The sequence below is a fragment of the Styela clava genome, chromosome 9, assembly GCF_964204865.1.
Source record: "Styela clava chromosome 9, kaStyClav1.hap1.2, whole genome shotgun sequence".
NCBI lineage: Eukaryota > Metazoa > Chordata > Ascidiacea > Stolidobranchia > Styelidae > Styela > Styela clava.
In genome coordinates this window covers 23,202,157-23,346,335 of record NC_135258.1, presented here as the reverse complement: position 1 = coordinate 23,346,335, position 144,179 = coordinate 23,202,157, and the positions used below count along the sequence as shown (strand labels likewise).

The window sequence follows — 144,179 nt, the reverse complement described above, 5'->3', positions numbered from 1 at the left end:
TTGCCTCTGGATTGATGAACTTTTATTCGTTGTATGGTGACAAAGTAAAATACTTCGAAGCAAAGTACATATTATTACGAAGGTACCATATATTTGTATACCCTTTGTTGAATGAATATGCATGCTAAAATAAAACACACTTTCGAAAACACAAGAAAAAGCTTTGGTACTCCCGAAGTATGTGTACCAGGTTAGGGTTAGGCCATAATTTTATTCTGATTTTCTCTTTATTTCAGTTCGATTACGACTTCAGGGACTGTCTATGTTAGCCAAGTTAATATCCTGCTGCCTATAGGTTCCAGTTCCCTTACACAACTTGATGTAAAATAGGCGAACAAAATTAGTTACCTCCATATTGGTGCACATACTTCTGAAGCGCCGAAATTTGTATATACATCTATCTGAGTTGAATGAAAAAAAAATGCAGGAGTACCACAATAATAACATGTGACAGCAATATCCTAAATAATAATCGCGGGTCAATGACATGCGAAGGAATTTCATTCTGGAGAAGGATATGACAGAACATCCGTTTTAAAAACCATGACGAAGCGTGCAAATATTTCAATATTTCCTCATTGTTTTTCTTCGCACGGAAATATGGGTGACCTCAAATGAGTTTCTGAAAACGAATCCAGTTATGTCAAATTTATTAATTTATACAACATCTTAAAAATCTTTCGAGAGTCTCAATGAAATTAAAAGAAAGTTTATTTTACGTCAAGTCAACAAATTCTAGTTCGAACTTTGATTCATCAAACATTAAATAGAATTTAGCAACGAATTTCAAAGATTTTTGGGTGATAAGGAAAGACGAGTGCTTGAGATGCTGTGAATTGGTGACGGTTCGGGCACATTCCCAATTTCATTGATCAGTCAGCAAGGTTTGTACGTTTGTTGCTCTGCTCGCCTTAATTAAGCATCAAATCCTGTGTAAAAGATATGATTAATATTGCTCATAGCCTACAACAAATTTATGATTATTGCGTGTATGTCGTTGCCAATTTATTTGTCTATAACGAAGTCGAATATTTATTATCTGTGTTATTTGAATATTTATCCAGATGAACTTGATAGCGTTTATAAAACAAACGAGCCAATAAATTATAATAAAATAAATGATGAGGCGCAATAAATTTTCATAACAAGAAAAATAAATATATTTCTTGAACCGTATTGATAAATTTTGGTATGGCTTTTGAAGCACATTTTAGAATATGTTCGCAAATCTCCATCATCTAGACCAGCGTTTCCTAAACTTTTTTGGCCATGGAACACTTACACTTTTGATCTCGCCTCGCGGAACACCAAAAAATGAAACAATAAATTGATAGAGAAAACCGGTGTAATGTAGCGGTTCCCAATATAGCGGAGTTGCTGAATGCGCCGCGAAAACTTACAGAATTGTGTTGAACATACCTAAAATATGATTGAATATTTTACATATTGCAATTATTATACCTGTTTTATTGTTTCTTAGTTTAAATGCTGTGTATATGAATCAATTCATTCATTTTATCATTCTATGGCGTTTACTTTCCATTACGTAGTGTTTGCCTCTAATGTTACGTCTAATGGTAATAAAAGAACTTTCCGCAATTTCGCGAGCTCCAGACCTGCCGTTTATTTATTTTCTGAATAGAGTTTACCGAAAATGATGAATTTTTTCAGCATATTAAAGTAAAACCAGGCAGAGATGGAGGAAGAACAGTTGACCTTTTGCCGTCATTCTTTAAACCTACTTGTTTGCCTATAGAAAAATCAAAAACATTTGATAATGAACTTAACAGTCAACAATCTAGGCCGACGGTTAACGAAAATGCCACTACTTCGCCCTAGTTAGTCCGTATTAGTATTTGTTTACAGTTAGTCCACTTTAGGCCGACGATGACGCGATATAGAACGGTCAGTTGGGCGACAACTTCACGATTCTTAGATCGTCATGGCGACCATTTTAGACGTATTTAAGATTCCTTTTCCACGGAACACTCGAAGATGCTCGCGGAACACTAGTGTTCCGCGGAATACAGTTTGGGACACGCTGATCTAGACCAGTGACCAGTTGATGAACCACTGGTCGAGGTGAAAAAACACTGTTCGCGATATCCGTGGGAACGATATCCAATTTTATGTAAATTTGCATTCAGAGGCAATAACCGGTTTGCAGTCGGAATAAAAGAACTTGATATTTGCGTGATAAACTTTTGTTTTCAAGGCGTGACATCGTGATGGAACAAAATCTTTTTTATTGTCTTGCTAAATCGTTATTCACATATTCCGTATTCCTTTTTTTTCGACCCAAAGTATCCAAATAGTAGTTTGATTCTGAGACGGAAAGTGAAGCATTGCATCAAGAGAAAGTTTGCTTGATAGGTTTTTTTGCCAGATATGCCAGATTCGTTTCCGATAGTTTCTATACGTGAGCTGGTGACAATTGGAATGTGATTTGTATTCCTTGTTTTGTTAACACCGAGGTTATAGTTGCTATTTTCGGATTTTTCGCAATTAATATGTTCCCAAATGCTGAATGGTTGTAAAGCGATAAAAGGGCATTAAGGCAATCCGCAATCATCAATACGCGTTCGATCTGAGACATCTCAGTATTGCGTATAGCTCCGATGTATGTGAAGAGACGATGTAATTTTAGTTTTTTCTCAACTTTCGCTTGAAGCACATAATATGCAGCATCTCATCGTATGGATTTTTCGAATCTTATTTAAATACTTGTATATAGTCTTGATAGTTTTCCTGTACATGGTACATCTACATGTTATCATAAATTGTTAACGAGGTATCAATATCAACCCGAACCTTAGCTGGATAATCATTTATATTTCATTTTAAAATGTGGCGCAGGTGTTTTTCTCGAATCTCACATCTCCGGAGATTTCGTCAATAATTCCGAATTTGAGGCCAAATTTCGTCATTTGCAAGACCTACCGAACGGCATTCAACGGCATTAAAATTATGGTTCCCAAATGTGTCGATTGCATTTTTTGCAAGTATGTATCTACTCAGACAAAGCCCATTTTATTTATTAATTTGAACCCCTCCTTAAACCAGTCGTGGTGTGCTGATTTGTTACCAATATCGTTCGTCAGTCCAACACTCGTTGTCGGTAAATAAATGATATATATTTGTTATATAACAGAAATGATATGAAGTTTTAAAAACTGCTACAGAGATATATCACCAATTGGTGTTTGAAAATGTCAGCCACAGTAATCAATTATGATGAAACTAATTTTAGATCATTTTTGTATTGGTGAAGTTTAAAAACACACAAAACAGATTTTAACGGGGTTATGTTTTAAAGTATTAACTAGTAAAAATAGATGTCGACACTATATTAAACAGAATTCTATTTGGATTTTTGTTAGAAGCAAACATTAGTGGACTGCTGACTGACGCACATTTTTTTCCAAGGACAACACTTCAATCTTCACCAGCATGTTTCTCGAACACTATAAAGAAGGCCCCGGAATCGAGAAATCTTGATTGTTCTACTATCTTGGGCCCGAACGTACTGGATCTTTTGCAACATATATTTGAAATGTGAGGCTAAAGTAATATTAAGACTTATGGCAGTCAAATACAGACTGTTATATTACCTGTTAACATCTATTAATCGTGATCATTCTGTCTTGGAAAAAGTAGCCTAAATAAGAAAGATGAAGGAAGGACTACGTAAACAAAGAGTTGTTTTTGAATGAATGATGATATTTGCTCGCAAAGTAACTCCAGCTCTGGAAAAGTACTTCTTATTCTTGATGTCTTAGTACTATCATTCACTCCCCAACCTCAATTATCAAATCTGTTTCGGTAAAGCTATTTAGGGGGGCAGCATGCTCCACGCTTAAACAGTAAATCTATACGGAACCAGCAACTCCAAAGAAAAATTTGTTGGATTCTAGTGACAATTTATTTGAATAGATTTCGTCTTTCCCGGAGGCACCATCGCAAAAAAACACCCTGAAAGAAAGCAACCGTAACTGGTATAGGAATACTCACCAAGGAAAAGAAAGGAACTGGAAGCTTTGGAAAATAAAGAGGAATCCTTGAGCATAATACGGAAAAAAGTAAGCTGAATGCTTAGGAAAATAGATACCAAAAGTTGGAATGAACCTCGTGTGAGAATGGTCAAAGTAAGAAGAATTATACATAGGAAAGAATTTTCCAAGGCCGTTATAAATAGTGTCTTTTTCGTGGCTTTTAATAAGGCTATTTCTATGATGTAAGGATGAATACAATGTCGGAGAAGCCTCAGATGGTTTCATGATATTCGTGCTGGAGCTTTTGGCAGAAATGGGCAATCTTTCGCACGTGAAAAATGTTAGTAATAATGTGCATAGAAATAACTTGTTTGTTTTATTAGTTCAATTTCATTTTGTTAGTTATATTGAAGTACATTAAATTGATCAAAGTGTGTGCATGTAATAGCAAAGCTTTCGTTTACTTCTGGAGCTGGTATGGAGCTTTTTTTTTATGCGATTCAGATGCATTTAAGCAGTTTATAGGGTATGTTTATGATCGATGTTCGTTTTCCTCAACCATATGTCCGTTTCGCCCGAATAATTTTTTTTGGGGAAATTGGTCATAACTAACAAAATATTAGGCTGATTGTCAGAGCCAACAGTGGTTTGTAAGACTAGTTGGAAGCGCTTAATTTTGGCAATGGAGTGAGTCTTAGCTACTGGAGTGTGAAGGTTACGAAATATTGAGATTTCCCTGTTATGGTGCCCCTATTCCATGCTCGTACTTGGAACCGTTTCAACATTTCAGTCAGATTAAAAAATTTGAGCGAAACCAATGGTTCCTCTAAAAATTGGACTCATATAAGATATAACAACCTCGGAATTGGTAAAATTCTGTAAATACAAGAAAAATAAACAAGGAAACAGTTTTGCACGATGCTGTGACAACGCCGCTGCGTCGTGTGATTACCTCGAGTTATCTGACTTGTATTTTTTTGATAGAATCTATCCATTTTGACGATTTTCTGAATTTTTTTTGAATCAATTCGAATTGATGTTAGTTTGAATCGCTGTGATTAGAAATTCTGGAACTTACACCCCTAGCTGGTGCCAAAAGAAATGCAATTTGTATTTTATGTTTTGTAAACACTGAGGTTATAATTGCTATTTTCGCAATTTATGCGTTTTCAAATTCTGAATAGTTGATTAAGCAGAGAAAGGGCGTCGAGACAATCCGTTATTATTAATAACTTTAATATTTCTCTACTTTCGCTTGAGGTACACATTGACACACCTACACGGAGTGTGGGTCTGTGAACAGTTGCACGTAGCCTACATAGTCTTTTAATTCGTCGTATGCATGGCCACGAAATGCCGATTGATGGGTACACGACCCGTAGTGTGTGTACCAAGTATCATAATTTTATTGCGATTCTCTCTATTTTAGTTCTATTACGAGTTCGGGGAATGTCTGTGTTAGCCATCAAGTAAATATACCCCCTGTCCATAGATTTTAGTCTCTTACAGTTTACACAACTTGATGGTGAAGTAGGCGAACGAAATTAGTTACCTCCATATTTGTACACACACTTCTGGAGCACCGATTGATGTATGGTTGGTGAACATGTTTTATCGTAAATAGCTAGCAATGTATCAATTAGCGATGATTTCGTTTTCCATGGAGGGGTCTGGAGACTGACAACCTTTGCAGCAGAAATGTCGTTAAAAGAATGTTATCATATAAAACGTTGCAAAAGGACGCTTTAATGATGTAGGCATTTTCTATAATGTAATAATATAATATTCAAAGGAATATTGTTACATTGGGCTTGTAACAAAAGTGGAATTGCAACAGTTTTGATGCACCCAAGCAAATGCATAAACACTGCGACTAGATTACCGCTAGCTGCCGCAATATTGAAGGATTTCTGAAAATAAAATGCCTAAATGCCGTACTCAATATGTAGTTTTCTGAATTTGGAGTGTACGAATGTACAAAAATGATTTAATCCACATAAGAGATTGACCACATATTCTAGTATTATACAGTTTTATAATAGGCCACAGCGCCAAACAATGTCGTAAGCCTTTCCTATATAAGAAACACGACTATAAAAGACCTTTATTCGTTGAGGATTTATAGATAAATCCGGAGGATATTGTCGGTTGTTGAGCGATATTGTCTGAATCAGCAATATTGTCTGAATCCAGATTGTTCCGTCGTTATCAAACCAAAACTTTTCTAGATACCATTTGAGACGATAAGCAATTAGTTACTTCGTTACATAACGCGAATTAGACGCCAACAAAATTGACCTGAATGACGATATGTGATTTGGTTTTTTAGATTTTAACATGGAAAGTATTGCTATTACCATTATGTGGCAAGTGACTGAGCATAGGATACCATATTTCGTCACATCCGAGTGAAGCATCCTTTCGTGACCGCAAAACGATGTCAAGTTCCCATTCCAAATATGGATAATCTAGAATGCTATTCGCTTCATTTACTTCAAATTGAACAGTTTCTTCAAACTATCGTACTCTGATAAGAAAATTTCCGGAATAGTTATTACAGGAGCTGACTGATGCAAAATAACATCCAAACGCATTGACCTATTCTGAATCATGAACTAAAATCTGGTTATCACCAACTATCGCTGATATTTTAAATTGATTGTTACCAATATTAGAATTAGCCATTTCTCGATCTGTCCTACATAGTTTATTAACGTTTGAGTGTTTGCTGAGAAAACCACATTAGTTTTGGTAATATTTCCCGGCATGCACCATTCGTAAAATATAATGGCTCAGGTTATCAAGTCAAAGCTTATCTGCCATCTCTGAAGAGCACAATTCAGCGAGTAGATCGATAAAATCTATGGCATAAATATCACGAATGAGATTCAGTCACCATTCTTATAGTCATAAAAAATTCAGAGGAATGGAGACTCATGAAATGCCATAAATTTTATTTTTAAACAAAACTGCAAAAAACATGGTCCAAATTACCATGAGAGTCTAGGGCAGATATTGAAAATCAGGAACGAAACACGGATCGCGAAAATGATGTATAAGCAGAGTAACACACTAAGGCACAAAAAATGAATTTTTTAGGGGATGCTAAGCAAAGGAATTTGCTACTCAAAGTCAACTGCGAACGTAGACGCACAAGTCATGCATATGCTCTAATGCAGGGGTCCGCAACTACGGGGTCGCGACCCAAATTTGGGTCGCGAAGCCCTCCGCTCTGGGTCGCGAAACAATTTAAATTTTCCATAAATATGACCATCGCGTCTGTGTAGCGTATTTATGTATAACAACGTTATGAATCTCTGATTATAATTATGAATGTTTCCCCGAGTATACACGTCCTTATTTACTGCCGTAACATTGGCCAATCAGCATAAGTGCAAAATTGAAGTAACAATAAACGTTTCAGAAGTGCTCAGATACTTTTGCCATTCAGACAGTCTTTCGTGGTTGTTGACAAACTGGTTACTGAATAATACTCCAAAAAAGCCGGGAGCGGAAGATACAACGGAGAAATTAAGTGAGAACAGAACACCGCATGCACCTTCAGACATCTATGCGTCTTCAAGCAGGGGGGGGGGGGGGATCAACGCCCGACAAAAGACTCATCTCCTCACCCTCATCGGAAAGAAATACATCACTCAAACCATACATATAAGCGGAAGTACAGCGAATAATTTATAAATCTTGGTTTCAGAAAAAGAATTGTTAGGCGAAAAGAAAACAATGACAAAGTATCTTACAATCTTAGAAAAATTTCAAAAGGCATTGTATGAAGTGGCATATCTAATCGCAAAAGATAAAAAACCACACACCATTGGAGAAACACTAACCAAAGCTATTGCAATGAATTAATAAATTATGAATGGAGACAAGGTAACTAAGGAAATGAAAGAAATACCAATGTCTGTACATACCATTCGCCGACGTATCAGCGAAATGGGTCAAGATATTAGGTGCCAACTGATTGACAAAGTCAAAGGATGAAAATATGCTTTGCAATTGGATGAAACCACGGATACGTCTGGTTTAGCGCAGTTGATTGTGTTTGTTAGGTATATAAGTTACTCGTGTGCTTGGCGCTTTCTGGAACATGCACTGGTCAAGACATATTCTCAGCAGTGGCGACGAGACTACAGAATGATGGATTATCATGGGAGCGGTTTATTAGCATTAGTACTGATAGGGCTGGGGCCATGGCGGGAAAACAAAGGTTTTTTAGCAAGAGTTTTACAAATAGCGCCTCATATCAATTTTACGCATTGCATTCACTATAGGGAAAATCTGGCTAGCAAAACATTGGACACACCAGGGGTCCGCAAATACGGGGTCGCGACCCAAGTTTGGGTCAATCAGCATAAAGGCAGAATTTGACGTAACAATAAACGTTTTAAATTTAGGTTGATATTAAATTTAAAAATGAAAGTGATGTTATTCAAGTAACGTATTTCTTACTTTTAGCCTACTGCGATTTTGTAAGTGTCAATTTTGAAAACCCGATCTCACATAAATGTAAAAATGCCTGTAAAAGCTTTTTTTTTCTAATGTCGGGGTATTCAGATAGCAGTATTGCCCAAAAGGTTGCCAAAGTAGCTACCCTATAAATCGCAAAGACTCTTTTCACTCATTATTGTTTGAAATTTCAATCAACCAAAGATGTTATTAAGACATTGTCCGTCTTTTGCGGACCGGTAGTAACCTTTCCGCGGACCGGCGATGGGCCGCGGCCCTGTGGTTTCCAACCACTGATTTAGTCATTCAGACAGATTTTCATGGTTGTAAATATTACCTCGTTTTGTCAGTTTTCGCGTGTTATTTGTTAGATTTTAGTTGTGTTTTGGTAAATATAAGTCCTACTATCGCAAAACCATTCTTGAAATAAGTACCAATAATTTTGCAATGGTAGAGTGTAAAGAAGAAGAATTCAAGAGATCAAAAGTCGGGGAAACATTCGTTACTTAGTTGTTCGCATTGTTATATCTTACTACGTAGACTGTAGGTTCTCAAAGTGCTCCGTACGGAGCCTCAGGAGACACTTAGGGCCTCCGCGAGCTATTCGTTTACTCGAAAACTGTCCTCGACCCACTGCCCTATCTCCATCTACTTACCTATCCTCGACCCACTGCCCGACCTCCCTCAACTTTACTATCCTCTTCCCACTGCCCTATCTCCCTCAACCTTCCTATCCTCGACCCACTACGCTATCCCCCTATCTTCGACCCACTGCCCTATCTCCCCAACTTTCCCATCCTCGAACCACCGCTCTATCTCCCTCAACCTTTCTCTCCTCGACCCACTGCCATACCTCCCTCAACCTACCTATCCTCGACCCACTGCCCTATCTGCCACAACTTACCTATCTTTGACGTACGGTGCTATACTATTCAGTACCTGACCTAACGGCGCTTTATTCACGACCCGATTGCCACACTGAACTTCACTATCTTGCGACCAACTTCCATCGGTTATACTGGTCGTGTATGCCAATGAGATGATTCAATCGTACGTCGACAAAACATGATTGACGGCATTCGTAAATGTAGGCTGGAATCACAATTGGTAATCAATAACCATTACAAGTGGCTTAAAAATGTGCTACTAATTAGGCTACTGATGGCATCGGGTTTGGAGTCACTGCTTTTTAAATTTTAACAGGGCATTCGATATCGACATATCTGAGTTCCTTTCCAGAAAATCATTCAATGTCGCCTGTATTTCGACCAGTGTAACACATGGCATACTCGACCAGTGTAACACATGGAAGTTGATCGCAAGGTGGTAAAGTTCATTTTGACGATCGAGTCGTGATTATAGCGCCGTTAGGTTAGGTACTGAGTGGTATACCGCCGTGGGTCGAAGATAAGCAAGTTGAGGGAGGTCGGACAGTGGGTCGAGGGTGAGAAGTTTGAGGCAGATAATGCAGGTGGGTTAAGGTTAGGGATAGAAAGGTTGAGGGGGTGGAGCAGTTGGCCGAGGCGAGGGAGGCAGGGCAGCGGATCGAGAATAGGAAAGTGGAGGGAGATAGGGCAGTGGGTCGAGGATTTGAATTGAGATGACCGTATATTATGTATAACTTCACTGGCTCTAAAATCTAAACCAGAGGTCGGCAAACTTTTGTCGTTCGCGGGCCTAAATTAAAAGTTGCAAGTCATTGGCGGGCCGCACGTATTTTTAGAAAGTTTAAAACCAAGAAATGGGCAATGAATCTCATATATTTCACCCAGATTTCAGTTAAATTTCAAGCAGTGCGCGAAGAATGATCATTTGATTATTTTCAGCGTCATTAAACCATTTGCGCTCAGCATCAACTTTTTTACGTTCTGTTGCCATTTCTCTAATTATAATCAATTATAGGCTCATTAAACGAGTGATTGTGAATTATATACTTGTTAGGATATAGTATAATTTAGTTTCTCAAAACAAATTCTGTCACGTAAAGAATATAATCGTCAATAAAGCTGTTTTGTTAATAATTCAGTGAAGCGTCGCGGGCCATAGTTTGCCGACCCCTGATCTAAACCCTTCAATGAAAGTTTGATCATTCCACTGTGTCGGCCGATATTTGTCCGATCACTGCATCTAGAAATCACTGATACATTCATGCATAGACCGAATTCGATATGAAGGTATCAAATATAATTGGCTTCATAACTGCAAACTCTCCCTTAACAACGAAACATTGCGATAATTCTAAGTGCTGGAAGAGAAACTCAAAAATACGATTTCAATCTATTCATTGCTAGTAGACGGTTTAACAAGTATTTCATGGCTGCCGTAGTACAAGTCTGCCCAACCTTGCGGCCCACCCCATAAAGTTGTAAGCAGACTTTTGATGTTTTCACTATGCTCCATATCAATATATAGGTTAAGTATGTTTCGTGGTTTTGGTGTGATTATTGCTGTCATCTATCTGCATTCAAATGCCGGTTCTTATTATTACGTATGTGTCAAGTCTTGCACCATGGTGGACATCGACGATCGAGATATTGTGCGATCATTGAGAACGAACGCTGAGTGCAATTATATGAATGAATTTGGAGCCTAAATTTGCAAATTAATTTCATTCTGATTGTTCTCTTACGTGTCTGCTTTGATCGTCTTTATATCTTTATATCAATATCTTTGATACTGGTCCCGGGACTCGTCCTTTTATGTTTTTTTTTATCAATTGTTTGGGTAAAATAGATTTCGGAAATGTCGTCACTGCGTATCCGTCAATAATTCTGATGAAATTGACATTGCTGCATATTGGTCACGAATCAGTATATATAGGGTATTTGTCCAGAAATCTTCGTAATATTACTTTATTAAATATTTGTATTGATGTCAAATTTTACGAAACGGTCAACTTAAACTTGGTATTCCCGCGACAGCTACTGAAAATGAATGAATAAAAACGCTATATATATAATGCAAATCTAACACTCAATTTCGACGTGATTTGTTTGCTCTGGTGTGGTTGTCAAAGAACGCCCCGTGTTACCGGATATTCGAATAGTAAACTGTTATTCTAATATTCGACTTGATATTCGAATTATTTGCCAGCCCTACTCAGTAACCAGAAAGCATTTATTAAATTGATTGATTTGATGTTAAAAAAATTGTTTTTTATGTATTATGTAAATTACCTACACCGAAATCAGGGCTTAGCTGGTATTAATGATTGGTATGAACGTTTGCGGCCCGCAACGAATTTCGTAATTTGAAAGTGGCCCGCAAAACGTAAAAGGTTGGGCAGGCCTGCCGTAGTATATTAGTCAACTCAAAGGCGAGCATCGATGAACACAATTGAATTGATATGACAAGACATTTTAAATTCTCGGGTCGGCCATGGATTGAATATTTTACGCAACAGAAATCTCATTATCCGCTGAAAAAGACGTTTTTTAAGAAGTGGTCTAATCGCGATGAGTGTTGCGCGGGAATTTTCTATTCTGAACCCCCTCCCTTTTAGAAAACCATGGCTGCTGCGCCCTTCGTTATAGATAATGTTATGTTTGAATCACTACCACATTTCGACACCACCGTCGTCAAATTTCATTAGTGACGTACTGACGTTGGTTGCTTCTTCACAGATACAAAATTAACCAAGTCAGTTTTTTAAGTGAACGAATAGCTCGAGGAGCCCTGAGGCTCCGTACGGAGCACTTATAGCAGTGGGGATCAACGCCCGACAAAAGACTCATCTTCTCACCCTCGTCGGATAAAAATACATCACTCAAACCATACATATAAGCGGGATAACAGCGGATAATGTATAAAGATTGGTTTCACGTGTATTCTTATAAATGATGATTCACGTCCTCAATGTGTTGTTTGTTCCAACGAACAAACGTTCCTCATGTTCTTACCAACAAACGCTTGAAAGCAGCGATATTGAAACGCCATCTTACAGCAATGCATCCAAAATTCATTGAAAAACCAATACATTTTTTCCCGCCTATCAGCGTTTTCATACATAAAATACAATTACAGATCAAGGCTAGAGGTAGAAAAATATCTTCGAGTTGCCGTCTCCCAAATTAAACCTCGATTTGATATGTTGTGTATTATACACAAAGCTTATAAATTGCATTAGTCATAATAAACGCTATTACTCACAATTTTATGTGCTAAGTTTCATATAATTTTGTGCAAGAAAAATGCTAGTGTCGACAATAGTCAAATTTGGGGTTGCGATAAAAAGTAGTTGCTGATCCCTGCTCTAATGAATACTTTCGGCTTATATCCACCGACCGCATATGAGGAGTAGAGTTAAGATTCACCTCACAAAGATTAAGAACATCGGGATGTTTATCAGTCAAAAATGTCCTCACGAAATTCCTTCTCATTCGACATGCATTTGCAAAACAGATTCAAATTAGAACAAGGGACAGATTAAGAATCGTGAGATTCTTAGCAAACAAATGTTGTTATTATAGTTTGGTTTCCAACTTGTGGGGAATAGGATAACGGGCATCTCGGGCATTTGAGAAGTAATTGAGTTGCACAACATGAATTGTAAGTTTGTCGATGTAGAATATTTTCAGATGACAGAATATTAAAATTCATACTACCAGAACTTGACTATGAACCGCAAACATAACCATGCAGCCAACCATATGATATACCAAATCGTAACTTACAACAACTTACCAACCTAAAACGAATTAAAAAACATTTACATTGAAAATTAATTTCTAATATACAAATTATACTGCTTTGTGAATTTTAGTAATTATTTTCGATTGACATATTGCTGAAATATCGTTTTCGAATAATTTCAATTGATTATGAATATTGATCGGACATTCTTGGGCTAGGCAAAATATCCAAAAGCGATTACTAGAAATCAAAATTGTTTATTTTCATACTTTCAATTTTTTAAAATACAAGCATTTTAGAGATATTGTGTCATTTTTCCGTGAATGCATGCCACATGAAAAATATCCCTCCCCTGGGAGAAGTTAGCCAAGAATAAAATAAGATCATTTTCTTGAATTACACACTTCATTCATCGCTCCTAATAAATGCGACGCCGACAGGAAAATATAGCTACGAGGTAATGAAAGAACAATTTCATTTATATGCATGTGAAACACTCCTATATATAAACTCGTAAAATAAAATATCGTGATACTCTCATTGTGCCTGTTGCAATAGCCCTTAACATTGGGAATCTTCTAAACTTTTTTCAATTCCTGCAAAGTCTATAAGATGTGGTTGATCGGCTCATTCCTGCCCTACTTTTTGATAAGCCTCGTTTAGTAGGAACAGCTACGCTTGCGTTAGTAATTTCAGCTTTCCTTCTGGGAACTACAGTACGTAATGGGATTGTTGATTGGAAACGCCTTTCTGCGCAGAGGGAGTCCAGAGCTTTTGCTGATTCCGCAAATTCAATATAATCAGGGTATATCCTGTTATGTACTCGATCATGTCTTTTTAATAATTGGCAATCTTTTTGCAAAATGAGTTTTCTGAGGCAGCAAAGGTTGCTCTGTTATCAAGCGGCTTGAGAATTTGGTTAGTTATTTCCAACGTGGCTTCTTCTGTAAAGTTTTTTGGAATGTCCAGCTACCAACTATGGCGAGAGAAGTTTGCGAGAGCAGTGAGTATTGAGAAAATTTCAGCATGACTTCCCAGCTCCCTTCTCTCTGGCAAGGACTCGCATCAGGGTTTTCAATAACTTTCAAACGATCAAACCTATAAATCAGGGGTTGGGAACCTTTTTGGTCAAGAGAGCTTTGAAAGGTACATATTTCCAATTGCATTTCAGTGCGAGCCATATAATATTTTCCATCACTTAATCATGCCTTAAATTTCTATCAACAGTTAAAACATACAATGCTAATATACAATTAAAATGACTTCTGGTGCTGCATGTTGTTGAAGTTGAAATCCACGATACTCATCACCTTGTTTTCTTTTGGGCATCTCCGTAGAGCTTTGAAAGTTAGCTTTGCTAGTCCAATCTAAATATTACAAATAAACAGTACAAACGGACGGAATACTTTTATTTCCCGGCGACTCTATCGCTTCGTGATATCACAAAATATGTTCCAGAGTCCTATAGTTTTGTCACAATTCCTGTCTGGCAATTTTCTCGCATAACGTAGACATTCGCTGAGCGCTCGTTCTCAAACGCATTGGCAAATTTTCTGCCAAATTTGTCCATAAAAGAGAAATCTGGTAACAATAGTAAGTTTCGCCTTAAAATATTGAATTTTTCTGGGAGCCATATGCCGTCACCAAAAGAGCCATAAACGGCTCGCGAGCCATGGGTTGCCGACCTCTGCTATAAATGTTTACTCAAGTAAGGTCTTACGTAGCCTAATTGACCAATTTTATGACCTAATCTCATCGGAAACTTCAGTAGTTTTCTCCTTTGTTACATGTGTGGATGCTTTTAAATAAGGGATTTCTTCAAGTTTATCAAAATCATCCAAGAGGAACTCGACAATTCCATATATCTCGTTAGTAGCTATAATATAGATGAATACCTGTAGTGTAGAGTCTGTTAGCTTATAAGCAATGATAATATATGTTCTCAATGCTTATAAGTTACGGAGTAATGAACTAAAGCTAGGCTCGTGTATAATAGGAAAATAAATTACAATGACTTGTCCGATGTAACAAATATGACAATCTGAATGTAGGCATATATATACACTTTTTTTTTAATGTTTTTGACTTTTAATCAATCAATATTTTTCTCGCGTACCATGTAGCTGTTGGTTGACTTCAAGCGTGAATGAAGTCCTTGTGTAAAAGCACTTTATTACTTATCGATCTTGAGATCGGTAAGTATGTTGATACTTGATAGGTATTTGTTTGTTACTTATCGATTTTAATCGGTAAGTATGTTGATAGGTATTTGTTTGTCTGTCAGATGCACGCGATATCTCACGAAAGCAACTTTGAAACTGCTCCAGATTTTGCATTAGCATTCATCATATGTCGTACCAGAAGCCTATTGATTTTGGATGAATTATGTAGTATAATTAGCGAGTTATTATTTAATTAGTGATGGGACACACGGTGTCACTATGGAGTAAGACCACTGTTTTGGGGGATCCCTAACCTTCGATCGGTAAGTCTTCGGTTTTCAACCGAATTCTAGTTTTATTTTTTGAAGCTGCTCTATTCGATAGCCCAATTCTTACAGTTCAAACCCCTTGCTTAAAGTTCTTTATTGTCGAATTCGGTGAATAATTTGGCATGAGAAAAATTGTTAGGATGAAATAGCAATCCAATTAAATCCGTTACATTGCTTTTTTCGCAGGAGTGGCCAATATTAACTTGATAATAAACAAAGGGGAAACATATTTAAACTACGCTACACTGAATGATGCAAACTACGCTGAATGATGACCCTATGCCCGTGATTCTCAATGTGGGCGTCACGACGCTCAAGAGTGTCGTTTCAATTTTGCTAAGGCGTCGCAAAACTTTTCTTCTTTTACAATCGTACATGTTTTGCGGTCCGTATATAAAAACATCAAATTGCACTGGAGAAAAAAATGTACAAGCGTAAAATGATACTGACCAGGAAAAGCTCGAAAATAAGATGATATGAAAGCTAATTGGACTTTATATTCACTTCCGTTCAACAAAATGGCGAAGAAGACTTGCATCGTGTTGTTTCTAGCAAGATTTTGGCCAGTAAAAGAAGGTTACCTAATAGGAATAAACGATATTCAGTAACATCGCATCCTCAGTTGCAGCAAAAACCCCGGAGCTCTTTTACTCGAAAATTAAATGAACTTTGTCGTCAATTATCTACCCTTTTCAACTTCACCAAATTACGATTAAAGGCATCCTATTTAGTTGCAAATCGCATTTCCAAATGTAAAAAGCCTCATACAATTGATGAGGAACTCATATTATCTGCAACCCTTGATTTCTAAGTACGATGATAGGCTCTGCATTTGCCGAAAAATTGAAAAACATACATGTGTCCAATGACACTATATTTCGACGAATTGGTGACATAGTAGACGATATTCATGAGCCATTGATTGAGGAACTCCAGGGTAAAAAATTTGGGATACTACTAGATGAAGCTATTGAGAGAAGCAGCCGAGATGCCTACTGACTACTCGGTATGTTATGTACGTTTTTCGAAGTTTGATGACAAAATATCTGTAGAAGGGCTTTTGTATGGCAACCCAATTCAATTGAGCTGTCGGGGAATTGATATTTCAAAAATAATTTGAAATTCCATTACAACTTATTACAACAATCTAGATTGGATAAGTTGGTTGTCTCACTTGTTTATGAAGCCTAATTCAAGAGCATGCACCAATGGAAAACTGGACACTAGGCTTGCACGTAATTTACGGAATTACGTAATTATTTGGAGTTACGGAAGGGAAGTTACGAATTACGTAAAGTCGTAATTATTGCATTGAAACGAGCTTTCTTCAAAGCAGTCAATTTCGTCGATTGCGAAAATGAAAGCTCAACAAGTAGAAGAAGTTAGAGTTCCGGTATTGGCAGCCGTTTTTCTCTCTCTTGTTACGTAGGTGAAGGAAGGCATGACGCGTTGCCGTTTACTAACCTATTATCAACTTATCTGGCGTGGCCAATGTAAATTATTAACGTAGTTAATGGGGGAAGAACTGAGTAGGGCCGTTTGACGCCAACACACCTGGTTTTAACTTCTCCCGCAACTTAACCGTAGATAAGGGATAGAATTGCGTTGAGACCGATTGACGCCAACACACCTGGTTTCAACTTCTCTCGCGTCTTATCTAGCATGGCCATGGCCAATGTACATAATAACCGTAGATAGGGGGAAGAATTGTGTTAAGACAGATGGACGCTAACACGCCCGGTTTCAACTTCTTCGGGTGAAATGACTAATGAACGCAGGAGATCAATCTATCAAACATGGTCTATCGAACATTTGTATCCATTTCACTTTTATTTATTATTTACTTGTTCCAGTTTTCCGTTACTTATGGTATATATGTTCCGTTTCTATTTTATTCTATTTTATAGTCACGCGTTTGAATAGTGGGAATTCCCCACCAAGTGTGGATTAGCAATGCTTAACCATTCTTTATTGTTAATATCAACACTTGATATATGAACATGGAATATCATATTGTTTTTGGCTGTTTCATTTCAGACTTGGGGTATAAACAGGAAAATATCCATAACCTTTCAACACGACTATCTTGTGAAATTTAACGAAGAGCTTTCGCGACGAATTGGAACCAAATAAGCGAAAAGAGCGATTGATCACTCGCGCCAATACCTCGCCGTGATAATTAATGTCGCGCTTATCAAATAGCAATATGACGACAAAAGAGAGAATGCGTAATGAACCAAAACGACGGATTCCTCGCGGACCGTTGAAAATTTAACTGCTATCATATATAACCAAATATGAGCCTGTGTGTTTATTCTGTGCGAGATCCATTTTCTATTACAAAATCTTGATGTTCTGTTAACGGTTTTATCGTTATATATCAGTCCGGACTTGGCCTTGCTCATGATGTTTTTCACAATTCCTCTCAATATTTCGGCCATATATGATTAACTGTCTTACCAAATGCGGCAACTTATTTTGATTTATCGTCGACTTGAATACCACCGGCACTCGACCAAACTTTTGTCAATCTTGGCCTATAGGATCGCCGACTTGAGTTAGCAAATAAATGTTGTGAGTGTAAAATAAATGTCACAAAATGCATTGTTTTGTGACATAACTTTGTATTTTCGGAGAAGGCATGTCATATAAGTTCGGTATTTAAATTATACGCAAATAAATAATATTTGATCTAAATTTATCGCAAATAATGTTATAAACATTCAGTTCGCGAAATGATTGAATGTAAAATGAAGAATGGTAATAGGAATATCGTCAATAAGTCGACATCAATAATTATTATTATAAAAATGCTAACAAGGCAGTAATGTCGGATAATGCAGAAAACGCTGCAAAAACAAGTCTTCGTCGCGAGGAAATCGCAAGTATAATCAAATGAGAAAATACGCTCGTCGTTGGTTAATAAATTAGAAACCCGTAATTTTTATTCAGTACTCAGGTGGTTTTAAAAAACTATCGTTTCCATAAATATCCGTATACCAGTGTCGGTAATGATAAAATAAAATTGATCGCATAAAAATGGGACGGTTAATTTGCGAAGGTGATAAAGAAAAACCAAAGCTAACACAAAAGATAAAAATCAGAATAAAATTAATTTGAATTCACTCCTTGATAGTTGTCTTTAACATCTGCCGCCGGCGTGTAGTACTGCCAAGAATAGGAAAACCCAACTTCAATGTCCCATTCGGAAAAAAGTGGATTCAATTGGTTGTTACGATAGGTTTAAATGCGTGGAAAAATATCGCAATTACGGGGTCATTACGTAATTGATTTTGCCGTAATTACGGAATTGATTTTTGTCAATTACGTGCAAGCCTACTGGACACACTGCGTGATACACCAGCATGCGTTGGTTGCTGAAGAACTAAATCCTGCACTATCCCAGTAGCCTACGGTTGATGTCGTTACCAAAATCATAAACTTGATTGAAAACCCGTCCCTTGAAACCGTGAAGCTGGGTAAATTGTTTGAACAAGTGTACGGAAAAAATGCACTTGCCGACTGCCCCGCACAAAACGTTTTTTTTATAATTTGGCGTACCTATGTGATATATATTTGCAAAACTTAATAGATTGGATCTACCTATTGCATGGGAAGGACAAAAATGTACATGGAGTCTTTGATAAAATTACGACGTTTGTTCAAGATATATTGCTGAATAGAACTCTAGCACACACTTTTGAAAAGCCATGAGTGAAGCTTTAGGGCTTAATGGATGACAAAAAAAATAATTTTAAAATACCCATGTCAAATAAAATGGGTCCACAGCTGGAAGAGAGTTAAAAGGTTAGCTTTGTGGACAAAAATATGACCAACATGTCTAGTCGCTCCGAGTACTTCATTTCTGTCTCCAGCCTCCTTGAAAATAAGGATATGTTATTGACCGCACATGTGCAAACGGCATGAGCTGAAAATTCATCTAAACTCGAGTAAAAGTTTGCGTTATACTTCCCTGAAGATCTATCAGTTTATGAGTAAATTCGTCATCCTTCCAAAGAACCTATATCTCCTATACCTTTGATAAAAGGGGAAAATTACGTCGATCTTACCTTGGTGGTGTTCAATGCTGAAAAATTCAAAAAAAGTTCAATGCTGAAAATTTAACGAGTTTTTGGATTTCCTTGGATAAAGATTATCCTTCCTTGGTTGAAAAAGCGTTGCGCACTCTCTTCCCCCTCTCGACTTCGTATTTGTGTAAAGCAGACTGATCTAACATGGCCGTAATCAAGTGAAATATCCATCTCTAATAGGCTACATGTTGAAAGCGAAATGCGTGCGTATGTTTCACAAGTTCAATGACATGTGTAAATAAAAACAAGTACACCTTTTACAAATTTTTTGAAGGGCGTCACAATCCAAAGAAGTTTGAGAACCACTGCACTAAGCCCCTGGATTGGCCAAATAATACTAACTTGTGATGCCTTACTTCAAAACGGTTCACGCCGTAAAAAGGCGACTGCTTGATACATACATCACATTTCACCAAAACTTGTAGGGTCACATTCTTGCCAGAACAGCCCTACTTATAACACTACCACCCCTGAAGTGTGCATACCACACCCTTTAAACTTGACCAATCCCCCGTTTTATAGTATGTGGTATCATCACTCAATGGTATTGTACCTTGTAATTACTATATTTACATGCAGTGTGTTTCATGTTGTGTCTCTATTTATAGATGTTGTTTTGTTATACAAACTCCTTTGTACAAACAGTTTTGTATACTTCACCCTTACCTCTGTAACCACACCCACCCACCCTCCTTGCATAACTGTCTGTATAAGGGACCATAATATACATATTTGATTTATCTTATTATAATTTATACATATCAAAAAGGATGCATGCCGCACATTCGTGTTTTAGGCCAGTATGGTCTTGTGCATACATCGCGTCTTCAGTATTTATAATTACTAATTCTTTTATATTGCTTTTACGAGACGAATAAACATTCATCCATACACTAGTAGGCTATACTTGAAAGCGAAATTTCAAGAATCGTTTTCGGAAGAAACGCATCTTACATTAAATCTGAACGGAATGCGGACAACTCGACTACACGGACAACTTAACTGGGATAATTCAAATACCTGGAGCAACGATGAGTTGTCCGCCTTGTCGCATTTTCTACGGCGACGTTTTAAGATTATAGGGGTGTAATTTCGATCTTTCCAGGGCTCTAATGGCAAGAAAAACACATCAATATTCTCACTTTGGCATTTTTATGTGTATAAGTGATATGTTTTTCTATCCTATCCGATCCTTTTTCTCATGTTACAAAAATACAGATTCAGTTTACAGGAGAAACTGGGGTCTGTTGTAACGTTGACTTTCAGACTTCTAACGTTATGGGACTGTGTGCCCTTGTTGACGTTTTTGAATTTTGTTGATATTGGATGGGTATTTTTAAACATTAACCTTTAGTCATGACATTAACACATATATATATATATTCACGAATGTGAGCGACGTTCGCATGAGGGTTAATTCGTCTAACGAACAAGAACTCTGCAAAGGATAGGATTTACATATTTATCCCTCGGAGAGGGAAGACGGCTTGATCATATGGGGAACCACGGCCTCTCGTCTCTCAATGTCGGGTATGAGATAAGTTAGCTAGTTTTTTGTTCTGGCAGCAAGGACGTGATGGTGGAGGAAGCCGTAACCGACCAGCGCTTACGTAAACCATCGGAGATACGATGTGGATGTAACAAAATATGTCACTTGTACACGTAAAAATGCCAAAGTGAGCATATTGATGTGTTTTTCTTGCCCTTGGAGTCCCGAAAAGATCGAAATTAAACACTCATAGTCAGGGCCGGTACTAAGGTACTGCAGGCCCACTTAGAAATTTGATGGCAGCGGGGCCCCTACTCTTCATAGTTATATTTATGCGTGTTTATGGTACTTGCTATAAAACAAATTTAAGGTAATGTGGATGCTTTTTATTGTTTTTTCCGCAAATGCGGTAAACATTTATATCGAGGAAATTAATTAAATAAGAAATAAATTGTTCATTGAATACGGCCGGATATTAGAAGCGATAAATCGGTTATGTCACGTATGTGTGGAGCTATATAGCGAAAAAGGCTGTTTCTGGCCAGCGTTCATGTGAACTACCCGTCGATTACGAAAAGTTCAGAGATTTTCTCGTACATAATTGATTCGAAAAGCTAGAACTGTAGACGTTATTTATTTAGGTTCTTCTTTTCACATTATCGTTTTGTTCCAACTTTCATTTGATTACCTTAAAAAATAGCAGAGATACAATATGTTATTTAGCGGTCTCATATTCTCGCCGTCACAGTTTTCGAGTCGTCGTAATGCCAAAGCAATGGCTCTGGTAATGCTAAACAATGAGCATATATACATATATAGCAGTGGCGGCGCGTGGTCATTTTGACAACCGGGGCAAGCTACTGCGGGACCACGTCACCCCCATCTACGGGGACATGATGAGCGCTGTAAGTTCTCCCATCATTTTATGAGTATAAAAACCATTCCATCGGTAACAACCAATCGGCAAAAGCGACAATTTTTAACGATAAGAAAGTGTCTTTAAAACCGGTCCAAGTCAAGGGATTAATAAATATAGACATAGTTTATTTTGAAACCTCTTTCAAAAGGGAAAGGCAAGATTTACCCAGATAAATACAATGACATATTAACAGAAACTACGGGAAAGCAGACAAAACCTAAAATAAGGTTTAAAACATTACTATGAAGAAAGGAAAGGTAATGCAAAGATAAGGACATGCGTCGCTCACTCATAGATATATATGCTGCTAGACTTCTACTGCTCGAACATATATGCAACACGCCGCAGTTTCTTGGAAGCAAAATGCTCAATAACGCGCTGATTAAAGTCATGCATCCCAGAAATAACGTCTCTGTGAATGGATAAAACAGCCAAGGAATTTAATCTATCTTGCTTCATTGTGTCTCTGAGATACGTTTTAATACGCTTCAGCGTGCTGAATGTTCGCTCTGCGTCGGCGGAAGAAATAGGCGCCGTCAAAATGATGTCCAGAAATTTTGCAGACGCCGCAAAGGTAGTTACTAGAGTGTTATCTATGAGGAACCCATAGAGCGCGCAAGTTGATGTGATGTTCAAAAAAGTTTGATTGGTGTATATACATCGCAATTCATTTTCTAATTTACCCACGTTCATCATGGGGTAAAATTTGGAGACAGTAGCCAACAAATGGATGGGAAATTGACGTGCAAATTTTGAAAATTTTTTGGGGTTCATCAAAGAGAACGCGGCAAGGTGTTCAGTACGCAGACGATCGCCTATTTGATTCACCAGAATGTCACAGCATTCCTTTGCAGACAAAATCAAACGCTGCGTTGTTTACCCGCGGCGTAAAGAAGCACTCCATGTGTCGTCGTATTTTATTGTTTCCCGGATACGAGATACAGCATCGCAGAAGTCTGAAATACACGACTGCACAGACGCTCCATCCATTAGCCTTGACTGCAATGCGCCGTATAATACATCCACGTGATAGAATATTGTGGAGAAAAAAGCGAGAAAAAATAAAAACTCACCATCTTCTAGCAGACGCTTTAGACCTGCCGCCTCCCTCACAGAGCGTTCGTCCCAAACCGGGGAGCTCTGAATGCCATTGAAACACTCAATGAGCTCAGACCTAATTTCGGACACGCCCTGCACCACGCGTGATTGGAAGTTCCAACGTGTTGGTGCACAAGCTGGGAGACGGCGGCTACATATCTGGCGAAGGAGGTCAGAGCGCTTCGGCGAAACGGAAAAAAATGAAGAAAACCCCGAAACATTTGCAAAAAATATAGGGACGAGAGGGGTATCAAGACACATATTTTTAATAACGAGGTTAAATTGGTGTGCATAACAATGTAAAAAATGCGCATGAGGAAAATCTTCTTTTATATTAACTTGAACACCATGTTTCGACCCACTCATGACTGCCGCGCCGTCATAAGTTTGAGCTATCAATTTTGACTTCGCGTTGTAAGGCTGTAACACTTCTTTCAGTACAGCCGATATCCCGCAAGCCGTGCGATCAACGATTGGTACAAAGCTGTGAAATCTCTCGGTAGGTTTACCATCTTTCACAAACCGAAAAATCACAGCCAGTTGGGAAACGCACGTGATGTCAGTTGTCTCGTCAGACTGAATCGAAAGGAACTGGCAATTCTCAATTTCCAGAGCCAAATGTTGTAAATAAATTTTATACATTGAGTGGAGCAAATCATTTTGGATATCCTTAGATGTCCCTTTCGAAACAGTTGCGGCATCAAGATGATCTCTCAATACTGTATCTAGGGATGCGGTGTATTCCACCATATCCAAAAATACCCCTCTATTAGAAGAGCCAGCCCGTTCATCGTGCCCACGGAGGGACAGCTCGTGACAACCAATGAACTTCAAAACATCTATCAATCGAATGAGAACATGGCGGTTTTTCTCGACGTTTTGGTTGTGCCGACGAATAGAAACCGCGCGTCCTTCATCCAACTGTGCTGCTATATTAACATTTCCGAATGTTCGGTATTTTACTGCATTGTCCAGTTGCTCCATAGAAGATTGATGATCCCTGGCACGCTCGGAAAGATGTTTAAGATCTCTAAAACCAAATTTACACCAACGTGAGTCACGGGTGGTAGCAAAAAGTAGGCAATAAAAACAAAAAAGTGCATTTTTGTCCTCGCTGTAACACAACCATTCGTGTTTTTTATACCAAGTTTCTGCGCAGAATGTACGCCGACGCTTTCCTCCGTCATGGGATTGTTCCAGTGAACAATTTTTTGGTTGATAAGGCCCAAGACGTTGTACCTCTAATTTTTGTTCCAGCGGCAGCTGCGAAAACGGAGTGCGAAGTAGTGCATCAACCTTATTCATTATGAGGTCTAAGGCTAAGAAATGCGAAGCCGGAAAGAAGTGAGGAGCTCAAAAGGAATGTGGAAAATCGAAAGCAAATGGACTAAAGGTTGATTCAAATAGCGAAACAAGCGACAAAAACGAAGGCGAGGAAACTATCAACTCTTCAAGCAACCAACGAACGAGAAGGAATGCGTGAATATGTCAACACGTTGTTGTAAGAAACGTCGGCATTGTGTCGTCATAATTTCGGGGCTAGCCCCGATCGGCCCCGATGATTTAGTAAAATAAATAGAAAACAAACGAGACAAACGCGGCGAGTGGAAGATAAAAGAGAGAATACGATATACCATGAGCAACCGGGGCAAAATCGGCGTCGCCCCGTCGACGTTCGGCGAAGGCTTTGCGAGCGAAAAATGAACCATGTAGACAGTCTGTGCAACCGATATTGAGGTATTTTTCGAATATTTTTTATTATACCGAAAAACAACCGGGGCATTGCCCCGGTTGGCCCTATTGACGCGCCGCCACTGATATATAGACTCATTTTGCTAAACCAGTTGTTATCCGAATCGGATGAACTTAATTTTTCTTGTAACATACCTAATAATACAGAAAAGACTCTCACTAGCGAAGGGCCCTCCAAGATGCGGGGCCCAATTTGACAAAATCGGCCTAAAACTGGCCCTGCCGATAGTTTTTAAACGTCGCCGTAGGTAATGCGCAAAGACTGACAACTGAACAGTATAGTCGGCGGTCGAGTTGTCTTTGATTACCGGTACTGGATTAGTTGGCCGAGTGGTCCGTCAGCTACCGGTATCTGATTCTGAACAAAGCCATCTAAATCTTGCCTTGCGCCTGTTTATTACCGGTCTGCCGGTGGGCGGTGGCGGTACCGGTACCGCATTGTCTCAGGATAGGGTTCTAGGTGATACCGGTATCCTGTCTGCCTGTACCGGTACCGTACGGTACTTCTGTGCTTACAGCAGTACAGCAGTAGGAAATGATAACCGCCAGGCTCTACCGTATATGTCAGTATGTTCAGATACGGTACCGGTACCGTTAATTTTTAAGTTGCGTTATTGGTCCTGGCTCAAGTATAGTTTAGTACCGGTACCACATGTAGTTCCAGTTTGGCTGGCTCAACATATGTCATTTTGCATATGTCAGGTCAATCCTAACCCTCACCTGACTATGCCATTCAAAAATTACGTCACTACAAGTCACAATCTAACAATAAAACTTGCCAAAGTATAGCTATGATCGCCCGAAACGGTTTTGCGCCGCCGATAACGAACTCGCTAACTCCTATGCGATCCCTCTCATATCGTTGGGACGAGAAAACGAGAGAAATAGCTTATCGATTTCGGGTTATCGTCTGCGCGCTTTGGACGACCATTTCTTGGGGTCTAGTATAGTTTAGTACCACAAGTACTTCCAGTGGGCGTAGCATAACGATTTTTGCTTATGTTATTCCCAACCATCACCTAACTATGCCATCCAAAAATTACGTCACTACGACGTCACCATCACGTCATAGGGATTGCCAAAGTATATTTACGATCACCCGAAATGGCATCTGCGCCGCCGATAGGAACTTGCTAAATCCGGCGATCTCTCTCCTATCGTGATCGTTGCGACGAGAAAACGAGAGAAATAGCTTGCTCGATTTTGGGTTATCGTCTGCACGTTTTGTACGACCATCCGCATACTTCGGTGAGCCTTATTACGCTACTGTGACGTCGGAATAACGTAATTTTTCGGTGACGTAGTCAGGTGGGGGTTAGGATTGACATATGCAAAAATTGTTGAGCCAGGCCAACTAGAAGTGGATGTGGTACTAAACTACTGAACTATACCAGACCCCATTCGTGCACGTTGGAGAGCTTTATTCCGCTACTGGGACTTCGTAGTGACGTAATTTTTTGGTGACGTAGTCAGGTGGGGGTTAGGATTGGCATATGCAAAAATTGTTGAGCCAGCCCAAAACTATACCAGACCCCTAGACTGTAAGTCATGACCGATTCTGAATTGTGTTCACTTTTTTTTGTAGGCCTATGCCCGCATTATTATTATTTGGTTTGGTGGGCGCGTAGTTGTACAGGTACGTTTTTTTAACTTTATTTTATGTTATGCATGACTTCCAGGTACGATAGGCTACTGGTATCTCTGCATTCAGGCATTTCTGCATTTTGTTTGTCTGTTTATTACTTATCGATCTTGATCGATATGTTGATAGGAGTATGTTGATAGGTATTTGACTGTTTGTTCGTTTGTCTGTTAGACACTTTTGTATGTTACCAATATCTCACGAAAGCGAGGTTGGATATGCTCCAAATTTTGCGTGTGCATTCATCATATCTCGGACCAGAAGCCCATTGATTCTGGATGAATTATGTCTATAATTAGCGAGTTAGCTGTGTCGCTGTGAGTCAGAGCGAGGGATACACGTCGCTAGACCGATAAGTCCGCGGTTTCTGATCGCTATCTCATTTTTTTTGTGATGTTCTGTTTTATGTCAGAATACCGAAATAAAATGATTCATTGATTGATGTTTCTCTTTGCGTTTTGTTCCACATTTCACATTCCACAATTTTCTGAAAACTTCACCTGTTTTTGATTCGGTAGGCTGAACTACTCTCAGACTTTTAACACAATTCAGTGATTTTGTCTTCAGAATATCTGTATTCTGGTAATGCTGTAATGCGTGCCTGGGCCCTAGGCCTATTTCTTTTTTCTGGGTGACGTATTTTTTCGCAAGCACTGGAGCATAATTATCTCTGGATTGATAGACTATATCTGCATATAGATTATTTTGTTATAATGTAGACTATATATTTTATTATGTAGACTATTTGATGCCAAACCAGCAAACCTATGTCGATCACAGCCACTGGTATTTGACTTTGTCCTGCCTCCTGTTAATTGTCTTATTTGACGGCAATCTTAATGTGGCTCGCGCACACGATGGAGCACTGCCAATTTATGGCCAAATTGGCATTTATGTACTTCAAAAATAAAATGTCGAGGACATGATAAAGTGATTTATGACCTCTCAGTTTTGCCGATTCAGTTGAAAAGCTGATAAGACTGCTTAATCATTATGCCGAACCATGGCCTCTCGTTTGGTGGATATCCAGATATCTCATGGATGTACAGTTATGTACTTATCACACCATATTCACTGATTATTGCTATGCTCCTGCTCCAGTTGATGGGTTATTCAGATTCATAATAATTGATACTACCTTTTTAACACCAAATAATGAATAGAATATTAAATTCTATGGTTTGTTTCGATATTACTAAAATAAACATGATCTGGTTCTAACAGACTTTGCCAAATGAAATTATGAGCATGCATTGGTGCTTAACTGATGAACAGAGAAACAAAGTATCACAATTTTTTTCTCCTGGTTTTTTGGGAGGTAATGTGGAAAAATCCCAATTTTAAGTACCAAAAATTGTCCTCGTCTTATTTGCCAGGTAGACTTATTGGCTTGAAATCATGGTAAACATGCTATTATAACACTCCTAGAGTTGGCAAACTGTTACATTAGGAACAAATTTATAAATAGGACAATTCAAAAATATATATGAACGTGAACCCTTATGGAACCTTCAAAACATTGTCAGTGAGCCCTTTGTAGGATTTTTAATACTGTAATTTATGACTCAGATATATTCTTTACTTATTTGTTTTTAAATGAAATGATTACCCTTATAGGGGCTCCCGAAGTATGCGAACCAAGATGGCGGACATCGGAATGTAATATGTGTACTAGGTTAGGGTTAGGCTATAATGTTAGGTATAAATACTACGGGAGGCTCTTGGCTAGTCTTCGAACTGATAATAGGACTAAAATAAGGAAAATTGGAAAAAAATTATCGACTAATCCTAACCTGTTACCCATGTTACGTTCCGATGTCCGCCATCTTGGTTCGCATACTTCGGGAGCACCCCCTTATATCAAAATATTCATCTATAACAGGGATGGCGAACCACTGATCCGCGGGTCACAAATTTATTCGTGACCCGCCAAAGCACGAATAAAAAAAATGCTAACATATCAGTGAAAAAAAATGATAAAACCGGCCTTAAATTAATCTAACAAGAACTAAACTATTATAATGTACCATCAGTGGGCAGTCAGGCTTGCGATCGCTCATATTCTAATTGTTAATTTCTGGGCCGGTATGATAATTTTCAAAACCCCTAGGCACTTTTCAAAAGCCCTATTGGCTCCGACATCGTTTATGACATAACAATGCAATTGATCTGTTCATTTCTCGCAACGTCTTGTCTCTTTGTGAAGTCTATCTGCTGGCTGTTTCAGGGGTTATCTGAGAACCAGATACTAATTTGCATTTTATTGTTTCGCCTACAATGCCGATGATAAAACATTCTTTCAGACTTTAAATATAAACTTAGAAAATCTGAAATAACAATGGGGTAGTGTGAAAGCGCCTTAATGTGGTTGAAAGCTGATCGAAAAATATAAAACTATCCTCCAAACTATTTGGTAATTTGCCGCATCATCCAAATTGTTTTTGGTAATTCGTATGCGTGTTTTCGTACTCTAATTTCATAAAATCGAGTGCTGCAAAAAGTTCCTGCTTATACCATTTGTTTCAGATATTTCTTATAGATACAAACATTGATAAAATATCTGTGACCCACTCTCTTCTGTTTCGCGATAAAAATACAATTTTTGACACATTCATTGAAAAAGGTTCGCCATCCCTGATCTATAATATTGTTTTCAAACCCAGTCATACTGGGTGTTAAATTTAGTACAGAAGTATAACTAAAATAAGAGAATGTTTTTTATAAAGCTTTCTAAAAGGAATCTGTTATTATTATTGTATAATATCTAAAATCGACTTATTGTATAGTTAATATTTTGAACCAATGTCTTATGATCAATAACTTGTGATGTTGTTCATAAATTTTAGGCAAATCAATTGTATATGAGTTTATAAATATGTATTTCACAGTAATATCATAGTATACTGATCAATCAGTTTGGTAATGTTCTGTGAGTTCAATGATATGTCATAAAACGGTGTTTATAAACAGTGTCTTGTGATGTAATTGTTCAAAATGTGCAGAATTCCAATTTCTTATATATAGGAATGGTTATGTTTTTTGAAAAAATTGATTAATTCAGTATTATTACTGCATTATAATTTATTATATAAACAGTTGTTTTAAATATGAAAGAACTAGAGACATTGGCTCATTACAGAGCAAATGACTTACTTGTTCCACATATTCACACAGGCTTACATAGTCATGACTCTCATGAGGCTTACCGAGGTACTTTACACTTTACCAAAAATATCGAATAATGTAATAAGTAGTGACATATCTTATGACTGTTTTGCTTAAATCTGTAAATACCGTAGTTAAATTTTATTGTTATTCCATCACATAAACAGTGTATACCCAATTCAAAAATGTCAATTTCTACACATGATGTTATTGTAGATCATGTGTGAGTGTGACCGCATTTTTGTTTGGATCATTTATCATTTCAAAATATTTTTAGCAAAAGCAATAGTGTAAAAATACTAAAAGATTTATTTTTAGTTTTATATCGAATACTGGATGTCTTTAAATCTTGTGACAGGTATAGTTAAACAATCTGACAATTTGGAGTTGTTTATTAATATTGAAGACCTGAAGTATAAAATTTTACACGAACCATCTCATATTTCCTGGTTTCTGTTAATGGAATAACTTTTACTTATTGAAATTCAATATTTGGAAATCATGGAAAGTGATGACTGTTTTTCCGAACCAGAAATTGAAGCACAGGACCAAAGAATACTGGTTAGTCTTTTCGATTGCATTTTTTGGAACAGATCAATTAAGATTTCTCTGGTTGAACTGCTCAATATTAATTAAACTGTATCTATCTTTGTTAAAAAGGCAAGTATGATTTTGATTGAAATTTATTTTAGTTGGAATTTTTATCCAACATACAACATCATCTGCTGGATAATGCCACTCTAGCAGACTCGTTAGATATTCATCATTCTGTTTTGTGAGGTGGAGGGAGACATGAATTTGCCAACTCTTAGTTATTATTAGGCACCAATGATATCATAGCATAGTAAATATTTTTTGAATGATTTGTTCCTGGTTAATAAAATATGATTTTATTTACAATTTTTGTAAGTTCATGCAGAATTCAGTATATCGACCAACATGTATTGTAGTTTATTTTTATGTGTTTTCCACTGGGATATGATAATATTTTTATTATCACATTGCTCGCAATAAACATTCTATACATTTTATACCATGTCCTAATATTGTCATGAACAATTCGCAACCTTCCATAAGGCTGTCAAAGTAAAAACAAAATAATATGAAATGTTGTAAATGGTACTGATAACTCACAGGGAATTTCGCCTCCACGAAACATGGAAGGAATGATGGATAGCAATGAAATGGATGCGGAAGATGACACAAATGAACAACCATTCACATATGATGTTGTAGGTTATTTAATAATTGTTTATGAATGTGGGTTGGCGAAGTTTGTTTGTTTGTATGGATCAGTGAGAGATTTTGCCCCTTGTTGCCCTCATGAAGATCTCTCAAATCCGAATAATTGGCAGCGATTTCAATGTAAGTTCTGACCATGTGATGTTAAGTATACTCTTTCTGGTATATATACCATACTTCACTTTTCTTGGTAGCCTATAAATGTTGTGCAACCGGTGTTCAAAGCCTATTAATAGTGTACTAGACATTGTTAAATATTCACCCTGCTCAAGGTTTAATTCTTGCAGGTAAGTTATCATTTATTGATGAATTTTATAGTTATTAATATATTCATATTGAAACTGCTTCATTTCTAAAGTCTTTATCATTTTCAAACCTTTGTTTTACGTTAACTTGCAAATAGTGTTATAAATTTTACAGTATTTCCCCATTTCATTGTGACAAGAAAAAACGCAAATTTAATTCACCTCATTAATAAAGATATGAAATTTAGTTGTTTATGAACCTATTATTCGTACATAAATGAATGAATTATCGTTTCTATGTTGGGGTCTCAAACCAGAATGCTGGTTAAATTCTGCTTGCAGGTTTTCCAGATCAAGGTGTAAAAAAGAAATACTAGTATGGAACAGACAGCAATAATGCTGTCCCCTGCTGTACACTCGAATACATAATTTATATTTCATGACACATTCTAATATACAAGCACATTGGTGTTTATCATCGGTCCATGACTGAATTTATATAGATGTTTTGGACTTTGAAGTAAAAGATCGGTTTTAGAATGTCATATAGAATGGTAAATGAAATATTTATTAGTAGCTGGCAATTATGGCCTTTCTCATGTTCCCATAAATGGAATTAGGTAGTTGGTGTCCTATTGGGTGTTGCAATAAATTTCTAGTTCATAATATTTTATTTTGTAAAGCTGTCTTGTTACAATTTATTTCAATGGCAAGAACCATCAACATGAGACGCCTAGCGCATGGTTTTTTCTCTCTGAATTTTTTAACTTGAAGGTTGCAATTGCAATACAGCAAAACGTTTTAGCTTTTTGGATATCTTGGAGGAAAAACAGAAACACTAGCCCTTTTAGGCTATAATGTTATTAAAATAATTGTTAACCAAGTCTTTGATAAGAGCATGATAGGTGTCTAAATTTTGCAGGTAATGTTCTGGATTCTTGAATCACACTCCCCACTTATCAAACTTGTGCATTATTTCCATGCTGATTTACATACATTTAGTCTTTACTTTGGCATAATTGATGACTGTTTTTACAGAAATTTGATGAAAATATTGGATTGATTGAGATGGATACAGCACAGCAAGTAACAGTTGAAATTAAACCTTCAGATAAAGTTCAACAGATAAATGTATCATGTCCGCCAAGTTTCTTTGGCACAAATAATGGAACTTGTGATTATACATCAGCACTTAGTCCCACATCCAGAACAAGACTATCAGATTCAGTAATTCCACTCAGAGATGGTGAAATGAATCAAGATTTACGTGAGAAATATAGAGAAGAAAGAGACTCTTGTACGAAACATTTTGACATGTGGTCTGAACAAGAACAGGTATGATTTTAACTTGGTATTGGAATTATTATTAAAAATCTATTCAATAAATTTTGTTAATACTCACTATTTAAACATTAGTTATTGTTTCTGGTCTTTCATGTATCAATTGGTTATTCCATATCTTAATAATACCATGCCCATAACCATACTTTTAAGATCATGGTTTGATTGAAATTTGAGAATGCAGTCATTTTTGGTATAATTGATTCTGAAGGTTATAAATGTTTTTGATGATAAGGACTGAATGATTAGTGTTGAAATAGTGAAAAGAAAATTCACTATTAGCACTGAAGGTCGACATTCAATATTCTTACTTGTCAACACAAAGTAATTCGGTAACCAAGCAGTTACGGGCTTACGGCAACACGAAAAAATCTAGCGGACCACTCGTTAGAAAACACTGTGTCAGAAATCCTTTTGAGTATCAATACTGGTATTGGTTACCGTCATCTATAACAGTGGTTTTCAAACTTTTTACATTATCATCACCTCCCAGCTTTACAACAAAACATAAAATTACAAACAAATTTATTGAAAATCAATGAATGAATAGACTAATTATGGTGCATGATATTTTTAATAAGATAAATGAATTTCATTTAAGACATTTAGTCAGGTACAATCTCAAGTTATTATCATTCTTTGATTTGATGACCCCATTTCTACCAAATAAGATGTTAGAAACGAAAAAACAATCAACCGTTATACTTCATTTAAATGCCAGATAACTAAACTATATTTTCAGTAAATTTTTTATCTGTATCTAAATTCTGATATGGCAATTCTAATCGAAGCAGTCCTTGCTCGCGAATATGCCATTCGTTAAAATTGCCTATTTTTCAGAGATGATTATTTTTATGTTGCGCTAAATAGTCAGTCCATGGCCGATACAAGTATTAATCCGGCGGTAATTAAATAATGAATGATAAAATGTATCAACTTCATCTGACTATGGTATAGTTTCTGATAGAAAATTGCGAAATTTTGCAATTTAACCATGTAGAAAATAAAGTTTTTAATCTGACGCATCACTCCCTAAAACAAAATTTCTGGTTTTCCCGTTTTATATATACATGCATATTATAACACCGCCTTTTATTTTTAATATTCACATCCCTATTAATTTTTAGTTGAAATTGGATTTGCATATTCAATCCTTAGGTTGTATTTAGCGCCTCGTCTCGAGTATTACACACTTCATTCACAGTATCGGACGAGAAAAACTTTTCATCGACGTCCTCTGGCATATGTTCAGGGTGATACTTGTGAGATGGGGAGAACTCACAGAACTATAGTTTACCGATATAATGCTTGTTCACGGCCTAAATCCCCATGTCATGAACGTGGGTTCAAATGTACTCGGGTTCAAATGTAATGGAACCGGGAAAAACATATTTGACTTTTTGAGAATGTACAATGGCCCCCCTTCGATTTTTCCAATCCTCCATCCCCCCCGTTTTATCTTTTTTGCCCTCGACTTTGAGAACCACTGATCTATAACATCTATCTATGATTCAAACTTGACTAAACTATCTGTTGCCTATGATGAATTATTAAGTTTTGAATTCAAAGGCTGGTACCATAGTTGACATGGAATGATGCGACACACAAGGAAGAGGAACTCAATATTTCTCAAGAATTATTTTAACAAATAATACAAATCAAAACATATAATTGATGTACAAACTAAAGCAACTTATTGTATTTAGTATATTTTGATATTGACAACATCATGCAGTATGTTTTCCCCGTACTAAAACTATTTACATTGTAACTCAGGACTGGGTTAATTGATGAATTTTCTGTTGACTTAAAACTGACATAGAATGCTTGTTATTAGTGATTCTCAAGGTTTTATATCTTGCACTGGAATAACATAAAATTAAAGAAATAGCTGATTTTTATTACAAACCAAAGTTACTTTAGTCAGTTATTCTGTAAATTTTATTTCAATGAGCCTGGTTCTCAAGGATTAGGGATTGAAAGAGGCAAACATACTCATACTTAATAATAATCATCAATTCCATGAAAAAGTCCCATTTTCACTTTCTGATAGAGCAAAAAATCCATAGTTGCGAAACTACGAAAGGGCAATATTATTTTAAGGCTGCTAAAAGTGGCCATTGAATAGGGTTCATTAGAAAAGATAATTGAATAACTCATGTTCACTTTAGAATTCTGTGTTTATAAAATAGTGTTTATGTCAGCGCTTGCACTGAGGTAATTAAACCTTGGGCTGCTTTGCATCTTGTGTCAATCTTGTCATTTACAAATGTATATTAAGCCATCATCTAGTTTTCCATTTTCTTCTTGTTAATGTGATCGCTTGTAAATTCACTCATAAATGTGTCTCCTTTCTTTCTTAGTAAGTACATGTGACCTCGCTCTGAGAAATTCATTATAAAGAAAAATAGATACTTAGTGATTTACATTGGGTTTTGCTGATTTCATTTAATTCTGTCCATCTCCAATATAAAGTTGTGTGTTATTATAATATGTAAAGTTTTACAAGAGCCCATAGGCCTACACGAAATGGTGTTTTTTACCTATAAAACAGTGGTTGTAATGGTCTATATTTTTTAATTAACATTTTTATTGTGAGAATTCTTCAATAATAAGCTACAGTTTAAACCTATCAACAGTAGACAACAATCCTTATATTACACCACACTGCAATTTATTCTTGTGATGTCATTTATGAAGTTATAATCTCATATAACTCTGATAATCAATAACTGAATCAGCTTTACAGTAATTAATACATCTGCTAACTGAGTCATAGCATGTGTTTTCATGCATTTGGCCTTCTTATTGATTTCTAATTATCTGATCAATGGTCTTTTGCGTGGAAATTTAACAGAATTAGATATGTCCTTTATTATGTCACTGCATTTCTCATACTGAGCTATCCATCGTTTCAGTATGCATCTTTCAGGCCCTGTTTTATTTTAACGGCAGGGATTTTATATATTATTGTTTAATATGAAATAGGAATTTATACATTTGGTCCTAATGCGGTGTGTTATTAAATAGACTTCCTCTTATAGCTTATTGTAAATATTGTTGTTTAAATTGTTATGAAATATATTTGTCTATGATTTTTACTTAATTAACACAAATCTACACAAAAGTTATATTTTTGGAACTTTGTTTTGCATCAGCCATCAATGAATGATGAGAAAATATTGATTACTGCCCTTCAGCCTATTTTGGCTTTCGGTTCTAAAAGAGAATAGACTCTCAATTTAGTTATGTGGTTGACAGAATGTGCTTGAATACAAATTAGTGATGTTCAACCACTCGTATTAGGACAAAATACTGAAAATTCTGGATTCAATAATTAAACCATTGAACATATTGTGACACTCTGATTAAAATAATTAAAGATTTTGATATCCTTGTCTTTTGTCTAATTGATTTGCTGAAAATTGCTCTTTTGAAGCCATACAATAAAGATATTGATTTTTGTTCATTAATGGATGTGCATTTTAATTGTATTGTTTTGGTTGTTTGTATTTCTTGCAATCAAATATCATTCCAGCTTACTGGTTTGTAAGCACGAAATGTTAGTGCAAATGATGATAATTAATAAATATTTGAGACATATTTTTTAAAATTTTACAGACAGATTTTGTTCAACACCTCTTATCGCGGATGTGTCATTATCAACATGGTCAAATCAATACATTTCTTAAACCAATGTTGCAAAGGGATTTTATTACTGCTTTACCTGGTAAGTTAAAATCTGATATATCATTGAAAATGTTAGTATGTGTAGTGTTTTGTTATGTTGAATTCTCCAATGAGAAGATTTATCATTTAATATTTAATATATTGGCCAACAAGAATTGAAGGAAAGGTGAAGCAATAACCACATTTATACCTTTCTACATCTAAATTTTCAGATGATTATTAGTTTGAATGTTGTAAGCTCCAGATATGGAATATTTTCAAATGATCTTGTTGCAACAAACAAATTTCTAAACTGTTTTTCTTTATGCAAATGCTAGAAATGAAAACTTTCACCATTTATTTCATATAAAACAGAGCGGGGAATGCCTCATGTTGCTGAAAATATTTTAACTTATTTGGATGCCAAATCACTCTGTGCAGCAGAAAGTGTTTGTCGAACATGGTACAGAGTTATACAAGATGGGATGCTGTGGAAACGTCTCATTGAAAGAAATGTACGAACTAATTCGTTGTGGAAAGGACTGTCTGAAAGGATGGGATGGTGAGTTGTTCGTATTTGCTTCATATTCTGAAATATTTATAATGATTCCATTTTTGAATATTGTATGTTAGTGTATAATGTATCTTTTTTTTTCAATTCCTATTTATATTTTGTCAATTCTTTCAACTCTTCATACTGAACAATGTGGTACATTTGTGTAAAATTTATAAATGTTTATAAAATTTAGTATAGGTGTACCTCCAACATTCTTCTGAAAATATAGACTGTATAGTACTGCATTAATAGGCTCATGGCAATATATTCTTGGAATCTAGACACTTTCTTCAATTAATTGTATTTGTACTAATACCTGAAATATCCTCCTTAACAAGTTGAATAATTTATTAGACTACAAGGAAGGCCTACTTGTAGATCAAGGCTGGTAAATCAGCCAACATGACTGATGGAGCATGGAAGATAATCATTTTTTCGTTCAGGCATGGAATGTCTTGAAATTGATTTTTTCATTTCTCCTGTCTGATTCACACCAATGATCTCCTGCATATTATATCAACTTGAATCTTTTGTTAATATTTTTTTCAAGTTTTCGAAGTTGACTTGTTTCATTCATTAAATTATATGAGTGTAATTAAATTAATGGGATGACATTTTCTTCAATACCGAAATATATGCTCTAACAATACAATATTACATGCATATACCAGTAAATTGACAAAGAAAACATCCTTATTTTTTACTATTCTAATTGGCTGCCGTAATCAAATTTGTATACAAAATTAATTTTGTTCCTGAGCATTATATTGTGACATTTTTTTGATAAACCTTGTAGCATTTTGGATTTTTTGGAACTTAATTAAATATCAACATGCCTGTCTATCTCAACAAAGCTCTGTGGGAAAAACAATGTAAACCGTTTTTGTTTAATGAGTTTGTTAAGATTGCATTGACATTCAATATATTTCACTTCAACCATGGCGATTTGTCTGAATTCTAGCTTGTAGAATTCCCCGTTGGAAGTTTGTCAATACTTTGTTTTATAATATTAGCAACATAAATCATTTACTGTGTTGTTTTTAAATCGTCTTGAATGCTAAGATTGGATTAGCATTTGGCACTGTTAGGGATGGGTAAAACAGAATAATTTACTATTCTAGAACAGTGCCCTTCAACCTTTTTGTTATTGTGGAACCCCTGGTATAATTTTTCGATTTTTATGGAACCTCAATTAACAAAATTAACACGAAATATTTGCAATTCAAATATTTCTACCTCAACAACGAAACAGAAAGGTAACAAGCTTGAAATTCAATGACTAGGTTGTTCTTGCTTTTCCTTTGCAATCTTCTTGAATTCTCATACTCATGTCTAAACTCTTCAAACAACTTCGCAACAATGCATCAACATGATGAGGCAAGAAATGATTCCCCCTCAAAAAAAAACGCGGAACCCCTAAGGAACCCTATAAACTGACGGAACCCCACTGCATGTATTGCGGAACCCCTGTTGAAGAGCACTGTTCTAGAATGAATCGAACCTATTTTGATTCGCCTCTGACCTCAATACAGGCATGAACAAGACTACTAACATTGAAAAGACTTGTTAGATCAGTATTGCTAATCAATGATCAACCAACTAATATATGATTTTGAAATATGCTACCCAAATTTGAAGTACTAGATGATTAGATATTTCCCAGGGTCACCCAGATTTGACTGTAGATGTCTAACTACTAACAGATCATTATTAAATTATGCCAGTTCAATTGTTAATTTCGTCCCCTTGTTACTCTATGAACTCGAATGTATATCACTAAGCAGACCAGTTTTGGTTTCTATTATTTACTAATTTATTATTACCGGTGACCGGTGTTAAGATGAATGCTTCTAAAGTTAATACTGCATTTTTTGCAGGGCCCAATATTTATTCAAAGGAAAGACAGGGGAACAAGTTCCTGACTCATATTTTCGTGGTTTATATCCAAAGGTTATTGAAGATATAGAGGTATAGAATTTTTCATGACGTGTGCACCTATATTAGTTTTGCTATGATAACTGTAAGTGTTTAGTTAAATCATGTATGTTCTGACCTAAAGTTCTCATTAAACAGTATTGAAAATATGTAACTTTAAACTCAGTTTGAATTAAGAGCTGGGTACTCCCGTAGTATGTGTACCAGGTTGGGGGTAGGCCATAATTTTATTATGATTTTCCTTGTTTTGGTTCTATCACGAATTCGGGGACTGTAGGTGCTAGCCAAGTGAATATACCCCCTGCTCATAGGCTCCCGTCCCTTTACACAACTTGATGTAAAATAGTGGTAGACATACTTCTGGAGCACCAAGAGCTGGACTTTCAATATCCAAAAAGTTTAACAAAAACAGTTTATTCCAGAAGCTAATTTTGTTTTTAATAGGAAGTATATGAGTGCAAATGTCAAATATCCTTATTGAGCAGTAATTCCCAATATTCAATAGCATTTAATTAAATCTCGATATAAAGAATATTTAAATTCTAAATATTAGATATTAGATTTCAAATTTTAATTGAATTGTTTTACTCCATATATGAAGTTGAAAATTATAAATTGTATGAGTTGGCTGCTGTGTTTCTATAATCGTTTCTTAAAATTCTCTACTTATCTTCACTCTAAAATGTCATTTTCCCATTCGTCGATCATAATGATGACGATAATTTCAATCCACTTGTAGAAAATTGAATACAATTGGAGATGTGGAAAGCACAGGTTGGAGAAAATTCAATGTCGGAGCGAAAACAGTAAAGGAGTATATTGCTTGCAATATGACGACGATAAAATTGTATCTGGATTACGAGACAACACTATTAAAATGTGGAATAGAAAAAGTTTAGAAAATGTCAAGGTAAAAAGATAGTGAAAAAGTTTCTGCATCTCCTGATTCAGTTTTGTGAAATTGTTATGTCAATCACATGTTGCTTATTAATAAGGGTATAGTTATTAGATATCTGTAAAAAAGTGCACATAGAAATATTTGTACCACATACCACCGATGTTGCTTAGTGGAATCAAAATTTTGTTAAAAATAAATCATGTTCTCGTCTGATAATTGCTATTGTTTAATGATAAATCCTTTGTCTGTGGAAGTTATTATGATTTAAGGTGACCAAATTGCAGGAAAGTTGTGAACAATCTTTTCAAGTTTTTTTTACATTCAGGGTTGATTGGATTACAATTACATCACTATATTCTTCATTTTATCTTGCTCAATGAACTTTTTGAATACCCTTCTTGTTTATTAGGTGCTCACTGGTCACACGGGATCAGTTCTCTGTCTACAGTATGATGATAAAGTTATTATTACAGGATCATCTGACTCTACTGTAAGGTATGATTATAAAAACAATTGCTTAAACGTCTTGTACATTCGTGTATCAATTTGGAAAGAAAAGATTATTGATTTACTGATAATTTAAAACAATTTTTTTTTTGATGTTCAACATTTTCGTTTGTTGCCATATTTGTTGCATGGTTTATAAAATAATATCACGTCAAGTGCATTTTACTGTTATTTAAACGTTTGTTAAAAAATTCACAATTTACTAGAGTATGGGATGTGCACACAGGAGATATGGTAAACACACTTGTACATCATTGTGAAGCTGTATTACATCTACGATTTGCTGATGGACTTATGGTAACATGTTCCAAGGTATGGCTGAGTTTGGTTTTCTTTCATCTGATTTACTTTAATTTAGAGGTAGTTCTACCTCTTTGGGAAATCCACACTTCCCCTACTACAAGAAGAATAGCATATTACTTGCAATTCAGCAGTATGTTGTCCACCTTATTGTTAGTAATATCCACTGTCAGAGAGAATGTCTGTTTGTTAGTTAATGATGACACTTTGCATTCCTGTATGCTCTAATTTATGTGAACTCAGCGAAATCATTTTTAGACTTCTAAATCAAAACTCTTTCTTCCAAAGCTATTTTTGTCATTTGGATCCGTGATAAAATTATGTAGAATTGAAATATAGAAAAATGACGTTAATTTTACTTCGAACTTTTTTCAAGAATTAAACGAAAGGTTGATAGTCTCTGACCTAGCAAGGACTGAAAATTTTGAGTTTTTCACCGTTGGTGGACTCATTGTGCTAAGCATTAGGAATGAAATCATTATCGCCCCATTTGGCGTTTGAATAATGTAAATGATTTCATGAGAAGAAAAATGATCGCCAGACTCATTATCACACGGTTGTTTACAGCAATGTATGCAATGGCTTCGTTTGTTTTGGCGAAGTTTTATTCACATAAGCAATATCTTATCATCAATGTACATGTGAAGTTACAAATATTCTGTTTCATTTTTGATTCAGGATCGATCAATAGCTGTGTGGGACATGGTTTCCGCTACTCAAATTAACATGAGAAGAGTGTTAGTCGGGCATAGAGCTGCTGTAAATGTAGTTGATTTTGATGATAAATATATTGTATCAGCATCCGGAGATAGAACTATAAAGGTAAAGAAATTTTCAACAGTCCAATTACATGTTACTGAATTTGCGTTTTGTTGCAGTAACCCACATTTTTTTCTTGGAGTTTTTTCAAAGTCTATTGGTCCATCAAAAATCATGTGGCTGATTAACAAAAAATACCATTTCATTTGTTTTGTGTCAATAGTTGCTAATTTAGATTTTATTTATCGAATTAAAATTAACTTTTGTACTTGTTAGGTTTGGAGCACTTCAACATGTGAATTTGTGCGTACTTTGAATGGTCACAAACGTGGTATTGCTTGTTTGCAATACAGAGATCGCTTGGTTGTCAGCGGATCATCGGATAATACGATAAGGTGTGATAAAAAAAAAAAATTTTCAATTCTACATTTGTCGGTTCGTATAACAACAATTTTTGACTTTCATTTTTTGTCAATTCAGATTATGGGATATTGAATGTGGTGCTTGCCTTAGAGTTTTAGAAGGACATGAAGAGTTAGTTAGATGTATTCGATTTGACAACAAGCGTATTGTCAGTGGAGCTTATGATGGGTAAGGCATCTTGTTAACGTACTGGGTTTGGTCTTCTGTGTACTATTGAAATTATTGTTCAATTTTTCAGAAAAATCAAAGTATGGGACTTACAAGCTGCCCTTGATCCTAGGTCACCTTCTGGAACTTTGTGCTTACGGACACTTGTGGTACTTGTTTTTACACTTTCTTGAAATACAATTTGAGAGCCTCTTGTCAGTTTTCTTTAATGTGTGATTTAGGTTTATTTCAATTGAGGGTTTACATTTTGATTACAAATTTTATTTTAACCAAAATCTGTTTTGAAATATTCTTTCAGGAACACACTGGCAGAGTATTCAGACTCCAATTTGATGAATTTCAAATTGTCAGTAGTTCTCATGATGATTCCATTCTTATTTGGGATTTTTTAAATGTAGCAACCCCTGAAGAAGAAAGCAAGTGAGTAATCTTATTGATGAAAGCAATGTGTATTTGTTTTTCCACCAAAATGGTTTTAACTGAGCAGGTGGAATAACTGCTGAAATGAAAAAGTGTTGAACTGTTTAAAATTCATACTGGGAGGCAAATAATCATGGAACCCCACCACATGTCCCAATCCGTGATGACTATAACAAGACTGTATGTAACAAAGAATCTTATGATACTGTAAATGTGGAACAAACCATTGAAAAACTAATTGAACATTTTTGTGAATTTATTTTCAAATTCGAATTAAGGATTACTTCGTATACTAATTCGGTCAATGGGTATTTTAATTGTTGAAATGGTTTTGATTGTATCTGGTATTTATCAGAACTGTTCATCTTTACTGAATTTTTTTCCAGAGCTCCCCCTCGGACGTACAATTATGTCCCAAACTTTGGAAATGTTGCTATCAACTAAAACTTACATTGCTGCCTCTACAGAACGCTTGATACCGTGTTACGGTGTAAACAATTTGCGAAAAAGTGCTACTACTCATCGTCTGCTTCTCTCCCACGAGTCTGCACACAATGAAGTATAATAATACTAGGAATGACTGATGATTTATTTTTGTATGTTTGTTGTTCCTCCTGTGTATATTACTATTTGTATGTTTGTTTGTTTATGTGATAAAGCTGAAAGCGAGGTAATGCCACAAGCAGTTTGCTACGATCCATTTTTTTTTATATAAAATGCAGAGCAGGAAGGAACCCGACTCAACATGTATGGTAAAACGGTTTGGTTAGAAGACTAAAAATCTAAGCTCTTAAGTTATAACATATACAATTTGTGCACAATATTTTTTCTCGGTTGTCATGATCCTGGTGTATCAATGAAGAATTCATATTGTAATTGTCACAAAAAACAGCATTTTGTACAGTCTATATAAATGAATAAAATCAGTCTTATTTATAAATATTGTGTATTTTCATGGTTGCCTAGAGATTTTCCGTTGAGCTACAAATGTCCACTTGGTCATCCGCCAGTTATTTTGACGACATTTGAACCAGTCGAATCTGGATCTTGTTTTGCAGATTTCTTTAATTGGAATTTATTGCATTCGAGTATTTCGTAAATTAATGTTGAAGCGATTCAAATTAGTGCAAGTACTCTGCACTTCTGAGGAAGGAATTATTCTCTGTTATAGGCCTGCCCTACAGGATTCGCTGTCAAGTTGAATAGCATACCAGTTGCCATGATGTTGGTCGTGTTAGCTTCCATTTGGTCTGATTGAGGTATACTATCTCTGAATAATTTTTTGGGATAGTTAGTGTTAAAACGTATGACAGATATGGTGCCTCTAGTAAAGTGGTCGGCAACCTTTTTAGGTGATGGACCGGTAAAGCCCGACCAAAATTTTAGCGGACCATCTTCATACAAACGAACTAAGCTTTAATAAATTACAAGCGTTAGAAACATCATGTTGACATATACCCCAAAACAAATTTGATGCAAGATCTGTATTTGTTTGCTGACCAAGTTCAAAATTTGGAGATGTTGTCGACACTGATACACAAAGTGTTTCTCACATCCACCCCGATATTTTGTAGTTGTCAATATCAAAAACCCGGTCTCGCAAAAATAAATACGATGTCGGGGAAAGCTAACAATGCCTGTAAAGATTCTGTTGATATGTATGGGTATTGATTGATGTTTTACTAATAATATCATTAACGCTCTCAACTGATCAGAGGGTGATCTTCGATGGTGTGTATAAGACCGTTTTGGGTGAATCCGGTTCGTGATTGTTATCGAGTCCTGTGTTGCGTAATCTCGTTATAGCATACATATTACATAACGTTTGTTGTAGTCGGTGTCCATAGCTGCTTGGTAATCAAAATTAATCAAATAACTTTAATAATTATTGATTCAATAACTATTTGATATCTGGATGTAATTATGTCTTTTAATTAACCAGATAAAAAAAATAAAGGATATATATCAAAAAGTAGCGGCTGGTTCCATACGGAAAATAAAAACCCTTTTATTCGCACTTTATTCGTTCTTTATACATATTATAATTATATACTTATACGGTATATTGTAGTACCCACGTGCTATTTTGTACAACAAACTTTATTACATCATAACTTCCTCCACATTGAAAGGTTCAGTGATTTAAATATTACAGTAAGTGTTATAAACATGTAATTCAATGTAAGTAGCCTACCTGTTTATAAAGTTGCAGACCAGACGACAATTAATTGCAGTGTGTTGTTAGTTTACTCAACTTTTTTCATCATACTATTGACCCGCATCAGCGATTCTTTAATCTCTACATATATACTAGTATATATATATATATGTTTTTCTTGTTAAAAGTAAAAGGCCTTTATGCAGTAAAGGGTACGTAAACGAGTGAGTTCCTTGAGAGAATTTGATACATAACATTATCGCATTTGCACGGTCGCATTTTGGCTAAAATAGCCGTAGTCCACTAGCCGTAGTAGTGCATACCGTATATCTGTAAGAAATCGCACACTTACCTTTTAAACTTGACTATATATATTAAACCACTGGACAAGTGGTGAAAGCAATGTATCCTTCAAGATATATTGTATAAAATCTAATTTTATATATTGATTTAGCACTTCGTCAGTAACCAAGTATTTTGCAGAATAGGAGGAATAACGATATTTAATCAATAAATTCAGAGAAAAGAAAATGGTATACAACCATGTTCGGAAATCATTTTTGACCGCATTTTGGCACATTTTGGAATCAAGCATTTCATTGTTAATGAATATCTGAAGAACAATTGATGGGTTAATAATTCAAAAATATATACAAATAATGCAAATTATGTAAATTCTTGAGGCAACACAAAGGTGTCATTTTGTGCGTGTCGAGTCATTGCACTAGCGTTATCTGATTACTCAATTTATGCAATAAATTGCTTTGAAATAAATTAATAATACTATTTTTTTTTAATAAATTTACAAGCCCCTCACTTTTACGTTTGAAAAGAAGTAACTACACAAACTCTGACCAGATCGATCATTTAAATGCAATATCAAAATTTGTATCATGCAGCAATGTCAGTAGTCATAAGTATAAGTCTTTTCAACATGAGCATATTATGGTGACCTTGCTGAGGTGCATGGTATATCCCAAGAACACAGAATCGACCTTAAACTGATAAAACAAAAACTAAGCCTCCACATTCTACACCAGTAGTTTTTAACGGAGTTACACCAGTATAGTAAACCAAGCGCAGGGGTTCCTCAATCTCTTAGTAGAATATTTCACCATGTTTCCCACCACTGAAATGTTTGAAAACCACTGGCGTACACCATCATTTATTTCTCTTACTTTCTTTATTATATGCCAGACCGCCAGACGAAGTCATCAAAGGTGGCGATGGGTGACGATTCTGTGGCAATACCAGTTCGAAGGAATGCACTATAAAGGCGCCGTTTGGATATTTGTGTACATTTACGATCTCCTTATGCATTGTGAACAGTAGCCTACCTTTCTAGCATATTTTTGCCATATTGCGTTTTTTTATGCTTCTCACAAATTCTGAGACAACATTCTACTTTCATAGAAATTAAACTATTTTAATGACATGCAGCATGGAACTCACAGTAACTTCGCGTGATTACTCGAACAAGCCGCAAATACAAACGCACTTGCGACAGCCAATATGACATGAGGATAACACCTTATTTTGGGTTAGTTTGATATGTAGTGGTGGAATTCGAAATCTTAAGAACGGGTTTCGTATTGAAGGCACCAGATCTGGATTCCTCATTTCAGAAGATATTTGTATGTCACTAACTAAACTTGATTACCATAGCATTCTTTAAATAACTATAATATCACTTTCGAAACGCGGAATATGACGCAAACTAGTTACATCACATATATTGATTTTCATATATATATCCTTCGATTTTTTCTATTTCAAGTTATCATTCCTTTTGCCATACCATGCAAAGCTTGCCTACATTGACAAATTATTCTTGAAATATAGAAGGAGGTGAGTCCATAATCTGTCCAACATCATCTTAGTGCCGCTATTTCCCTATTGAGCTTAGGGGAATATTATATAAAAACAATTTGAATCTTACCACAAATTTAATAGAATTTAGACTATGTTATTGTTTAGGCCAGGGGTGGGCAACCATTTATTCGGTACGCGAGCGAGGCCTCGGAAACGGGATTCTTCTTCTTCGGATAAAAAGTTTCAAGACTTTGAATTATCTGATGAAACTAGGTGTTCGTTTAGTTATTATCGTTCGTTAACATGGCTGTAATCATTGGCTTGCTTTCGTGAATTTTCAGTTTTTGTCGCATTTCCGAATATTATGTATAAATCAAATAACTCAATGAAAATTTAATTTCTAGAGCATTTTAATTTTGTTCCAGTAATCGAAAATAGTCCCGAAATATTTGGCGATTATCTCAAGCAGCTACTGCGCCTTGCATCCTCCACGATTACGACCCGCTTTGACAAACTTATTAGAAATCAAAGCCAAATTAAATGGCTGTTAGTCTAGGGCGGGCAAAATGGAATCTTTTTTCGAATCGAATAATTTGAATTTTTTTAGCGAATACCGAAGAGTCGAATAATGAATATTTTTTTTACATAACAGGGATCCAGACGTCGGAGTTTGATACTCCATTTGGAAATTAATCGAAACATTAAAAAGTCGGCAATAAAGCGTTTTTACTGGTTAATAGTTAAATTCATCATAATCGCTGATTGTCTTTGTCACCGAGATCGTTTCGGTTTCGGTGTCGTTTTTTGCAAGAATAAGGGGTCGCCGGATATCGAAGTTTCATATTTCTAGTATACCCTTGCGTTCACATCAGCGACAGCTGTTGAATACATTAAGGTCTGATTTCAAAATCAAATTAATTTTATTCTGAGTTTTATCCTCTGCCTTGGATTTAATGTTCTGTATCACCGCTTGTAAATTAACCGTGCCTGTTTAAAGTGAACGGTAATCGAGATGCAGATATTTATTAGAATGATAATTGAGTTTTTCATGCTTTTCTATGGTGTTCGTGTTCGTGTTATTTTACTATTGGATATATGAACCTAGCAAATTTACGATTGCGTGAATCCTGAATGTTGATTTAAAATAGCGATAAAATAAATTAGCAAAGGCATTTCTAGGCTTTTGTGTCTAATCGAGGCTCAAACGCTAATTATAACTAATTTCTTCAAGTTTTAACGTTTTTTTTTCAACAAAACATCACCCCGATGGTTATTATAGCTAAAATACTTCTGAATAATGCTCAATTTTCTTTGCGGAATTTGCAAATTCAGCACTTCACTTAATGATTTTGATTATGTCATGCCTTAAGGCTTAATTATTACTGCCCAAATGCTTCAAATTTAACAATTGTAATCATTTTCGATTATAATAGACGCAACAATTCGTGAACGAGTCAGTGTGCATTGTTACAACGAAATTCACGATTGATTTTACGTTCTACTCTTGGCTCAACGGCCATGCATGGTCGAGTAAACTGTTTACATATTCGAAACTTTACTTGGCCAAGGATGAAAGGGATCAGTAAAGAGCTAATACAAAGTGCATTAGGGAGTAGGACATGACATTTCGTATCTGGTTACAACTTAATGAGTGTTTTCATACAAGTAACTCATACCAGATTTTGGAAAAACTTTCGGTCATTTTTAAATTCATGCTATTTATATAACTAGAGTTTTCTAACGACCTAATATCGCCTTTTTCACAATGAAACGCCGAAAAGTCATTTTAACAACTTAATCAACAATTTAATCAACTTTATGTTCGGTAATGCAAGAAATGGCTAATGACATGTCACCAAGCATGTGGAGTTTAAAATCTGGGAAATTTATTTTTAATACCTAATCTGGTTTGACGTTTCTAAATTTACGGAACGGTCGGTACGTTTTTTTTGCAATACTTTAAGAGCAAAGATAAGCATATAACACCATAACCCAAAGACAACGACTTTTCAAATTTGTCTTTTTTTTTCTGATAGCGAGCGCCGTTGGGAAACCTCGCACAATTCACGATTGAGTTGGAGACGCGCGAGTTCGGTGTCCAAGCAGAGCGGCGCAGGTCAGGTGGTACCGGATATTCGAATAGTAAAATGCCAGCCTTAGTTGTGTTGTTGTTACGATGACTTGATATTTTAAATACGCGCTTAAGGTTTGTTGCTATTTTACCTTGCAGTGTTTGTGTGCGGCTCTTCATAACTTTGAGGTTTGAAATGCGGCTCTGGGACTAAAAAAGTTTGAGAACCACTGATATAGACTATGCAACCACCGTACCAGTACCAATCCGGTCTACTGACTGTCTCATCCAATCATAGCACTAGTCAAATATATCACGTTAGTGTTGTAACGATATGACAAATGAATATTCTATAGTTATTTTCATGACGAAACAACATGAATGTGATATTTTTGTTACCTTTTATTCGGGCTATTAAACTTCAAAATCATTAAGTCATGTACTTTCACAAATTCGATTTATCAGTACCGATATGGCCAGACCTTCGTTATATAACTGATAAGCCGCGAGCCGAGGCCATTTATCTTTCAGTTTCGTAGCGCACATAAGGTAACTACCTGAAAATGATTTTAAAATGTTCCTTAAAAATTTAGTAACAAATATTACCTTGTTCCCACTTCCAAAAGTTGCACGTTTTACAGAAAAGACGCTTTTACTACAATAAATATGTGTTACCATCTGTCCTATTTTCTCTGATTTTCCGGTATCATGGGCCAATGAACGCAGACTTCTGCATGACGTAACAATCAAATTAGTCAGCTGTAGGTGGATCACCAGTGGTCGGATTAATATCAGATGTACTACTACTGCTCGCTTTTGCGTTGAGTAGCCTTTCCATAGTTTTTTCAGTTATTATTAGTTCAGTTATTCTAAGGAGGTGTTGAAAAGTATAAGTAAGATATTAAACACTTGTATATCCTTACCATAAATAGCAATTTTAGTTGAGCACTAGCTCATAAGACGTTGTTAAATAGGTACGGTGCGGTAACTCCAAGGAATGCTAGACCTAGAATAATATGTCACAAACAACGATATTTTCTGGCTTGCATGAAATGTTTATGATTAATTTAATGACTCTTCTTGACTATTCAGCAGACTTATACTACTATATAGGCCACAGCATATTTGGAAATAGAAATTAATTGCTGTTTCTGTAATGCACGGTTGTGTGAAAGAGAAGAAAATAATCAATTTTACTAATGTCGGTTGGTCTAAATCTAAATTCATAGAGTCGACAAGAACCTGGGAAGCAATGATAAGTTATGCCGGAGTGGAAAGAAAGTAGCATTGGAAACGATTGAGAGGTGAGAAATCAAGTTGTAGACAGACAGTTGATGTTTTAAAATATAGTCTATATAGTCCATACTCATACTGTCATAGGGCATTTCAGACTGTGATATATCAAAATTTAATGTTGATATAGTCTAGTAATGGTATGCAAACACTGCTGGGCTGTAGTACATGCAATGAGCATATATACGCTCATTGAGTACATCAGATAAAATGCATTATGTATTCAAGGTATTAGTTAGTATTTAGTGGTATTTTTACACTCATGCTGTTCCAAATATGATTTTCTTCCTCATTTTAGATACTGTACTACAAAAGAAAACGGCAATGTTCCACCAATCCGACCTAACGCAGGCTCTAATCCCTGCTGCTATCAGTGCTATAAAATGGATTAAACAAGAAGTCTTGAAGCGTAAAGGTATATGAGAATCATAATAGTTGCAAACAGCTTAGATGGGCTATTCATATTGAAATACTTTAGCACTTTTCTGCAATTGGAACTGCCCATCAAACTCATGTTGGAGACTTCATTGAGGTTTTCAATTCATTTTTTTCTCAACTATGAAGATCTTTTGAGGTTAACGAGGCATTAATAAATAAAGCTGAGGAATTTGTTTGTTCACTGTATGAAGAGGATATGAAGAATGTAAATGATACCAGGGCACGTCTATTTAACACTGACAAACATAAGGATTATACTCTTTCACCCAACAATGATTCACTGAAGAAGCATGTGGCCCTCAAATCAGTTCTTGAGTTGGCAAACTGCAAGTGTAAGAAAAATAGTCAAAATAATTTATGCAAGTGTGCCAAAATCAACTCAAGTTGCACAGATTTTTGTATTGACTGCAAAAATCACAGTACACTTATAGAGGAAAAGTCGATTTTCGAGATAGTGGATTTCGAAAGCAATTCAGAAGAAAGTGAATTAGATATCGCAGTTTATTTAATAAGTATCATTTATTTGTTTGTTTTTTCGGACATTTGTTAGTGTCGCAGTCCTGTTTCTAGAAATAATATTGCCTTTGTTCAAATACATAACCACAGAAACTAAAAAAAGACTAATTGTAATATTTCTGTTCACTATGTTATGTACATATTGTACATTCATTTAATTTTCTTGACTTTTCCGGTAAATTTCTAAGTGAGAAATAACCGGTTAATTTGTGACTTCATTGCTTAAAAATAAATACGTTTGATAGCTTCTATAAAATGGATGTAGCTTTTTATGCTGTTCTTGTTGTAAACTGCTTGTTGTTATTACATAAAATTTATTCGCTAATGTGAATCAGCGTTGTTGGTGTCGTTGCTTTCGAGGTCACTCGCGACTCCTGTCACACAATTAAAGTATTTTTTGTTGTTGGTTACATGTATGCCATATTTTTCGTAATCTACCTAATAAATTATGATTGACTGAGGAATTCCGATTTTGGTCAGGCAAAACATTACAGGAATACATTTGTGTTAGTGTGCTGTAGGGCTCTCGAATTGCATATAGTTCTTATGTATGTGTTGTAAACTTATGGTTATTGAATTTCCGGGAACCTCTTATATTCAATTTCGCATCAGAATTGTGGAACAAGCTCGCTAACAGCTGATTCGATTCAATTGTTACGTCATGCAGAGGTCATTGTTCATTGCCGAAAATGTAGAGAATATAGGACAGATCGTAGCACATATTTCTTGTAGTAAAAGCGTCTTTTCCGTAAAACGTGCAACTTTTGGAAGTGGGAACAAGGCAATATTTGTTACTAAATTTTTAAAAGAACATTTTAAAATCATTTTCAGGTAGTTACCAGATGTGCGCTACGAAACTCACTTTCTAGGCGTTTTTCAGGACCTCGGCTCGCGGCCTATGAGAGCAAAATACATTGACGAATAATCGTTACAAATGAGCGAGCTGGCAGAATGAAGTGTGTCCATATTTCCAAACGTGTGCCATTAAATAAATAAAAAAGTTATGAAATAGCCGGTTCCACAGGACTCAGGATTTTAAAAAAATTGAAAGCTTTCTTGGGATTTCAATCATCTTCTCGTAATGAAAATTCCAAATCTATCGTTTTATTAGGTGCTGAAAAAGGCGATTTGATTTGTGAATAAACATTGAAAACATAAGAAAATTACAAAAATACCGCAAAGCACTGAAGCAGGTAAGTCTGTAAGTCCATACTCATAGAGATCTATCGCTATGATGTAACATTCATTTCGTCTGTGGTTCAGTGGCATAGACCTTATTCATTAAAAACCCATCCTACGCGCAAAAAGAAAAGTGATGTAAAAAAAAACAATTTTAACATTAGCTCTTATGGGGAATGTGATCACCAGAGCAGAAATTTGCATTTTTTGTAATTTTCTAGATATCTTTCATTGTATACGTGAGCAGTTTTGAGGATAGAATATTTTTCACATCGTTTTTGATATTTTTATCATGATAAACATGGTCAAGATTTTTGATAATCGTTCATTGAAATTTTAATGAGCGCGGTGTTTCCGATTACCAACTTTCATGACCTTTGACCGATGCTGCCAGCTCCGTTTTTTGTGCTGTTTAGGGGGACACTCGTTGCGTAGCACGTTTCGTCAGGGGTATACTTGTGCGTTGCTTTGACTTGTTGGAATATATCGCTGTGTGTTAGCGTTTTTTCAACAGTCTTTTTCTCATTTATAGATTCAATACAGACTAGCTTGTATATCTGTTATGCATTTGAGCTGCTCTGTTACACAGTCACACAAATCAGACGGAGCTACTTCAAAAGTGATGGTACTGGCAGACTGGATTTTCTCATTCAGTCATTGCACTGGAATACACCGAGCAGGATTTGCCTGATATTTGGGAGCTAAACTTTCCAGAGGAAAAGGATTACATACCTAAGAGCTATCTATGAAATGACGTATTTTGCAAAGTAAAAGTAATCGAAATGAAATTGTATTGTATATTGTAATGAACTGCAAAAGAATGTAACTATATGGAGGGAGAAAGGACCTATCAAGAAAGGAAATTTCACCCTTTATTAGGTACCAATCATGTTTTAATAAGAAGATTACAATTGAAAATTAGGAAAACGAATGATCCCCCAAGTTGTCGGGACTCTGCATAAATGCCCTACTGGATGTGGAATTTGTTTAATAGATTATCGGGGCTGAAGCCTGGATATCATTTGGACGCATTCTCAGCGCGGTAGACCAGAGGATGTCAAACTCGCACCTCTCGAACACTCAACAATAATTATGATATTTTTCATTTTTATTAAAAATGAAATTTTACATAAGTTGATTTGTATAAATTGCAATAATGGTGATATGCAAGAAATTAATAAGTGAATGGCATTTGAAATTTAAGGTAGACTTAATTTTTTGAAGAAAGTTATGTCTCAAATTTACAATAAATTGGGATCTGGTCTTATTACACTGGCTTTGGTTGCAACAGCATTAAAAAAGAAACAATTTCTTTATTCAAATTTGAACACAATAATATTTTGCTTAATTTAGAAATCCCAACATAAGTAGGTTCTTTTTTTATTGCCACAACATGAGAACACAATTCAACTTTCCCAACCAAGAATGCTTAGCACGGGTACACTTTGTTTGAACTTCACCACAGCTCTTTTTGTGATTGTATAATCACCATCTGAAATATATTGAGAAAAACATACATGATGAATAAGGTGCAATGCAAATTTTTGAATATATTACTTATGTAGAACAGCGAACGAATCATGAATTGTATAAAATGGTGGTGATTTTGGGAATGAAAATGATAGTTTTTACAGTCGCGATGAATTGATTTTGCTTTATCAAATATGACATAGTTCAATCACCTCATTCTAAATTTTATATTACTCATGCAATCACCTTTAGACTTATAAGGGTTGAATATGTTTCTGTTCTCTGGATTTTTGATGGCCCGGCTGACATTTGTTAGTTGGTGGCAATAAGTTCACCGAGACTGTTTTTCCTATTTCACAGTCAGATTTAAACTGCATCATTTTCTCTTCTCGCTTTCAAATCTCATATGTTGGATGTACATGGAGTATGAATTCTGCTTTCGCATTCGTACCTAAAAGTTATGTAATTTTTTATTTATTTATTCTTCTGCAAATAAAAAATATAGCTCGATTTGATGTTGCACGGACAATATTTAATAGTTGCCATTATACAGAAGTCCAGCAAATTGATATGCTAAACCGTTTTTTTTCTTCTCAAAACTACTGTGTCTTATTGTATTTTTCAGACTTTTTTTTTTATCTCATTCTATAATTATATGTGATGTTTCACAGGAATCTTTACCCTCCCTCCCCTTGTTGGACAATTTTTTCGAATGACTAATATTCTCTACCGTTACCTTTTTTTATTATTTCAATTTTTGACTCATTTCAAATGTTGGTGTCGCAGACCTATGATGACCCCTTCTGTTTCTTGCGATGAAAGCCACCTGCTTTTAAATTGCGACTAAATCCGTTTCTGTATTGTATAAGCTGTGCCTTGAATTTGTGTATTATTTCCTGCATGACGAAATGAACGAAGATAAAAAAAAAATTAATCACTGAATTTTCCCGCCTTATGTTTTTTTTCTCTCTCCCAAATGCTACCGTATATGAATAAGAATATTTATATCACTCCGTTTGTTGGTAATTTTTTGAATGACTAAGTTTCTCTTTGTATCCTTTGCTTTCTTTAATTGCAATTTTTACTTTTCACTCGTCTTAAATCTAGGTGTCGCTGACTTATGATGACCATTTCTGGTCCTTCGCGATTTCCTGTCAATTGCAATGAAATCTGTTACAGTAATGCATAATTTTTTATCTGTTGTGAACTTGTGTTGTGATTTCTGGCACGATTCTAATATATAAAATCAAAAAGGCAACGAACATTATATATGTTAAACAGTAATGTCATACCGGTATCGGTGTTTGAAACTTTGTGTCATTTCACCTTGTATCGAAATATATACTATAATATATGATTGTTTAGAATCAACATGTTTTGATATTTCATGATTGGAGTCTCTAGGCCCAATGCTATATTTGAAAGGTTTGTCATACTGTATTTTTGTGAGGTTTCCGATTACAACCTATATTCACCTTATGTAGTCAAGTCAGCAACAGCAAACAGACGTCTTTCAGCCTGTGATTTCGCTCCACAAATTTGCCATCAAGTTACAATTTCTTCTAATTCAGGTATGGACTATCATTTTAAAGGGCTTATATTACAATATTTTTCATAATTCGGACAAGGTTTTATTTTCGAGGAAACGCGGTAGTAAGCAGTGGCATTGACACAACTTGAAGAACTGTATGGCAGGTACCGGACTTCAGTGCTACCAGGTACTGCAGTACTGGTAGCCGGACATCCTATCTAATATAGTCAGCATAGTATATATAGTACGGTACCGTATTTTATACCTTCGAAAAAGATATTACGAGTTCCACCTGATCCAGTACACTCCAGGTGCAACATTGGCCCTCAACCAAACAACAGCTCAAACTCGCGAATGAAAAGCGAAACCGCCGCGTCCCCCAAGAGTGAGGTAAAAGCAGTGTCTGGCAGCAGCCGTCACGCTCCGATGGTTCGTATGAAAGTCCGTAATGACGTGATTCTCACTAGACCATGAGATTCTGCCAACGCGCCGTGCTTTGTGGGATATGCGCTCCAACTGCTTGTGATAACAGAATACTGGAATACCGGTACCGGTACCACAACTGGCGTTCAACGAAAGACCTATTTTGTTTTTTATTGGATGTTATATATTTCATGAATTCCATGTAACTATGTACATTTCTGGTACACCTTTCAAAATCCAATAGCTTAACTCAGTTCATATGTTGACACCATGTACCTATCCCAAAATTGGTGATGTTCAGGACTGGATTAAGACCATGAGAAGCCCCTTCATATTTTTGAGCTTAGAATTTCTCTCTAAACAACACCACATGTCATTGCTTAAAATTTAAAAATATGAGTGCATTAAACTTTTCTTTCTCCCCATTCATGGGTGTGAATTTTTAATTAAAAGAATAAAAATTTACTTGAGGCAGTTTTGCCTTCAATTTCTTTGATCAAACAACCGCTACAGTCATACTTTAACATGGAAACTTCCAGCAGAATGCGCATAATAATAATTTCGCTTATTATGATGCAAACGACGCAATAATGGCTGTGTACAATGTAGTTGAAACCAGTTGTGTACAGAATTTTCTACTCTGAAAACTGGAAAAGCTTGATATATATATATACGTTTCGTAGGGTTTAAACTTGTCAAGTTTTCAAAAGAATTACAAACTTCGAAACCGAATTTCGAGGCTCTAGGTTTCAGCCTGCCTAGACTAGTGGTAAATCCAGCCCTGGTGATGGTCCCTACAGCAAATTTTTGGCCCTAATCACTCAGCAGATTGAAATAAATGATTTTCAGCATTTATTAGCAAAGATAGATATTTTAATTGAACATATAGTTCAACTTAAAGCCTGTATAATGATATTATAAATATATGTCCCATTATTACTGCATTGTGAGAAGGCTTTCCACACTATCAAGTCTATAAAGTTTTAGCGTCTTCCAATGTCTCAGATGGAAACTTCAGTCTTCATTTCGCATATTCTTTTCATTATTGCCATTAGCATTTGAAGCTTGACTGATTCCAATGTACCTTTTCCATTGTTGTTTGATGTAATATCCTAAACGTGACTTCAAATTTTTTTCTCACTTCAATCATCACATGTTTGAATACCCGAGCTGACTTCTACTGATTATTAATTTATAATTTTGTTTTATAAATCAACTGTCGTACTTGCTAAGTGTCCACTAAGTGAAAATCTACAAAAAAAGCAGTGGTTCAATAATGGACTACATTTTTAACCGAATCCAAAAATATTCCGTAACTTAGTCAACCCTTCATCCAAGGAGTTCTTGTTAAATTGTTCAAACATCTTAATTAACTGTTAATCTTGATAGCGAACATGGGGGGGGGGGGGCAGGGGGAGCTGACTGTGATGTGATATCGCTCCCCAGTCTATACCAAATAACTGTGTGTTTTGTATATAATTTTTATTGATTCAATGTTTGTATTCTGGTTGACAAAATAAATCTCTCTCTCGTATTCAGTCATGTTTTTTAACCTAGTTAGGAGTCCGGTATTGTACCATTATAGGTTGGAGATATTCATCTTTTTTGTATACCGGTACCGTACAACTTATCCTGCCTATTGTCAGGCTGGCCAAAATTTTTGTTCGTAGGCCTATTTCAGTATTTACTAAATAATTTAGTTTTCACCTCTTGCAGCCTTGGTACCGGTAGTTTAAATACCACGTCAGCATGCCTTCAGTAAATGATTGCTAGCTGTACAGGTATAAATGCGTGAAACCAGTAAACAAATCACTTTTTTTTTGCGCGCGTAGGATGGGTTTTTAAATTTATGAGGTCTATGTCTGATTAAATTGTCCAAAACTTTAAATAAAAAAACGATACTAGTGCTTCTAAAATAAAAAAGCAGATCCGGTCCAAATTGAATACAGTACTCATAATACAGAAATATTCGCCTTCGGGACGCGATCCAAATTTTATGCCAGCAAATTGACGATAATGATGCCTGAGTTTGTGCGTAGATAAATACTAATACCCTGTTCTGCGCAAGGCTTACAACTTATCGAACCAAATAAATGGCGTATGCAGTAGAGATGTACCGATACCACTTTTGTCGGCGATACCAACTAAAAACGCCGATACCGATACGCCGATATTACAAAACGGCCGATATTCCGATACTATGTAAATATTGCCTCACGTGTGCAGGGCAGACTGGTTAAAACACTGGTATTTGAGCATTATTCATACTACACATTATTTCAGATTGAAAAAGGATATAATACATCATAAGAAATTGATGTTTGGGATTCAGATGCGTTAATTAATTTAGATGCATTGTGTACTGAAGCTAGTAATCTCGGTGTTCAATTAGAAAACTCATAGGCAGGGATGTTCAATTCGAATTTAATATTAATAACGCGACCTTCGACGCCCACACGTCGTAGCGCCGCCGTTCACGTTTTACGTGAAAACATTTCACATATATTTTGTTTCATGTTTCATCGAAATCGTGCGTCTCGACAATAAATTACAGCCGACATGAGGAGATTTCAATCAGCGCTGGCTAGAAATACCTATAACACGTCGAGGATGTTTCTGATTTTATTATTTCATAATATATCGCAAATATTATCGTATATTTCGAGATAGTCTGTGCGACCATGGCAATAAATATATGAGGAAATTGTATAGTTAAACAAAATTAAAACTAATGGAATCACAATATTTAATACCTGTGTAGAGAGATAATTGAGTCGGAATTTAGCTTAAAGATGTCGATGGACTAAATGACACTAGCGCTTAACGATAAACAGTCAGAATTTTAACCCTACCAAAAAGTGCGTATACTGTTAATAAACCCGTTTCTACACTATTATTTAAAACTGGGAGCCTATAGTTGCTCTTATTTTTGTGCTTGTCAATTACCACCACAATTTATAGGTTTAAATACCGTAATGCTTATTAAGTCTACTTTCTTAGAGTAATTTCATTTATATCACACATGTCTTATGACTGCTTTACAATGCAAACATTACCCAAAGCCTAATTTAAATCTCCCTGGATTTTAGGAAAGTGAATTGTATTCATGAGGGGGATTTTAGAATGTATTCGGAATTTCAGTATCGAAAATATTTTTAGAATGTATTCGAAATAGTCGACGGGTATGGCCATCCCTGCTCATAAGGTTTTGCTACACGGATGGTGATATAAATAAATGTTTAGCCTACTTATCATATCAAATTGATACATTGAGTTACGTAAGATTTTGTCCCAATATAACGACATATTTTGTATGTTACACATTAGAAAATCTACTAATATTCGATTGATATATTTATTCATAATTAATATGTGATATTAAAAACGTCAATATAAAAATTTGGCAGTAAAAATAGCCAAATTAGTTGAGCGTTTGGCTGATAAATAACTAAGAACAGGTAAGAATCCCATTCTTGTTTCTACTCGCGGGGGTGGGGACGTATATGGCTCATAGTTCACGATTCCCCCAAGCAAAAAATAATTTAAACATCATTATTCAAACTTTTCTGGATCATATCAAAAAGGTAAACATATCGGTCTTCATTTAGTCGATACCGATACATTACCAATACCGAATAATTGGACGATAATGCCGATACCGATACATCAGTACATGCCCTAGTATGCAGAAGACACTCGACGATTTATATACGCTGAAAACTGAATAAGAATTTCTTACTACAAGGATTTTGCCCTCAGCCAGTCAGCCGAGTTCAAGTACGTATGTAGTAGTAGTCTCCTTGAACTATGTCTGTATGTATATATATATTATTTCCAGTCAGGGACGTAGCTAGGAATATTCAAATGAGGGGGGGGGGTCTGAAATTGGCGCTTCGGCAGCATGTATACCAAGATGACGCACAACCTGAATCCAAACCTGTTACACCTACTATGGTAAGGCTGTGCGCCATTTTGGTACACATACTTCGGGAGCACCATGAAATTTGTAATTGCCAAGTTTGAATGTAACAGATGGTCTGGCCGGAGGCCGCAAAACGCGAGTTTCTAAGAGAACTGATGTTCTATTAATTGCTATGTGTGATACAGAATATTTTTAGAAATCGAAACTGAATATGTCAGGATTCGCCAGGAACAAGGGCTTCGAATGGAAATTGCGCACTGAATGGATGTTTCCCCGAGCATTGACTTCCTTGTTTACTTCATGACATTGGCCAATCAGCAAGATGCAAAAAGGGACGTAGATTCGCATCCGCTCAGACACTTTTCTCGCTCAGACAGATTTCCAGGCGTCGTCGTAAACATTACCTCGTTTTCGCGTTTTTGAAATCTATTTGTTAGTTTCTAGTTGTGTTTCGAATATTTAAATATATATCAAATAATTCAATGATCACTTTGTCCTCTTAGGAGTTTTTAGTAGTAGTATATAGTTACGATTTAAGGTATGGGAAATATGTATTTTAGAGTATGTGTGGGGTAAATATGCATTGAATAGCAAAAGCAACGGCAAGTTTATACAACGCTCCCGAAGTATGGTGCAACAAGATGGCGCACAACCTGAACATAGTATGTATACCAGGTTTTGTTTCAGGTTGTGCGTCTTCTTGTTGCACATACTTACGGAGAGCCGTTTATACTTGAGAGTGCATGTACAGATGTACGGGGTAATTGTACTAACACACATATTATCCGTATCTTAGAGTGATTTCCCGTCACTCCCACTCTTTGTGAAATTTTTCGCTTTTTAGTGAAATTTCCGTACCCACACAACCCAAGCGTATATTTCCCGTTGCTTCCGTTTTCTAGTGCAATTTCTTCTAAACATACTCTGAAATGAGTATTTCCCGTACTTTAAAGCGATTTGCCGTCATACCCGCATTTTAGTTAAATTTTCACGTACATACACCCCCAAGCGTATATTTACCGTTGCTTTCGCTTTCTATAACAATTTCCCCTATACATACTACAAAATGAATATTTCCCGTACCTTAAAACGATTTCCCGTCATTCCCGCTTCTTTCCTGTATTTCCCGTAGTTCCCGCATTTTAGTTTTTTTGCAATTTCCCGTCGTTCCCGCATTTTAGTGCATTTCCCGTAGTTCCCGTTTCCCGCATTTTAGGGTTGCCCGCCCCTCTATTCGTTTTCTAAAAATTATGATTCAAATCATTCGCAACAGGGCAACCCTAAAATGCGGGAAACGGGAAATGCACTAAAATGGGGGAACGACGGGAAATTGCAAAAACTAAAATGCTGGAACTACGGGAAATTTCACTAAAAAGCGGGAAATTTCACAATAAGCGGGAATGACGGGAAATCGCTTTAAGGTACGGAAATATTCATTTTTGGGTATGTTTAGGGGAAATTGTTCTGCGAAAGGGCTATTCCAAGTGACACTACAGGACAATTCCAGAAATTTTGCATGTTGTTAAATTCAATATATTTTCACATTTTCAGCTACATGTTTTGTTTCATTGTCCAATCAGTTGCTTTATTGAATATGTAAAAAATTGCACAAAAGTTACACCCAACCTTACTTAGTAGATAAAAAAAATAAAGTAAAATATAGCGTGGCAGTACAGGACGGCAAATCCACCATGCACTAACAGTACGTTGTGTTGTGCTGTAAATATTTGCGATGGTACAGTGGGAGCCCATAATATTTTCTGGTGCAGTAGCTGAACTACCCCTCTATGTGTTGCTCAAGTTACCTAATGTAACACTGAAAATCCATGCCAATAATGTGCATATTGTATGTGACACTACAGGACATTTTTCCACTTCGGAATAGCGGCAACTATCATCTCTTAAAATTCTGGTAATAAATCGTTAAATGGGTGAAGAAATGTCCTACAGCACTGCAAACATTTAAACTTTATTAACTTAAATCCAGTGCGTCAATTCCATATGAAATAACTGTACCACACAATCAAACACTTTGTGTCAGGAATCATCACAAAATATGTCAATTATACCAAAATTTCTACATTTCAGGCCATTTTTTATAAACCATCAAAAACCTGGGTGAAATTTTAAATTGTTCGATGAAATGAATGCAGTCCAATAAAATTCCAATGTCTTTTGATATAAAAAAAAAAAATTTACTTTCACTACACTTTTTAAAAATTTGATGGAATTCAACTTTTGCTTGGAATGGCCCGAAAGCAACGGTAAATATACGCTTGAGGGTGTATGTACGTATGTAGGTGTCATTATTAGTCATGGTTTCGCAAGCAGCAAGCAGCGTGAGACATGGCGGCTTCTTACTCCGACGTTTTGAAAAGTCAATCTGGCGTTATTCCGCCACTCAGAGACAAAATTAAAACAAGGGAAATTCGACGACCACATTGTCTGCATATGCAATTTTCGAGAGAAAAACCATTCGAAGACGGCTTCAGAAATGCAGCGAAAAACATTATTTTACAATGCTTAACTAAGAATCATGTTAAAACCATTGCAGTCAGACCATAGAACTCTATCGATGTAACGTGTATTTCAAGAGCAGCGGTACTGAAGTTATCAACGTTTTTGGAATCTCGCCCTATACCTGAATGCAAGTGGTATTTATATGAGCCTGAAAAGGTTAGGGTTGACATATCATGGGTGCCAGGTCACCTAACTACAAGTATGATAAAAACTGCTTTGCTTAAACATGTTCAATTTGATTCAGAGGTTTCTGAATCAAAAGATAAAGATGGAATAGGACAAGGAACCATGAATGTTCAAATACAACCTAAATTACTCAATGAAAATCCAATACCAAGCTATATATATGTTGATGGGTACATGCTTACAGTTAAATATTATGGTCAAAGAAAAACGTGTAAGCAGTGTGGTTCGTTTGAGCATTTTAAAATTGACTGTCCACTGAGAATCCAAAGCCAAGAGAACAGACAAAGAATGCAAAAACAAAGCAAAATCACTGCACTAAAAGATATTGTAAATATAGATAAGCTTCCTCCAAAGTCTCAACATCAACAAAATCGAACTGAACAGGTTATCAATTTGTCTAATGTTTCATCATCTACTCAGGAAGAAAATAAACAGAAAGCCTCTTTGCAAATAACACCAGAAACATCAAACCATACACTACCCAATTCGAAAAGCATTATCGAAACACCCAAGACGTCACAGTCAACCAAAATGCAAGAAAATCAAAGTCTCTTAGTCGGACAACAAAAGCGTCTTCATTCAGACAGTCCAAACGAACAACCCCGTTTCCAACGAAAATTTGACAATGTATCTAGTGATGGACATGAGGTAAATATGATAGATGAGGAAACCAGTAAACTTCTAATGTGTGCCAAATGCGGATCAGAAATAATACTCTCTGATGAATCAAAAGAGGTCATGTGTGAATACTGTAGCACATCGAATTTGATTCTCAAACAGTGCTGTCAGAATGATGGTTATTTTGCTCTACCCAAAGACGTGGCAAATATCAATACCCCTATTCCTTGCAACTTGTGCCAGCAATTAGTCAATTATTCACCTTGCTGTTTAGAAATAAGTGAATGGGAAAATAATTTACTGAAGTGCAAAACCTGTTCAACTGTCTACATCAAATGTCATTGTTCTTCATTAATCATGCCACCTGTAAAAGGTATGTTTAAAAAATGTGATAATGTTCATTGCAATCAAATAATAACTTTTTGTTCCTGTGGTATAATAAGTGCAGCAGAAAATGGTCCTTCATGTACCTGTGGTAATTACCAAGCAAACTATAATTGTGATTCTCTGACTAATGGATAGTACAGCACTAAATATAGGAGAGGGAGTGGTCACTTTTTTGTGGCTTTGGGGCCAGGCCACTGAAATGGGGCCAGGCCACGGAGAAATTGGGGCCAGGCCACGGAGAAATTGGGGCCGGGCCACGGAGAAATCGGGGCCAGGCCAGGCCAGGCCATGGTGCTATGCAGTAATACGGAGCCACACTCAAATTCTGGTATGAAAAGGTGATTAGTCCTATTTTTTGTTTGTTTAACAGGTTAATGATGATCTTGAAGGTACAGGCAAACCTAATTAGTGAAAAGAATACGCTTGAATCACATTTAACCGAGAATTTATTGCCTGGAAATACAGGATAGAAAATGGAGCCACAGACTAGAGCAGTTCAGTAATATAGAGCCACACTCAAATTCGTTTTGAGAAGTGGATTAGTCTTATTTTTTGTGTGTTTAACAGGTTAGTAATGATCTTGAAGGTACAGGCAAACCTTATTAGTGAAAAGAATACGCTTGAATCACATTTAACCGAGAATTTATTGCCTGGAAATACAGGATAGAAAATGGAGCCACAGACTAGAGCAGTTCAGTAATATGGAGCCACACTCAAATTCGTTTTGAGAAGTGGATTAGTCTTATTTTTTGTGTGTTTAACAGGTTAGTGATGATCTTGAAGGTCCAGGCAAACCTAATTAGTGAAAAGAATACGCTTGAATCACCTTTAACCGAGAATTTATTGCCTGGAAATACAGGATAGAAAATGGAGCCACAGACTAGAGCAGTTCAGTAATATGGAGCCACACTCAAATTCGTTTTGAGAAGTGGATTAGTCTTATTTTTTGTGTGTTTAACAGGTTAGTAATGATCTTGAAGGTACAGGCAAACCTTATTAGTGAAAAGAATGCGCTTGAATCACATTTAACCGAGAATTTATTGCCTGGAAATACAGGATAGAAAATGGAGCCACAGACTTGAGCAGTTCAGTAATATGGAGCCACACTCAAATTCTGTTATGAGGTGTGGATTAGTCTTATTTTTTGTGTGTTTAACAGGTTAGTAATGATCTTGAAGGTACAGGCAAACCTTATTAGTGAAAAGAATGCGCTTGAATCACATTTAACCGAGAATTTATTGCCTGGAAATACAGGATAGAAAATGGAGCCACAGACTTGAGCAGTTCAGTAATATGGAGCCACACTCAAATTCTGTTATGAGGTGTGGATTAGTCTTATTTTTTGTGTGTTTAACAGGTTAGTGATGATCTTGAAGGTACAGGCAAACCTTATTAGTGAAAAGAATGCGCTTGAGTCACATTTAACCGAGAATTTATTGCCTGGAAATACAGGATAGAAAATGGAGCCACAGACTTGAGCAGTTCAGTAATATGGAGCCACACTCAAATTCTGTTATGAGGTGTGGATTAGTCTTATTTTTTGTGTGTTTAACAGGTTAGTGATGATCTTGAAGGTACAGGCAAACCTTATTAGTGAAAAGAATTCGCTTGAATCACATTTAACCGAGGTTCATATATAGGTTATAATATATATATATAGGTTCATAGTTTGTATATTTGAAAATCTCGTAATTCTCTACTTTTTAAGTTTGTTTTTAATAAATAAAAATATAAGATATCCCCCGAAAATAAGCCCTAGTGTTATTTTTCGGAAGAAAATTGAAATGAGACCCAGTCTTATTTTTGGGGAAATATGGTATATCTGTATATGGAGCCATACTTGATTTCTGTTATGGAGATGATTTTGTATTTTTTTTTTCATGGTTTTCAACAGGTTAGTAAAGATCTTCAAGTTACAGGTAACCATAATAGTATGAAATCATGTTTGACTGTCTGAAAAGTAAATACTTTGAAATTTGTTGCCGGGAAGTGCAGTTTGAAAAGTGGATTCATACAGCGAGGTGATTCGGGGACGCAATGTCTGAATGTTGTCGGAAGTGGAATAGTCATAGTTTTTATTTCATATAACAGGTTTGTAATGATGGTTAAGTTACTTTACAACAATAGTACCATAAGATTTGTTTCACTTTTTGGGGAATTATTGTTTTTTGTTCAGTATATATGCTGATATGAGTATGTTAGTTTCAATGTTTCAATGTTTCATTAGTCTCAATGTTAGTTTGACGTATTGTTTGTACTGAGCTTTATAGCAGGACATATGCAACAATAAGTAAAAACAGAATAGAATATAAAAATTGGCCCATTCCATTTGTTTCCTAACCTAATGAGTTTTTGATAATAAGTGATCTGCGATGTATACAAATCAGGGATGGACCAAGCAGTCTTTAGTCCAGGGGTTCTCAACCTGAGGTTCGCGAAAAGATTTCAGGGGGTACTTGGATGGCAGTCGAGTTTTTGTGTGTTGCTGTTTTTAATATCCTTTATTACTACCAGAGGAAAATGCGTGCCAATTGAAACATAGTTTTTCCCTGATCTTGCGTTGTTGTGATTGTGACGTAAACAATGTGAAATTCACAGAAAATACAGCGTGCTGCGAGCACTGGAGAGAGTGATATCCTTATTGAAACTTGAAAGGGATTTTATTAGTTAGGGCAATATTAGTAACAGGGAAATTAAATTTAGTTTTATCTGGTCAATAAATTGTTGTTTCAACAAATTGTTAATCGATATATCACAAATTTGTTCGGGGGGGGGGTATTTTGCAGAAAAAAGGTTGAGAACCCCTGGTCTAGTCGAATAAACACCATGTTTTATTGAATCTTCGTTAGATTTGAATTGACTAGTTGACAATGATAAAAATGATGTAATAATTCTATATGAAACCTACATACTTCCTTCTGTTAGATAAATTTCATCCCATATTGTTGCTAACAACCGTGCCATAAAACCCCACTCCCTAATATCACTACCATTTAATTTTACGTTTTACCTGTATTCTCAAAATGGTGTGCAGGATTAAAAAGTATTTATTGGTGAAATAGGTATTTTGATTCCCAGTACTGTAAAATAATAAACCACTCAAGTCATCCAGGGGAGGTCGCTACGCTACCCGCGAGGGGATATGTATAGAAGTATTTTTAGTAAATTAAGAAGCAGATGTTTGTTTGAAGTTTGTTGAAGGACCCGGGTCGTTGCGCCGGACGAATGTTGGAAATTCGTCCGGCGCTCTGCCCCCGACACCTCTAGTCCATTAAGAAGTTCAAATACCACGTAATAAACTGATCACCCCTAACCGGAGTCGAATTTTTCCAATTTTAAAGTCCGTGATCACTCAACCGTGACGAAATTTTTTTGACACAAACTAGACCTCAACTACCTTGTAAGACCCAAATATGGCACCTCTACCTTTTACCATTCTTGAGATATAACGTAAAATCACTGGAGCGTGACTGAGGTACTGGAGAAAAAAAATTTCTTCTAAAATGGCTTCAAATAATTTTTCTAAACATGCCCATGCCTTTACTTTCTTAATAAGTCCCTTCAGAAGCCTATAATAAGCCAAAATCACTAAAGCGTGACTGGGGAGTGGGAGAAAAAAAATTTCTTTAAAATAATGTTAAACCAAATTTTCCAACCATGCCCATCTATTTTATTTCTCGATAGCTTCAATTTTAGGTACGCAACCTTCTTTCGCCACTGGAGGGCGATTGGGAGGGGGAAGCACCGATTATTGGGTAAAGAAAATTACAATTAGTTATATTCTTCGAGAATTAGGCAATACTTTGCCCAAAATCCCATTCACATGCCTCAGAATTGCCTAAAAACAATAGAACCTAAGTGGGCGTGGCTTTGCACGAGTTTTCTCACCACAGAGGCGTGGGGGCACAGCCCCCACCGCCAAAAATACTTGGAAAAATTCCCAATACTCGGGCAAACACTTTCTGGCCCCGGAAAGAGAGGCAAACGGCCTCTAACCCCAAACTCACTCTTGCGTGACTTGACTGACAGCTGATTGACCAATAAGAAGCTCCGGGCCACTACAATCCCGTTTTGGCCCACTTCCTTTGGCCCGATCGCTCCCAAAAATTTTCTGTGTTCGTTTGGTAACTACCTCCCACTTCATGCCAAATTTCGTCCCGATTGGTCCGCCAGTTTTCTGGGAAATGGTAATTCTAACGCTATCTCTTAACAGACTTCGTCACATTATTTTTGCTCTACGAGCAAAGGCTTTCGACCACTACTGTGCTTTCGCACTAAAGTGCTACAAGTTTGCCTGACCATCCAGGGGAAGGTCGCTGCGCTACCCGCGAGGGGAAATGTATGGAAATATTTTTAGTAAATTAAGAAGCATATGTTTGTTTGGAGTTTTTTGGAGGACCCGGGTCGTTGCGCCGGACGAATGACGGAAATTCGTCCGGCGCTGTGCCCCCGACTACTCTAGTCCATTAAGAAGTTCAAATACCCTGTAATAAACTGATCACCCCTAACCGGAGTCGAATTTTTCCAATTTTAAGGTCCGTGATCACTCAACCGTGACGAATTTTTTTTGACATAAACTAGACCTCAACTACCTTGTATGACCCGAATATGGCACCTCTACCTTCTACCATTCTCGAGATATAACGTGAAATCACTGGAGCGTGACTGTGGAGATGAAGAAATAAAATTTCTTTCAAAATAGATTCAAATAATTTTTCTAAACATGCCCATGCCTTTACTTTCTCAACAGGTCCTTTCAGAGGCCTGCAATAAGCCAAAATCACTAGACCATGACTGGGGAGTGAGAGAAAAAAAATTTCTTGAAAAAGGCATTAAACTAAATTTTCCCAACATACCTATCTATTTTATTTCTCGATAGCTTCATTTTTAGGTGCGCAACCTTCTTACGCCACTGGAGGGCGATTGGGAGGGGGATTTCCCAAGATTCAGGTGGTGAAATATTCTATATATTAGTCCCTTTGAGATTTAATCATCACTTTGCCCAAAAACCAATTCCAAGTGCTCCTAATAGCCCAAAAACCATATTACCTAAGTGGGCGTGGCTTTCCACACGTTTTCTCACCACTGGGGGGGCGGTGGCAGTGCCCCCACCCCCAATTACACTTGGAAAAAATCCCAATACTCGGGCAAACGCTTTTTGGCCCCGGAAACGCAGCTAAACGGCTTCTAAACCCCAAAATCACTCTTGCGTGACTTGATTGACAGCCTGAAATAATTAATGACACGCAACCTTAAATTTGGGCCACCAAAAGCCCGTTTTGGCCCACTTCCTTTGGCCCGATCGTTCTGAAAATTTTTATTTGTTAGTTCGATAACTGCCCCCTACTACATGCCAAGTTTCTTCCCGATCGGCCCGCCAGTTTTCTGGGAAATGGTAACCCGATGGGTCTTAGCCAAGAGACTTCGTCACATTATTTTTGCCCTACGCGCAAAGTCTTTTGACCATTACTGTGCATACGCACTAAAGTGCTACAAGTTTGCCGGACCATCAAGAATTTTAACATAATTTTTTTGTTTATAGCTTGGAGAGAAGAAGAAATTAAATCATGATGACAACAATACAGACTCTATATAATTTTGGTTTTATATTGTGTAGGAGATACTCAACCTTACCAGTGTAGTTGCTAAAAACAAATCTGAAAAAATACCAAATTGAATTTTGCGAATTTTCCCTTGAATCTCTAAACCAGTTCCAGTCAAAAGAGTCTTACAATTTCCTTGCTTATGATTATCTAATATGCGTTTGTACTACTGTTACTTTTCCGATATATCTATGATGACTTATATTGAAAAAACAGTCTTATGATTGAACATTTATCCCTGATATTCATTACGCTAAATATAATTGAAGTAATTATCGGTAATAGGAAAGTCTTAAGATGCTAACAAAAAGGACTCCCTCGGAGATGAATCTTATTTTAAAAAAGATTATGTTGGAATCCTGCCAATCTGGTGTTTGCAATTTTTTTTTGCATATTTTCCAATAAATGAAACAGTTAATCAACTGGTATGCATGGATCTTGTTTTCTGTTAGGGATAATGTATAACGGAGAAGAGTAGTCTTTTTTGTATGTTGAGTATTGGGATACTAGTGGTTGTGATAGCTACCGATATGTTGTGCCTGCAATTTGTATTACAAATCTAAAATATCTTAGCGTGTAAACCCCTGTCAATTGCCTATGCAATACAGGTAGAACTACACAATTTGTCAGTACGGACTTCATTTAATAATAGCATTTGAGTCACTGGAATTATTCACTGATCTATTAACCATGTATTGTATGAAAATAATTAAATAACAACACATATTTGCTAAAAAAATAACAATCACAAAAAGGTATGCAATATCGATAATGTATCGCTCGCAATATAACCCCCTCACATAAGTAATACATTGGGTGAGCGAACACGTACTACTTCTTTTTTCAATACCTTTCCATCTAAAATATGTAGGCTTCAAACTTTACTTGAGGTTTTGTTTGCTTTCCCGATTCTATAATCAGTTACTCTATCATTTGTTTTTATCTATTATTTTATCGTCTATTGCTGATTATGGAGTCGAAATAAACTTATACCTCTACATTTGTAATGAGTAAGTGTTCGAATACAGCATTTTCCCTGGTTGTAACATACGATACGGTTCAATTGTACAAGTACCGTACATGTCTTAACATTACCAGTTTCCACATTACTTATAAACAAAAATATAACTAAACAAATACGGATGTCTTAACATTACCATTGCGCTGGCCTGGCCCCAAATATTCTGAGGCCTGGCCCCATTTTCTCCGTGGCCTGGCCCCAATTTGTCCGTGGCCTGGCCCCATTTTCTCTGTGGCCTGGCCCCATTTTCTCCGTGGCCTGGCCCCTTTTGTGTGGCCTGGCTCCAAAGCCACAAAAAAGTTATCACCCCTGTTGAAATATAGGTTCCTTCAATACAGGGGGAATAGCAAACTTTGAAAAAAGGAAACAAATTTTTACATTCCTCAAAAGAAAAAAACTAGACATGATTTTCTTGCAAGAAACTCATGGAACAGATAAAGATGAAAATCTATGGTTAAAAGAATGGGGAGGTACTGGTGTATTCAGCCATCATACAAGTAAATCCTGTGGAGTAGCAATTTTGTTCAACATAAATGTCAATTATAGTATACATAAAACACTAATAGACTCAAATGGAAGATACATTGCTCTGGAAATTGTGATTCTCTGACTAATGGATAGTACAGCACTAAATATAGGTTCCTTCAATACAGGGGGAATAGCAAACTTTGAAAAAAGGAAACAAATTTTTACATTCCTCAAAAGAAAAAAACTAGACATGATTTTCTTGCAAGAAACTCATGGAACAGATAAAGATGAAAATCTATGGTTAAAAGAATGGGGAGGTACTGGTGTATTCAGCCATCATACAAGTAAATCCTGTGGAGTAGCAATTTTGTTCAACATAAATGTCAATTATAGTATACATAAAACACTAATAGACTCAAATGGAAGATACATTGCTCTGGAAACAACTATTGGAGGTCAAAAAATTGGTCTTCTAAATCTATACGGTCCCAATGTGGACAAGCCTGAATTTTTCGAAGAATTTATTGAAGTTTTAGATAATATTGAATATGATCACCTAGTAATTGGGGGCGATTTCAACCTTGTATTGAATAATAACTTGGACAAACATGGTGGAAGGACGATACATAGTAATCAAAAATCTAGAGAAACTGTTCTGAATATTATAAGTGAATATGATTTATGTGATGCATTTCGTATAACTCATCCTACAGAAAAATCTTATTCACATCTACAAAAACCAGCTAAGATTCTTACCAGAATTGATTTTTTTTATTATCAAATACTCTTTTTGAAAAAGTAAAAGCCTGTAATACTGTACCAAGTATAAGATCTGACCATTCCCTTTGCACTTTGGATCTTCAGCTCAACCCAACACCACGTGGTAGTGGATACTGGAAATTTAATTGCAGCCTACTCTATGATGAAGATTATGTTAATTCAATAAGAACCGTTATATCTAATACCATATATGATCATTCTCATCAGCCTGTCAATCCTCATCTTTTTTGGGACACCTTAAAATGCGTAATTCGAGGAGAAACTATTGCTTACTCATGCAGAAAAAAAAGACAAAGAAATAAACTGATGACTAAGATAGAAAACGACATGAATAATTTGCAGACACTACTCTTAATAGATAACTCTGAGCAGACATACAACAATCTGTTGCTAAAACAAAAGGAATATGACAATTTGTATCAAGATATTACTAGAGGATGCATCATACGAAGTAAGGCTAATTGGGCTGAAAATGGTGAAAAGAACTCCAAATATTTTTTTGGATTAGAAAAGAGGAGAAAGTCAAATTCATCTATTACAAGACTAACAATCGACAATCATACAGAGACAGATCAAACGATTATATTAAACAAAATATGTAATTACTATGAACATTTTTTTTGTTCAAATATGCCACAGGAAAACGAGATTGATAATGTTTTAAATTACTTAAACATTCCAGAAATGGCAGATGAAACATCTAAAAAATGTGACGGCTCGATTTCAATGGCCGATTGTAAGAAAGCACTCTTTTCGATGAAAGATAATGAAAGCCCGGGCATGGACGGAATTCCTTGTGAATTTTACAAAAAGTTCTGGGATGAAATCAAGGTTCCTCTATTGAACTCCTATAATTATTCTTGGTCTACAGGAACACTTAGTGATAGCCAACGCAGTGGATTGATTTCTTTAATATTGAAGAAGAATAAAGAAAGGAATTATATCAAAAACTATAGACCCATTACATTGCTTAATGTGGACTATAAGATTTTAAGTAAATTATTGACTACACAAATGCAGAAAGTAATGAATAATATCATCAATGAAGATCAAAGAGGATTTCTCAAAGGCAGGCAAATGGGAGAAAATATTAGATTGGTATGTGATTTGGTAAATTATACGTCACATCATAATATACCTGGTGCAATTTTTAATTTGGACATTTGTAAAGCGTTCGATAGTGTTGAATGGCCCTTTTTATTCAACGTTCTTGAAAAATTTGGCTTTCAGCGAAATTTTATATCTTGGATCAAGATCATGTACAAAGACAGCACATCCTGTGTTATAAATAACAACTACATATCCAACAACTTTATATTACAAAGAGGCTTAAAAGAAGGGGATCCACTTTCTCCATACCGGTACCTTTTTTTGAGCTGCATAGAAATTTTGGCAATTATGGTCAGAGCAGATGAAGGAATCAAGGGAATACGAATTGGCGATTCGACTATCAAAATAGCAATGGCGGCTGATGACACAACTGTGTTTACAGATGGATCAAGTACCAGTGCTAAAAACCTGTTTAATATTTTAAATGTTTTCGGTGATATTTCTGGATGTAAAACTAATCTGGAGAAATCACACATAATGCAAATTGGAAAACCTATAAACATGGATTACATTTCAAATTTTAGACTTGAAGTGACTGACTCATTAAAATTTCTTGGAGTGAATATCCCTGCTGACTTGTCAAAATTATTTGAAGTAAACTTCCCTCAAATCATAATTAAAGCTAAAAATGTTATCCAAGTGTGGAAAATGAGGAATCTTACATTACTAGGTAAAGTGTGTATAATTAAGACACTAATTGCTTCGCTTTTCACCTACAGTTTTACTTATTTACCTGTTTTCATTCCAGACAGATATATTAAATCACTAAACGCTGCACTATATCATTTTTTATGGAATTCTAAGTGGGAGCGAGTCAAAAGAAAAACACTAATTGGTCCAAAAATGTTGGGTGGTATTGACATGATTGATGTCCATAGTTTTATAATAGCTCAAAAAATTAAGTGGGTGGGGTTTTTATTAGATGACACCAAAGTTTGTAAATGGAAGCTTGTAGAACTTAATTATTTGAAGAATCTTGATTTCACATCCTTGTTAAAGGGGAATTTATTCTGGAACTCCCATTTTATGAAAAATATTCCATTTATCACTATTAGAAACATGATGTTATACTGGTATAAGAATATTGTTTTGAATGTGCCTATACTTAATCAATCGATCTGGCACAATAAAAAGTTGCAATATAGCAGAAAACCTTTTTATATTTCTACATGGAAAGAACATGGCATTTCTGAATTGAGACATTTAATTTCTCATAATACTTTCTATACTTATTTTGAGCTACTTGAAGAATATAGCATGCAATATAATGTTGATGATTATAGAACTTATTACAAAATCATAGGTAGTATTCCTGAGGAATGGAATGACATTGTGCAATCATATGTTGAAATTTGTGACTTTGATTTTAGTGAATTTCTTTCAACCACCACTGAAAATTATTCGTGCAAAAATACCTATAAAATAATAATAATGAAACAGTTTGTCTCTCCAAACATGTACAAGTCCTTTTGGCAAGAATCTTTCAATATTTCTAGTGTACAGTGGAATAAATATTTCATAAATTCATATTCATCAGCTATTGAGACAAAGCTGAGATCTTTTCAAATGAAGCTGTTTTATAAAGCTATAACGCTGAATAATGTTTTATATGGATTTGGGATAGTAGAATCAAACTTGTGTGAATTTTGTAAATTACATATCGAAACCCTTTTGCATTTATTTTATTATTGTGAGATAACTAGTAAATTTTGGTCCGAGATAGACCAGTGGATTGTTTTTAAGACATTGTTTTTAAGACAGAACTTGAATTTTGATCTTTCCATCAAAGAATGTTTTATGGGCTTTGATGACATTCCTGAAATACAATTCATCAATTGTGTACTATTGGCTGCCCGCTTCTTTATATATAGATGCCGGATCCAGAAACGAAAACCAATTTTTGATGTTTTTTATAAATTTATTCGTGACAACGAGAAATATATAGCAATGAAAAATAGTAAAATCCTGATACACAAAAGAAAGTGGCATTTATTTATATAATAGTCGATCAAGTGACTTTTTGCTATTTAATTACATATTATTGTTTTTCTTTCCTTAAATACATAAAATGTGATATGTTGCTGTTTTCTTATAACATTATTAGACTACAATTGCAAACATTGTGAGAAATTACCTTTTATAACTGTATTGCTGAATTAAAAATTGTTATTTCAATATTATTCTATTTGCTATATGATTGCCCTTATATGGTATATACCTAAAATGTGAGATTTTTTTTTGCTAAATGATTGCCCCTGTATGGTATATACATATAATGTCAGATTTTCTCAGTTTTCTAATAACATAATTAGATTGCGAATGCAAACATTGTGATACTCTTCATGACTGTATTACTGATATTGTTTATTTCAATATAATTTTATTTAGTAATTGATTGTATAGTATATAGATAAAATGTGAAATTTCTCCAATCTTCTGTTTACTTATGTCATACTATTAGATTACAATTTCAAACAGTGTGAAATATTACTTTTTATGAATGTATTATTTATCTTCTAATATTGATTAATTCAATATTATTTTATTTTATGAAAATCTAATAAAAAAAAAAAAAAAAAATGGTTTCGACCCGCAGAACCCCTCCCCCTGGCTACGCCCCTGTTTCTAGCTCATTCTGAAAATGTGATGTGGAAAGTTTGCAACAAACAGATATTGATAACATAGCCTACCGTACTTCTTCTGTGTACTACAAGATATAAAATATGGTTGGAACGTAATGCAGTTATTTTTAAAAATATTAATCCAAGTGTTAATAATGTCATAACAAGAATTAAAAAATCCCTTTCAGCAAGGAGAAATATAGAACAATTTAGACATAAACCTAGTTTTATAAAAGAACTTGACATAATTTGCAAGAATCTATGACTAATTGTACAAATTTTTATTTTTCTGCTATCAATAATTAAAAAACATGTAAATTTTATATTTGCTGATAAACATTGGAAAATTTATCTGGAATCAACAATGGAATAATATGAATTGCTGGATAATACTGGATAATGTTTATGAATATATTTGTTTATTATATGTAACTATTTTCTATGTTTATTATTTTTTCATCATTTATTTATTTTTACAAAACTGTTATGAATCCACAATCAGACAACGTGGAACTTTAAAAAAAAAAAGATGGATAACGTCAGTTAACCAGTCTTTTAAATACCGGTAACACTTTTTCTTATAAATATAGATGTATTCAATCATCTTATTATTTATCATACAGTCATACCCAGGCCAGGATAAATGTCTGAATGTAAAATTTGAATGTAAAATTTGAAGTACAGCACTTAAGAAATTGATGGGTTCTGTTTTTTTGAGTCACTCTGTATTTGTGTCTATGTTTTGACAATGTAACACAGTAACATAATTATAGTAATAACTGAATCATATAAACTCGCAGATTGGACTGTTATTTGAAAACCACTGCCTCATAGAGTTAAACCCAGACAGTCATGTCTCATTCAGTCATTCAAGTAATTTTGAAAACTCATTAACGTAATGCAGTACAGCAGTAGCTTAATGTTGCTTCTTCAATTAAACTCTTTGTTCTTTTTGTTAAGAATCTTGGTCAATATAGTACAGATATAGTAGATAAACATCAGTATGTCTACTTTTGATGACTGGCTGTCCTGGTTTGTTCATGTAAATGATCCATCAGTCTTGGAAATGTGGAAAGATCAACCAACATATATATTTGTCAATTTGATCGTCATTACAATGGCAAGCCTTTCGCTTATGTTTGCTCTTAGACATGGATTGGATAGCAGATATACATATTTTTGGCTTGCCACATTGCTACATGGAATCGTCACAGAACTTGTGAGTTACAACCTTCCTGACATCAACAATTTCTGGCATAGTCAAACTTTCATGATGTTTGCTGGACGAAGATTTCCCCTGTATATTGTATTGTTTTATCCTGCTACTGTGACCCATGCTTATATTGCAGCTAGTCGATTGAAACTGCCATGGTGGGCAGAACCATTTGCTGTGGGTCTCTTTGATGTTCTGATTGACTTCCCATATGATATAATGGGAATAAAAATGGTTTGGTGGACGTGGCATGATACTGATCCTAATCTGTTTGACCGTCATTATTGGGTTCCATGGACCAGCTATTTCTTTCACATGTCATTCCATAGTTCACTGGTGTTTTTGCTGCACGGTACACGATATGTCATCACTGGAAATACATCGAAAGACAAATCGTCTGGATTTTTCAAGGAAATGTTATGTGTGATTATTACTAGCTCTTTCTCTATGGGATTTGCAATAATTTTCCAACTACTACCTATCTATCATGGACTGAAGGATGGGTTTGGTCTACATACTGAAAATATCATGTTTGTTGTTTTTGGTTTGTATTTTGCCATCGTTTGGTATGCAGATAGAACTCCCACAAATGACGCCCGGGCACAAAACAAAATTTCTAAAACATACTGGTGGAATAACGAAACTGGTATTGCTATTCTACTTCATTATATATTTTACATTATTCTAGTTGTCATCGCCAAGCCACAGTATGTTAAGTCTCATGGGATGCATGAAACACTAGGTCCGAGGTCGGAAACCATGAAGATGCCTGTTGTATCTGGTGCTGTATATATCAAGCAACGATATTTTGACCCAGCATCTTATGATGAAGGTTACATTGACTTTCATTGTCTTCCTGAAGGAGCACCAAATCTCACTGCAAATCCGCATGATGTTGGAAAGTCTTGGTACACAGTATGTGGTAATAAGTTTGAGAATCATGTCGAATATATTGTTATGATTTGGTCATTTTGTTTTCTTGGCATATTTGCATTTTACAACGCTTTAGGCAGATCTGCAACTCAAGAGAATGTTGATGAAACAATTCTAAAAAAGGAAGAAATGCAAAAAAGTCAAAGAAATAGGAGGCAAGATGTGACAAAAAAAACTGGTAAAAATAAGAAGAAAAGTCAATAGAACCTTATTTTTTCAATACTGTCTTCAGGGTAATTATTTCAAAATTGATGAAATATGTTGTCAACCTGATAACAATGTTCAAGAATTTTTGTCATAATAAATATTTTCAGGAAACACTTTGCATTGCGAGTATATGGAAATATCATAGTTTTGAGTGCTGTTATGGCTTTGTAAAGAAGATGTATGTATATTGTTATCTAAATTGCAAATGTATAAAATATTTAGTAGTTAGCATGAAATTATCTATTTGTATGTGAATTTTACTCTTAGCTGATTTTTCCATTATTGTGTACTTTAAATTGAAGCTCTAAATTTTAATTGCCTATGCATCGAAACTTTGATTTTTTATGTGTACTATTCATAATTACGATACTTCCCATTTTTGTTGCAAGCAGTAGCATAAAAAATAATATCATGATTGTACTTGGTGCTTTTAAAATTAATTTGGATTGTTTTAATTAGTAGGTCTTTATTAGCTTTAAACTTGTATAGTGTGGAAGAATAGTCTTCATAAATTGTGATAGATTTCCAATTCAGCAGGAAATATCAGTCTGAGGTGTTGAAAATTATTAAGGTCTTGAACATTCTGGATGATTATTATGCTTGATAAAATCAAAAAGTTCAGCCTGCTGCTATTTTGTTACCTGTGTGAAATTTCAAACTATATTTTGTGTTTTTGCTCTCGGTTGTTTGCTAAATTTTGTACTTTTCACCTTATGGGGAGATTAGAAACTGTGCAATTCATTTTGGCCTCATTTATATAAATTTAAAATTCGTAATTTATTATAAATAATATTTAGTTGCTAGATATAAATATGTCATGGAAGAAGCTTCGCCAAAAAAGAGGACTAGTTTGAGAAACAGTGTTTTAAAGCGACCAAACAGAAATCTAAGCCAATCTTTTGATCCCACTTTCCATCATGAGGGCATGCCTTCAGCTGGAAGTCTTTTCAGGAACTTGGACCAGTTTTTCAACCAAGATAAAGATCCATCGTCTCCGTTTGGATTTGAAGGAATGAACCCTTTTGGATCTCATTTTGATGAAATGGTAAATATGTTGCTGCTAGTTTAATTTTTTTATTTTTGGCAAGAAAATCGCATTCCCTTTCGAGGAAATTCAAGTTTCATTAAATGATAATTTGTTAGTAAAATAAAACAATTCGCTGTTTCAGATCAGAAAGTCTATGACAAACAAACAAACCTACATGTATCTCCAGTTCACCTATTACTATCCACCTTAAAAATAATATATACAAAAGTCAGACTACAACATTTTTTTGAGAATCTGAGGCAACCAGACACTTTTTTGTTTAGATGAGCAGATTTTTCAATGACTTCCAACCAGAATCTTTTGCAGACAGTCGATTTTATCAAGAGGATCGGGGTATGTTAAGATTATTAATAGTTAATATCAATACACCATCTTCAATGAGACCTGAAATAGAACTGCAAATCAATAGTGTCAGTGCACAGGACTAGAGCATCCTGAAAATTTAGAATATTTATCATGTTGAAAACTAGGAAACTATTGGCAATTACATCCTTGATGTTGATAACCTTATTTTTTTTTGAGAGAATCTTGGATAGTCAATTTGGGAAAACTATAGTTTGACTGGGTCAAATATAATTAATTTTTGGGATTACAACAAAATGTATTAGGCAGGAAATTTTATATGAACCATCCTAGATTTGGGTTAATTAAGATAAATAGTTTATAGGTTTGGGCCCAAATTCGCATCCATAGGTCTTTGATTCGATACTGAGTCCGTGTTAATAGTAATAAATTAGGTGTTTAGTCTATTCTAGTTTAGTACTACCACAAGTAGGTTACTTCTAATGGGCTTGTTATAACCATTTTGTATATGGTATTCCTAACCCCCACCTGACTACGTCATCCAAATATTACGTCACAATCACGTCATATAGCTTGCCAGTACAATTAAAATTTCAGTAGACAGTATTTGAATTTTGTTTTTAAAATTAATGCTTGTGTAATGGTGACTTGTAGCTTTTTTATACACACGAGCATATTCAGAATGAACAAGATTAAATATAGCTTAAAGTCAACTTTATGTATTATTCTGTTTACAGACTTAGATGAAGATATATCAAAGCAAGGACTTGACAAAACTTTAACAAGTAGACCAGACCACCATTCCCCAAACACTTTCATGGGGATTTCTTATTCCGAATCAACAGTCACAAGACCTGATGGGGTGAGACATTGAATTATCTACAGCAGGGGTTGATGACCCATGCTACTGTAAAATAATTCAGATTTTGGCGTTTTAAACTAAATTGTAGGGATGAGAGGGCCTGCTGCACATTTAAAATAAGAATTCAAACAATTTCGTTTGGAACTATCTTAGTGTAAGGAGTGGCAACCTGTCTTCGGCTTAGATTGACTGTCACGCAACACAATATCTTACACCAAAAATGGACACTTTTTGCATTACACTTCTCATCATCTTTTGCAGGCTGCAGAATTAATCTTCAAATCATTTTTATTTTGGAAATGACACATTAAGCCTTGTATTGTTATGAAAATATAAAAATCTTTATATTCTATGTTACACCCCTGAGAAAAGACGTAAATTTATGTTTCTTCAACTCATTTTCTTTATAAAATTCACAAACTTTGAAAACAATAATCTTAAAATGCAACCACACTTGTGTGGAGAACATGTTCAATCAGATCTTCCAAGTGAATAATACACTGATAGTCCCCACCAGTGAACTATCTATTCCTTTTTTTTCTAAAGACTTTTAGACCAAGTCTTACAATATTTCCTTTTTATCAACCAATATTATTTTCCCACTCGTTTGAAATAGTGTGAGATGGCATGAGAAAAAACTTCTAATTCCAGACAGTAGAGCGAAGAATTTCACACACAAATTCACATGGTAATGTTGAAACAAATGTGACAATAACTCATCCGGACGGTACTGTGGAATCAGTTACAGACAATTCTGGGTCAAGAGACTCAAGAAATCCCACAAATAATATTTTATCAGGTAAGATTATATATATTTCCATGTTTATCTATTTCGAAGGGTGATAAGGTGGTTAATCGTTTTTTAAATTATAGTCCTCGCCGAGTAATGCAAACTAGATCATTCAATACCAATTTATGCCTATCATGCTGAGACGTGGCGACTATCGTCAATAAATTTCAAAGAATAGCGCTCATGAAATTGGCCCGTATTTTATGCTAGACCTTATATTGTTGTTTCTTTTGTCCAGTGCAAACCATGATTAACAAAGATTTAAACAAAGATTTTTCACAATTCTCTTTTACAATTTTTTTCTCGTGTCATTGTCCCATCCAACGTTGGTTTCTGGCAAGTTTATGTCCCGAACAAATCTTTACGTGTTTTGTGAGATTCATTGTAAAAACATCATTCTAGCGACCTATACTTGATTTTCATCCTCTCACACCGGAACCTGGGACATGGACGTGCCAGAAACTAACTGACTATATTGTACATATCGTCGTTGTGTCGTACCTCTCTGTCTTGTGTATTTTTCTAAAGTTTTATTTGTATAGCCTATTTCATGTTTGTTGTCCTATCATAAGTTCATAACGTATCAGTCCTAAACTGCTGTTATAATTGTCAGGGGTGCATGTCGCACATCTGTGTCTTAGGCCAGTAAGGTCTTGAACAAGTATCCCGTCTCTGTTTTACTGTTTAATTAGAGGCAAATAAACATACATACATATCATGTTAGGTGTGACGGTAGCCGGTTGAGTTGTTCATTAGCTTTTTATCAGCTATTAAAAGGCAGTCATATTTGTAGTTTCTAACAAATCCCAGATTTTTGGTGTGGTGTCGCTTCTGTATATTTTTCTGAATAGCTGCAAGGAAGTATCATTTCACCACATGATTATGCCTTGGTATTTCTTCAGGGGCATTTGTCTCCCAATGAGATGAGTCTAGCTTTTCATCTGGACTTCTTCGCAACTTAGACATGCGTCAAGCAACTCCTTATCTGGAGGGACATTTTGTGCCTTTATTTTAGTACAAACACACCCCTATTTTCAAGCATGGGCCATGTGACAGCAGTGACGGAAGGCAGATCTTAAACAGTAACCAAAAGCAAGAAACAATAAAAACTCTTTGTTTGTGCTATATTTATCTTCCTTAAAATAAATAATAAAAAACGCAACCGATGCAACATAACAATAGGCTGATTGGAACCGTAAACTCTCATTCTCTAATACAGTTAAGAGTATCTAAAAGTATCTAAACTCGCAGTATTTTGATCGCTTTTAGGTTTTCCTGACTGCGGTTCGAAAGGCCTCCTCTAAATTTTTTGCGACCCTTCAATCTCGCAATCTTGGACCACCCTGTTTTAAAGGGCATTTTGGCCCTGCATTCCTTTTGGGGCTCCCGAAGTATGCAAACCAAGATGGCGGACATCGGAATGTAATATGTGTACTAGGTTAGGGTTAGGCCATAATTTTAGGTATAAATACTACGGGAGACTCTTGGCTAGTCTTCGAACTGATAATAGGACTAAAATAAGGAAAATTAGAAAAAAATTATCGCCTAACCCTAACCTGTTACCCATGTTACGTTCCGATGTCCGCCATCTTGGTTCGCATACTTCGGGAGCACCTTCCTTTTTATTTATATGCATCTCGTTAATGTCTGTTGTAAATGCTTATTATTATTATCTTTCAGAATTCAGAGGGACTGAAGAACCTATTGATGATCAAAGGGGACTTTTCAGAATAATAACAGATGAATTTAAAAACATTTTCTGATAGCCATTTGCTGGGCGGAATTTTTCTCATCTCTAGGTCTAAGTTCTTTCACTGTGAATCAATAAATTTCAAGCCATGAAATCCTGGCTTACATATGACTTTTGGGTTTATATTGTTGTACACGACTTGCGCTAATTTGGGGTCTGTGTAGTTTCGTACTTAACTTACTTCTAGTGGGCGTGGCATAACAATTTTTTGATATGTCAATCCTAACCCCTATTTGACTACGTCATCCAAAAATAACGTCACTATGACATCACAATTACGTCATAAGGCTTGCCAAATATACGTACAATCGCCCGAAATGGCATTGGCGCCGACGATAAAGAACTGACTGGCGTTATCGATCTCTCTCCTATTGGAATCGTTGCGACGAGAAAACGAGAGAAATAACTGTTCGATTTCGGGTACTCGTTTGCGCGTCTTGGATGGCAGTTCGTATAGTTTCAAGGGCTCTATTACGTCACTGTGACGTCGTGATGACGTAATTTTTGGATGGTGTAGTCAGGTTGGGGTTAGGATTGATACGTGAAAAAATTGTCATGCTACGCCCACTAGAAATATGTTAGGTACGAAACTACATGAGACCCCTAATTTGCGACGGGTCTCATGTACTTTCTTACCTGAATAACTTCTAGTGGGCGTGGCGTAAAAATTTTTGGATATATGATTCCTGACCCCTACCTGATGACGTCATCCAAAAATTACGTCACTGCGACGTCACAATAACGAAATACAGCTTGCCAAAGTATAGCGACGGTCACCCGTAATGGCGCCTACGAGTATGTCAACAAACTCAATACGTCAGCGACCTCTCTCTTATCGGGGTCTTTGTACAGAGCTCAAAATAAACAAGAATCACAAGCGACTAAATTGTCGCCAAGGAACGTTCACGATATCCCATTCTGACCAATTTCTGTCCAGCAATAGCTCATGTATCGTGCTACAATCTAAAATAGAGCGTTATACGATACAACTCTAACCAAGGCTTTAGACAAGCAGAAAATACATGTTATTTTACGCCATGGTTGAAGTTGGGTACCACACACATAAAGACTTATTATTTTATGTCCAGCAATAGCTCATGTATTGTGCTACGATCTATTAATAGGGTGATATACGATACCGCTCTGAGCTAGGCTTTAGACAAACAGAAAGAACATTTAATTCACGCAATGATTGAGGTTACGTGCCGCAGACATAAATACTTGTTATTTAATATCCAGAGACTGATCATGTATTGGGCCACATTTTATTAATAGGACGTGGAACGCTTTCACTCTATGCAAGGCTTTAGACAAGCAGAAACCGACATATTAATTTGCCTTAGCGCAATCGATGTAGTTTCTTACCTCGATAACTTATACTTATCTTAGCGTAACAATTTTTGCATATATCATTCCTGACCCTCACCTGACTTCGTCATCCAAAAATTACGTCAATGCGATGTCACAATAACGAAATTGAGCTGGCCCAATAATAGCGACCATAATGCAATCGTGATAAATACGCCTGTGTGTCCGGTATGGGTGTAGTTTCGTACCTCAATAACTTCTAGTTAACTTAGCGTAACAATTTTTGCATATAATATTCATGACCCTCACCTGACTTTGTCATCCAAAAATTACGTCACTGCATCGTCACAATAACGAAATAACGCTTGCCCAATATTAGCGACGATTACTAGCAATGCCACCTATGGATGTAGTTTTTTACCTCAATAACTTATACTTATCTTAGCGTAATAATTTTTGCATATATCATTCCTGACCTTGCCCTGACTTCGTCATCTAAAAATTACGTCTATGCGAATTCACAATAACGAAATAGAGCTTGCCTAATAATAGCGACCATAATGCAATCGTGATAAATACGTCTGTGTGTCCGCTATGGATGTAGTTTCTTACCTCAATAACTTCTAGTTATCTTAGCGTAACAATTTTTGCATATAATATTCATGACCTTCACCTGACTTCGTCATCCAAAAATTACGTCACGGCAACGTCACAATAACGAAATAGAGCTTGCTCAATAATAGCGACGATTACTATTAATGCCACCTATGGATGTAGTTTCTTACCTCAATAACTTATACTTATCTTAGCGTAATAATTTTTGCATATATCATTCCTGACCTTGCCCTGACTTCGTCATCTAAAAATTACGTCTATGCGAATTCACAATAACGAAATAGAGCTTGCCTAATAATAGCGACCATAATGCAATCGTGATAAATACGTCTGTGTGTCCGCTATGGATGTAGTTTCTTACCTCAATAACTTCTAGTTATCTTAGCGTAACAATTTTTGCATATAATATTCATGACCTTCACCTGACTTCGTCATCCAAAAATTACGTCACGGCAACGTCACAATAACGAAATAGAGCTTGCTCAATAATAGCGACGATTACTATTAATGCCACCTATGGATGTAGTTTCTTACCTCAATAACTTATACTTATTTTAGCGTAACAATTATTGCATATATTATTCCTGACCCTCGCCTGACTTCATGTTCCAAAAATTACGTCAATGCGACTTCACAATAACGAAATAGAGCTTGCCTAATAATAGCGACCATAATGCAATCGTGATAAATACGCCTGTGTGTCCGCTATGGGTGTAGTTTCTTACCTCAATAACTTCTATTAGGCTTAGCGTAACAATTTTTGTATATAATATTCCTGACCCTCACCCGACTTCGTCATCCAATAATTACGTCACTGCAACGTCACAATAACGAAATAGAGCTTGCCCAATAATAGCGACGTTATTCGTAATGGTACCTATGGATGTAGTTTTCTACCTCAATAACTTCTAGTTAACTTAGCGTAACAATTTTTGCATATATCATTCCTGACCCTGCCCTGACTTCGTCATCCAAAAATTACGTCAATGCGAATTCACAATAACGAAATAGAGCTTGCCTAATAATAGCGACCATAATGCAATCGTGTTAAATACGCCTGTGTGTCCGCTATGGGTGTAGTTTCTTACCTCAATAACTTCTAGTTAACCTAGCGTAACAATTTTTGCATATATCATTCCTGACCCTCACCTGACTTCGTCATCCAAAAATTACGCCACTGCGACGTCACAATAACGAAATAGAGCTGATCACCCTCAATGGCGTCGGCGATTATGTTAACAAACTCAATGAGGCCCGCCACCTCACGATCACACACATCTAAAGATTTGGTATTTTATATCCAGCAACAGGTTATGCATTGTGCTGTTAGTTATTATTAGGGCGTTTTACGATAGTACTCTATGTAAGGCTTTAGACAAGCAGAAAGAACATATTAATTCACGCAATGGTTGAAGTTGGATACCACACACATAAAGATTTGTTATTTTATGCCCAGCGATAGATTATGTAATGTGCTACTATCTACTAATAGGGCGGTATACGATATCACTCCAAGCAAGTCTTTAAACAAGCAGAAGCGGACATATTGATTTAAGTTCACGTTGTCCGTGTAGTTTCCTTTGTCCATAACTTCATTTTGCCGTCAATCGATACAATTTCGAGTTACGTTGAACACAACTAAATTTTACTAGACAGATAAATCGTTATACGCTGAAAAGTCAACTTTTTTAATGTTCGGGAAGAAAGACAATCGTCTCGAATGTGGGACACACTGTGCAAGTGTAAGACAAGCATGTAATCACGGAGATTGATTCGGAAATTTCGAATTTTAACCCCGCCTCATTTAAAGATCCTTCCTGCATGCACTATCGCCTGCTAGTTCTCTGATACATCTCTGTTAGAGTCATTTTCTAATATGTAGTGGGATTACCGTATATTTTTTATTGTCCCAAAAACTATTTATATTTTCAAGTTGATTTCGCAATAAAAGCAATATTGAAATCCCGTCATTCTATATTTAATTTAGCAGTCTGTATTAATAAACTGAAGAATAATACGGTAAATCAACCCCGAAAAAGTACCAATTAGGTCTGATGATCGCCAGATAGACTATATCTAAATCCATTTCTTTGATGTACCCGTTTACAACAAAAACCATCGGCTTAAGATCCTTCAAATGTTAATACCACTACAATGTTTCCAGAACTTTTTCATCTTGCGGTTCACTAACAGCGAAATATTAAGAAAAATGTTTTCTGTTCTCATACCGATCTTTGAACACTCGCTCGCTAAAATTGGTTAACAGAAATTTGACATAGTGGAGGAAGTGGTATAGTATTTGATCTCCAAGTAATTCAGGGAAATGTGAAAAAGGATGAAAGAAGACCATATTTATAGGCTCTTCAATTTTCTAACTGTTGAAATTTGGAATGGATTCGACTTCAAGCGCAATCGATAATTAAGCATTCGTTCACAATCCTGAGTTAATTTCCAGGATGCATCTCTCATCTATCTGTCGTTACGTTTTAAATAGAACTTATAATCATATTGGATGATTGTAATGAGCAATGAGCTCAATAGGTAAATTATATGAGTAATTGTCAATTTCGTTTTTGATGTTTATGAAATGATCTATTCAATTTCCTCAGCACAGAAGCATCTTCTGACAAACTTCCGAAAAAAGAAAACTTTAAATACAATGATAGCAACGGCTATGTATAGGAACCCAATATGTCTAAACGTTTGTCCTTCGGTAGAACGTGGGTGTTCTATAAAATTATAGCGCTTTTCAAAATTGAAATAGGCACCAAACAAAGCCAAATTTTAATTAGAACAAGTAAAATGGCTATGTCATAGTCGCGCAGAGAAATGGGAGTAAAATGGAAATCACAAATACAGCACACATTAAAGTAATGCATAATTATTCACACGTCTGTCTCAAATATTTTCATTGTCCTTTTTGAGAATCTGAGTACCCTGTGCCAAAAGTCTTCCGAATCCGACTATAGGGATAGAATGTCAAGATCCGTAAAATATTTGCTTTGTATATGTGGCACTACACTCATTGGGGGACCGTAAATTAATATGCCTGTTTCTCATTATCCAAAGTCTTAGTCCGGCAGATAAGGGGACCTTTTTGGCCCAAGTTTGATTTCAGACATAAAGTTTTTTTTATTTGTGATTATTCATCTTGGGGTCATTGCCCATCATTTCTACATGGGTGTGGAGTTTGCAGCCTTGAGCACTTTTTTTACGGCTCGATATTTGTATTAGTGTTTTTTGTCAAACCTGTGCATCATAATGACGCACAACCTGAACCATAACCTTTTACAATACTATGTTCAGGTTGTGCGCAATCTTGGTGCACAAACTACGCAAGCACCAAATTTACTAGGAAATAAAATCGATACCTTCTAAGTATTTGTTGAGCCCAGCTTTGGGTCGCGACCCATATACAGTATATGGAAATACTGTCGAAACATACGCGTAAAATAAAGAGTACTATTTCAAAATACCCATTTTTTGTTGCAATTAACAGTACAAGCCTGCTAATGTAGTCGCCAGTGGTTCAAGTGGATATATACCCGGTGGAGAACAGTCAATTATTTGTTGGCGAGAATTGTTATGCAGCGGGATGATCACGACGACGCAGTGAAAGATAATGATATCACGAGAACAAGAATGAGAAAATTACTACATTTTATAGTATATCCCTGGGAAAGAATGTAGTTCATTCTTATGTTCCATGCCAATGCTTTTCAAACTACCAAAGACTCTCAACACTTTTGCTTCTTCTCTTCTATAAAAATACATTGTTATTATATATTCGCATTTCCATCTGCTTGTTCGTGCTCCCAGATAACCGATCAGCGCCTCCAAGGAGGACGGGGTCCCTTTTCAAGAAATCCTGTCATAAACTAAAAGAGGCGACCGTGCTTCTCTTGCCTGTTGTCATGCTGTCCCTGGAATTCAGCTACAACAAAAATTTCACGAAAACGGATTTTCAAATTTTATGATTTTATTAATATTCTCAGCAATGAATGATATACGGTTGGTAAAATGCCAAGTTATTCCAACAACATGATCATGTTTTGCAATTTACAACCAATATTCTGTATGTAACTTTGTTTGACAGAGCCCCAAGAGCTCTAACTACAAATATCAAAAATGTGAGGCTAAAATAGTCACACTACAACATTGTCAAATGTGCTGTATTTACGACAGATAACAGGTTTACCAAAAAGAATTACATGCAAAATGGTAAAATAAAGATCAATTCAGCAATATCTACTTGGTGATATTCATCTGTTGATGATTTTATGTGTTTGTTTCGGAAGTTTAATAACAGAAGTAATTGTGGTTGTTGGGGATGTTTTAAAAAAGGTTGCATGGAAAAAAGTTTTCACAAAATGTCAAGGTTTGATAGTAGTAGAGAAGTAGAAAAAATACTCCCATGTTTGTTTTTTCATTTGATAACCACGCCACAGAACTTCCCCGATAAGTATACGCAGCAATTGCGAGAGGCAGAAATGCTAAGATGGGATTTCATCGCATTACAAACCAATATTAGCAATTCTTATATATATTCGCGCATTCCCATCTGAACAGCGTGGAAAAGATTGTACCCATCTACACACTTTAAGAACTATGTCAGATGAGCGTCATATTATCGAATATCAGTAAAGGAATAGTGCAATGGGAAAAGACATATAAGGCGGAACTTTCAGTAGTATGCAATCAAATAATCTTATTGTAGAATATATATTTAAAAACATTTTGTCACGCCAACTCTCTGGCTGAGCTTAGATACCAATTGGCACTCATGTAAACTGGTAAGACTGTAAGAGGCACGCGATGGAGCAGATACTAAGAGTATCCATCCCCTAGCTGTCATTTGAGTGGGTACTGCTGTTTTTATTGCAGATGTTACTGATCTTTTTGTATTAAAGATTTACTGGCATCACCGATTTAAGGATGTTGGAAACCAACCCGCAATATTACAAAACTTACTTTCAACACGCGGTTTGAATGAATGAAAAAGCTGAAACTAATATTCTTTGGAACAGCATACAAATTCTATGGAATGAAATCATACACAAAAGCTCGTCAAAAACCTATAGCTCAATAATCAAATGGAATTTGATGCATGTGCGCAAAAATGTGCGCGTTACCACGTACAACCGAAGCACGCAGGAAAATGCGTGTGATGTACTAGTATTCAAAACGTTCGACTCAACTATGTTGGCATAACAGGTGCACATCTCGGTTTTGCATACGCATACCTTCTATCTCCACAAGGATATATTAATTTTGCCAAAGTCAATGCAGCACTGAAAGGTTGCGGTTCTTCCAAAAGAAAACATGTTACACATCTTTAGATACCAGTGGATGGTATTACATGGCCTTGTTCGGAGTGAAAGACGAGGTCAAATATTCCAATCCAATTCAACTAATAAAATATTTCACAAGTCCCTAAGCTTAAACTAGGAAAACGAAATGCCAGATGTAGTTTGAAGAGCGCAATAGAAAGTGGCTAGATGCTGTCGATGGATCTTGGCTTGTATTAGTGAAATAAACTACCATTTATTCTACTACAATTGAATTTCTGACATTGTAAGGAGATTCAATGTTACTATGTATGCAAACCTAAACCATGTAGTTATGAAATAATTGTTTTTAACAAAAAGGCGCTCTTGAAGTATTTGTACCAAGATGGCGCACAACCTGAACACAACCTGTATGGTTACCAGGTTAGGGTTCAGGATATGCGTCATCTTGGACCGAATACTTTAAATCCACTTAAAAAAAATTGCTCAACATTACTCCACACCCACCTGGGTATCATTATATATGTCACATACATTATATCTAAACAACAACAAAAAAACTTTATGTCCCAAAACAATGTTAAGGCCCGATTCTGCCGGACTATCTTATCCAAAATGTATAGTTTACAAAAAACAAATTAAAATATAAACCTCACTGATAAATGGTGGCACAATACAAAATATACCCATATAATGTGAACGTAAATTAATATGTCCGTTTCTGCTTGTCTAAAGCCCTGCTTAGAGTGATATCGCGTAACGCCATATTGTGCAAGCCGTATTTCGTGATTGTGACGTTTCTGTGACGTACTTTTTGGATGACGAAGTCAGGGCAGGGTCAGGAATGATATATGCAAAAATTGTTACGCTAAGTTAACTAGAAGTTATGTAGGTAGGAAACTACATCCATAGGTGCCATTACGAATAACGTCGCTATTATTGGGCAAGCTCTATTTCGTTATTGTGGCGTTGCAGTGACGTAATTATTGGATGACGAAGTCGGGTGAGGGTCAGGAATCTTATATACCAAAATTGTTACGCTAAGCCTAATAGAAGTTATTGAGGTACGAAACTACACCCATAGCGGACACACAGGCGTATTTATCACGATTGCATTATGGTCGCTATTATTAGGCAAGCTCTATTTCGTTATTGTGAATTCGCATTGACGTAATTTTTGGATGACGAAGTCAGGGCAGGGTCAGGAATATTATATGCAAAAATTGTTACGCTAAGTTAACTAGAAGTTATTGAGGTAAGAAACTACATCCATAGGTGCCATTACGAATAACGTCGCTATTATTGGGCAAGCTCTATTTCGTTATTGTGAATTCGCATTGACGTAATTTTTGGATGACGAAGTCAGGGCAGGGTCAGGAATATTATATGCAAAAATTGTTACGCTAAGTTAACTAGAAGTTATTGAGGTAAGAAACTACATCCATAGGTGTCATTACTAGTAATCGTCGCTTTTATTGGGCAAGCGTTATTTCGTGATTGTGACGTTCCAGTGACGTAATTTTTGGATGACGAAGTCAGGTGAGGGTCAGGAATGATATATGCAAAAATTGTTACGCTAAGTTAACTAGAAGTTATTGAGGTAAGAAACTACACCCATAGCGGACACACAGGCGTATTTATCACGATTGCATTATGGTCGCTATTATTAGGCAAGCTCTATTTCGTTATTGTGAATTCGCATTGACGTAATTTTTGGATGACGAAGTCAGGGCAGGGTCAGGAATATTATATGCAAAAATTGTTACGCTAAGATAAGTATAAGTTATTGAGGTAAGAAACTACATTCATAGGTGGCATTACTAGTAATCGTCGCTATTATTGGGCAAGCGTTATTTCGTGATTGTGACGTTGCAGTGACGTAATTTTTGGATGACGAAGTCAGGTGAGGGTCAGGAATCATATATACAAAAATTGTTACGCTAAGCCTAATAGAAGGTATTGAGGTATGAAACTACACCCATAGCGGACAGACAGGCGTATTTAACACAATTGCATTATGGTCGCTATTATTAGGCAAGCTCTATTTCGTTATTGTGAAGTCGCATTGACGTAATTTTTGGATGACGAAGTCAGGTGAGGGTCAGGAATGATATATGCAAAAATTGTTACGCTAAGTTAACTAGAAGTTATTGAGGTAAGAAACTACACCCATAGCGGACACACAGGCGTATTTATCACGATTGCATTATGGTCGCTATTATTAGGCAAGCTCTATTTCGTTATTGTGACGTCGTATTGACGTAATTTTTTGATGATTAAATCAGGTGAGGGTCAGGAATATTACGTGCAAAAATTGTTACGCTAAGTTAACTAGAAGTTATTGAGGTACGAAACTACACCCATACCGGACACACAGGCGTATTTATCACGATTGCATTATGGTCGCTATTATTGGGCAAGCTCGATTTCGTTATTGTGACATCGCATTGACGTAATTTTGGGATGACGAAGTCAGGTGAGGGTCAGGAATGATATATGCAAAAATTGTTACGCTAAGATAAGTATAAGTTATCGAGGTAAGAAACTACATCCATTGCGCTAAGGCAAATTAATATGTCGGTTTCTGCTTGTCTAAAGCCTTGCATAGAGTGAAAGCGTTCCACGTCCTTTAATAAAATGTGGCCCAATACATGATCAGTCTCTGGATATTAAATAACAAGTCTTTATGTGTGTGGTACCCAACTTCAACCATTGCGTAAAATAACATGTATTTTCTGCTTGTCTAAAGCCTTGGTTAGAGTTGTATCGTATAACGCTCTATTTTAGATTGTAGCACGATACATGAGCTATTGCTGGACAGAAATTGGTCAGAATGGGATATCGTGAACGTTCCCTGGCGACAATTTAGTCGCTTGTGATTCTTGTTTATTTTGAGCTCTGTACAACGACCCCGATAAGAGAGAGGTCGCTGACGTATTGAGTTTGTTGACATACTCGTAGGCGCCATTACGGGTGACCGTCGCTATACTTTGGCAAGCTGTATTTCGTTATTGTGACGTCGCAGTGACGTAATTTTTGGATGACGTCATCAGGTGGGGGTCAGGAATCATATATCCAAAAATTGTTACGCCACGCCCACTAGAAGTTATTCAGGTAAGAAAGTACATGAGACCCAACATTTAATACCAATAAAGTTCAAAAAATTAAACGAACACAGTCCTATAAGTCAACAGTCAAACTTCGCTAACGTTACTCCAATTTCGTCTGTAGACTGTATTTGTATTCATACAACATGATCAAAATACGCCACTTATACAAATAAAAATGCTTTCTAGAGCATATTTATGTGTTTTTCTCAACACTTGAGCACTTAAAAATATCAAAAACGCATTTCTATAGACCTAAAACACCACCGTAGAAAATGTCAAAAGACGGACAACTCACCAGGCCTCTAGGTCAGGGGTTCTCAAACTTTTGGTGTTTCGGAGCCCTTGGAAAGGTTGACTATTATTCACGGAGCCCCAAAATAAATGTTAAAGTTGTTACTTTCAGATTAATATTCCTGAGCAAGTTAAAAGTACTTTACTTAATTTAAATGCTGAACCTTAGGGTTAATACAAGTCATACATAAATCTAAATTTCAAACATAAATTATATATACACTAAAGCTGTAAATTTGACACTTGACAAACATATTAATAAATAAGGGGTCGAATCTTTTCCCTTTTGACATGTTTGGAAGACTTAAAAGGCCTCTAATAACGTGCGCAATTGCCTTTTGTTACAATCGCCGATTTTTTTCGTCAGCATGGCGTGTCTTTGAACCTTTTAACATCTTTACGCCGGTGTTTATTCTCCCTAAATCAAAAATTTCCCTCGGCATATATATACATGTATAGTTACACAATGACGACGTTATTCGCTTTTTTGTTCTCGTGGGGAATTATGAGTTCAATGTGAAAGACATGTTACCATATTATAATCATCGTTACGAAATGCTAAAAATAATAATTAATAAAGAGATAAATCCGCAACTAAAATTTCTTGATTGAAAAGCGGCATTCTAAAATAATAAAACTAAAACTTAAAATGGAAGATCACAGGTTTGGTTTCAGCAGACTCACCTCAGATTGAAAACGTATTTATAGACATTGTAAATCACAAAAATTGGTGTTATGTTAGGTTTTCATCGTAGTAACTGCGAAATCGAAACAGAGTCAATTGTGCGCGCGATATACCTTTTCCCCCATTATGAAACTACCGACGGAGCCGCACGCAATCAATTGTGCGCGCTCCGCGATGTACCTTTTTTTTCATTCTGAAACTACCGACGGAGCCGAATGCAATAAAATAAATTTCAATTGTTCGTTAAATGCTCGCATCGGTCATGGATTAAATATTTTACGCAGTAGAAATCTCTTTATCCGTTTTTTTTAATCGCGAAGAATGTTGCGCGGAAATTTCCGATTCCAATTTTGAACCACCACCCTCTTAAGAATCCTGGCTGCGCTCCTGCTTATAAATAATGTCATTTTTTAATTCCGCCTCTTTGCCATATTTCGAGGCTATTTTGTTGTCAGATTTTATCAAAGCTGTTATTGCTTCTTATTAGAACAGTTACAAAACTAGTCAGTATTTTGAAAAGTAATCCAATAGCTCGCGGAGCTCTGGGGCTCCGTACGGAGCACTTTGAGAACCTATGCTCTAGGTAGTCGAGTTGTCTCTGGTGAGTTGTCCGTGTAGTCGAGTTGTCCGCCTCCCGCTCAGACTAGGTCCCTGAAGATTAAGAAGAGCAATCTAATGTGAACAAATCCTGAACTAACCTGTCCTCTCATTTCATTTTTCTTTCGACTTTTCGTCTAGAACACAAATAAACAAAAATAAAGGATACAGACAAGGAAGATGGGCAAAACCTAGAGCAGGGTGGTCCAGACCCGCGGGCCAAATGTGGCCCGCCACTTCATTATCTGTGGCCCGCGTCGCATTTGCTGGAGGGTAAACAAAAAAACGCATTTGGTGTTGCTTCGTCATAAAAAAAAATAACCAGAAAAACTTTTGACATATTTTTACATCACTAATGCCATTGAATTGACTAGTGTTATGGCTAGCTGAGGCAACTCGCAAAGTTGAATAATATGCTTGGCTAAATTCAATTGTTAACTGGCTTTCTAACTTTTTGGTCGGGAATGTATGATAAAAAATAGGATTCAGAGAAAACTAAAAATCGAATGAGGAATCTATTAGCCTATGTTGGCTATGCCTGATAAAGTGATAACTAAATATTAATGATATGGAGAAACAAAATAATTCCCGCCGGTTTTTTTTGCAACCAGCCTAAACAGTATTACAAAAAATGCTTCTTATATGTCCGAAAATTTAGTATCTCAAATTAGGTAAAATTCTGCAATCAATCAATCTGTAAATATTTGTAAGTTATTTAGTAAACATGAGTTTGAAAACATAGCTGACCAGTTCAAACAGATTTTTTGACTGGGCATCGGAGGAATACCACAATGCTTGCTTAATATGTGTCTGCAAGTGGTGTCGGCGACAATCTAAATCTCCTTATCGCACTTTCTCCGTTATGAAGAGTTTGAAATCTTACACTAAATGTTGATATAGTAAGATATTTGCACGTTTTGATGAGTTTTTGCATGTTTTAGCTTGATAAATGACAAATAATGCCAATGTGTTTGGACAATAAAATCGTTTGTTTTGTATTGCACTGTTTACTTGTTCTTGGCACTATTGTGGCCCGCGAACAGTAGAAAAATAATAGTGTGACCCGCGAGGTGGACAACCTTGGACCACCCTGACCTAGAGGAAAGTTTATGGCAAACGCTGTAACCTGTAACCAGCGGTATTTACCATTAGGTTACTTGACAGCTTGGCTGACAAAAAAAAAACGAAGAAAATAACAGAAATGCATTTCCAACCTGCAAAGTATAGTATACATTATTATACAGTACGCAGTATTATAAAGACTTATCGGCCGAATGATAACGGTAACTAGATTGTGGTTAAACTATAATGTATTAAAATAATCTTTCTCATCACAAAGCAAATCATTTGTATATATATTTTGTGAATGGCAATAATTACGTTTTCAATAATTGTCTCCACTATTGGCATATCTGCTAGTAATAATACGCAATATGTCGTGTATTGATCATTATGTCACGTGTATTTTGCAAAGCGTAGGATAAGTGATATGCATAAGCAGCAAAGGCTGCGAGCTATGAATTAGATTGTTGTTATTAGCCGCCGGCGCTTGATATTTAATGAATTTTAAAATATTTTTCCAGTGGCGTTGATCTCTACACTTAATTTAAGGATCAATGGAGTATATTAATGCATTCGACTTTGTATAAAGCGGCTGTAGAAATTATACGAGTCAAGAACAATAGTCTACATCTACATGCTACTATGGGCATGTAGTTATTGTGCGGTCGCTGATGCTTGAAATATATGTGCCGTTTGAGTTGAGTCATGCATACGACACGCACATGCTACAGAAAAGCGGTTACGCAGATATAGACTAAGTAAACACGCTCTAGTTCTTGTAAATCTATGGCCTTATGAACTGCTGTGTATCATAATATGTGCCCGTGTGTTCGAGCGGATTGAAAACACTTTAAAACCCTGTTGTTACTTCACAGTGTATGTCGAGACGAGTTTATCTTAGGCTCATATTGGATCGAATTCAGTCTTGAATAAGTTGACCGAAATATAAAACAAGAAATTCTAGCGGATCAAACTCTGATAAGCGTCGAGCAACACAAACGGACGTGAGTAAACAATAACAAGACTATTAATGTACAAACAAGTACAATGTCAGACTGACTATTAATAGATGTTGGAGTATACGAAATATAAAAGGCCTGCTTAAATTATGGTTAGAAACGAAAAAGAAGGAGATATCATATGGGAAAGAGATAACCAGAACATATTATATTGGTATTTTATTAGGAATTTTTTCACCGGCCTCAAACCAAATTCGTTTCTCTGATTAGTGTTGGTTGGCGTGACCTACATCAAATTTGTTTTATATCTGTTGTAAATGTTCTTGCGCCCTGAGCACAGTTGCCTCGCTATATCTCTGTGCTCTATTCATACATTAGTTGAATTTACTTTTGCAGGGACACGGCGAAATGTTTTTGCTCGAGCTAACAAAAGGCCTTCAATTGGATCCACTTCCACCAGCAAAGTCATTTCTCAACTCTTCTGTACCACACGCACCAGTTCGCAAACCTGATCTCACTGAATTAGAGCGAAAGGTAACTAATTATATCCGAAGTGTAATTTTTGGTATCGTCTACTCACTCGTTTATGTCTTCTTTATTTCCAGGTTGCATTGAAAAATGCCCTTCGATATTTTCCTAATAGCTGTCATTCGGTTTTAGCTCCTGAGTTTGCTGAAGAACTAGTGGAGTATGGCCACATTTATATGTACAGATTTATACCAGATTTTGAATTGAAGTAAGTTGTATAGAATATTAAAATGGATAAATTCTCCAATAAAGAGATTATGCAAAGGCTAAAACGTTAACGTGGTGGCAATTTGGTCATGGTCAGCATTCTGTGTTAAGAGCCGGATTATTTTAGGGTGGATTTTCTTCCAGTATTTTCTGATTTTAATATCATATTGGCCGGGTACTTTTTCATGTTGGGTTTTTGTTATGCAACCACTAATTTTATTTTTATATTGACCCGATTGTATTTAATTTCAAAAAAGTTATTGTGAATGTGTTAAAATGTAATAAATAAACGATGAATTAGTCATTGTTCTATATCAAATTAACAAATGTCACTAAATATAGTCTTCTTAATATTTATTTGAGTGCTATGCACCATTGAACCGACCAAGTTACGTGAAACAAAACATAAACCTTCGCATTAAGCCCTTTCCTGTAACACATGGGATAATTCTACAGTTCTGTGCAGAATAATTAATGACAAATACTCCTCATAGCCAAGTCAATTTCCGGAGTAGAAACGGCTAGTTTACATGAATCTTTCGATTGACAGAGCATATCCTATCGATCAATACCCATGCAAAGTACGACATGCAGCTGCGATAATGCACATGATAATGAATAACTTGGATCATAAAGTTGCACAGGTACATTTTCACTATAGACATTTTTAAAACAATTATAGTTTTAACCCAAGTAGTCTGCTTTATTTCTATTTGTTCTCTATTTTACAGTTTCCACATGAGCTTGTAACGTACGGAGGGAACGGACAAGTTTTCAGCAATTGGGCGCAGGTAAAATACAACTACGGTAATATTTTATATACCTAATATTTTGCTAGTGCATTGCGTTACTAGTACATTCATTGCGTGCCGCCTTTGATTTCTATGGACATTCGAATTGTATAGAAGTTAACAGCATGTTAACCTTTTCCCCTTTTAGTTATGGATTATAATAACGGAACCCGCTTTACAAACATGTGTTGTCACTGTAGGACCGGGGAGCTGGTTTGAAATCACTGCGGCTCCGACTCCACAGTCACAGTATATATATATATTCAAACTGTAGCTGGGTGGGCTCCAGCTCCGGCTCCATAGCCATTATTAGTGGCGCAACCAGTTGGGGGTTCGGGGTCGAAGTCGCAAAAAACGCATGCTTTTGCATTTTTCCGATTGTTTTCGTAAGTGTAGCGTGTTATTTAGGCTGTGAAATTTTTTGAGTCGGTGTTATGATAACCCTTTTATTTTTGCACGTAGGCTAACTGTGAATTCATTGAGAGTTACACCATAAGCTCTGCTTTAGTAGAACCGCAACCGATTAAAACGCCTTCCCAGACATTGTATATCTCATAATTTCGTGTGCCTACGACACATATATATTATTTACTGATTGGCTTCGGGAATCATACCTTCAGTCCGTCACTGAAACAAATTTAAACACAGTCAATCGAGCTCGCGATGTACCATTTATCTATTCTGAGACTAACGAAGGAAACTGATGCGACTTTTCCCCCAGATTATGATATATATATAAGATACTTAATGAAGAGTAAATTCTCTCATATTCCCGCTCTCGCAAAACTTTGTAAAACTATGATTTCCAATTTATTAAGACATTGTGCTGCGCTTTACATTTACTGCAACAGCATGGTCTTTGTTTCTTTTTGCAGTTTTGGATTACTATGCAATATCTATCAGAAATGGCGGAAGATCAAACTTTAGTAATGTGTTCTGGACACCCACAAGGATTGTTTCCAAGCTCAAAACAAGCACCAAGAGTAGTTATCACTAATGGTAATTCATTTATTTAATGACAAACGCATATTTTTGTTAGATATCCGGATTTTTATACAACAACTGTTAAGACTGTGAGATAAATAGTTAAATGAAAAAGGATTCTGCAGAACGAATGAATCTTCGTGAGACAGAAATTTTGATATTTTTTTTTAATTTTTGCCCGCCAGCGTCTACCTAATGAAGGTTACGAATGGCGTCTTACGCTGGGCAATAATGCATCAGTATAATTCCTGGAACACAAAGAAAGCGCCGATTTGCTTCAGATTCGTTATGGCAATTAAAGTCGAATTTTCACATATTCATATAAATACAGACAGACATTCGTAACTTCAAAGTTTGTTGGCCAATAATCTACCAATAACCGATTTGTTTTTAGGGTTAAGGCTTGTGCAATTTTACAGTTCTGTGAGTTTATGTGAACAATAGGGCAGATGGTTGCAATATAATTGACAAGCCTTGATTTTGAATTGTCTTTATGTTGACCAGGCATGGTGGTTCCTAATTATTCTTCCAAAGAGCAATACGAAAAGCTGTTTGCTCTGGGGGTAACAATGTATGGCCAAATGACAGCTGGAAGTTACTGTTACATCGGGCCTCAAGGAATCGTTCATGGAACAACATTAACTGTTATAAATGCTGGTGAGTTGCAACTTCGAATTATGCTTGCGACGATATTATCTCAAAGAAGTTTCATATCTATGACTTATCCTATTTATTAAACAGTAATAATTCTTTCTTTCATATGGAATTTTTCGGAGATATTCGGGTTTGAATTTTGTTTGAAAACGAGCCGTCAAACGAACAAAACACATCTGCAATAACTAGCAGCAAAACTCGTCAATTTGTACGTCCGTGATGTTTGGCAATTGCTTTTGTTTTCGGCATATATATGCTCGTTAGAAAAGTGCAATTATATACTTTGCTCGCATGTTTATTATATTGGAATTTGACATTATGAAAACGCGATGCCCTGAAACATATCAAAATGTTCTGACTGGAAGCGAGCGATGTCCATGGAGCTAATATAGACAGCTATGGAGTAAATTTACTTTTATGGGGTTTGACTTGTAAATTAGGACCCCATTCTAATTTGCAATTTGATTCACTTTGTTTTTGGTGGTATTAAGGCCGCTTATATATACTGATTTCAATGACAATCATATTTCTTATGATTAGAATCTATAAACTTTTTTAGGCAGAAAATATCTCAATACAGAGGATTTGTCTGGAAAAGTTTTTGTTACGAGTGGACTTGGTGGAATGAGTGGTGCTCAAGCTAAAGCTGGAGTGATAGCCGGATGCATTTGTGTAGTAGCAGAGGTAAATAAAACGTCAAAATTTCTAAAATACTATATTGATATAACTGCATTTCAAAAAGTTTTCTGTTAAACAGGTTGATGAAATTGCACTTTTGAAAAGGCACGAACAAGGATGGTTGATGACATGGACCGACAATTTGGATGAATGTATTAAATTGATTAAAGATCATAAGAAAAAGAAAGACTCTATTAGTATTGGATATCTAGGAAATGTTGTTAATTTATGGTAAATATTTAATGCAAAGTTAGATTTTACTTTTAATTGAATATTAATCTTTAAACCTGACTTATACGAGTTGAAGGCGCATTTTGATTCATGGACTCGAGCAAAGCATTGGTCAAAAGCCGCGCTATTCTAATAATCTGTTCTGCTACAAATTTATGATAAAATTTTTAATTTTTTTTTTATTTTTCTTCAAATTATTTGATCAATTTTCAATCAACTTTTTAAAAAGTTTTTTTTTCATAATTGAGGGAGCGTTTGGTACACGAATACGAACAAACCGGTGAACTTCTCGTAGACCTGGGTTCTGATCAAACATCATGTCACAATCCTTATGGTGGAGGTTATCAACCTGTGGGAATTAGTTTCGAAGAATCCATACAATGCATTGCAAACAATTCTGACAGGTTCAAAGCCCTCGTGAAAGAATCGTGAGATCTAATTTTTTATAAAACAGTATAAAAAAAAGTTTGATACTTTAACGTAAGTTAGTTAATTGTATTCATATAATGATATTTTATTTGATAAGTACGTAAATGTATACTAGCTTCTTCTGTGATGAACAAATAAATACAAACAAATATATACTGTTTTCTTGAAATGAATTGCTTTTAAGAACAGCACTACACTAAATGCAGAAGGCCAAAATTTTATTCTTTGTTCTCCACTTTTTTAAATATAAAAAATATTGTCTTGATGTTGCCTTTAAAACACCAACTATTGATTAGGACAACTTTGTATATGTATGGCTGAATATGACAGCAGCTGTGACGTTGACATTCACAAAGCCGAATGTAAGTTAGACATTTCCCTTCTGAACAGAGTGTATTTGGGCGTTTCAATAAAAACACTTCAATTCAGATTGAAACGTCACATAAACGCGATAAACAAGCTGGCAAACGCTGGAATGTTTTTTTGGGATTATGGCAATGCTTTCTTGTTAGAAGCAAAGAGAGCTGGGGCCGATGTTTTGAAACCAGGTTGCGGCGATGAATTCAAATATCCTTCATATGTGCAGCATATAATGGGGTAACTTTTAATATATAACCGTTTATTATTAGTATATATGTCAAGTCCAAGAATAAATAGGCTATTAAATTTAATAGGCGTTGCATCTTTTCTTTTATTCGTTAAATTTTAATGTTTAGTGACATATTTTCTCTCGGATTCGGGCCGTTCCGCTGGGTGTGTACTTCTGGCAAAGACGCAGATCTTGAACTTACCGACAAACTAGCGGCGGAAGTAATCGAAACTTTGATGAAAGAGGTGGGCAAGACTTTTTCATATGATTGCTGGGGTAAAGTATATTTACTTGAAAATATGTTAGAAACTAATTTCACTGCTGGCAAGAGATGCACTGCCATAACTGTTGCAGAGGATCGAGTAATTAACTCGAATAGAGTTGGAATCGAGTTAGCATTTATTAAAGACTATAATATCCTAAATAGAATGACTCGACTTTAGCTTTTCTATGAAACGTTGACGAATAGTGACGAATGTGCGGGTCTAAACTTGACATGGAGCAGTTAAAAAATTTTTTGGTGCTTATGAAGGACGTTGGGTCGATTTCAATGGGGCACCTTTCGCCAGTGTTTCACCCCATTGAGTGCTTAGATGCATAGACATGCGTTATGTTTTGTGTAATATTGAGCTTCCCTCTGGCCCGAATTTGAAATATATAAATCAATATTCAAAAATATTTTTTCAGAGTGTACTCGCAGAGTAGGCCTACATTATTTGCTTTCGGTCGAAATTAGACATTTCAATTGTTGATATATCTGTTGGATTTGTTGAACACAGTGAATAGTTTAGTGATTGTGAAAAATTACACTTTCGTGTAACACTATAAAATAAGTAATAGTATATTCTTTGAACAAAGATCTGTTGTCGAGAAAGGAAAAATGTGTGAATCATCTTCCGGCTGGCCACAAACCTATTAAAAATTGCTAGAGTTATTGATAAACTTAGTTTCATTTGTGAATGATGCTTCTATTGGGTGGTGTTTTTCATTCATAGTGAAAGTGTCTATTTTTGCGGAAAGATTTTTCGCTTTGCTTGTAGTTTTCCCTTGCAATAAATAGTTAATTTATGTGCAACAATAATGGGCCACGAAAGAGAAAAGGTTGAAAACCACTGTAATTAGTCGCTTAATGAAAACTACATTTATCCTCTTTGGTATTCCTGTAATGAATGTGCGGGGTATAGCCTGTAGGGCTGAACAAAAATAGTAACAAAAATGTGCCAACGTTCCACACTTTCCCCTCTAATAGAAATATAATAATGGACATTTGTTCAGAATCCTCCTGCAAAAGTTCTCAATCAATACAAAGATAATCTTCGATGGATCAGGGAGGCTGGTAGACATAAAATGGTTGTAGGATCACGTGCAAGGATTCTTTATTCTGACCACAGAGGTCGAGTTTCCATAGCAAAGGCCTTTAATGAGGTAGGCTTGAATACAGATTACAATAAAACATTTATATTAATAACAGAGTGAAATTCAGACCAAAATATGTATGCAGTAGAAGCAAATTCACAACATATTTTTATTTTTTTATGGTAAAACAGACGTTTTCATAGTTAAGCCATGCACTTGCATGTATTGGATGATTCTCATACTAATGTTGAGATTATATTTTCTTTGAAAAATTCACACACATCATCGGATTAAACTGACTTACTGTTGTTGCTTCTATTATATTACTAACCGAAACGAACATTTCTACTATTTCAAAGGCAGTAAGCGACGGTCGTCTCTCTGCTGAAGTTGTCATAAGTAGAGATCATCATGACGTCAGTGGTACCGACAGTCCATTCCGAGAAACGTCAAATATATACGACGGATCATGTTTTTGTGCAGGTGAGGGTTTCGACCTTGCAAGCCAAAATAATTTTGCCATAAGGGATCGGAAATATCATATATTTTGCACGTTATATTCATAACTTGAAGTTGAGCTCATAATCGAAGTAATTGCTTTAGCGGTTTTGAGAAACCGACGAGGCGCGCAGGCTACTTTCTAAATCTAGTTTGACTGTTTTATCCTTCCGCCATAAAGTCTTTCAATTTGAAACGTTTCAGATATTTGAACGTAGTTCCTGAGTATAAACTTTTTATTATATTTTAGATATGGCTGTTCAGAACTGCATTGGCGACTCCTTTCGTGGGGCGACGTGGGTTGCACTTCATAATGGCGGAGGCGTGGGTTGGGGAGAGGTTATCAATGGTGGATTCGGTTTAGTGCTCGATGGCTCTGAAGAAGCCAAGATGAAAGCTGAACTCATGTTAAATTGGGATGTTAACAACGGAGTACGTAAATATGTAACATTTTTTGTTATTTAGGTAATGATCATATTGAGATTTGGGACAGAATTTTCATATCCATTCCGTTGGATAGAATGCCGATAACACGGATCATTCGTGTGGAAAACCTCAACCTCTTTTTTCGAGAAACAATAACTTAAAATCGCTTGGTCAAAAACATATTTCTGGAAATTTAATTCGTCAAGTTGGATCCAAATATATAGGTAAAAATTTCGAAATACCTATTTAGTTGTTCACGATCTTAATTCGAATTGGGAGTAAATAGGGTTCCTGTTGATTATGGAGCTATAGTCGTACTCGTAACCAGGCCGTGTTACCATGCTTCGCTCTGCATGCTAGAGAAAATTTCAGACATTGAAGTTATCGCTATCTAGTTTGCTTTGTGATGTGAGATAACTATGTGTTGCTAGATCATGTCATTAAAAAACCGAAAAAATAGCTTGAAATTTAATTTGACTCCGTATAAAGAAATATAAAAATATAGAGTCCAACTCCCAAGAAGAGTGAAGAGAAATATCAGAGATAGCAAATATGGACACATGATACAAAAGCGAAACACTGTCATCCTTCACTAAAGTTATGTGAGATTGGGTCCAATCTGCTGCTATATTACTGAAAAACCTGCTTTACCAAATAAATTTTATTTTATGTCAATTACATTTGAAAATATCGAGATAGTCATTTCTAAAATAGTTAATTGTTTAGTCAAACAATTTTTCAGGTGGCGAGAAGGTCATGGTCTGGAAACTCAAATGCTTTTAACACGATCAAATTGGCAATGACCCAAAACAGGGACTTAAAAGTCACACTGCCGCATGACGTCGTTGATGATGAAATTTTGAAGACCGCTTTCACAAAATTACATGGTTAAAATAAATATTTTCGCAGAAATATTTTTTCTGTTCTATTGTCAGTCTCTATTGGTGTGATTAATATTAAGGATATTAAGGATTAAAATGATATATATTATGTTTCGACTGTGATCACCACTCATATATAGTCTTGTAGCCATAGCCTTACCCTCCTAGTTGCTATGAGTTTAAAGACTGAGAAAAGCGAATAATATTTTTATAATAACTAGATTTGTATCAACTTGTGCCGAAAACCACAATACACGCTAATTCGCGCGATAGCAGGGTGTTATATATATACATGTGTAACAAACTATATCCATACTAACGAATTTTATTATTCTTTCAAAAATATCATTTGGTGTTGGTATTCAAATATATATATAGATTCCTGCATTTTTTTCTCAATCCATTTCTGCTGGAAACATGCGCATCAGATTATGATAACCAATACTGTTTTGAATATTCAGACTTAAACTATACTAATTTTCCTGAAACTGTCTGAACATAATAATGATGACCCAAAAACCCAAAAACGTAATTGTTTTGGATATATATTTTGCGTAATCATTTTACATAGCAACCACTTTGTCATGATGAAGTATCACACCAATATATATATATTATTCTCCCAGAAGGCAAAGATGATATTGTAACTTGACGATATGAATGACTTGAAATATAGGCTAATTTTCTGAGCCGACCGGATAATCTCTGGTTACAGAGTACGGGACAGTCATGAATGAAAATAGCTAAATGGAGGAAAATCGCGAAAAAAAAACAGCAGTGTAAGTTACTATTATATACACTTACGAAACGTCGAAAAAGAGTAATCGGTTATGACGGCTCGGGGTTGTTTACTATTTTCTTCACATTAATCCATTTATAAAGGATAAATCGATACAATTTAAGTTTGTGAACGCGTGCTGTAATGTAAGCCTGCAACTAACATTGACATTGGTCCATAATCACACACGGACAGATACACATCTTGTTGAACTAATTGGATAGGATTCTCATATTTATCCCGGGGTAAAAGAAAGCCGACTCAATCAGCTAGGCCAAGGCTACTCAACTGGCGGACCGCGGTCCGAATCCGGACCTTTTGGGTATTCGATCGGACCGCAACTAATTCTTTATTTTGGATCATTAGCCCCACTTTTGAAGTTTCCTTTTATGAAAACACTTTTATAGGTTTAAATATATATGAAAAGAACTCTAACGCCATAATAAACAATCTTATATAGCTAATAACCATTAGTCTGTCGAGGAAGTGCGTGTTTAAAAATAATTTCTGGAAAGTCCGGACCCAAATATTTTTGAAGTTTTGGATGCGGATCTTCGATAAAAATAGTTGAGTAGCCCTGAGCTAGGCTACCAGTCTATGACGGGTATGGGATTAGTCAGTCAGGTATTTGTTTCAGATGCACGGACTCGATAATTTATAACGTTTCACAAATAAATAAACAATATGTAGGCAAAAGATTATATATATATACTTTTCAAATACCTTCTGATCCAAAGGAGAGGAGAGTCAATAAGACCATTTAGTCTAATGACAAACCAACAATAACAATTCCTCGACCTCACAAATGAGACGACGAAAACCATGAGTGACCAAGTACGAGGTGGGCAAGGCTTCAGATACGAGATCTTTCCTCCTTCAGATAAAAAAAAAATGAAAAGAAAAATGTTTTATCTTTCTGTTGAAACTTTCTTGATATATGGCTTCAAAGAAATATGTTAGGAATTAACAACCAGCTGAGCTCTCAACCTCAAACAAATTTGAGCAGATTTACGATTCTTGTGATTGTACCTTTTAGTTTTTATATTTTGATCAACAGCGTGCCAAAGACAATACACCAAGCCTGTTCAGTGATTTTATCGCATGTACGGTTTTCGCGAGTTCAAATAAATATCTTGTCTTTTAAAATATGGTTCTTGGAGATTACTACAGACATAGTTTCCATATTTTGAAAGTGTCTTCGTCGCAAAACGATGAAATCATGAATATATATGAATGAGTCAGGATGATTGATTTTTAGTGATAGCCTACATGCCGATACCAAACGTACTCTTATCACGTCTTAATAGGAGTTTCTTCTGGTACTGCACTTATCCATTCTATGTTAAATGTAATGCACCGATCTTCTGATTAGGATATTCAACGTAGACGCCAAAATATAGTATACAATGTCTGATGTATTAAGATATCGCTGTATTACTTGCTCTATGCAATGGCGGGGGCATCCAGTGTGAAATGTGTGAGTCCAAGGCAAATGCTTCCTGTCATGGAGAACAACCAAAAGTCATGAAAGTACCTAAGTGGAAATAAGAAAGGCCCTTTCATGTGCAAGATGCTTATGCCCGAATCAAAAGTTCATTACCACATGGCATTACGAATGTTGGCAGATTGGCGTTCCTTGTCCAAATCTTGTCAAACATGGTCTAATCAAGAAATTTAGATTCAAATTCATGAATATCGATATACTACCCAAAATTGATGTGCTTTTCATCAGTCGGCCCCACTTTTAAGTAAGATGTCCCAAAAGAACATTTTGTGAAGTCATCTGGAACAAAGTTTTATGAAAATTGTATGCCGGAAACGTATGAAAATATCGTGACAAACATGTCCCAAACATGCTTTTTACACAAAAATTCACGAATATCAGTATTCCACCGGATATTCTGTACTTTCCAACAGATGGCCGCACTTTTAAGTACGATATCCTAAAATAACATATCTTTTTTTAAATTTTGATTTGAGATAACTTCCCAACATGTTCTTTTAGGATATAGGTACAGAATTTTTGGTTGGAATACAGAATGCGCCTAACGTTCGACATAAATCTGGCAACCGCAACTTTCCTATTTTCCGTCGCGCGTTCTATTTTTTGCCGCCGTACATCGTTTGTTTTTTTGTCAAACCTAGTTCTGCAGTTTGCTGTTCCGAAAATCACAGAGATGTAATTTTGTCTGTTGCTAGTGCTGTAGTGTAACTTTGGGCCTGGTCCTATTTTGCGAGAAAGTTCTAGTAGGGTACCCACTACCAAGTAGGTCAGCTAGGTTTCGTACAGTCTGATAGTGCAGCCGGGTGAAGTGAACTGAAATATTTCAGTTTTACACCACTGTCGAATCATGAAATAGGAATGAAAAGGATCAGTAACGATTATCAATACAGATTAATTTGGAACTTCAGTAAAAATGTATCACATAACAAAAATTTTAATTATGGAAAGTATGTATGTTGTGTGTATGACAAAAAATTGTACGGTACCGGTATATCTGAATCTGAATCTGTATATAGGAATGGTTTCAGAGGTGGATGACGCCCAAGGTGATTTAAATTTCCTTCATCTAGCTGGACCTGCAGTTTCATTTTACTGGCCTAGCAATAACGATAGATGCTGGATTTCATTTGAAAACGTGCTCTGCACAATAGAGTAGGAATGTTACAAAACGCGCTTTTTCGTGCCAAAAAATGTACGCACCACGTCTGCTAAGTACCGTAACGCCGTGTCAGAATACCGCTCATAAAAACGACTACGGACTGCCTGCTGTTGTTTGGAATTCCATGAAATTTGGACATAACTTAGATAAAATGCGCAACTATGATTTGGTATCTGAATTTTTCCATTAGCGCATAAATTTCCCAACATTCGGGGCTTTTAAAAATTACGCTAAAGTTATACGTACTGCAAATTAATGATATTGTCTATGGACACCAATAAAATATATATGGACGCATGTATGTCATTCCTAACTTGATACTTACCAATTTTTATGAAGTTTGTTCAATCAGAACATCGTTAATTATTACCCGCAACGAGGCACTGTCAAACTAATATGCTCAACTCCAGGGTTGATTTGCGACGATCTTCCGACGGCCTCAATGATCGTTGCCGGAATAAAATCCTAAAGTAATCTGAATTTTCTTAGATGTGACGCACATCGAAAAATTAAAGATTGATATGTGTTTTTTTTTTCATATTTATTAAAGTTCTTATTGAAAAAAGTCAATTCGCATACGTTTACGAAACGGTACAAATTAATTCAAGGCACGAGAAGTATGATCTTAGCACGCGTCTGTCAACGCGCATCAGTTATCGACTGAATGCCGACATTTTCCCTCGCAGCGATTTCTCTCGTTTTGCGTTTCACTAAGCGCGGTAAATCTCCTACGAGTTAAGGAATATTAAATGATAATTAATCGTTCATTAAGGTCGGATATGAAAAACGCTAAATCAGTTAATTGCCGCGTATGCGGGGACTTGCGTATTGGGAAAGTCGTTGCCGACCAGAGGTTATGTAAAGTTCAGAAACTTTCTCGTACATAATTAATTGAAAAGCAGCTAATATCGTTAAAAAGAATTTGTAAACTTTTTTGCATTAGGTTCTTCTATTCACAATAACTTTTCGTTCAAAATTTTTTTCGATCACCTCCAAAAATAGCCGAGATACATTCTGTTGTTTATCGGTCTGACATTCTCGCGGTCACAGTTTTTGAGTCGGCACAATACAATCCTTATGGAAAAAATTGGCCTATCGGGCGGTACTTAAATGCAGATATCTCCGTTAATTCTTGACCATTTTTCGCAAACTTGGTATTGTTTTCTTATTTTCACTTAGATCTATCCACTGGTGCAGTTTTTATTTAAATCGGATGAACTTTAATTTTTTTGTAACATACCTAAATAGAGTGTCCTATATTACAAACAACTAGGGGACAGTATCAAATAAGGACAATCGTCTTCCTTAATATCGACTGTTTAGCATGAAAGATTCGCATAAAGAATTACCCAACAGCGCAGAGAATAATTTAAAGGTTTTATACTGTTTTCAAAGTTATTTTCATGCATTTTGAGCTGGTTGCTGGTGGAGGAAGCAAGACTTGTGTATTACTAATGCTGTAATGGTAAATTCTTTCATTCTTCTGTTAAAATTTTGTTTTATAATGTTTATTAAATCATATTATTGGATGTTAATGAAACATGTTTGTTTCCTAAGCTTAGCAGTTATTTTGGTTATTTCTTTTTCATATTCCCAACTTTTTGTAATTCTTAATAAATTATTGCCTGTTTTTGAGTGTTAGTTAATAAAAAAACTATGTTCTGTTTCAATTGTTTGGGCACCTGATTCATAAATGTGTGATGTTTATTGTGTTATCAGCTCTCACCATTATGATGTTGTAGAGCAGGGGTCTCAAACTCAATTTACCTTAGTGAGACCGGGCCGCATCCGGTTTTCCACAATAAAAGCATTAAACTTAAAAAGTTTAATCGTTTTCTCTGTTTTTCTATACGCTAAACATGTCAAAAACATAAATGTAAGTAATTCCGCGATGGACCTTTCCCCGACCATCCACTTCCTTGTTTATTCCGTAACATGGGCTAATCAGCAAGACGCAAAAAGTGACGTAACAATAGACTTTTTCGCAAACGCTCAGACACTTGTCACTCAGAAAGATTTTCAGGCATGTTTGTAAACATTACCTTGTTTTTGCATGCTATTTTTTAGTTTTGGGTTGTGTTTTGGTATTCAAGGATGAATCAAAGAACTCAGTGATCATTCTGAATGCTTGGGCGTCGTAGCTTAATTGCAGTAATCAAAAATTAGTCTAGAAATAGCTGTGATAGACTAGATCGAATATCATGCCTACAGGTACTGTACTAGTAGGTTACCGTACCGCATATTCCTTTCGGGGGATAGAATATAAAATATTTTGTTTTTCCCTACTTGTCCTGATCATATATCAAATGCATCAATCATTCTAACTGAGCTGAGAGACTTACGGGCCGCACTAACATTAAACTTTCATAACAAGGCGGGGGCCGCAAACTATCGTCCTACGGGCCGCAATTGGCCCGCGGGCCGCGAGTTTGAGACCCCTGTTGTAGAGGAAAATCTTATTTTATATAGGATTTTGGCCCAGATTTTGAACAAGACTTTGACAGAGCAAAAATAGTTTCTTTTTTTTAAAATACACGTATATTTCCTATTCTATATTCTTTGTATTTAGTAATTTAGGACAGTTTTATTTTAATAATTGTTATTTGCACTAATACAGTAGGGCACAGTTCTCCGATTCCAAGATGTCCCGACATTTAGTTCGATAAAACAAATGACTATTTGTCTCTGAAACGAGGGCGTCTGGCACCTGGGCAGATGCGCAAGATCGTGCCATGCTTGTCTCTATAATAATCTAAATATCTGATCGTGGCTGCCACATGACCCAAATTGCGTTTTTTGCTAAAAACTCTCCAATGCTTATAATTGATGTCTTTTAATAATATGGGGGCTATTCTTGGAATCTAAGAACAGTGCCGTGTAAATATACAGTAATATACATTATACATCGACTTCTACATCTTGGTGTTGAATATATTTGATATCTCATGTTAGTCAGTATATTCCGAATCAGAATAGTGGATTTTCAGTTTTAATCATCTTTGTAACTTACCAAGGAATTTCCAAGTATATAGCTCAAAAATAAACTTCTTTTCCGAAGATAATTATTCTCTTTTGAAAACAGGAGTATGAATTAGTTTGACAGTGGTTAACCTTGCGTGGATCGTCATAAAATTTAGGATTCTCTCATTATGTAACATGATATATATTAAGTGAAACTGCCATTGTGAAGTCTTTCTATAAAAAGGAGCCAACCTACAATGGAGTCGAACAAGTCGTCTCGGTTTTCATCTGACCCAAGGTCTGTACCCCCAAAAAGAATAAGTCACTATAGCAACCAGCCAGTTCCACGGCGTTTGTCTCAAAACAGGGACAGTCGAAATGAATTGGATAGTGGAAAATCAAAGAAAAAGAATGCAGAAGATGATGACAGTGATTTAGAATATTATAACTTTGAGAAACTGAAAAAATTTCACATACCAAGAAAAGGGGGCCAAGAAGAAAAAGGTAAAAAACAGATCGGAATAAGTTATTAATTTCATTTTGTCAAAATTCTCATATGTTAATCTGATTCACGGATATAAAAAGTTAGGGATCAGAGATTGAAATGCTCCGCTGGTCATGTACCGGTATATTTTAATATAAGTCTATAGAATTATAATTTCAGTTAGCAGATTGTGTAAATTCCTATTACATTGATTTGCGGCGATTCCTAATGTGATTTATTTGAAGCACTAATATTTGTTTTGTTTATTGCTATTTAAAATTCAGGATTTTTTTTATGTTTTGTAATGCGTATTTTTAGAACTTCTTTGCGAACTATCTCTCTCATCAAGAGAATATATTCACACGATATATCCATCTGTTCGGTCATCATTTTTCGATACTCAAGCACACAGGAAACTAATAATCAGTTCCCTCGAATTGGTACAGAATCCAAGGCTAGAGAAAGAGGTGTGAATTTACCTAAGCATAGTTTGTTTTCTATTGAATATACTTCATTGAATTAGCATAACTTGCCTGATGCAGATTTCCCATACTTAATTCAGAGGTAAAACTAATATATTTAATGAAGCATTTTTTGTAATAAATTTACTTTTTGCCGAGTTGCGCAGATGTTTGCAATGGTAACTTGTTTTAAATTTTTTTGTGATTATGTTTTATCTTATTAGTATTTAGCCAAAAAGAAAGAATTGAAAGATGAAGGAAGATCTGAGAAAGATTTGGGAGATTCGTTTGGTTTTATTCATCGATTCAAACGCAGTGAGGTTGGTGTTCATAGAAATTCCTTTAACTTGTGATTTATTTTCTTCCTTTGTCTAACGGTTAACAATATTTTTCATCATGAAATGGCCCCAACAGCAAGCAGATGCAATGTTATAAATTTTCAGCAATTCATAAATTATATCATGACTCATCATGAGATTACTTTGTAATTTTGTAATATTGTAATTTTTCCCACAATCCAGGTTGAGAAAATCTGCAAGGAAGGATTGCTCGTTGGCCATTGTAACCTGACAAGTCTGGGTAAACCTACAATGGGTGTTTATGTATGTAAACATGCTGATGTTGTCAGATTTTCAAAATGGGAGGAAAGGCAGACGGGATATATCGTTATGTTTAAAATTATTAAGGTATTGTGTAATGTTATTTATATGCGATTTACATTATTCAGTACAGGTTTTATGATGGTATCGTTTAACCATCTAACAAAATGCTAGAATAATTCGTGGAGGATTACTACCAAAGTGGCTAACTAAACTTGCAGGAACGCTTGCTATTTGAATATCTATACCATGTGACCTGTACCACTCTTATTGGACACCGAACTTGTGTATTGCTAAGATCATTGCAATAATTTACAACGATGTATTACAACTTGATTTCATCAAATTTTGTTTTTATGAAAATTGATTAATCACTGGCTTCTGAGAGCAATAAATCCCAAAAATGTACTTGTTTACCACTCACTGTATATTTTCACATTGAGGTACTGAATTATGTTATTATATTGAGAATCATTCGCTTGAAAGAAGTGCCGTATAATCCTAGAGTGCCCCTACTCTTTTCTCCTACTAGAGACAAATTTATAAATTAAACACTCAGAAAGTCTTCGTTTTATTGCTATTTGTTTAATTAAAGTTTGTTTAGTAAAAAGTCAACAATTTTTATCCCAATGCCCTATTGATTTACAGGGTAAAATGAAATGTGTGACAGAATGCAGATCACCACAGACTGATCAAGAGCCGACACCTTTATATGATTGTCATATCACAAGACTTCCAATTGATGTTGCACAAAGTGTTCCTACTCGAGCATATTCAGCTTTTCAGGTAGTTCATCTCTTGATTTATTCTTTGTTGTATTTTTGAAGTTTCTCCTGTTCTTCCCATTTTGTCCACCCTGCAATACGTATAATAAGGAGTTTCTTATCTTATTTTATATTACAACTATTTGTAAACTGCAGATTTTAATTTCAATTATCCAAAATTTATATTATTATATACCACACGAAAACCTGCGCCACTTTTTAATTCAATAAAATTCTTCCATTCTGCATACTTAAACGGTGCAACATTTATTTTTCGAGTTCTATTCACTTCCAATTATTTATTTTTTTATTTATTTCCAAGTTTTGAATCAGCTAGCAACTAGCTGATGCGTCATTCTAGAATCATGCTATGATTACGTACATATTTCAAGTAAAAATTCAAAATTATTTTCATTCAATTCCACAGTACTATTTTTATGAATATGGAGATGTCGATGTTGTTAAACGGCCACGACAAGTTCTACCATATGCAGTATTGAAATATAATTACAACGATTCTCCATCTTCAAATATACCCAGCATCAGAACTGGACGAAGAGAAAGGTTGGTTTTCATGAAATAAGGATAATCAAACGAAAGAACAATCTAATTTTTAACAAAATGAAAAAGTTTCCAACTAAGGAACTGTACATTCTATTTTTTATCATAAAGTGTTTTTTTAACACAATTATTATATTACCATATTTACTTTATAAGGCAGTGGAACAATATTGAATGTAAGAATAATCACTCAGTTACAAGTTTTCCTGAGTATATTGATGTGTAGCTGTTTTTATACAGGTCCGACTTTATAAACTATACTCTTTCTAAGTTAAGTTCTGCGCCCAGATCCTTGCATGTATGCCTAGAAGACATAAGAGTAGAAGTCTGTGAATATGTATCTAAATATAAGAAGTCTGGGGCAATGGCATTCAAATATTTTACATCTACAGCTCTACAGAGGATGTAATTTTGGATGTGGGTGCTTCTAATTCATCTATTACTACAATCTCTTCATCTGATAGTTGTTTCCGTCATTGGAGAGGGAAACTTCTTGTAAAGAATGGAACCTTTTGTGCTGTGGAAATGAAATCTCACCTAGACACTGTGTTCAATGTTGCAAACATGTATGTCTGAATAATAAGCATTATATTAATTAATTCCTTTTTATTTGAGCTTTCATAAAAAGCATCAGTACTGTTATAAATGGTAGCAGCTTTAATGGACCCAAAGCAAGACATGGTTCAAAATAGATTTGAGTAGTAGTCACATGGTATCGGTTACTTGTTGATGTGATTTTAGATATTCTTTAGTAAAGAAAACTAAACATATATGTCGTTATAAAAGAAATTGAATATATTGTCGATAGAATTTTCAATGAAAACTATTCTTATAATACTGAAAATTTATTGTTACAAGAAATCATAACTTGAACAGGTATGATCAGGCGCGCAGCCAGGATTTTCAAAAGGGGTGGGTTTCATAATCATAAATTCCCATTGCGGTCTGTAACAGTCTTCGCATTACGCGCTCGTTGAAGGGAAGTCTTTTCAGCGTATAATGATTATTCTTGTCGCGTGAAATATTCAATCTCTGACAACTACAAAATTCTAAAATGTCTTTTATATATTAGTTTAATTGTGTCCAACATAACTCGCGGTTGCTTCTTCTTACGTCAAAATTAAAACATTAGTTCTCTGAGATGCCACGGCGATCGGTGGACATAAAAATATGAGATAAACGGTGTATTAATTTAATTTTAATATGTATTTTTGGAATCTTGCCAACTCGTTATCGCCGTTAGAAAAATCTCAATAACTGATATAAAATCCCGAAAAGTACAATTTCATTTCGTACAATGAAAATGCATATGAAGCAGTGTTAACTCTAAGCAAATTATGAGTGCGAAAGTGCTTCGCAGCCCAAAAAAAAAGTGCGAAAGTGCTTTTGCCGATTTTAACAAGTTAGGTGCCCTAGCCTTTCATATAACCCATTTAAACGGCATAGATACTCGAAAAAGCGCTCCTCCGGTTAATATTATGAATTAAAGAGAAGCCTTTCCGTTAACGAGTTCCCTTTAAGCGAATTCATGTTTAATTAAAACAAGCGAATTCATCGGCAACGAAATGACATCTGCTAACACCTGCCGCGGACAAAACTTTCATGCAATGTATCACTGTGTCAGTTGCTTACTCGCGTAAACAGCAAAGACTTTCACATTTGTTACTCCTTCCAACTAACAGACACGAGGCAGGCTGGAAACCATATTAGTTACAGGGTGAATCGTTTGTACAAATCCCGTGCAAAATAATCTCCCCCCCCCCCCAAATATAAATAGCAATCGACTAATTAGGGTTAGGTGCGCTGGAAATTCAACTTTTCGATTCATCCCTAAACCTAATCTGATAATTATTAATTTGTGATTTTGAACCACTTTGAAAGTCGCCACCCGCTGTTTTAAAAGATAGGTTAACCTACGTTCCCTCCGAAATATTACGCAGGATACTCCCCTGTTTTAGGAGATAGGTTGACCTACTTTCTTTTCAACATTTTTTCTCCGAAATATTACACAAGATCACTTTGAAAATCCTCCCGTTTCGTGAGCTAGCGTGACCTAATTTCTCATTTACATTTATATTATACTATTTCAGAGCTTACCCAAAGACAAGTAATTTTTAAATGTCCACATGCCTTGGTTTGCGTGCGAGTTAGTTTAAATCGGGCAGAAAACATCATATATTGGCAAAATGTTTAGTAATGTCATGTACTTTCAGCATTCATAAATAGCACTCTTTGTAATACTGCTGACCTAGTATCAAATATTCGCACCACAATGCCACTTGCGAGGTTTCCATATATTTCAATTACACTAATAGGAACGATGACACCAAAGAGTTTTCTTTTGCGAATGTACACGAAATATAACGAGGGTGATTCTTGAGAAAAACATGAATATAAAAAATAAACGAATGATATGATAATGGATCCCAAATAATTTTGAGAATGTCTCGAAATACCAATCCATTTGATAAATAATTTTTATTCGACCACATGAACGCTGATATCCTGAAAATTAATGTTGAAAGAGAATTACGCATTCTCAGATATCGGACATCCAGTCGCGATATTCAATCGTTCATATGCACAAATCTCACATTAATAGTAATTGCTACCCAAGTTTGTAAAGTTTAGAAACCAACAAACAGAAAATAACTTATCCTAAAACACAATTAAAATTCAGTCGGCAATAAATTCGTCGCCAAGACGATGCCATACAAAACAAAAAAGATTTGATCGCGAGAGATACGTGAGATGACTACCGTTGTTTTTTAAGCAGAATATAAAAAAATTTATAATTAATAAACGGGAGTTACGACGCCCTTTACACATCGTGTGTATTAAACTTCCCTGGTAAGTACTTTGGTAAGTACTATTATTATTGTACCTATACACCTGTTGGAGTATTTCGGACAATTTCGAATTTAAAATAAATGAAATCCCGACATATAATAAAGACGCAAAAGTAAAATGAACATTTATTGAAAAAGTTATTACTTAAGAAAGACAACATGATCGTACAATTCCGCCAAAACCTAAATGTTCGCAAGTGAGATGATAAATAAATACTTCCCTGTATTCGACCAATTAACTTTAGCGTATCGTTGTTCTGCCAACAAACAGCCGGGTGCAAAATATTTCCGTCCTGTGATATGCTCACAAATATTCTCGATATTAATATCATACCCTCGCGTATGTACTTTCTATTAGCTATTTAGTGATCCCTTCCATCCTTGGCCAAGTCATGTTTTGAATATGTGAACATTTTATTCGACCATACATGGCCGGCGGGATGTTAAAATTGTAAACAAGAGAGAGGTAAAATCAATCGCGAATTTTGTTATAACGGCTCGTTTACGAATTGTTGCGCCTGTTATCTTCGAAAATGATTACATTTGTTGTATTTTGAGGCATTTAAGCAGTAATAATTAGGGCATGACATCATCAAAATCGTCGAGTGAGATCTTGAAATTGCAAATTCCGTAAATAAAATTGTGAATTATTCGGTAACGAATTCTTGTGAATTATTCGGTAACGAATTCAGCTTTCATGACCGTCGGGGTATTGTTTTGTTGAAAATTATTATTAATGTGAGAGCGTCAAAAACATACAGTCCATACCGATGCGACTGCAATTTATATGGTCGCAATTGGTGTGGCGCGTTTATTAATAGTGTAAAATAAATTAAACGAACATCAATTATAACCAAGCCTGTCAGCGTGTTTACTTTCTGTGGGCAGGAATCGTAAAATACCATCTTGAGACAAATTCACTTCTATTATAAAATCTTAATTTTCAGTTATTATCGTCATACAAATAACGTGTGGCAACTTTTTAATTTATCGTCGACCAAAAAACCACCCCACACTCGTCCAAACGTGTATCGAGATTGAACGACAGGAACAGATTCATCGACGATTAATTAATTGGGAATGCAAAATAAATGTAACAAAACGCATTTTTTTGTGATATAACTTTGTATTTTCGGAAACGGGTTGCCGTGAAAGGTAAAATTTTGATCTAAAGTAATCGCAGAAAAGGTTTTATTTTAAATGTAACAAAACACATTTTGCGATATAACCTTGTATTTTCGAAAACGGGTGTCCTGAAAAGTAAAATATGATCTAAATTAATCGCAAAAATGTTTTATTTTAAATGTAACAAAACACATTTTCGGGATATAACCTTGTATTTTCGGAAACGGGTGTGGTGAAACGTAAAATATGATCTAAATTAATCGCAATTAAATGTTTTATTTTAAATGTAACGAAACACATTTTTCGAGATACAACTGTATTTTCGGATACCGGGTGTCATGGAGAGTAAAATGTGATCTGAATTAACCGTAAATAATGTTTCATTCCAAATGTATCATAACGCATTTTTTTTGCGATAAAAATTTGTATTTTCGAAAACGGGGGGTCACGAAAATTATTAATCCATGGTTTTATCTATCGTCTAACTAACGTCTGGAACACATCATTTTCGGGGAGAACTCCGCCCGCGAAACGTCATTTAATTTAAAATAGAGAATGTTTCACGCATTTCAAAACGGAAAATCACCAGTAAGTGGACAGGGATTCAACCCTCCGGATTCAGTATTCTATATCCCCGTGTCAGAACTTTCTGAAGAATGGAACAAAGAACCCGTCAAACCGCCGCGGAAGAAGGGGAGTATTTTTTGCACTAATAATTAGGGCGTGACAATATCAAAATCGTCAAGAAACTGGTGAATTTGCAAATTCCATAAATAAAATTGTGAATTGCTCGGTAACATTTTAGCTATAATTATCGCCCCGGTATTGTTTTGTTGAAAACACGTTGAAACTTGAGGGAATTAGTTACAATTAGCGCCTGACCTCTATTAGGCACTCGAGCACTCGAAAAAAAAAGCACTCGAGTCCAATCTTTTTAGCATTAAGTCGCATACGTAAAATATCCTGTAAAAGAAGTGCTGTTCATTAACGTCATCTCGTCTTATGACCACGCAGAAATGCCTTTATAGCCGAATTATTCAATCACTATTTCAAATCAACATTCAGGATTGGCACAATTTCAGATTTGCGAAGTTTATCATCATAGAAATACATGAGAAAGTTAATTATCGTCTTAATAAATATCTGCATCACGGTATGGACAATAATATTACCATTCGCATAAAATTGGGACGGTAAATTTACAAATCCTGATAGGTAATATTAAAGCCAACGCAAATGTTAATTTGAGTCCTCAATGTCTTCAACAGCTGTTGCCGATGTGAACGAACGGGTAAACCCGAAATATAAAACTTCGATGTCCGCCGACCCACAAGAATTCATATTTGTAAAAAAGAGAGGGCGGGAATATAGATTACCCAAAACCTGGATATCGCCGCCAAAACGATCGGTGACAAGAACAATTAGCGATTACAACGGAATTAACCAGTAAAAAGGCTTTGTTGCCGATTTTTTAATGTTTCCACCACGTTTATTCGGTACTCCTTAAAAATATTCCATTCAAAAAAATATTGAATTTTGCCCACCCGTCCTCGCATATCAATGAGAAATAGTTGTGTAAATATCGCAAAATTCCGGAAAATGCCATGTCCTTTCAACATTGTGATTACAATAAAATACAATAAAATAAAATGGTATTTTGTGAATTTGTTGATTTTGCAAATCTGTGACATGCTGCTAAAAGTTTCGTCTGATTTGAAAATCGTGCAGTTTGGTCACAATTCATCCAAAGTGACTATAACACATTACTAACACTTTTATAGTCATTTTGAATTCATCGATAGTCACATGACCACTCTCGTTCAAAGAAACGCCCCTGGAGCGTTTTTTGCGGGAGAAGCGGAATCGGTGTGCTTGTATAATAATCATATTATAAACAAGAATTTTGCCGTTAATGCAAAAGCTTCATCTCCTATGTCTGCATCTCATAGGTTAGAATTCCGGTAAATATCGTTATGATATGCAGAATTGAGTTACAAAAGTACTAGTATGTTACTTATTTGTCAACTTTGAATTTTTATTCCATTCAAAATCGGAAAAAAGTGCTATTTCTCTTCAAAATCGGAAAAAAGTGCTATTTCGCAGTCCCTAAAAAAAGTTGCGAAAGTGCTTCGCAATTTTCGCAAAAAAGTGCGCTAATAGTGAACACTGATATGAAGTATATCGTTAAATCAAAAATACATATTCATCGCCGCGATTACGCCACTTGTTAAAAGAGCCGACGTTTACAACGTAAAATGATTTTTCTGTTGTGCAAAGTAATCAATTCGTGACCGATAAGGGCATATTTAAAATGTCTTGCTTTATTAATTTAATTGTCTTCAATTTAACCAGCATTTGCCTCGACAAAACAAAACAATTTTTTACAATTCACAATTTTAAAATACCTCGGCCATTTGCCGACATAAAAATAAAAATTTGTGGTAACTGCCGTCGCCTATCATATATTGTTTTGATCCGTATTTTTTCTATTTTGCAAATTCGACAAATTTGAGATGTGCTTGTAACATTGACTCCGTTCAATCGCAATGCTGACACTCCGATTATTTTTAAAGTTAAAACCTCCTGAAAAATCCGTAAATCTGCTGTAAATTCTCATGGAGTAAAATTTATTTCAGTACAATAAAAATTGATGGATATTCTTCGGATTAATTATCTTATATATCATCACAAACCAGGAAAAAATCGCGTTTTCAACCTTGTTTAATTAATGGTAACACGAAAATTTTCTACGACAATTTTAAAGTAATGGATAAAAGGCAAATCCCACCCACAATTAACCGTGTTTCGATTTTAGTGACGGTATGTTCCTAAACGACGACCAAACATAATGTTTGCCGTAGGCACACGAAATTTTGCGATTTTGCGACTAGAAAAGCGTTTTTAGACTGTCGCGGGACTCAACAAAACTTATATTGTTTACGGTTTTACTTTCAGTATTTTATAATGCCGCTTTTCAATCAAATTTAGATCGCGGTTTTACACCTTCTTTTGTCTTTATGCCTCGCCACCGATGAACGTATAATAACTCTAAAATTCACAATTCCGTGCAAAGTACAAAAATAAAATAATTATCATGTTTATCGTGGCACAAATTTATGATTTAAAAAGAATAAAAACTTTAAGAATAATAAGAATAATAATAAGAAGAATAATAAGAATAAAAACTTAAGAATAAAAAATTTAAAAAGAAAAAAAAGAATAAAAAATTTATGATTTAAAAAGAATAAAAACCTAAATAACACGCTGATGAAAGCATGGGCGATTTTAGCAGAAGCCAATTGTACGCTTTTTCAGTTTTTACATTTCCGTGTGAGTACAAAAATAAAATAATTATCATTGTTCCCGCAGCACAAATTTGTGATTAAAAGAGAATAAACACCAATGTAAAGGGCGTTCACGGCATAAATAACATGCCGCGTTGATGAAAAAGAACGGCGATTTTAGCAGAAGGCAATTGCACGTGTTATCGGCAACTTTTTCATTTTTCAGAAAATTCAAAAGGGCTGCGCCACTGGCTATGATTCTGCGACACCACAGTCCACAACTGTCCAGATTTTAGATTTTGTCATTTGTCCATTCCAGCTTCAAGCATATTTGCAATGGAGATGTAATATATAGAAAAAACTTATTGAATTAGTGTGTTGATCACACTAAAAACAAAAAAGATAAACAGTGTTGATGTACTACACAGTTTTGTAGGATTTAAGAAATAATATAACCTCTTTTTTGCAGTGGTCGTAGCATAAATATCAAAGCATGCATATCACTTGATAAACTCAAATGCCAGCTTCCTCCGACACTAATGAGCAAAAGTGCAAAAAAGTATAATGGTAAGTTGGTTGTTTGATCTATAATACATTGTGATTGTTGCTATACTTGAGAACCATTAGTAATGAATACCTTGTATATGTAAAGGTTGTATCAACTCTTGATGTGTGAATGCTCATGTTGCTCTACCTGTTCTACCTGATTTTTTTGAATTTTGTTGAATTTCGTTTCGAAAAACTAATACTTTTTTCCAGTTATTTATCGGGGCCGATACTACAATACTTTTACTCTGCATCCAACGGAAGAAGGATCAGGACTTGGAAAATTTCGCCAACTGATTGGTCATCTCGTGCAACGGTCATCTGCTGCCTATGTCCCTTTGCGAAACAGCAGTTCTTTGTACTTGTTGCCATTATCTGCCCTAACAGAAGAGATGGGATTAAGAAGCTCATCGCCAGATGCTTCAACATCGTCTGACAAGCAAAAACAAAGTCAACGAGCATGGAAAAATTTTCTTCATGTTATAGTTATCACGCCTAAAGCACTGTCTACAAAAATGAGAGGCAGGTTTTTTATGTAGATGGTAATATATGATACATTTAATAAGTGCACACATGTAACGTTACAAAGAGGTAAAATATAAAATTGCGCAACCTTGTGAAATTCATGTTTTGTTTTACCCTCATTTTGGGGCGATTCGAAGTTAACAATATAATATTCAGTTTATGTCTCTGAACCTAGCGTTGATAATTTTTGCTACAATACTTGTTGAACAAAAAATCCTTGCATTCTTTGCTGCTAGGTCCGGGTATAGCTTTATGTAATTGCTTCAAATAGTTTGGACACTCTAAATAAACTGTCAAACACATCCTACAAGTATATTTATCTTAAAGATCAAAGGGTGAACAATGTCATTCAAAGTCGGAAGAGGAAGGAAGCTTCGTCAAACCTTGCCACATCCTCGATTCGAGATGCGTTAGAGCAGGAACTTGTGTCAATGAATATTGATCCTTCTTCAGCCCTGTCATCCATGGATCCGGAACAACACGAAAAAATATATAACCAGTTGAAGCATAAAAAGAAAATGCAGGTTGGTTAGGAAGTTAGGGTGACCATATTTCCAAACCTTAAAAGGAGGACACGTCGTTTGGTAGTACCTCATTTCTTTGCCTGAGATATACATTATATATATGCTGAATTCTCTAGGATTAAAAAAACATCCACAGAAGAATTAATTTATTTGTCATTAGACCATGAGTAATTGGCAGTTCCTTCGTGAATATTGTTGAGTTGTTTTTTTCAATATCGTAGAACTGGCTCTAAGAAGTGTCAATCAAATTTAGTGGGTACAGAGAGAGAGATATTTATTCCGTCAACCAGAAAAAAACAGTCATAATAATAAATAAACTAGAGCTGCGTGCAGCTTTAACAGGCTTCCCGCGTAAAAAAAACTGAAGACGCGTTTTGCTCACTGGAGCGTGAAAGCGTGGTCAGCCATGCATAAAATTTGCAATTTATGATGGGGGACCCATTATCTGCATGTGATGTAAATTTCGAGTCTCTAAGTAGTGTCGTTCTTGAGAAGGAGATGATAATGTAAAATCCTATATTGCTCACTGGAGCGTATCGCCGAGGTCACTCATGCGTATCCTTGACATATCGTATCCGGAACATGTCCATTAATCATTGTTATGAATTTCAACCCAATAGCATGTATCAATTTTGAGAAATCGCAAAAAAACTGAAGACGCGTTTTGCTCACTGGAGCATGAAAGCCTGGTCAGTCATGCATGAAATTTGCAATTTATGATGGGGGACTTAATATCTGCATGTGATGTAAATTTCAAGTCTCTAAGTAGTGTCGTTCTTGAGAAGAAGATGATAATGTAAAATCCTATATTGCTCACTGGAGCGTATCGCCGAGGTCACTCATGCGTATCCTTGACATGTCGTATCCGGAACATGTCCATTAATCATTGTTATGAATTTCAACCCAATACCATGTATCAATTTTGAGAAATCGCATAAAAACTGAAGACGCGTTTTGCTCACTGGAGCGTGAAAGCTTGTTCAGTCATGCATAAAATTTGCAAATTATGATGGGGGACTTATTGTCTGCATGTGATGTAAATTTCAAGTCTCTAAGTAGTGTCGTTCTCGAGAAGAAGATGAAAATGTAAAATCCTATATTGCTCACTGGAGCGTATCGCCGAGGTCACTCATGCGTATCCTTGACATATTGTATCCGGAACATGTCCATTAATCATTGTTATGAATTTCAACCCAATACCATGTATCAATTTTGAGAAATCGCAAAAAAACTGAATACGCGTTTTGCTCACTGGAGCGTGAAAGCGTGGTCAGTCATGCATAAAATTTGCAATTTATTGCTAGCTGAGAACTTCTGCACGTTTGAGGTGAATTTCAAGTTTGTAGGACCAATTTGAAAAAAAAATAATAATAATAAATAAATAATAATAATAATAAAACACAGGAATACAATAGGTTCCCTGCTGACAAGCAGCGGGAAGCCTAATAATAGCTATAAAAAAAAATACACTTTTTTCGGTATAGACTGGAAGAAGCGATACGACCATGCGGTCATCGAAGTCAGCCCCCTCCAAGTTTACGCTGATAAATTCACAGTAAAATATGACTATTAGAAATGGTTAAAGTTCATGAAACAAAATTTGAAAAAACAAACAAAAAAATGAAGTAAAAAAAAGTAAATAATTTTTTTCCTGTGAAATCAATTTTTAAATGATGATATTTGTGAAATGAAACAGTTTGGGCAAATTTTTCAACTATTACACTATTATTTGAAAGTGAGGAGTAAGCCCCACAAATAAAAAACAATTTTGGCTATTGGACTACTATACTCAAATGTAAATTTGGACACATAATAATTGTTCGAATCAGCAAGGAAGCAGCAGACACAAATAGGAAACAAACTCAAATGGTTCTTTCGGCCATTGTGGCTGCAGTCAAACAGTCAGGCAGTAGTTTATTTTATCACAAACAGAAAAACAGAAAATGCTTAAACTTTCGTCAGAGCATAAAAATATTTTTTAAATATTTGAACCTGGGAAAACCTTCTTCATTAGATTTCACGTACAAATGTTAGATCTGTAACTCTGGTGATGTTGTACACAATGAAACGTCATTCTAGCTCCAGCAACAGCAACCTTTTCTCCAATATGGGTTGCAGGCGCAAAATATAGTCGGTCTCTTTCGCTGATGATGATTCTTCTCTAACAGCTGTTTTATGCTTGAACTCTCAATGTGCTAAGCTAGCCGTTATTCGCCACAGAAACGAAAGTGTCATAGACTCATAGCCGTATGTAATGCACTTCGCTATCAGTTTACCTTTTCTAAAGCATGGATACTTTTTCCTTGTTCCTGAGTGATAAAGGTATTTCTTTCCGGAAAAATTTATTGGGTCTGCTGACGTAATTTTCTGCCAAAATCGAAACTTTACTATATTGTGAAATACAACGTGAAATGATGTAAAAAATAATTGCAGAACAAAACGATTTTTACGTTATAAACGAGTATGCATTTAATAAGAGTGTGTATTCTATCACAACGCAATGCATTGCTTGTCATAGCCTATGTATAATGATATTACAAGTCTCTACTTACTTCAAAATTATCTTACCATATCAGAAGATATAATTTTAAATATTTTATCTTTGACTCAGACTTTTTGACATTTTAGAGCGTCCTCGGAGGACGCAATTTTTCTAACGAAAAAGGAGGACTTATGGTCACCCTAGGAAGAGTTTTCTATTTATACAGCTTTATCACAGGGGTCGGCAACCTTTTGTCGCTCGTGGGTCAAAATTAAGGGTTGCAAGTCATTGCGCATATTTTTAGAAAGTTGGAAACCAAACGGATGATACTTTTTATTATAAAAATCAAGCAGTGATACTTCTCTAGAATAGAATATAGATTCATTTCCTCATTGCGCATCTCAAAAAATTCCATTTGAATATTTTCGGCGCAATTGAACCCTTTGAACTTGGCATCAACTTTTATTCGTTTTGTTGCCATTTGTCTAATTATAATTAATTTATAGCAGGGGTGGGCACACCGCGGCTCGCCAGACTTTTTGTGCGGTTCTTCTCGCTAACATAAATTATTATCCGAATTTCAATTAAGAGAAAAACTTTTCGTCAATGATTAGGACAACTTATGTTTTAGTATGAAAATCGCGGTAGCGTTGAATTTTGAATTTAAGTCAGTCAAGTCAGCAAATCTTTCGTCACAATGGTCAATGTTTATTGATGCGTCGGCGGTATTGCAGCTTGATTGCGGTTAGTTAGTCTACTCTAAACTCTAAGTTACTGTGCGATATGTCCTCAATTAAAAAACGAAAGTACGAGGATGAAAACAAAGTTGTCAAGTCAGAATGGGAAGAAGAATACGCATTTACCAGTCAGGAGAATAAACCTTTGTGGTTAATCTGTCATAAGCTACTAAGTCAAAATAAAGTCAGCAATGTTAAACGGCACCATGGAATGAATCATGAAAACCTTTTACGGGACTACCCTCGTAAATCAGCTATAAGAAAACACAAATTAAATGAGCTCAAATTGTGCATATATTTGAGTAGCCTTGTTTATCTATTTATTATTGTTATTAGACACTTGTGTGAATTTATTTTCTGTTTATAGTATTTTGATAATAATAATAAATTCACAAATTCTGCGGCTCTTTTAAAGTTCTGACTTGCAGCATGCGGCTCTAATACTAAAAAATTGTGCCCACCGCTGAATTATAGGCTCATTAAACGAGTAATTGACAATTTTATACTTTTCAGATTGTAATATAATTTATTCTACACGTGTCTCACACAATAAATTCTGTTAAATCCAGAGTAATGGATAAAAAGGCTTATCCTGCCCACAATTAACCGTGTTTTCGTTTTAGTGTTGATATGTTTCTAAACGTCGCCCCAAGACAATGTGTGCCGCATTCACACGAAATTTAGCGGTTTCCGATGCCTCGAAAAGCGTTTTAGACTGTCGCGGGCCTCAACAAAACTTATATTGTTCAGTTTTATTTCCAGTATTTTATATTGCCGCTTTTCAATCAAAACATTTGCGTCGCTGTCGCCGGTTTACTCCTTCATTTGTCTTTAGCATCTCTCTGCCGACGAACGTATAATAATAACTCTCGCCAGATTTTCAATTCCATGTGAGTACATAAATAAAATAATTATCATCGATATAGTGGCACAGATTTTTGATTTAGAGAGAATAAACACCAACGTAAAGGCGTTACGGCCTTAATAACACGTCACGCTGATGAAAACAATTGGCGATTTTAGCAACATGCAATTGTACACGTTATTGGCGGCTTTTCAGTTTTTAAATTTTTTTAAAAGGGTGGGGGGAGGGGGGTTTCCACCCCGAAACAGCCCCCCCTGGTTGCGCCATTGCCTACTACATACGGTTGTCTGTTATTGTTTATTGCAACAATTGATCTTTTTTTCTGTTTTTTGCCAAATTTAATTTTTCTATTAGACATCTGAGAAGATGCTACATGGATTTTATAAAGATATGGATGTAATTGTGCAATCAGCAAAAAGCCAATGGAGGAAGAATTTATCTACAAAATGGATGGATGTCAAAAAATCTCAACAAGAAATTTATTCAGGAAAGAAGAAATTGAAGGTAATTTTGGGTTGAAATTTTCACCAAATTAGTTTCATTTTTAATTCAATTTTATGATTTATGGTTTCCATGTGCAGTTATTTTGAATAAGGTTGGTTGCAAAGTTTGGTAAAGCATTAATTTCGTTCTGATGTCATTTAAATATAGAATTTTCCATTTCTTGTTGGAAAATGAATGTTTTTAGTTTGGGTAATTGCTTGGAAACGAATACTGGTTATCTCTATATGTTATGAGTTGTTTAATGGAAGTAGTCACTTTGTTAATTTAGACAGCCTCAAGTGCTCCAATCTCATTTATTATTATTATTTAGATTATTCCTCCCTTTCCAAATATGAAACGAACTCGAAGCAAAGAACCCTCGCCCACGCGAACATATGCAGACAATACTGTGGAAGATCACACTGAAGCTACATTTAGTGATGATGATGACATAGAGCCTTCTTCACCCCTTACAGTAAAGCCTCCTACTACAGCATTCACATCATATAAAATACCAAAAAAACCAAGACTGGAAGATCCAAGAGGTATCCCTGTTATTTTTTGCTTAACACGATCCATGTACTTTTGCAATGATGTGCTTTGATACTACTTTTATGACCGCTCCAGAGGTATTCGTACCAATTTGGAGGTAACTATTTTTGTTCGCCTACTTTAAATCACGTTGTGTAAAAAGACTGAAACCTATGGGCAGAGGGTATATTCACTTGGCTAACACAAACAGTTCCCGAACTCGTAATAGAACTAAAATAGGGAAAATCGGAATAAAATTATTGCCTAACCCTGCTACCCTTTTATGGAGTTGAAGCTGCGTTTTCAACATAAACTGAGGTCATAACGATCTTTGTACAAACATCTTGAGTTATGTCCTGTATTGAATATTTGGTTTCAGTAGTTTCATCAATTACAAACATACCATTCGACACTGATGAAATCTCACCGATACCAGATTTGCGGGATATTCCTACACGACCGTTTCATTACACTCCATCACCAACATCTGCTTCCAAACAGAAGCCTCCAACTCAGGAAGGTAATTTTGGAAAATTCAAATCACAAGCTAAATTAGTTTTCTGTTGAATCACTAAATTTAATATTGCATTTTAAATGATCCGTCTAAACACAGAACTTTGACATTCCATGAACAGGGGATTTTTTATTTTTAGGTAAATCATCATCGTCTTCAATATTGCGTCCTGCATTCAAACCTCTTGAAGAACTCATTTTTACTGACAATTTAGAAGAACTGATGAAGCATCCTGAATTCAGGTAAATAATAAATGAATCATCGATCATTAAAGAAACTAAAATAATGGCAAAGGTATTGAATAAAACATGTATTGATATAAACAATGGAGCAATGCTCAAAAATATATATGCATGATATCAATACACATCAATACATTGTTAATGTAGAAACGCTAGAAGTATTATCTAAAGGGTGTAAAAGAACCGAGAATAAGTTTAAAAAGAAATAAAATCAATAGCCTTCTAAGTGACGCCTCTAACATAAACCAATGAAAATTTGCAAGCTATCAGTGATTGAAGTACTTTTTCCAATAACATCAATTTTTTAAAATGTTCCATGGTTCATTTTGTATCCAATTAGTAAAAAATACATATCCATATTTATAATAGCGATTTTCTCATAGAAAATAAAATACACTGACAATTCATGAATTTTCCATATTACATAGTGGCAACTTATAAATTTATTTCAATGCAGTTTTTCAGATGGCCACTGGGAAAATCACAAAGCGACAAGTGATATGTCTATATATGATGCAAACAGTCCTTATGTATCTTGGGAAAGTAATCAACAACGTATTTCAATCACATTTACTCATGATATACCTTATCCAATTGAGGTTGCAGATTGCCCATTTGCGTTTGAAATGGACCCATTAATATTATCAATGCTTCGTGCAATACATGGGTAAGATAATTTTTCTTCTGGTAATAATTTTGTACTGGTATATGTTTTTAGCTGCACATATTTAATATTGTAATATCGCTGGATGAGAACAGAATGGGCTTAAGTCACAAACTAATGTAGTTATGAATAATTTACATAAAACTGTTTTTGAATATTCATATATTACATAGAGACTTGATATTTAGATATGATCAATTATCGGTTAATTTGTTCACTTGTCACATCACACCTTAAAAGTTCCTTTTACCTGAAATAGAAATCTTTTATTTCAAAGATAGAAAATTTGGTTAATTTTATTGATGTTTGTTTGCAAATATTTTTATTCATTGGAGACCCGCTCTTCGTCCAAATAAATACATTTAGACTGACTGAGTCAGTATCTGTAACGGCTGATATCACAACTTACATCTGTTATTAACTAACATAATATGGTATAGATTCCTAATTTAACTCCAATAGCTTATGTGTTCAAACTGGAATTTCTGTTAATTTGATATAACAGTAAAGACTATACGAATATCTCTATTATGTTTTATTATCACTAATTATTAACGTTTGCAATTAATGTCACATAAGCGAAAACATGAAATAGATCGCCGTCGACGGTTAAAACACTAAAAAAATTTGATGCATCTAACTTATTATTGTTGATAGATGGATAAAGTTATAATAGGAAGCCTATTGTTTTTGAAATTGTTTTTAGATGGCCGCAACATTTATTATTACTTGGTTAAACTACTTTTCTCTTATTTATCTTTTAGACATAGAAAAACCATATGTTTTTATGGAGCAGGGTTTTGCGCCGGCTGATTCATTGCAACTTAATTCACATGATAAAATTCATGTAAAACATGCTATATTGCTAATAATGACATGCCCAATAAATCAATTCAGTTACATCATATGTTGAAACCCACTTTTCGAACGATATTGATATCTCAATACAAAATCTAGTTTTATTGTTGATGTTAAATACTTATATTAGGGTTCATTTATCAGGTAATTTGTTACATATCAATCGAGTATTAAAAAAAAAAAAGTTTCGATTATATATTTTAAATCGAAAATGAAAATTTTGATAATCTATATAATATTCCAACTTTTTTTGGTTGTTTATGGTTTATTATATTTGTGGTAATTTGCACTAATGTGCAGTCTGCTGTGAATTATAGTTTCTTTTGCTCATATCAAAATTGAATGACTTCATTAAACTTTAGAATTATTCATTACGGTTGACATATTTGCAGAACCTACATGGCGTTTTATTGAATTTTGCGTCACAAAATTAATGATATTGTAAATTTTTGTTCAGTACCTATAATAGGGCAACAGATATTTCTCAAGATGAACATGAAAAGGTGAAGTGGGTACGAAGAGTTCTTCATACCAGAGGATCTCTATCAACAAATTTATCCAAGACTGCCAGCATCACAATGGAACAAGCCGATACCGCTCGGAGGATTGAACATATTGAGGAGAAAGCTTCACCATCCTTCATGGAAGTATCTCCTCATCAAAGTTCCACTGACAGTGGGTTTGTTTCGTCATCAGCTACAGCAACCCCAGCAAGTATTCCGGTTCCAGACAGTCCATCATTGAAGGACATTGCTGCAATATTAGCAAATGCCTTCACACAGTCAAAAACTGCCAATGTGACTCACCAGGTGCCAGAAACTACTAGGGTCTCAGAGAAGGAAGATCAAAATATGGAAGTTGCAGCAAAAGCATTGCTGGAGGTAAAGTTTATAATTACTTGTGTGTAAAGAAATTAGGCTTTATTTTGACTGCCTTGATTAGCAATTGTAGTGCTAATGGTAGTTTGTTTTCATCTGTTTTTATATTTTATTCTGCTCTGTATTGGAATGAATTGATCCAGCGTTTCTCAAACTGTGTGTCATGATAGATTCCCAGGTGCACTGAGGATCTTTTCAGAATTCTAGAAAATAAGCTATTTGTATTACACGTAAGCATGCGGGCAAGCTTATGAGACTTGAGTGTGAGTGTGCGGCAGGCGCTATAAATTAGATAATTTATAATATTATTGCATTTGCCTCGTCGATGTAGTAAGGGTGGCACGTTATAATAGTATTGGATTGTAATGTTATAATGTATTTGTAAAGAAGACATCCACCTTCTACCATGTTGACTTACGCGCTCAGTTGGGCTAACAGGGAAGCAAGTTTTGGCTATCAGCTTCAAGTCCTATTCAATCATCGGTGCAAAAGCCATCAAAATAATCTTGCCATTTCCATCTTCATGGGTCTGAGAACACGGATTTTCTGCTTTGACTGGAATCAAATGCAATAATTGGAAACAACTTCTCTGAATTGACGACGAAATGCGAGTGTGCTTGGCAACAACGGAACCATCTTATTTGTTCCTCAAAACATACACACCCACCTAATTGGATTTCATGGACGTCACATATGCATAATTATCGGAGTCCTGAACTGATACCCATATTTATTTCAAGAAAATGACCAATAAACTGACATTTTCGGTCGATCACAACGAAAAGTTTTTCCCAATTGTTACAGCAAATACGCCAAATGGCAATAGAACAGTATCAGTATAAATTTTGAAATCTTATGGAATAACTCGCAGTCTGACGCAGAGAATATTTTCTGATCTTGAGGTCATAACATTAAATTTTTGCTCTTCTATACGGCCTGCAGGTAATATAATCTGTAATTTTGTGAAAAAAAATTTTCAACTATTGAACCAATCAAATTTTTAGTAGTTGAAGATGGGGAGCGTTTCCTTTTTCCTGTTTTTTTTATTCGTTGTTATTTCATCCCATATTATTTTAAATTATGTCATAAATTTGATTGTAATATTTATAATAGGCCTATTTGATTTTTGTGAGGATAAAAAACTTTGCAATTCAATCATATATTCTTTGTAATATTTGAATATAATTTATTCGTATATTTTATTAATCATGGTATATATATATGATGTTGTCCATCTTCATGCTATTTGGTGCATTTCTGCAGGAACTGTGGTGTAAATTAATAGATCAGCCTTTTATTACAAACATGTTAGAAAGGAATTTTACATAACATGGTTCACAAATAATAGAATTACATCTCCGTTGCAAAAATTCATAATTTTTGTTCTTCTAGGTATTTGCTGCGAAATCAACTGAAAAACAAGAAAAAGTGTCAAATGTGGGATTGCCTCAAGAAACAGATGATTTGGAAGGTGTTGACATGGAAATTGGATCTACTCCTGAACATTCTCCTTTACGTGAGGTGCGTGTCATTATATAACAATGAATCCATAACATTGAATGTTAATTTGAATCAGCAAACACTATATAAGGTAGTGTTACCAGGGTGAAGTTATTTTGTGGATTGTTCAGATATTTTACCATTCTTTTAAGCATATGCTATAGATCAGGGCTTCCCAAACTTTTGAGCTCGCGGCCCCTTTTAATATATTAAAATTTTCCGCGACCCTTGTTTGCGCTAATAATGCTAAACAGCTCGAAATACGCATTTTTGATTGATACGTTTTATTGACACAGGTAATTTTCAACCTTTAGTAGGACTACTCAATTACAAAAACAAGCACATATTTATTCAAATTAACGTTACTCAATTATTCAGTGTAATGGGTGAGAATACTTTTTGCTGCATAGCAAGTCCAGCCTTGGCTCAATGTTTGTTTATGCAGGCCTAAATGATGAATTACGATGTCTGGCCACCGGCGGCATGGTCTTTTTCCGGAATTGTTCACTCTTATTGATCAAACTTAGCATAAGACAGCGGTTTGTGTGGCGCCAAATTATTATGGAAAAAACTCATGACGCACCTACACGAAAAATATGCTGCCTGATAATAAAACACAATATTGTCCTCGTTAATATTTACTTATCTTATCTCTCCCTGGTTTTTCTTCAAATTGCTAAAAAAATCACTCATGTTTATCAAATGAATAAACTGCAGCCAACGAAATTGCAGCATGCAGGATACCCGACGTAACAGAGCGTACACAAGCCGGCATTGCTATGCATACACACTCAAATCGGGTCTTACGATCCGAATAAGAATTGTTATGCAAGCGCGGTGATTCTACTGTGTTTCCCCGAAAATAAAACCAAGCCAGAATTTTAGAAGTCATTTTGATATAAGCGCTACCCTTTAAAAAACACTTAGTCGATAGCGCAATTTTTTTTGACCTAATCGCGTGGAAGTGCGCCGTTTCAATTTTGCTAGGACGTCGCAATATTTCATGATTTGAACCGTTCAAACAACCCATAATTTCTACTTTTACAGAAAAAAGGAAGATTATATCGATCTTACCTGTGATGGTGTTACAATAAAAAAAGTTTAATTCTGAAAATTCGGTTTTCTGTAGATAAAGATTATTTTACTTGGTTCAAAAAGCGTTGCGGACTCCTATCCCCTTTGCGATTTCGTTTTTATATAAAGCAGACTTTTCTACCAAGATCCGTTAAATATGATTTTACTGACTGTCGTTATGTTTTGTTTGTTCCTTTATATGAACTCATTGCAAAAAAAGTTTTTTATTGAAAGGTATCAATACGTATTTTCACGGGTAGTCGTAACTTGAGCATATTTTTGGAGGGCATCACAATACAATGAAGTTCGAGAACCACTAGTCCTAGAGTCCTAGTGTATAAAGGGAAATCTTTTCTACTTTTTAAATGGTTAATAATCTATATGTAGCAGTTATTTTCATATTTGGCATAATAAAAAATCTCGTTATTCTCTACATCCCCCCAAAATAAGCCCTAGTGTTATTTTTGAAATAAAATTGAAGACATAGTCTTATTTACACAGTATGATGATGTGTTCATTAGGAATCGTGAAATTTTTGTTCACAATATTTCTAATAATTGTATTTCGAATCAAGAGTCTGAAAAAGTACAATAGATATAGTACTTTGTGTAAAACTGGTGCTCTTTTTGCGGCCCCTAAAATTCGTTTCGCGGCCCCTAGTTTGGGAAGCTCGCTATAGATGATTGTGTCCAACAGTAACAAGGGCAAATCAGTACCAATGAAGGGCCAAATTTGACCTTAGAATCAGATTTCCAATAATGTAAAACCAAAATTTCTTTTCTGTCACATTGAGCTAGTCGTTTCATGATTGATTTTAGTTCAAAGTTCAAAATCAATTTATTGCAGAGAGAAAGGTCTAGATCTCGAGAACCATCTGTGACAAAAATCAAACAGCCTGGGGAACAGAACTTGAAATCTTCTCTTTTACGATCAGGATCGAGAACAACCTCCAACGAAACTACATCATCACAATCTCAAGGTCCAGCTTCCATGTATGAATGCTTTATTTTTCCAAATCGCATGGTTTGGTTTCCCAACTTCCAACTTCACTCTGTATTAAAAATGACTCTACGTCACACAATTTTAAGTCATTATGTGCTGTGGGAATACTTTCCAATAATTTCCAAAAAAATACCACCAGCTCCAAAAAATTTGGAAAATACTTTAGCAGTGTTTGCTAGGAATCTCTCGTATCACAATTGAAAATTTTAATTTTCGCCACAAAATATTCCAATTTCATGGAAAGTCTGACAGTGTGAACTTGGAAGTTCCCAAATTTTGATGTAATATTCACTTTAAAAAATGGGAATATTGAAAATGTGCTCAGATCAAATTATCTGAAAATTTCTGTGAATCATTTTGCACATGGTACAAACTGATGCTAAATGCCATATTAAAGTTGTTAGTTATAAATACACCTTGTGATTACTCATTTTTTTCAATTTTTTTCAAATCATTGCAAAGCATGAAATTTCAAATAATCTGGATTTTATATATGCTTAGATTATATTTTAGTAGTTTTTTTTTGTGTGATTGGATTTCCAGTATTTGCGTAATATCAAATATGAGTATATTCGCAGATTGCACGGAAATATATATTTTAATGTGAATTTGCACATTGAAGTCTCACAATATTTTACAATTTTAATATTACTATAAATTCCATATGACCTTTGACACGTAAGATCTGTGTATATTGTGATTCTTAAGCTAGAGATAAAGTGAATTTGTGCCCCCAAACGACCCATTGTTTCCACCAAAATTTCTATGCTAAAGGTTCATTTTACAACTTCACTTTTTGTGGATTTCTTTCCACCTAGCTGTTTCCCTGTTGGTCCCATCTATTTGTTGACCTATTTTATATAGGGGTAGGCCTATATATACAGCAGTAGTGTTTTTTCTATCAGTACTGTTTCAATTTTTTGAGGTATACGAGCCTTAATTTAAGCGAATAAGAACTTAACTTTTTAGAATGATGTAGGCCTACCACATTTGTGCTGTATATACTTTTCATCAATATAAGTCGTAAATAAATAAGATATTTTAAGACTGTTAGAATATGTAATAAATTTCTGTTTTTGAGCCACTGACTAAATCTTAGAAACTCTGTGGTTCACTGGTTTGTACTACTTTATTTGCACAATATTTGTGGAACACTGATTTGGTGACTATTAATAAACAACAACGATCTTTATAAACTGTTTCTATGATCCACCCATTGTGGAGTCTTTGATTTTTAAACGATTAGATATTTGAAACTTTCTTTGGAGTATTGTCAGAATTTTCATTTTGCTTATTGTAAATCTTCCAATATTTTACCCAGTGTATATAATATTGCAATGAAATGTTTTTTATAATTGTTGGTGAGTTAACTATTTTTTTGAACTTATAGATCATGTGGCAAATGGGAGCGGCCGATCACTCCTCCTCCATTCCCTCCCAACATCTCAAACATCGAAGACGACTATGAAGATGGCGAAATCAACGACTCTCCGCGAGGAAACATGCCTCAACATTCTTCGAAAAACTATACCAGGTCTCCCAAGAGAGTCTCTCCAGGACCTGTTGACTCATATAATCCCAGTCGTATCGAAGCTGATGGCAAAAACTCGAGGCGTGAGAAAGTTGAACATTGGAAGGGATCGTGGACCACAGACGATGCCCCCCCCATCATCGAAGAGCGGGTCAACTATTCATCAGCCATGGGCTTCTCTGAGCAAAATGGTAAACCCAGTGAAAAGCAACAGTGTCGCAGAGATGCCGAAGATGACTATTCATATAAAGACAGGTCACGGTACCGTAAGCAGAGTCCCGACTGCTGGGATTTTGAATCAAGAGAAAGTGATAAGAGACACCAGTGGAGTCCAAAATATACAGAGGCTCGTCGGTCGCGAAAAGGTCACACCCACACTAATGAAGGGAACTGGAGACATGACATTGCAGATGACAGTAGGTCAAAAGAAATCAGGGAACGACTCCAGCAGAGTTGTGACTTCCCAGGAGAAGATTGGGTTGGAAAAAAATATAAACATGATGAGAGGCATTCCAGGACTGGACACCGTGAGTGGTCATCTGATGAACACAGGCACCGTCTCCACAGTGAATCTAGGCCTGAAGATGAATATACAAGAGAACCCGATATCCAACCCCTCCTTGCAAAATCAATCGAAAGATCGCGCGATGAAAGGTATGAACAACGATACCCCAAAAACGAAATCCGCCATCCTAGGCATTCCAGACACCCAGGGTTACTCGGAGAGCAGCCACCTGGGTTACTCGGTATCAGGCCAGACGATGATGAAGTCTGGTATTCCAATCAAAGAAACTACGCAGAGCATGCAGAATCCTCGATTCATTCGAACCAGATCAGCAGAGACATCCGAATGCAGCATAGGAACAATCATCACGCAGAGAGAATCCCAGTACCTATCAAAAGAGGCCGCCCCCTTCTCAGAGCACCTCAAGGCCACGCCTATAGACACAATAATAACCTCGCGAGAGCCCCAGCGCCGCAGATCCAGAGGATCCGACCTAGGCACCCTAACCCAGCTCAGTCCCGTTCGTGGAAAGGGCCCCTATTTCAAAGAAAGCCAGAGTGGGAAAATCATTCCCATCCCTCTCCGAGACCCCTTCTTGGACTCCGGCCACATGGTCACCCCATACTCCGGCCGAAGATACGACCAGGTTGGAGATAACAATGGTGCTGGTGCTTCTGCCCAAACTGGCACAAACACCATAAGCGAGCAAAATTCTGAGTTACTTAGTTCTATTCTTTATTTTTTTAATCAAAATCAAGACCCTCGTCTTGTGACTGCAAGCCTTAGAAACATGCAAGATTATGATTTTTGCGCTAAAAGTTCGATAAGCCCACCCACATCTGTCTCTGCTAAATCTGTTACTCAAGTTCCCATGAGTGCTTCGTCATCCCAATATTCAGGTCAAATAGCCTCAATTCTTCAACAACTTGTTAATCCGGCTGCCATAACTTCTCTTGCTGTATCTGAAAATAGTAAAGGGAATCTGAATTCAGAAGGCAATTCAGCATTGAAAGAACAACTTGCCATCACTACATCAACCACTATTGAGAAGTTCTCCTCTGATTCTAGAGAAAAAGTCACAAGTAGCGGAGTTACAAATGAAAATGTAGTTTACAAAGCTGCAGCGCCATCGCCTCTCAGCAGTCCCTCGGCAACTCTATCGCTTCAAGATATTCAGAGAATAAGGGAGAAAAAAGAGAGGTTGAAAGCACAAAAGCGTGTAGAACAGGAACTAAGTCGACGTGAAGCAGCAAACATGAGAGATGAACTGAACAAATCCATTGCACATAAATTAAAAAAGCCTCACAGTAAGACAGCGAACTCCAATTCGTATAAATCAAAGAAGCCCCACAGTACCAAATTGAAACCTAGCAAACGTAAGAGATCAGCAAGCCCTGAAAGTACAACTAGTTCGAACAGTAGTGAAGCAGCATCAACTGGAAAGACCAGAGTATCAGAAATAATGGTAAAAGAACATACAAAACCATTGAAACCTTCTTTTAGTTTGGATCAACCAGCCAGTACTCAAGTCCTCTCTGATGTTGCAATAGCGCTATCTGACAACAAAGCAGTAATTTCTTCAGCCTCGTCCATGCGACCCACTGGGGTAGTGACACCTACACCACGCCCTGTACATCCAGTTTTCATGCAATCGAAAAATTCATTTCCGCTTACAGAAGTTACATCTTCACCTCGTAACACGACAACATCATTCGCAGAGTCTGAAGTAGCGGCTCCAAATCCTATTCAAGTCTTGTCAGAAATTGACAACACTCTATCACAATTGAAGCAAGGAATGCAGAGCAATGGAAATGAAAATGAGATGAAAGATAGAATGGCCAAACTTCTACAGCTTGTGCTAATGCTAGGTGGTGCTGCAGAAACAGATGCTGAGCCATCAATTTCTGGAACTATTGAGCAGCCGACCTCCAGCCAAGCTAACGAAGTTTCAAGTCAATCATCTAATTCTAACGATACATCTATATCACCTGATCAACAACACCTGGGTAATGTGATTGAGGCTCAGCCATTGTTTGAACCTGGTTCATCATTTCTTCATGAAGTTAATCAAGGACCTTCCACATCCCAACATCCAACAGTATCTGAAGCTGTTGATTATCACACTGCTGGATTTCGATGGACGTTGCATCATTTTGAAGATAGTCAATTGAATTATTCCAATTCTGTTCGTGTTTTGGACGAGCCAGCTGTCGCAGATCATCAAATTGTAGCTGGGATCACTCGAGAACATGATAATGTAATACGTGACTATATCAAACAATCTGAGAGTCTATCTCTGCCACGACAAGAACAAGAAAGCATTGATGAGATTCTGGCAAAACTGAGACCATTTATCCAGAAATTGAATAAGACCAATATGCTTTCCAAAGAACCCACGGCAGAAATGTCATGTGATAATAGTGAGAATTTAATAAAGCTTGGTGACAATAATGAACCAATAACTATGACAGACCACAGTGCAAGAATGCCGATTCTACCTGCTGAGTATGTGGCTAACGCATCACCCACAAATAATCATCTGCTACAGGCACCAGTTATCGCTGAATCGGTGGTACCTATGCAAATGACACAAGTTCATCATCAAAACTTGGTGCAGCCTGAACCCACACTGCCAACAGTTGCTTGTCCAATTGCGAATCCATTGGACCAACACACCTCATCCCAGAACTCTGAAGTGAGACCTTCGAAACTTAACATCGGTTCTACTTCAGATGTGTCTCAACATACAGCTGTTATTCCTCCACACACTGAAAATCTATCTCTGCATCATGGACCCCAGATTACTTCAACAATGGCACAACAAATGTCTTCTCAATCTGATGCTGTACATCAACAGAAACCAGACCATCTCTCTCTGGCACATCACTCTATGTCATTACAAGTTCAGTCTGGACATGATAATCCACCCCTCTCAAATCAACATCGCTTTTCTATGACATCGCCAAGCAGTCGGTCTGACAGCGGCACACCAACTATGGACGAGCGATACCCTGATCCTGTTAGACAGCAGCGTCGTCGCAAAAGACGTGGTGACCCATCACCATCTAATTCATTTTTGGTCTTTGATCCAGAGAATTCTGCTGAATGTGAAGCAATTCGAGCATATTTGGCTTCAGTGAAGGGAATTCAGTTTGATGTCAAGAAAATGAGTGAGAAATGGCATTCTAATATCAACAAACAAGTACTCGAGGGTAAAGCTGAATCTGTTGCCATACAGGAGGAAATTCGAAAAGTTTTGCCGCCAGGAACTATCTGGGTTGTATTTAGGTTAGTGAAAGTTTAATATTAGATTTATATCAAAATAACTTTTATTTTGTATTTGTATCAATTTCTTTCGAATGTTATGAGTATTTTTTGTCTCCATAACAATATTAGGGTGCTATTGCTGAATACTTGCTTTAACATCAGTTTTGTTTCGCAAGTTTTATCAGCTGGTATTTTGTCATTACCAAATCTTTATACAGTAGTTGTAATCTATATGTGCTTTGGCTTTGGTATCAATCAATCTCCAGCCCTGCCACCATCACTGTGATAATTATGTTGTATATTTTATGAGGCTCGTTATTCGCTTTTCTTCCTGTAGAACTGCTGACTTGAAACATCTTCATTTACTGAAACATCTATCGCTGCTTAAAAGTGCTGGATCACATGTTCAGTTTGTCTCTGCTGACAGTGTCAGAGATGTGAGAGCAAGACAATATAAGAATATTCTTACTGGTGATGGAGGTATACTGGTTCCACTTTGCCCAAAGACCCTACTCAGAAAACCGGGTATGTAGTATATAAGAGATGATTTATTCTGAACCATACAATTTATTGGAAAGATTATTATTCATAACTGAGGTCTCTGGAACTGCATATTGTTTGTTGATTTGAAATTGAATGTTCAACTTATCTGCAAGTGTATGAATTCGCTTGTTGTTGTGTACATTGTGATTGCTTTTGCATCTAGAGCTTCATTTTCCTATTGGAAATAGCCTGTGCTTTGGACAATGCTATGTAATAGTGAAAAATATAGAACAATAAAATGTAAAATGTAGTGTTTTTATAATGCAGTACTCAATTCTAATATTCAGTCACCTTCCGTCATCTCATGCTTTGGTTGATTGGACAAACTAGCGGCATCTCAAAGAATAAAAGCAAATGGAGGATGGTTTTACATCAACACTTGTTGGATGCACTGCAGGATGCTGAGTAAGTTGTCATGTTTGTTTTTTTCATAAAAAAATGCATCAAGCGGACAAACAAAAGACTGCGTGATGCAAAAGGTAAGGCCTGATTAGCCTGTCACTAGCCACACGTGGAAACATCAAAAGAGGTTAATCGATCTCAAATAAAAGTCTTATTCAAGTTATCTCTGCACTACTCCGTTATTTTCAAATATTCAGAACACTCGAATACAGCATTGGAATTGCATTTTAGTGGCCAAAATTGACTTGTTCTGTGTATTTTTGAGGCTGCTAATAATACTAAAACTTCATGTGAATTTTCATGTTTGGTGTTTCAAATATCATAGTTTATCTGCTAATAGCAATTATTTCTTTGATTCAGGGAATCTGGAGACATGATAGAACGTCAGAATGCGGATCAAGTTGTAGATTTGTTATGTCATGCTAGTCAAGATACTACAAAACTGGCTGTGGAACTTGTAGAACACCATTGTGATAAAATTCCTTGTGTTGATGAGAAGACTCCTTCAGTTTGGAATTGGTATGACACAGCCAGTAATGAAGAACTATCTACACTGGCACTACCTTGTGCTACAAAACTACAATTGGACAGAATAAGGCAGTCCAGACATGTTGTATTGTTGATTGGTAAGTGTATCAAATTAATTTTAAACAATGTTGTTATATTAAATTTCAGATGTCTGGAATGATCAATTGACTGGGTATTGCGATATTCTAACCTGATAACAGAAAGGCTGTCTGACTTGTCACCATTCTTTTCCCTGGCTTTAAGACTGAAATAACAATTCAATATTAAAACAAATTTAACTACCAAGCTGATATAAGATTGTTCAATTATCTCAATCTATTATAGTAAGCCTTGTGAATGAGTTCTTTTCTTAACCTTCTCAATATTATTTTCTCACATGGAACTGTGAATAAAACTATCTATATATATATATACGGCTACGCTTTCATATCAAAATTTTGAAATAAGGGAAAAATTGTACTAATATATCTCATTTGGCAGATGATGATCCTTTAGCTCAATGCTGGAAACCGCTATGGCAACTTGGAATTTGTGTTTCTACTATGGAGAAGTTTGTTGATCTTGTCTGCTCAAAACCATCTGGTGCTGTGACTGATCAATCATTGAGTTGTGTGTTACCATTATATGGCCTTGCACATGAATTTTTATAAGGAAATCTTGGGAATTTTCGCCGCAAATTTTTGTTCTGTATCGCACATTCGATCCAGGATTTGGTGCTTATTTTCTGTGATTAGTTGTTGGGCTCCCAATGGATTATGTTGGTAGATGCGTATATGTTTAACTGACATGGAATTACAGATCGAGTTTGAATCAAACCTATCGGTCTATTATTCTTTGATTGCTTTTTTAAAGTTTTTGATTGGGGTGATCAATTGCTAACTGACTGATTTCAGTTTTCCTCAACTTTTATTCCTAGACTTCTGTTGTGAAAATCAGTTCTTTATAGATCTAAATCTTTCATAGATGTAACTTCCTCTGTACCTAACTATAACAGCCCATGGCAACAACATCTGTGATGATGGAGGACCATTTGTTTCTATTCGGTTGATGTGTAATGTATTATGACAACCATGTCAAAATATTTGGTAGTCTGATTACCAGATTTCACAGTCTTGTGCCATATTTTGTTCATACTGTTGCAAGTTTTTTTTCTATGGTAAACTCGTTCAAGGGGCAACAGGTTATTGTTTGAATTTTCAATCACGTCATGCCTGTTAACAAGCCTTTACTAAAAAGTGGGTCACATTTTTCTCATGGTATGTGCTGTTTTAACACAACATAGCATGTTTCGTAATCTTGGCTTGCTGATGTGGTTTTCATATTCGTTGCCTATTCCTTTTGTGTGATTAACTTTTCATTGAACTTTTAAACATTTTTAATCTTGTCTTGAATCATTAGTAGATGGATGGCAATCAGCAGTTTTAATTACAGTGTTACTATTTTGAAATCATTTACAAAATCAACTATTGTAGGAAAAATTCGATGGGAGGAATGGAAAGTTGTAGGATAGGCTGGTCACTATATTTTCTTAACCATCCATGTTACCATGTGATGAATTTTCGGTAACTGGAAGTAGGAGTACGATGCAGTACTGAACCTTGTGATGTCGATGGTGGCATTTTACTGTACTGTACTTCTATCTGGTTTCAATTAATTTCTCTGCTATATTTTCGTGGACTGGTATTAAAGCCCTTGCAGATGATGGTGGATACTCCATCAGGTCTAATCCCATCCCATGACCTGCTTGCAAGATTTTATCTTGAGAACGTGGGCGTCGTCTGTGATGTACACCTCCACTGGTTTATTTGGACGTTTGCTATTGAAAGCCAAGCCAGCCAGTAGAAATGCACGCATTGTCAAACCGCCATGAAAACACAGGTTATATGCCATCGAAAGAAACTATTCAAATCGCGATTTGGACCGTGGATGTACATGAATTGTCCATCTCTTGGTTATATAAAAAGTCTTTGAAGCTTTTTAGAACTAGAACGAATTAATATGAATTGGGAGTTGCGGATTAACCAATCACGTATGGTTAGAATCATTCTAAAGCATTGGTTTTCAAACTGGGTCCGCGAAGCAATTCTAAGGGTACCGAGAAACAACTTTAACCTCTGCACAGAAGCACTTTGATTTGAAGTAAAATTTTGATGTCATGCTTTTACCGTGTTTCTCCAGCGCACGGCGCGCTCTACGGAGACATTTTTACGTAACAAACGTTGGTGAACGTGACAAGTACCGTGAATCAGAGCGTATTGTTTACGCAGGGCGTGTGCATCTGATTGTAAATTTTCTCCGGGTAATTTAAAAATGCCCCTCGCCATATAAATTTATATATATATAACTATTCATATGTGATATTTGGTTTTGCTGTAATAAGTTTTAGAGGGAAGGAATAACCACAGTGGCACCGTCCTATCCGATGTCGCTGAGATTGCACTGAAAATGCTCGATCCATTTGCAACAACTTACGATTGTGAGGCAGCTTTTTCGACGTTACTCGCTATAAAAACAGAAAGGACGTAAGACTAGGGCTACCAACCGTCCGGAATGACCGGGACAGTCACGGAATCGACGTCGGGCGTCCCGGGCTGGGCTACGGTTGTCCCGAGATTTACTGACAACCAAGGCATTTTAAAATAGAAGGCCATGTAAGCTTCGTTCAAAGTCAGAAACTGATGTAATTCACGCGCATATTTTTTTTTAAATAAAAACGATTGCATCTGTATGGGTCATTCAAATAGAAGTGAGTTGAATCTTGTAGATAAGACAAGTTCTTTGCCCTTCAGCATCCATACGATAGACTACACAACTGTTACGTCTTGTGCCATTTGTACTGTCAATTCCAGTGTCAAACGAATTGTGAAAGAGTGTTCAGTATTATGAATGCGCTTTGAACCAACAGTAGAAACTTTAATCTCGTCAAAGCTGAACTGAAGATAAAATTAAAATTTCATATGTCATGCAATGAGTTTATCAGCAAAGACAATGATCTTCTTAAAGCGGCAAAATCATAAGAAAAAATACAAATTTAAATATCAAAAAGACTGATTGTTTGTGTTTTTTGTTAAAAATTTAAATCTACTTATCACAAATTGTACATTTTCCCTGTTTCAGTGTTTTTTTTTGCATTTAGGCTTCAAAGATTCAACTTTTCAACGAGTTTCTTTGATTATGATAAAATTATTTAGAGGCTTGGAGTTTGTGAAAGATACACTGAACGATCATCACTCTTTGACGCGCAGAGCGCACTGTTGATTTTGATGTCTTTCGTGTTTCACAAGCTTCTGTTGCATAGATTTTCAAATTCTAGATATTAAGGTGTCCCGGAATGGTTTAACACTAAGTTTGCAACCCTACGTGAAACACTATATAGGAGTTGCATTATCCAAAACAGAACCCAAGGTAGAAGAACTAGTGGGAGCCAAGCAGGCGCACCCATTTTATTGAACTGTTCAATGTCATTCGATAGATGGATGCTTGATATACCGCGTTTCTATTCGCTTTCATTTTTTTACTGGACCGCGAGGCATCAGAAAAGGTCTGATCTTGAGGAAGTATGGCAATAAAGAAAGATTCATGCCTCCAGTCTCAATGTGATGAACATCGAAATACAAAAGGATACAAGTCACAACTGTAGTTTGAAATTTCACCGGTACCTCGTAGTCTACCTCAGGGCGGTCCAAGGTTGCTAGGTTGAAGGATCGCAAAAGCTTTTGGAGGGCCGCAAGTCGGAGAAAATTCAAAAGTGATCGAAATATCGCGAGTTTACTTACTTTAAATTTAATAAACAACGAGAGTTCACCGTTCTAATCAGACTGATATTATGTTGCATGGGTGGCGCTTTT

At 35.8% G+C, this 144,179-nt stretch overlaps 5 protein-coding genes and 1 long non-coding RNA gene across 9 annotated transcripts; 5 read left to right on the top strand and 1 right to left on the bottom strand.

The window, feature by feature from the left end:
• Positions 1 to 30,017: 30,017 nt before the first annotated feature.
• On the top strand, positions 30,018 to 43,141 carry LOC120338929 (beta-TrCP-like). Its single transcript, XM_039406940.2, has 15 exons — positions 30,018 to 30,299; positions 30,875 to 30,970; positions 32,264 to 32,560; positions 36,188 to 36,296; positions 36,611 to 36,797; positions 38,669 to 38,759; positions 39,466 to 39,636; positions 40,034 to 40,119; positions 40,338 to 40,443; positions 41,110 to 41,253; positions 41,467 to 41,585; positions 41,671 to 41,781; positions 41,852 to 41,930; positions 42,080 to 42,201; positions 42,588 to 43,141. The coding sequence occupies exons 1-15, from the start codon at positions 30,240 to 30,242 to the stop codon at positions 42,643 to 42,645; spliced, it is 1,836 nt and encodes a 611-aa protein (XP_039262874.1). The 5' UTR covers positions 30,018 to 30,239; the 3' UTR covers positions 42,646 to 43,141.
• Positions 43,142 to 52,755: 9,614 nt separating this feature from the next.
• On the bottom strand, positions 52,756 to 55,016 carry LOC144427277 (uncharacterized). 2 transcript variants are annotated; one of them, XR_013477841.1, is made up of 3 exons: positions 54,935 to 55,016; positions 53,385 to 54,034; positions 52,756 to 53,160 (listed from the first exon to the last, which is right to left on the bottom strand). It is a non-coding gene; the product is annotated as an uncharacterized LOC144427277 (long non-coding RNA). The 2 variants fall into 2 exon arrangements; XR_013477842.1 differs by lacking the exon at positions 54,935 to 55,016 and having other exon boundaries at positions 53,385 to 53,589; positions 53,875 to 54,307.
• A 20,170-nt stretch (positions 55,017 to 75,186) lies between these two features.
• On the top strand, positions 75,187 to 77,478 carry LOC120339138 (uncharacterized). Its single transcript, XM_078115865.1, has one exon. It carries the CDS (start codon positions 75,332 to 75,334, stop codon positions 76,676 to 76,678), a length of 1,347 nt encoding a protein of 448 aa, XP_077971991.1. The 5' UTR covers positions 75,187 to 75,331; the 3' UTR covers positions 76,679 to 77,478.
• Positions 77,479 to 77,493: 15 nt separating this feature from the next.
• Positions 77,494 to 81,545, top strand: LOC120339231 (uncharacterized). The gene is made up of 5 exons (XM_039407315.2): positions 77,494 to 77,726; positions 77,993 to 78,062; positions 78,770 to 78,894; positions 79,546 to 79,693; positions 81,365 to 81,545. The coding sequence occupies exons 1-5, from the start codon at positions 77,499 to 77,501 to the stop codon at positions 81,445 to 81,447; spliced, it is 654 nt and encodes a 217-aa protein (XP_039263249.2). The 5' UTR covers positions 77,494 to 77,498; the 3' UTR covers positions 81,448 to 81,545.
• A 13,430-nt stretch (positions 81,546 to 94,975) lies between these two features.
• Positions 94,976 to 103,632, top strand: LOC120339868 (urocanate hydratase-like). Of its 2 annotated transcripts, none has more exons than XM_039408092.2 (16): positions 94,976 to 95,394; positions 95,746 to 95,883; positions 95,955 to 96,085; positions 96,635 to 96,728; positions 96,816 to 96,875; positions 97,751 to 97,874; positions 98,364 to 98,516; positions 99,073 to 99,197; positions 99,271 to 99,422; positions 99,671 to 99,850; positions 100,281 to 100,448; positions 100,568 to 100,685; positions 101,716 to 101,865; positions 102,156 to 102,279; positions 102,545 to 102,726; positions 103,463 to 103,632. In XM_039408092.2, exons 2-16 carry the CDS (start codon positions 95,758 to 95,760, stop codon positions 103,610 to 103,612), a joined length of 2,037 nt encoding a protein of 678 aa, XP_039264026.2. In that variant the 5' UTR covers positions 94,976 to 95,394; positions 95,746 to 95,757; the 3' UTR covers positions 103,613 to 103,632. The 2 variants fall into 2 exon arrangements, with proteins under 2 accessions (XP_039264026.2, XP_039264028.2); XM_039408094.2 differs by lacking the exon at positions 94,976 to 95,394 and adding an exon at positions 95,421 to 95,563.
• Positions 103,633 to 110,110: 6,478 nt separating this feature from the next.
• LOC120339846 (uncharacterized) lies at positions 110,111 to 141,920 on the top strand. 2 transcript variants are annotated; one of them, XM_039408056.2, is made up of 23 exons: positions 110,111 to 110,507; positions 110,806 to 110,954; positions 111,173 to 111,268; positions 111,470 to 111,634; positions 112,196 to 112,333; positions 112,739 to 112,875; positions 113,265 to 113,438; positions 120,600 to 120,697; positions 120,890 to 121,198; positions 121,529 to 121,725; positions 126,164 to 126,313; positions 126,624 to 126,837; positions 127,206 to 127,343; positions 127,477 to 127,579; positions 128,037 to 128,246; positions 129,559 to 129,982; positions 131,372 to 131,500; positions 133,400 to 133,532; positions 134,946 to 138,879; positions 139,196 to 139,383; positions 139,689 to 139,806; positions 140,164 to 140,429; positions 140,812 to 141,920. In XM_039408056.2, the coding sequence occupies exons 1-23, from the start codon at positions 110,261 to 110,263 to the stop codon at positions 140,979 to 140,981; spliced, it is 7,887 nt and encodes a 2,628-aa protein (XP_039263990.2). In that variant the 5' UTR covers positions 110,111 to 110,260; the 3' UTR covers positions 140,982 to 141,920. The 2 variants fall into 2 exon arrangements, with proteins under 2 accessions (XP_039263990.2, XP_039263989.2); XM_039408055.2 differs by having other exon boundaries at positions 127,203 to 127,343.
• Positions 141,921 to 144,179: the final 2,259 nt, after the last annotated feature.

Coding starts and splice junctions, on each gene's coding strand:
- LOC120338929 (XM_039406940.2), top strand. CDS start 30,240: ATGGAAAGTGATGACTGTTTTTCCGAACCAGAAATTGAAGCACAGGAC. Junction 41,931..42,079: donor TGTGCTTACGGACACTTGTG/GTACTTGTTTTT, acceptor ATATTCTTTCAG/GAACACACTGGCAGAGTATT. Junction 42,202..42,587: donor ACCCCTGAAGAAGAAAGCAA/GTGAGTAATCTT, acceptor ATTTTTTTCCAG/AGCTCCCCCTCGGACGTACA.
- LOC120339138 (XM_078115865.1), top strand. CDS start 75,332: ATGTCTACTTTTGATGACTGGCTGTCCTGGTTTGTTCATGTAAATGAT.
- LOC120339231 (XM_039407315.2), top strand. CDS start 77,499: ATGGAAGAAGCTTCGCCAAAAAAGAGGACTAGTTTGAGAAACAGTGTT. Junction 77,727..77,992: donor GATCTCATTTTGATGAAATG/GTAAATATGTTG, acceptor TTTTTTGTTTAG/ATGAGCAGATTTTTCAATGA. Junction 78,063..78,769: donor ATTTTATCAAGAGGATCGGG/GTATGTTAAGAT, acceptor TTCTGTTTACAG/ACTTAGATGAAGATATATCA.
- LOC120339868 (XM_039408092.2), top strand. CDS start 95,758: ATGTTTTTGCTCGAGCTAACAAAAGGCCTTCAATTGGATCCACTTCCA. Junction 95,884..95,954: donor TCACTGAATTAGAGCGAAAG/GTAACTAATTAT, acceptor CTTTATTTCCAG/GTTGCATTGAAAAATGCCCT. Junction 102,280..102,544: donor CGGATCATGTTTTTGTGCAG/GTGAGGGTTTCG, acceptor ATTATATTTTAG/ATATGGCTGTTCAGAACTGC.
- LOC120339846 (XM_039408055.2), top strand. CDS start 110,261: ATGGAGTCGAACAAGTCGTCTCGGTTTTCATCTGACCCAAGGTCTGTA. Junction 126,838..127,202: donor AAGACTGGAAGATCCAAGAG/GTATCCCTGTTA, acceptor ATTTGGTTTCAG/TAGTTTCATCAATTACAAAC. Junction 138,880..139,195: donor ACTATCTGGGTTGTATTTAG/GTTAGTGAAAGT, acceptor TTCTTCCTGTAG/AACTGCTGACTTGAAACATC.